Here is a 144179-nt window from a genome sequence, read left to right as displayed (position 1 = left end):
ACCTAAACGAACATGGACGAACTGATCTCACTGACTTAATCGACTGACTGTCTATGCTTCTGTGTCATGTTTTGGATCAATCTGTTAACTGGCTTAATCAGTCTTCCAAATCTGGACCTAACTGAGCCTGCTGGACTACTAGGCCGTGGGACCACAAGCTTGGGGGCAATCTCTCTCTCAGCTCCATCCTCGGCAACAGTGCTCTCTCGATGACTGGCCAATGCCTCTGGCTGATCCATAGTGTACAGACTCTGCTGCCATCCTCACGCTGATGAAGTCCTGGAACATCCAAGGCACTCTAACTGACACAAGCACTGGTTTCAGCATCACCAAGGGACACCAGAGGTTGAGAATGTATGTCTTCTCCCATTTGAGAGTCATCCAAAGCAGCAGTATCAGCTACCCAGCTGGCGGTGCGTTCTGATCGAGCTAATTCAGACTCTGTGGCCAAGTAGCTGTCAACTGATACACTATGCGCATAGCTTGGCTCTGAACCACTGTCAAAAGAGGACTTGTCACTTTGTTCCACTTCCAAAGGCAAGAAGTTGGCTTGTAGAAGCAAGTTTCTGTAGACAGTCCTGTCTTGGCCTGTGGTGGGATGCTTAATGCAGTAGGTGTGACACCTGGGGTTCCTTGAGACTACTGTGTAAAGAGTAGACTCCCACCGGTCTGCCAGTCTTCTGCAACCACGAACACATCTGTTTGCCAAGAGAATGCGGTCCACCTCCTCAATGTCTTTGCCTTTCATCCCTTTGTTATACAGCTCTGCCTGATGCTGCTGACTGAGGTCTGTGTTGGTTTGAGCCTGAGCCAAAGCTTCTTTGAGATCATCCGCCATCCTTCTGACGTAACTGTCAAAATCTTCGATGTCATCGTCCCTCTCCACATTGTGAAACATGACATCCACTGGCATCCTCGGGATCCCCCCATACATCAGAAAGAAGGGAGCATACCTGGTTGACTCATGGACAGTGCATTTGTAGGCCAAAGTCAGCGTTTGCAACATTTGGGGCCATCTGTGCTCGTCTCTGGGGGGCAAGTACCTTATCATGTTACCCAAGATTCTGTTGAACTTCTCTGTGTTGCCGTTCCCCATAGAATGGTACGGGGTCGTTCTTGACTTTTTGACACCAGTGATCATCAACAACTCTTGGATCAGCTGACTTTCGAAATTTGCTCCCTGGTCTGAATGGATCCTTTGGGGGAACCCATAAACACAGAAGTATTTATCCCATAGCTGACGAGCCACTTGTTTTGCTGACTGGTCAGGGCACTTAAAGGCATGAGCCATCTTTGTGAAGTGGTGTGTCACCACCAACACGTCCACACTCTTCCCTTGAGAGTCCTCCGCTGACCAGAAATCCAAACAGACCAGCTCTTGCGGGCTTGTGGTCTTGATGCCCTCGAATTTAGCCCTTCCCTTAGGTTCCAATGTCTTGCTGACAACACAGCGTTAGCGTTAGCAGCGCTTGACATAATCCCTTACGTCACGTTCCATGTCCGCCCAGAAGAACCTTTGCCTCACCAGATACAAAGTCCTGCATTGACCCTGACGGCCAGCATCATCATGGACACCACACAGAATGTGGCCGACCAAGGAGGAAGGTGCTACATACTGATGGCGCTTTCGTCCAGTGAGAGGGTCCTTACAGACTCGGTACAGGATACCATCGAGCATCCTCAATTTCTGCACTGTTTCAGAGTCTTTAGCACCCTTGATGAAAGACCAGCCTTTTCCTTTCTTGATGGCCGTTGCCCACGGTTGACATATGGGACGACCTGTGACAGAGTGGCGTCTCTTTGTTGCTCCTCCTCCAACTCTTAAAGTGAGAAGACAGGTAATGTGTCCTGACCTACTGGGACTAGATTCTCCAGGTCTTGGGCAAGCCAAGAGACCACTCTTTGCCTCGGACCATGTTCCCACTCGACGTGTCCATCCAAGACTGCAGACACCTCACTGCTGGTCAGGGAGTGGTTCTCTAAGTTCTCATGTGCAGGTAAACATTAGTGCTGCACGATATGGGTAAAAGGTGCAATTGGCGATTAGGTGGACAATATTGCGATTGCGATTGCGATTGCGATTGTGCTTGCGATTTAATAAAAACAGTTTTGTCATGAGTCTACAGACTTGCCTGGTTATCATGGAGAAAAAAGCAGATGATGGATTACTGAGGATTTTAATTGTGTAATAATTCTCAAAATATCCAAACTTACTGTATACAAACAACAATGTACAGCCCAACAGTACTGTTTTGTTTGAATTAAAAATAGCACATTTATGCCACTTTTGCTTTGCATTTTTTTGAAAATTACATCTTTTTGCTGTGTCAGTCAACCGGTAACCAAAATAACACCAAATAACAGAGGTAGAGTTTCTTTTCGCCTTGAGCGCCTCACTTACTTCTTTGTGCTCCATCTTGTCTGATTAAACTGCCGTACCAGGGGGCAGGTAGTCACATGACCAGTTAAAACAGTGACTGATTAGTCATCTCATGCTCGCTCTCTTACTCAGTCACACACACACACAGACACACACACACACAGAGACACATCACTCACACAAACACGCTCATTTTTTTACACTTTTTAAAATAATTGCACAATCGCGTCTCTTTTGCGATTACGTAATTGCATGTGCTGACATTGGGATTGCGATAATCGTGCAGCTCTAGTAAGCATTCAACGCTCTGATGGTTTGTGCTGACTTTGAACATCTCCTGGACTGCACCCTCTTGAACTTGCTGTGACTCATCCAACAGAGCTTCATAAGGTTCCTTCAGAAGCCTTTGACAGACACGGTTTTGGACAAAGGGGTGTCTGCTCAAAGCATCAGCGACGATGTTCTTACTGCCAGGGATGTACTTGATGCTGAAGTTGTACAGTGCCAGCTTGGCAACCCACCTCTGCTCACATGCATTGAGTTTGGGCTTCGTCAAGATGTAGGTTAACGGATTATTATCTGTCCAGACTGTGAAGGTGTTCCCTATCAACCAATGGCTAAACTTGTCACAGACAGACCACTTTAATGCCAAAAATTCCAAACGATGAGCAGGGTAGTTGCTTAAAGCGCGATTGAGAGCCTTGCTAGCGAAGGCAATTGGACGTGCTCTGCTTTCGCCCTCTTGAAGCTGAGACAGCACCGCACCCAAACCATCGAGAGAAGCGTCTGTAGACAGAATGAGCGGCCGTCTGAAATCAGGGTGTGCCAGAACAACAGACTCCAGGAGCGCACTTTTCAGCTTCTCAAATGAGATGTGGTGCTCGTGTCCCCAGTCACTTGCATGCAGCTTTTTGAATGTAGCAGCACCTCGTGTATTTCCTTTCTTTCCTTTGGGGGCAGCGGTCAGTGTGAACAGTGGCTTGGCGATGCGAGAACAGTCATGGATAAACTGCTGATAGTACGTGACCATGCCCAAGAAAGACTTGATTTTCTTCTGAGAGGGCGTAACACCATCCTCCATCATTAGGTCACACTCTTTCATGGCAGCGATAACGTTGACTTTGTCGGGATCGGTTGCTACCCCTGTTTCGTCCACAATGTGCCCAAGAAATTTCACATTTCTCCTGAGTAGATGACATTTTTTGGGGGCCAACTTCAAGCCATGGGAGCGCAGTCTGCTGAAAACTGTCTCTGAAAGCCGTCTTAGTGCTTCTGCTTCATTGGGGGCATAGACAAGCAAGTCATCCAAGTAGCAGAGCAGAGTCAGGAAGTTCTGGTCACCAAATATACTCATCATGAGCCGCATGAAACTTGCAGGGCTATTACATAGACCCTGGGGGAGTCTGTTGAACTCATAGAGTCCCATAGGTGTGGTGAAGGCTGTCAGTCTCTTGTCCTCATCTGCCATGGCGATGTTATAAAAGCCGGAGGTGAGATCCATAGCACTGAAGATAGCACTTCCTCCCAGTGCTGCCAGACAGTCTGATTGGTGGAGCAAGGGATGTGCATCCTTGACCATGCGTGTGTTCAACCAGCGATACTCCACGCATATCCCGAGATCCCCATTTTTCTTCCAGACAAGCACCAAAGGAGATGTCCACTCACTGTTAGACTTGCGGATGATTTCACGTTCTTCCATCTCTAAAAGTACTTGTCGCAGCTTGTGGTATTGCCCAGGTGGAACACGGGGGTATCGAAGTCTGAATGGACGCTCATCAGATAGATGGATGCGATGGAAAAAATCCTTAGCGAGCCCACAGTCAAGCTTAGACCTCGAGAAGACATCGTCATACTTCTGTATCACTTGCATCAGCTGAGACTTCCAGAAGTCAGACACCTCACATGAATCAAAGTCCAGATCCCCCAAGCGTATGTTGTGAAGACTATCTCGAAAACTGGAGTGAGGTGGTGCAGCAGAATTGTTAGACCCTCCACCATATGTGGCCTGGCACTTTACATCGATGTTTGTTGCCTCCTTTTGTTCCGAGCTCAGCTCCAAATCCTCTATGGCGATGCAGGTTGAAACATCTGCAAGCTTAGTGTGATGCTCCAGAGTGACTGCTCTGTCAGAGGTGTTCAAAACTCTCACAAGGACCCATCTGTCACCATTCATGGAGGCCACAGCTCTGCAGACAATGATATCTCACTTGTGGATCTGTGCTTTAGATGGTTCCACTAGAATTGCACTGCCCTCAGAAAGTGGTGATGTTGCAGGTAACTTGCCCCAGACCAGATGTTCTTGTTTTGGTAGAAGAGTGACAGCTTTGGCCAGTTTGACTGTCCCGATGAAGTCTGGTATTGCATCCCCTTTCCATCTGTTAATGCCAGCCAACATGTTAACAAACTGTATTATTTCAAGCTCATCTGTAGACTCTGGTTTGCTCAGAAGTTGCCAGAAACGGGGCGACTGCTTGAACTGCTTCATGATGTATTTGATGACACTGGTGCCAAGAATCACTTGATCTTTCTTATCTTTCTGCCCAGGGATGCTTTGTGGGACACTGATTTCTGGTCGAGCCGTCATTTCTCGTTGAGGAACTTGACACTATTTGCTGTCGATCTAACATGTCCCAAGTGACAGATTTTCATAACCTATGTTAAGTGCCTGCAGGCGAGGGTGTTGCTGATGCCGTTCAACATTGTCTCTCATTTATCCAAGCCATCACTTAAACGTTGTTTGTTTTACTTGACAAAAGCCCACACCTAGTTTAATTATACATCCACAATTTAAGTATAGGGTATAATGATGACGTGACTGACTGATACATCCCATATTTCCAGTTTAGAAATCTGTTGTTAACTACTTTCATCATGAGAAAAATATGATAAGCACTTAGCACTTTGCCCTTCCCATTTCTGTCACACCAGACCATGATGTGAGTTATAATCTTAACTTTATGTGGGTTTCTAAAAAGTCTTTCAGGGGGCAGGGATAGATTTACTACAGAAAAAGAGAAAAAGGAGTCTGCCTGCCTACAAGCACACACACACACACACACACACACACACACACACACACACACACACACACACGCACACACACACACACGCACACACACAGGCACAGACACGCACAGACACACTGCATTTTACAATGTCGCATTTTGTTCATGCCCCTTAGACACATCATGGGTCCAGTCCATTATTCTGACCAAAGAGTCAAGACAGGAGGAAAAGTGGGACTGATACATGTCCCATAGAAAGGAAGAGGCCCTGGTCCGTGCTGAGGTGGAGGAGGCACCTTCAGTAAAGTGGTTGGCATGAGCAAGCCGGGGGCCTGGACCAAGTGAGAGCACATAGCCAGCTGGAAAATCACCTGGACTGAACCCTGGAAGGCAGAGCCACAATATTTTAAGTTCTTAAGTCTGTGTACGATGTCCTCCCAAGGCCCAGTAACCTGTTTACCTGGGACCTGACAGACTCACCTGTGTGCCAGCTGTGCCAGAAGAGAGGATCATTGGAACATATCCTCAGCTATGGTCCTAGTTGTCCTAGTAGATGGCAGGTATCGCTGGCGCCATGACCAGGTCTTGCGGGCAATAGCAGACACCATCTGCACTGGCACTAAAAACGGCAAGCTGCAGCAACCAACCAAGAGCTTGATTGCCCTTGTTCGAGCTTGAGAAAAGCTGCAACCCTGTAAGAAGACCCAAGGGGGGCTTCTCACAACATCAAGAGACTGGCAGCTCTTGGGTGACCTAGGGAGACAGTCGAGGTTCCCGGACATCATTGCCACTTCACTCTGGCCGGACATGGTCCTGATGTCCATGGCCAGTAAGCAGGGGGTGCTCCTTGAGCTAACCGTCCTCTGGGAGGACCAGATGGAAGAAGAACAGGAGAGGAAGAGGACAAAGTACGCAGACCTTGTTGCTGAGTGTTGGAGGAATGGGTGGAAGGCTGCAAGCCTATCAAGGTGGGCTGCAGGGGCTTTGTGGGCAAGTCCTTGCACTGGGCCCTGGGACTCCTGGGCATTGGTGGACTGTACAGACGAAGAGCCACCAAAAACATCTTGGAAGCAGCAGAGAAGGCTTCATGGTGGCTTTGGTTGAGGAAGGGGGACATGTGGCGTAGTGTGCTACCTGGACATAAGCCGAGGCCTGATCACCCCCGGCTAGGTTGCCTGGGTGAGGGTGTCTGATGTAAGACCCGAAACACCCAATAACCCAGGAACATCACTAACGATGTGTCGTGGTTGCACCATAAGGTGTATATTATAACTATTTGTCTCAACTTATCACACAAACTAAAGAAAATGACAGCTGTCTTATACTGTATTGGTGTCACTGAAGATGTAAAGAATTTAATTTCTGTTTTAAGTGACTGGTCTAAGATTGACTCCAACTCCAGGACAAAAACCACATTGCTCCTCCTGAATTCGAGGTTCAACTATCCTACGGACCCTCCTCTCCAGTACCCCTGAATAGACCTTACCAGGGAGGCTGAGGAGTGTGATCCCCCTGTAGTTGGAAAACACTCTCCGGTCCCCCTTCTTAAAAAGAGGGACCGCCACCCCGGTCGGCCAATCCAGAGGCACTGCCCCTGATGTTCACACAATGTTGCAAAGTCATGTCAACCACAACAGACCCATAACATCCAGGGCCTTAAGGAACTCTGGGCGGATCTTATCCACCCATAATCGAGCACAAGGGTGTCCATACCTGCAGTTGGCACCAGGACACCCTTGGCTGCAGTTTGATGATCGACTTTGTAGTCGTGCCAACAGACTTGTGGCCACATCTCTTGGACACTCGGGTAAAGAGAGGGGGGTCAACTGATCACCACGTGATGGTGAGATGGTTCCGATGGTGGGGGGAAATGCCGGTCAGACTTGGTAGACCCAAACGTATTGTGAGTTTTAACTCCCACCTCCGGGAGATCTTCCACTGTGTTCCGGGGGATGTAGGGGACATCGAGTCTGAACAGGCTTTGTTCCGTGCCTCCATTGTTGAGGCGGCCGATTGGAGTTGTGGCCGTAAGGTAGTTTACATGAAATATAGGTACCATTTACTTCACTATTACTTTGAAATTTACATTTTGCAAAACAACAGAGATGCCAAGATCCCTGTTCTTCTTAGCTGTAACTAACTTAAGATAATTTCACACACTGTGCTTATCTTTCCCTCTGACCAAAGAGAGTATTAAACTTAGTAAACATGAGGGGTGAGGACGAGCTAGCTGCACATCAGACACCACTGATAAGACCCCTTTAAGCATGGCCTAAGAGGTTGTGAGACCTCTGGTAGAATGAGCTTGCAGCCCAGTAGGGACTGAAGTGAGACCAAAAAAAAAGTGTTTTGAACTCATATGTGCATCGTGTGTTTATTATACCTTGTAAATTGTGATCTCAGATGTTTCCTCTGTGAAGTACAAGAGTATGTCAACCGTGGTAGTCGATGCAAGTCTGCAAGTCAGTTTTTCTCTCTCAGACAGAAAAACAACATATTTTTCAGTGTTTGGTCTCATGTAAGGAGCAGATGCTAAATGAACTCACTCATGTCATAACTCTATGCAATAAACCACTTCAATATAAGAAACACTGACTGCAACAAATCAAGCAGATGCTAAAGTGTTATAAACTACTGTTTGTTGAGTGTCCTCTTGGACTTGCTCCAGAAGTACCACATACACACCAGTTTTAAAAAGCTGGTTGTTACAGCAGAAATAAAAAAAATTTACAGCCTGGAACAATAAATGACCACAGTCTGAATAGCTAAGTTCTCTAACAGTGCAAACTATACAGTAGTGAATGTAAGAACTTGAGTTTTCCTGATCAGCTGACCTGACTGACTGGCTGGCACACTGTAGAACAGTCATTCCCAAAGTCTGGGTCTTGACCCAAAGGTGGGTCGCCAGAGATTTTTTTATGGGTCGCCAATTAGTTTTCAGAGCGTTTCCATGAAATTCATGCTTTCCTTAACCAGAAGAAGCCTCCCCTCGCCAATTTGTTTACTGATGATTGGCTCCTCACTCTGTCATAGCTGGCTATGTTTTCATCATAAAGGGACATCACCACAATGTTAACTGTAACTGGAAACATGTAACTGTTTTAAAGAAGTCTGAAGCCATGAGCTCAAACAACCAAAGCCAAACCATTGTATGTTTCCTACTGTTTTACAGTTCTCAGAGGAAAACGCTGTCACTGTGTCAGTATTGAACAAAGAGTCGACCCATTGATAACTATGATTGTTAGTTTCCAACGGTAAGATTTGAAGTTAGATTCAAAACCCCTTTGAGTTTGAAAGTCCAAAGTCACTGTTGGATCTTTGACGGACACCAGCTGCAGAAACAGGGCAGTTACAGCTTGTTACACCTGTGCAGTGACGTCACACTGAAAAAGAGACAAGAAAAGATGCCTTTACTGTATGTTACCTTTATTCTGGATGAACATCGCATCTGAATATCTTGTCCTGAGTCTGGTATTTTGCTTCTTATCTCTTTCACAACCACATAGAATAGAATAGAATAGAATAGAATAGAATAGAATAGAACAGAAAAGTTTTTTTTTTCTTGTCTGTCACAACTAAAAGTAACTTGACTTTGACAGGCTCATTCAAACAAATACAGATACAAATTGGAGTTCTCACAAAAATGAAGACAAAATATAGAAAAAGAGTGGACTCTGCGCTCAATACTTGTGTTCTCTCATTTTGTATACATGACTGGGATACAATTCTGAAAAGCAAGCAGGCTAACCCGTATAGTAAAAATGTTAAATATTTTCAGAGCGTAAGCCTAACAAAGCTTTAAATGCGTTTGCCAAACATGTTAGGCCTGTTAACTGGAACAAAAGATGTAAGATGATGCAGAAACACAATTAAAGAACCTTTTCTTTTATCTTTGCACATTTATCCTGTCAACCGATATACAGATTGGACATATTTTGGATTGGGTCACCATGGCTTGTTCCTCTAAAAAATGGGTCGCTTGGAAAAAAGTTTGAGAAACACTGCTGTAGAAAGTTCTGTTGTAGGCTGTATGATCTCCAGGTACTGGTGTGGAAACTGATGTGTAGAGTCTGTGTAAAACTGTAAAGCTGTGTGCTAATGTGGGATATTAACCAGGGTATATATATATATATATATATATATATATATATATAATCATAGGCATCTGCATAAGGTCCAGCATATTCCTCATCATCTTCATGAGGTGTCTCTAAGTCCTCATCTTGACTCTGATCTTCATCTTTAATATTCAGTGTGCTCTGCTCTGCCAGGTTTCCATCTTCAGTTTGATTTTAGGCCTTCTCTTACTTCCTTCATATCAACAGTGGTATGAATATAAAATCACACCAAAAGACCTTACCTCAGGGGGTGGTCGATGGTCAGCGTACACCATCACTGACTGAAGGGCCACTGCTCCCTGGGGAGCTGCAATCTAGAAAGAAAATTAGAAAACAGTTTCATTTTCACTTCAAAACTGTGTAACCCTCAGTCTCTAACACACATTCACACTTAGATTAAGAGAGTGTGGGTTAATATAAACTTAGCAGTTCATTTTGGTGCTGCAGCCCAGGGATACAGCCAGACCATTGACATCCTTGTGTTGTTTGTCCTGCTCTGCCATCATGTGGCCGAGCTCTGTAACATTTGTGTCCATCATCTCATTGGAGGAATTCATCCATTTAAAAGGCAGTGTTTTTTATTATTATTATACATTAACTTTGAACTGAGGAGTGATAAGTACAACCCTGCCCCAGACTCTTTTTCAAAAGTGCTGGCGGCTGTAAGCTCAGTTGGGTATGTACCGTAACTGTCAACATTTTATACAATGACTTTGTTAGGTTTTGGTGTTTCCTGATTTTTTATTTTTATTTTTTACCTTGATTTATTTAAATTTCCAGCAGTGTCAAACTTTGTGAAATGGTAAGATGGGCTCTAAATTGTCTTAAGAATCCAACAGCATGAAAACAAAAACATACCCTTTGGATCCACATGTGAACACTGCCCACCTGTCACTGCTCTCAACATTTTTTTCATTACTTTATCTCTAATTTGAATCAGAATCAATTTAAAGAGCTGAGTTTAAATGTAAAACAACAGAAAAAAATAAGATCAACACTTCTGTGAAAACTTACCTTCAGGTTTAGCTGGTCTCTTTCTCTAAAAAGACTGTGTCCATTAATCTGACAGAAGCTCTGCAGACATCAGTGATACCCAACTACAATGATACATCAGCAGTCATTCATCAACATGAGCTACTCACAGGCCACTTTATAGGTACACCTTGCCAGTACTGGGTTGGACCCCCTTTTACCTTCAGAACTGCCTTAATCCTTTGTGGCATAGATTCAACAAGGTACTGGAAACATTCCTCAGAGAGTTGTGGTCCACATTGACATGATAGCATCACACAGTTGCTGCAGATTTGTCGGCTGAACATCCACGATGAGAATCTCCCGTTCCACCACATCCCAAAGGAGCTCTATTGGATTGAGATCTGGGGACTGTGGAGGTCATTTGAGGACAGTGAACTCATTGTCATGTTGAAGAAACCAGTCTGAGATGATTCCAGCTTTATGACATGGAGCGTTATCCTGCTGGAAGTAGCCATAAGAAGATGGGTACACTGTGCTCATAAAGGGATGGACATGGTCAGCAACAATACTCAGGTAGGCTGTGGACTTAAAACCATGCTCAGTTGGTACTAAGGGGCCCAAAGTGAGCCAAGAAAATATCCCCCACACCATTACACCACCACCAGCAGCCTGAACCGTTGATACAAGGCAGGATGGATCCATGCTTTCATGTTGTTGACGCCAAGTTCTGAGCCGACCACTGTCAGGAAAAGTGTGTTCTTCTCTGTAAACCCTAAAGATGGTTGTTGGTGAAAATCCAAGTAGATCAGCAGTTTCTGAAATTCTTAGACCAGCCCGTCTGGCACCAACAACCATGCCACGCTCAAAGTCACTTTAATCACCTTTCTTCCCCATCCTGATGCTTGGTTTGAACTGCAGCAGATCGTCTTGACCATGTCTGCATGCCTAAATGCATTAAGTTGCTGCCAGGTGATTGGCTGATTAGAAATTTGCGTTAACGAGCAGTTCGACAGGTGTGCCTAATAAACTGGCCAGTGAGTGTATGTATATACTGTAATGTTTGATGCCCCAGGATGTGCAAGTTTTTTTTTTTTTTTTTTAATCAAAATATAGTAACTGTTGTTATTCATGAATTTCAATTTTTTACATTACAGCATTAAGAGACCAACATGTAATCCTTTTGTTCATCTTTGGTTAAGAGGAGAAATCTTAACATTTTCTCAACTTCTGATTTGATCAGCTCTTAAAGAGATTAGTGTATATCTCCCTCCAACTTCTCTTGCCCATTGTAGAATCTTAAAATCTAACAAAGATATAGATATAGATCACAGAAGTGGCTTTTAATGCTTCTCCATCCCAAAGAGGAAATGTCGATCACCTCGTTCCCAGTGTGACCTCTGGATCAGAAATAACACAAAGCTCCTTCTTTAACCATTCACACTTTGAATTTTTACAAAAACACATCTCTGGTTAAATGTACGCCTGACAGAAAACTTAAAATGCAGGAATAAAGGCCGTAGATCTTCAGGTACCCTCCCCAACCCTGCTGTCCCACAGGAACATGAAACAAATGGACACGAACAAACAGGCCGAGTGATGCCTCATTATTTAGTCAACAGAGTACTGTTCTTCTGTTGCACACAGTTTATTTAACAATATGGTATACAAGTAAGAAATGAGTCTTTTACCAGTTTATACAGTGATTTCATTCTCTCTTCCTTATATTTATAGTATTTTGCTTAATAACTTGATTTACAATAGGAGAAAAAGTAAATCCCCCCCGATTCAAGTTTTTGTGAGAGAGGAATGAGGGTTGAACACATCTAGATTTCCTCAGGGTGAATCTCAAACGTGCCCTCATCCCTAGATCACACACAGCTTAGTGTAAAATTTAGAGGATGAGGCGACGTCGGAGATGTGGCCGACTAACAACCGGCGATCATTCCACCTCAGCTTAGGGGGCTGGTCTCTTTCTCACGCTCTCTTTACACTTTACAACATTTGTATGACAAAAAAGTATGACAAATTTATTTTAATGTCAAAACAACAACTTTTTACACCTGCAAGATGGATATTTTTTTTAATTTCCAGGCCACCGAGATGTAGCTGCAGTCCATGTTGTGTTTGTGAAACCAGTCAAGGTGTAGGTACTCTAGTGACTGTGAGGGTTTGTGTCAGTGTCTTCATGTGTGCCTGCATTCATGCCTGCAGTCCATTTCCTATTTAATACAACTGAGTGCTCTTCATACACACAAAGAGAGGGGAACTGTCCCTGAACGCATCGTCTTGGAGTAATGGTACAACACTAGATTACAATTGCCAGGAATGACAGCTTGAGAAGAGAACAAAACCTGGCGCGTTTTCCCAGACAAATTACTTTACAGTTTCAACACAAAAAAATGTTTAAGTTTCTTTTCCAAAGGTACAAAATAAAAAGATATGAATAATATAATGCAATTGTACATTTTCTTAAAAAAAAAGAGGAAAAGAAACAAGAAAGGCATGAAACCATACCAAAAACAAACCGAAAATAAATTGAGTATTGAACACATTTGGTCTCAAACAGAAAATATATTCTTTGTGATTTAAATTTCATTAAGAAGCAACTTGCAAATCCCTCAACATCTTAAGGAAGAAATACCCATCAGCTGGGCTTAGGAAACAATTACATTCCCTAAAAGTTTAGACTTTTTCTGTTTTTCTGCAACCAAATTTTCTTTTTCTTTTTACAACAGTTGAAACTTTTTACATGTCAGTACAAAAACCGTTTTCAATCTTAGAAAGAACAAACAAAGCCCTCTTACAGGGTTTAGAGTCTCGGGGGGAACCAGGACCAAAGAAAAGTGGGAGGAGAGGTCCCTGGGAGCAAGTCTGTGTTTCTTCAGTTCCCAGCAGAAATGCTACAATCCCTCCACAAACTTCTCCAGAGTGTCCCCTGTAGCGTCTCCCACCATCCCTAAGTCACTGTTCAGCCCCCCTCTGTTGGGCGTGTTAAGCTGCGGCAGCATGGCGCTCTGTTCTGGTGTCCCTAGGTGTCCCTGCTCCATGGACCCTGACAATGGGCCTCCAAGTCCTGGATGCGGGGAGGCTGAGTGGGGTGGATGTGGGTGCTGTGGTGAGGGCTGTGGCTGGTTCTGGACCTGTGGCGAGGGGCTGGAATGAGGCCGCTGCTGGGCCTGCTGTTGCGAGGGCGGACATGGGGACTGGACTGGTGCCGGGGAGCGAACCTGGTTGTTGAGGGCGTTGGCTAGCGTGGGCTGGCCTGGGAGGTGGGCTGCACCCTGGGGCTGGCCAGCCAGCAGATGTGTCTGGGGGCTCATGGGGCTGGGTTGAGCTGGAGAGCTCATCTGCTGTTTGAGGACGGCCTGCTGCTGCGGGGGAAGCTGCTGTTGCTGCTGCTGAAGAAGCCGCTGATGCAGCAGGTTTTGGGTGGAGTCCATCCCCATCCCAGGCTGTGCCATCTGAGCCATGGGTGGGAGCTGGCCCATGGGGCCTCCTGCTGCCCCTGCACCAGCCTGCATGGCAATCTGCTGCTGCTGCATGCGGAGCTGGGAGTATGTAGCTGCTGTGCCTTGCGCCTGAGCAGGGAACTGGCCCGGATGGCCCTGGGGCATCACTCCCTGCTGTTGCTGCTGCTGCTGCTGCTGTTGCTGCTGCTGCTGCCGTAAGAGCTGCCGGCGGTACAGCTCTTGGAGCTGAGGGTTGGTGTTGTGTGCTGCATTCATCAGCTGCCCTTGAGCCCCTAATCCAGCCATTCCCTGTGCAGCAGGCTGCTGTGGTTGCTGAGGGGGCATCCCCGGCCTCTGCACAGCCCCTCCCGGCATGGCCATCGCCTGCATTGTCGGCATGCCAGGTTGCTGCTGCTGAGCAGCTTGTTGCTGCTGTTGCTGGGGCTGGTTGGCGTGGTACTTGGCTGTTCGCTGTTTGATGAAAGCGGCCATCAGCTGAGGGTTGGACTTGAGGATGTTGAGGACTTGCTGCTGCTGCTGAGGTGAGCTGGGGGACTTTAGGGTGCGGAGCAGGTCCTGCAGGGCATTTGGTGCAATAGCACCCGGTCTTTGGGGCGTCTGAGGCCGAGCACCTGGCTGTTGTGGAATCATCATCCTTGCACCTGCCTGAGGTTGCTGCCCAGGGGCCATCATAGCTCGCTGCATTGTCATAGGCTGCTGTGGGGTCTGACCTGGGACCAGGCCTGGTTGTTGGTTCTGAGCTGCCTGCATTGGCCCTGCAGTCACCGGCCACTGTCCTGAGGCAATGCCCTGTTGCATGACCTGTGGTCCTCGGGGCCCTGGCACCATCTGCATGGGTGGCTGCATGGGCCCAGCCATGCGCTGAGGCTGCTGTGGGTTCATGGGCATGCCGTTTATATTGACCCGGTAGTTCTGCTGGTTCTGTTGGGCCTGTGCCATCATCTCTATGTGCCGCGCCATCTTGACAGCAGCAGGAGGGGGCTGCTGCTGAAGCTGCTGAGGGGGCTGAGGCTGCTGGGGTAAGGGGGACTGCTGCTGGTGCAGAGGGGAGGCCTGGGGCCCCGGCTTGCCCTGAGACACCTGGCTCTGTGGCTGGCCGTTGCGAGGGGCGTTGGGAAAAGAGGGCGACATTACGCCGGCTGAGTTGGGCGTCTGTGGCTGGTTTGAGAGCGGCTGCTGGGGTGTCTGGGGAGTGTTGGGCTGTGGGTGGGGTGTGGGAGTGTTGGGGGCAGCTGAGGCAGGTGGGGACGGTAGCGGCATGGTTCTGCCTTGCATGGTAGCCATTCTTCTCCTCATCAGCTGGGCCTGCTGGAGCCGATGCTGCAGCTGCTGCTGGCGGAGCTTGTGCTTGATGTTCAGGCAGAAAGGGACGGGACACTTGTTCTCCTGACAGTGCTTTGCATGGTAACAGCATAGAGCGATGAGCTGCTTGCATACAGGGCAGCCACCATTGGTTTTGCGCTTGCAGCTTTTGGTGTGTTGCACCACTCGCTTCATCTTCTGGCAGGACGGTAGAGAGCAATTGGCGTTGCGACACTGACAAGCGTGGACCAGGGACTGGATGCAGCGTTGGATACTTAAACGGCGGCTCTCCTGTGGGCTCTTGGAGGCCTCTCCACTCTGGCTGTTGTTGTCGTCGTCCAGGCCAAGGCCCCACTTGACCATCTGATGCTCGTGGCCCTTCGTGTTGTAACAACTTATGCAAAGATCAAAGTCCTGCAGAGAGAGGGCCGACAGAGAAAAGTTACATTCTGCACATTTCCACAGAATAGGATTGAGCACTGAGACAATGACATGATGTGTGCATGTCATACTGAGGGTTACTTACCTCACACACCGTGCAGTGCCAGCGTGTCTCTACGTGGTGCTTGCACTCATTACATGTGTAAACGAAGCGATCCTGTCCCTGGTTGTGAAGCTCCACCAGCATGCACATGGTGCTCCACTTGCACCTCCTGAGGGAGCTGAACTCCCAGTGCTTATCCCTGGCCAGAGTCAGGAAGGCGTCACGGCCGTCCATCAGGTCACAAGAAAGCATAGGGTCAGGGTCAACGATGGGCGGCAGGGTGTTGGCCATGGGACCAGAGTGGAGGTGGATCACAAAGAACACCTTAAATAAGGACAGAACACATTAATGAGACAAAAACAACTCAAACAGGTTTTAACACACATCAAATGTTTGTCACTCTGAAGACATCCTGTGGACTCAAGGGACAAGTATCATTCATATGAATATTAAGGAGGAACAATTACAGCTCTCTGCATCAAATAACAAACCCACATGGTGTCTACATACACAACCGATCAAAATTTTAAGATCAATTGAAAAATAGTAGAATTTTACATTTTGCTTCGTTGTATCTTAAAAGGGTCTAAGTAGAGCTTTAAAATGCAAAGAGGAAATAGAAATGAGACAAAAATTGAGTAAGCAATCTACTTTGAATTAGAGTAAAATATGCTGTTCATCATCTGATCAAATGTTTCAGACCACAGCCTTTCAAAAGCCAAAATCTGCACAAAAATGTGGATTCAATGTCCTTTCCTTTCAGGGATTCACACTGTCACGACCTCCTGATGGTAAAGACAGAAATCCTAGATGACTGAGGGCCCTGGTCTGTGTGGTAATGACTCGGTTTATCAACAATGCTGCAGATCAGTTATTCCAGAGGAATATCCTTACTCTGATCTACATCAGGGATTGATGGTGAGGGAAGCTCACAAAAATGGATACAGACAGTGGATGCCCTCTGTGAAGCCATCTTTACCACTTGGAGGTGACACAGACTTGGGTTTTTGTTTTTTGGGCTATGGTCATAGACTTTTGATCATCTGATGAACAGCATATTTTAGTTTAACTGTTGTTTTTGTAAACACACATGTATGTATACTTTTTTCTCTTAAACACTAAACCAAAAGACAGCAGGTCTGACCTCTTTATGCTTCTCCATGGTGGCGTACAGCTTCTGGGACAGATCATTGGCTACATTCGGCATCCCAGGCTTCTTCTTATTGGCTCGGCTCACACTGCTCTTGTTTTTATTGGTCTTCTTGTTGTTCTTCTTCTTAGCGTTTTTACTGTCCCCCGGTGTCCCCTGTGAGGAAAACAGCAGCAAATGTTGTACAAACAGTTTCATTACAAATTTCACAACCTTTAGTTCCACTTTGTTGCCAATATTGTCAAACTTCTGGTTATAGGTTGACAAATCAAATTAATCTCAAATAAAATCATTAACATATTTTAAGGCTTGGTAAAAGCTTGTTTAAACAATGTTTAATTGATGCAAAGTATGATGAGTGAAGAATGACAGCAGTGTTAAAGTCTTATCCTTGTCACAACAACATCATTAAAATACACCACGGTCCTCGCACCTCAGGAGTTTCCGAGGCTGCTGTGTTCTCCTCTTTCTTCCTCTCTTCTTCCTCCTGCTCCAGCTCCTTGATGCTTTCTTCGAGCACATTGGGCCAGAAATCGCCTTCAAAGTATGGCAGCTCATTAGCGCTGGTCAGACGGTCTTCTGTCGCCTGTTTGAAAATGTCCTAGATGTGGCAGAAGACGGGGATCAGTCAAACTTCTGAGAATTGTGTTAGGAGATCAGGAATCCAACAAATGGAGGATTCACACGCTTAAAACATTTACCAGCTAAAGTCAACAGAGTATGAGAAGTGGTGGGGTAAAGATAACCCTTTTTCCTCATGTTACAGACTACAATCAGGGTTTGTTCCACTTCTTTTAAGAAGAATTCTCCTCTTTACCTTGTAGTCATGCAGAATCCTTTCTGCAAAGGCTTTGTCCAGCATCTTCCTGTACCACTCCTGCAACCTCTTCGGCTTGGGGATCTTCTGGTCAGGAGGATGGCAATGGAAGATGTAGTCGTCTCCTTCACTGGGTGGACATGCCCAGATGTGGCCTTGAGTATATCTGTTTGAGAAATGCACATTAAGAAATAAGATTAGAAAGAGCTGTTGCTGTACTTCTAAATACTATCACAAAATGCCCTCCATATTCCATGTAACAGTAGGAGCAGAGTTAGCCATACCCAAGCTTCTTGACATATTCCAGGTACCCGATGAGGATCTCATGGTACACTGCTGTTCGTAGAGTTCGAGGTCTGAAGAAGTGAATACTGTCAAGGTATGATATGTAGACCCGTCTGCAAAGGCAAAAAGAGAGAACGTCATCAACATCAGTAAGAAAGCTCAAACCTCGAGGAGTTGCGTCCTGCATTCAGTGTTTCGGTGCTCATACCTAGTGTTTGGGAATGGGCACTCAGAGCCGTACTCCTGCACGTGCATGCCAAAGAAGCACACATCCACGCCGTCAATCTCTTCAAAGGCGAAAAGTGCTTTGGTTCTGTAGGGAAAGGTCTCGGGCATTTCACCAGTGTCCACAAACCTGTTAAAACAAACAAAAACAAATATTAGAGAAGCAACTTCATACTGAAACTCTCAGTCTCAGGAAAGTGCGTAGTCCTAACATGTTCAGATACTTGTACGAGTGTTGCTAACTGCTTCTGCAGCCTATTGTTTCACAAAGTAATCAACTTAATTCAATATTTCCGCTTCATTTGGAATATAAAAAGCTTCTTAGAAACTAGAGTCATGAGCTGCCTGGTAAATTTGCAGGGTCTCTGGGTGTTTTGAGCCACTCTTGGGAAGTATAACGGGACAATTCAAGTCAAGTAGCCTTGAGTCAAATAAAAAGCAAACAGCTTTATCTCCAGTCAACCTGAAGATAACAGCTTCTTGGATGAGGGTCTGCTCTCTGTGAGCATCTCAGACTTTGATCTTGTGTGATGAAATGCTGAACAACCCTCTGAGGTGCTCGGGGCGGGTGTGCACTCCATCTTGTCAAACATGCAGGATCCACAACCACTGTTGAGCTGTATAAAAGCTTTATAGAGAACATTTAGCTTTGTGTGGCAGGGACAATAAAAATAAGCTGCTGGGGCATCTACAAATCAAAGAGGTGCAGACCAGATCTGGAAGCCTGAAACAACATGGCCTCTGGTTTCTCCCATGTTTATTTATCAAGGATGTGTGTTTAGCTATTAAAGAGTAGCATTTGGTATCTTGGTTAATGATGGATGTCCTTGAAAATAAATTTTGTCAGGGACATTGCCCATGATCTGCTCACCTGGTTTTCATGCCGGGTTTGACCTCCACTGTTTTGTCAGAGCTCGCCACCACTCGCACAAATACCTCTCCTGCCTCTGGGTGGTTCTGTCTCTTCAAGTATTTATTCACACGATCTTCTATGTACATTCCCAATCGTGTGGACTGCAGCCCTGGGACGGACAAACAGAGGAAAAAAACATAAATTCTTTCAACTTTATGAGATCAAAGGGGTTGTTATTGGTCTGCAAACAACCTTCAATAGGTTTTAGGAAACAAGAGGCACAAGAACTCATTTGTGAGACTACGAAGGCTTTAATCTGTTAGCACTAGATGCCATAAAGGTCTTGTGTTCTCAAAGGGTACAAAAGTTAAATGGAGAACACCAGGGAAACCACAGGGCCAACATCAAAACAAGAAGGCCGCCACTGAGGCAGAGCCGCAGAGACATATGCAGCCCATGTGCAGGTGGATGTGGTTAGGATTTTCTTGTCTTTCGAGCTGCTAAGACAGACTTGCAATTATCTGCTAGCACTTAAAACTGCAGGAACACAATAAGGGAATGAACGTCAAGGAACAAGAATAAAACGGTAGAGATTAAAACTAACGTTTTGCAGAGAACTTGTTTTCCTTCCGTGTTTTCCCACTTTTCTTCAAACAGTTTTCACAGATGAATCTGGGAAAATAAAAGAACGAAAGAAGTCAGCGAGAAATTATTGCGAACTCGAAACAAAGCATACAAAAATCTACAGCAAACAGTGGAGACAGATACTTACCCAGACGGCCAAATGACCTCGTAGTGTAAGACGCATATCTGGTGCATTTTCCGTCCACAGTCTTTACATTCAACAAACCTGAAGAAAAGGAAGCGTACAGTGAGACGTTTCAATATTTCAAACCAGTTGAACAGCTCTCCAAACACTCACTGCTTTTTTATTCATAAACTCTGTGTTAATATGGAAAAAAAGCGTATCTGAAGACTGTTTCATGTGTGAACTTCAATATCTTAACTGCTGAGGCAGCAAGAAACACAAACATCTTAATTTCAAGTTGATGTTCCTCCAGTCGTTACACACTTGCAAGCTGGCCAATGCAAGTGTGCCTTTGTGGGAGGATTCATGCATTACATTCATACTACGTCACAGAGACAATGTGAAATGCAATCACACGTTGCACATTAAATTACTCTCCAATAGGGAAAAAAAAGGTTATTGGACACAGTTTCCCTCAGTAGGTGGCGCCGCTGAGATGTCCCCAGGCCGTAATGAAACCAAAGTGATTGATCAGAGCGCAGCAGGGAGAAAAAAATGCAGCCTTCACACAAAATGCTCACAAACAAAGCCAGATGTGGCTGCAGAAAATAGCTTTTTAAGATGAGATCAGGAACAAGTGAGCAGGAAAAGCAATCTGTGATTATTCAACACATGTGTGAAGGACTCCTGAAGAAAATAATCCTTCTTCTGTGTCCATGTGAGCTCTCCTCACTGAAAGGCTGAAGGTTTGCTTCTACTTACGGTTCAGGGTCGAGAACGTCATTCTTCTTCCGCTCAAACTGGTCTTTTGATATCATCCTGCAGAGAAAGAAAAAGAGAAAGAAAGGGGAACCAGTGAGAAGACGACAGACTCAAAAAGTGCAAAGTGTGTCTAAATTTGGTTCATAGCCATTATTAGTCTCATCGTCTTCAGTGAAGACTTAATAATAAAATAAAACCTGGTAGCACTGTTAAAAATATAGTCTCAAACACAAGTATGAAATAAAAGTTCAGTTATGTTCATATAAAGAAATAAAATTTATCAAATATGGACACTTGATATATAATTTTGTGCACAAAAACCTACAGTTAGGCTTTGTCTCATATTAGTAACTTGTGTTTGATTAAAAACAGTGCTTCTCTGCTGAGGGGATAATTTCAAAGACTTCGATGCGTGCTTGCAGACGTCGTAAGGAGCAAACATTTCACTTCTCTCCTCGAACACATCCTCGCATGTACAACTGCAACAGGTTTATTTTTCAACAGTGGAATTATGAATTCACTGATTACTCACGTTGGTGGCTGTGCAGGGTCGTCTCCTAACGTCACACTCTCCCCCTGGATCTCATTGAAGCACTTCTCGCAAAAATGATACCTGCACAAACACATTAAACAATCAGAATAATCAGACTTCAGCGTGTAGACAACAGCCAGGGGTTGCTCTTCTTTGTACAGAAGTATAAAATGTGTGATTTAACACTTTCAAGATTTGCGCTGCTTCATCGAGTGTTCCAGTACAACAGAGTACAAACACGTTCTGGTCTTTGTGTTTTATAAAAGAGAGCAGGGATTCCCTGAGCTCCCATTGAGAGTGTAAATGGTCTGCACTGCAGGAGCCTCGCACTGTCTATCAGGCTGTGCTGTATCACCACTGCTGCTGCGCTGCTCTGACTCTCAGGGTGCACGGTCTAAGTGTGGAAAAAAAGGGGTTGCAGTTGCACCATTTATGCAGCAGGAGGCGCAAGGAAACACACTATTAGCCTTCATCTGCTGGTGTTTAACGGAGGGGAAGGCAATGATGGGCATTGCTGTTTTTGGCCTTAACAAAAGTGTTATATCTTCATCTGATGGACCAGAGGAGGAACACTGATCTCAGGTTCTCTCAGTTAATGCTTCACAGATTTTTTTTTTAAGTCTTTTCCTCCATACAGAGAGCTGAAACTTGACAATCAACACTTAATGTGAGGGGCAAAAGCATCCTGAGGAGACATCAGAGCTAAACCTGACTGTCTAAAACACTATAGTAGCTCCAGAACTACAAAGCAACAGAACACAGACTGCAGGAGATGGAAACTCAGTGCAAAATGCAGAATTTATCAGCCATCAAAAACAACCGTGCTGGCAAACATACGTAATATGTATGATTATACCAAGTAAAGAACAAAGTTTGAGGTCCTGGAATACTATCTCATAAAAAACAGAGTGCAAACATACACAAATAAAAAAACACTGGTCCAGACACACAAACACAAACACAGATGTGGTTACCTGTTCTGGTAGCTGTAGTATGTACCTCCAGTGGGTATGGTGCAGAGTTGTTTGCCATAGCAACAGAGAGTTTGAGGAGAAAACTCGTACTGCAGACACAAGCGAGATGACAGAGATTGGTCAATAATATTCTAAACAAATTGTTTATGTGTTACTTTCTATCAGGTGCAGGAACATCACTGTGGATTCATCAGTTTTTATCCTTTAAGTTTGGTTATCCAGTTTTAGCATCTAAACTTGAGACCTTAACACTAACAACCAAACAGTGAAAATGCAACGTAACGTCCATCAACATGAATTTATCTCTTTTCTCTTTAGGCTTCAAGCCACTGGTCACTTCATAAGACTTATATTTATTCATTTCTGCTGTCATCCCCTCCACCTCACCTTCCTCCCACAGCAGTAGCCCAGGCCCTGCATGACAGGGTCAATCTCCGACTCAAACACCTCGGCCAGCTTGGAGCAGAACTTGTAGACCCGAGACGTTTTGCGGTTGTAGAGCCAGGCGTTGTTAAACATCAGCCAGACGTCGTCAACATACTGCCACGGCTCCTGGTACTGACCTGTGTCCAGTTTACGCTTTATTGTGGACAGGTCTATTGGATTCTTAACGATGTCAAAGTAGTCCTGGATGTGTAACAGAAGATGTTTGTGTTATAGATCATAAAAGCTGAAAAGGTGCAGCTAGAGATGTTAAATCTCACAGAAAAAACTTTATTGTTTCCACGTACCGGGATTCCCAGAAGCATGGGGTCCACAGGCTGTCTGAAGGGGAGAGACTCTGGATCCTGTCTGTACAGAGACTCCAGAGTTGGCATCAGAGCCTGGCGCAACTCCTCTGGCTTAAAGACTGAAAACAGGGAGGTAGACAAAAGAAAGGTTGTATTAGTAATCTCGAAACAAAAATAAACAAAACTAATAGAGAAATAGCTGCCAAAAACACTGCTGACAAAACAGCAGAGTGTCCTGGAGCATTGATAATTATTAATATCCATAACTGTTACAAAAACATGTGAGATAATGGCTCATTTTTTCAGGCAAGATCTGTCAACTGACGCAACATGGAGCAACACAGAGAGCGTATTCCAGGCCTTAATCTTTGAACTGTCCAACTCTGAACTCTACAGTCAGACAGATATGAAAAGTATTCATTAAAATTCATCCAAATGCTGAAATACAAATTTTTGTATTCCTTATTGTTTTTATGACTATAGAGTCTCTACATTTAGGACGTCAGAACATGTGATGCCCAGAGCAACAGAGGCTGAAGTCCAAGCAGGACACACAAGTCTGCACATATGACAGAAACTATCAGAGAAACTGTTGATTTTTTCGGTCACCAGAAGCTTCTCAGACTCATCTTAAAGTCTTCTGTCAGTAAATGTTCAATCAAATGTTGTGATATATGGTTTGTCAATCGGAATGGTGACTTTAGTTTATTCAAAAACTAGTGAACATCACATCCATTGTTTGTGAAAAATGCCTCAACGTGGATGAAAGGCTGAAATAAGTTATATTCCATCAGACAAACAAACAGCACAAGTTTCAATAAAGCTCAGGATAAATCCTGCCTGTCTCACTGCTGGCTCTGAGCAGGCAAATTAAAATTACTGGCAGTAAGGAAAAGCTTAAATTTGTTTTAATCAGTCACACATCTATACAGACTCAGACTCACTTTTCCTCCGTGACTGAGAGGGCGATGACGAGGTTGTGCTGTTGGCACCACCCTCTTCTTCTTCTTTGGGTTCTGTCTTCATTTCCGGCTTTTTCTCCTCCACCTCCATTGGCTCTGGCTTTTCATCAGGCTCCTCTTTCTTCCCCGTTGTTGAGGAAGAGTCGTCCTCAGTCTGCAGACAAAGAGGAAATACTTTATCATTAGGGATGTGTTTGCTATGAAGGGCAAACAAGAAAGTATCTGAGCAGCATGTGATTAGCATTAGGCCAAATGAAGACGCCTTGTTTTTAGCGTAAATCATAAATCAAAGGTGGGAATTGAGAAAAAGTTCCAGATGAACTGGAGCAACAAACTATCAGCATCATCTGTCTTGATGCTTAACATTCCCCTTATCTATGCTTTTAACTTGGATTCACGTGCCTTGCAAAACACTGACCTAAGTAGTCAGTATGGTCAGGAGACTGAAGCTGATTTTTGCAAAATGATGCAACATGCAGTGTCTGTGTGAGAAAGATCAGGAACTCTACACGCTAGAACATTAGTTGTTGCAGAATTTAATATCACAGGAGTTGTGTGTTTGAAGCTTCACGCTGCTGCTTCGGTTTTGACACTGTTTGGTGACTTTCAGGCAAACACACAAGAGGTGGACGATTAAAACAGCTGTTGGTTGAAAAACAAGAGTCATTGTAAATGTCACCTAATTTATTAAGGAGATGTTAAATATTCTCGATGAGTCTTAGGATTAGGATTAGGGTGTAGGGCCACCCTGACTTTACCCTGATGTGCTGCAGTCAAACAAGCAGCAAACAAGGATCTGATGTACTTGGATGTTCGTTACAAATTACTTTAAAACTACACTTCTTTACCTGTGACTGTATTGAAACCAGTACAACCCCCTCCCCTGAACTGTGTCACTTGAAGTGTTTTTGCAGTTTGTGCAGTTACTAGTTCTTTCACTTTGTTTCCAGAGATTTGAAAACACAAACCATCAACGTACCTCCATCTTGGGCTCGGTTTTGCCGCCAGCAGCCTCAAACTCCTGTTGGTCGTGGTGTGCCTCAGCTTTGACTTCCTGGGTGGGCAGGTCTGCACTGGCGGCTGAGGCCGGTGTGGGTACCCGGTTATCCAGACTTGCCCCCTGTTGTGAGAGCTGAAACACAAGCCAAAGAGACAGAAAGAGAAATGAGAAATCTGAGCTTCTGGCTGCAGCGTCTTTGCCGTCTTTGCATGCAGAGCTGAAGCCACGACACAGATGACCCCCTCTGGTATCGCTTTCTTTGTTTTCTGAGGATGGAAGATGCAACATTTCCCTGTGATGGATGCTGGTGGAGATGCAGCGATCAAACAGAAAGGTGGATGTGAATGGGGCGGGTTGGTAAATGGCAGTCAGAGGACAGGAACTTGCAGGGAAGGGTGGGGGTCAGGGTGAAGGGCATGCGAAGGGTCTCAGTCTCACCGGTGTGGTAGGGGGCTGAGGCAGGGGCTGCGTCTGTGCTGCTGCGGGGAGCTCCGTCTGGGGTTGGGGCTGGGTGGGGCGGGGTGGGGTGGCACCCGGGGCTGGGGCAGGGCCGGGAAGGGTGGGGGTGGAGCTGCGGCTGGAGGGCTGGGGGTGCAGCGGGTTAGTGGCCCCCCCAGCCGTGGAGGCAGAGGAGGTGGCAGGCGGAGGCGTGGAGTGCATAGGGGTTTGGGAGGAGGCTAGCTGAGGGCCCAGCGAGGGGCCAAGTGCATTCATGGGGAGGTTAGCGCTCTGCTGCTGCTGCTGCTGCTGCTGGAGAGAAGGACACACACACAGAGGGAAGGCAGACAAACACACAATCAAAAAAAGCAGACCAACACACAGATACAAGATCAAACAAACACACACAACACCACACACAATTTAAGGTTTAAAGAGCACCAAGTGATCACCATGACAACACTTTCAGAGCAATTAGTGCAAAATATGATTGGTGGAAGTAGTTTGAGTTTTAGTTCCTCTGCAGCTGGTTGGAAAAAGATCAGCTCTACAGGTGACACAAGGACAAACTGATCAGTTAGCCCATTTCTCTTTCCCTGCCTCACCTGGGTGACAGCAGCCTGTGCTTGTGGCTGGCCCAAGCCGGACCCCACTGTGACATTCATGGTGCCTGATGCAGCAACGGCAGCAGATCCTGGAGGAAACTGAGTCTGAGCCAAAAACTGCCCCTGGCTAGCTGTCTGGCCGACCATGTTAGCACCACCGTGCCCGGCCATCATGCCCTGGGCCTGGGGCATCCTGGAGGGAGACATGCCCATCTACAAGGGAGAACACAAGACTTGTGAGCGAAAAGGGGGTGGTGATGGAGGGGAGAGGACCAGTAACAACCAGGAGTAAACAACCAGACTGATGGGTTTAAAGGGACGGCAAAATGAACAGCTTATGTCCCTGGTTTTCTTAAAGGGATAGTTCAGTTTTTTTGAAGTGGGGTTGTATGAGCTCTATGTGACCACTAAGGACATTAGATACAGTAGAAAGTTGTCTCCTCTCCCTCAGTAAGACACAGACTGTAATCGATGGTGACAAGGAAATAGACGCTAACAGGGAGAGACCGTACCACATTTAAAGGCTCTTTTCTCTGCCTACAAGAACTAAAATCAAAAAGTAATACCACAGTTTAAGAGTACGCTACATAAAATATTTTTTAAGTGCATTAAGTCTTCAGAAATATAAACATGACCTAACTAACTGGTCATGTGTCCTTCCGCGCAGCACTACTGCGCTCCGTCCCCCCTCCTCCTTTCAGCTTAAGGGAACGTAAACAAGCTATGCTTCGGGCGCTGGTTTTAGCCTCGTGTAAGTTTGATCAAGTATCGTAATTCTTTTGTTTGTACTCTAATGGTGCGGCCACACCGCGAATTTGCGGCGCGATTACATACAAAGTACATACAAATACAATACAATACAAAATTCGCTCGAGTTCAAAATATCCCCCACGACGTTATTGATTTGATGACGTTGGGGGGCAACTGCCGCCTGCTCCGGCTCCAACTCCGCCAGAGGATGGAGGAGAAAACAATCTGTGCGGTGTGTCATCATCCAGAGTTATACGATACGACGTGTGTACTGTACAGAGACCGGAAAAACAGGAGCAGGCTTGGTTGAAAGTCTCTGAGGAGACAGGTTTTGAATGTAAGTTCTGAAAACATTTGTTCCCAGCTGGATCTGCCTGCTCGGGTCATCACTGAGTCCGACTGTGTTTTCCTCAGCGGAGTTTTAAGCCTGATAGAGAGGAGGAAAGTGCGGGGCAGGGGCAGAGTGAGGGAAAAGATGGAAGTTCTCTGTGCTCCTCTCTTTCCTCCACCCCTTCATTATCCCCAGGGAGACCTCCGGGAACATGGGTCGGGGGTTCGGGTGGTCGGGGGTACGGGGTGTTGGAGGTTCGGGGGATCGGGGATGAGATCGCAGGGAACAGCCAAGCAGGGCTGGTGGATTACCAGGGAGAGGCAGCAGGCATTGATTGTGATCTCCAAAGCTTTCACACACTCTCCTGTCATGCTTTGGAAACCACAGCTCATTGTTTTTCAGATGCTCTTTTGGACTTTCGGTCTTTAAATGAACGAGCTCTCTACTCCGCATGCGCAGTACCGCGCATTCGCGTGTTCGCGCCTCAGCTTGTCAAAAAAGTCCAGCGGCGAGACTCGGGCGTTCACGCGGCGCGTGACAGGCCATTCGCGCGAGTAAATTCGCGTGTTCGCGTTTGGTGTGGCCGCGGCATAAGGATTGTGAGGTAGTGTAGGAAATTCAAAATGAGTGACTATGACAGCGACGACGAAGATCCATTCACTTTGGAACCAAAAGGATACCTGTATGAACCAGAGCACACAGAAGAGGAGCTGCTACAGATGGAGACTGAAAGGAATACAGAGGAAACATCCACGGACAATCCTTTAGAGTACAAACAAAAGAATTACGATACTTGATCAAACCTACACGAGGCTAAAACTGGCGCCCGAAGCACAGCTTGTTTACATTCCCTAAAGCTGAAAGGAGGAGGGGGGACGGAGCGCACTAGCGCTGCGCGGAAGGACACATGACCAGTTAGTTAGGTCCGGATAAATGTTTATATTTCCGAAGACTTAATGCACTTAAAAATGATTCTATGTAGCGTACTCTTAAACTGTGGTATTACTTTTTGATTTGAGTTCTTGTAGACAGAGAAAATAGCCTTTGAATCTGATACGGTCTCTCCCTGTTAGCGTCTATTTCCTCGTCACCATCGATTACAGTTTGTGTCTTACTGAGGGAGAGGAGACACCTTTCTACTGTATCTAATGTCCTTAGTGGTCACATAGAGCTCATACAACCCCACTTCAAAAAAACTGAACTATCCCTTTAAGTAGCTTTTTTATCTCCATCAGTTTGTAAATTCAGTGATGTTGGACAACACAGTCTGACGTTCCTAAGTCGATCTGGCTGAGGTCGTAATGAGTGCAGTATGAGTCCATATGTTGCAGATGGAGCATCATCTGGTGTCGTTAAAATGTAAGATGGAAACATTGGAGATATTGTAAATAAAATGAGCATTAATGGCCTTAACATGGCATCTATCTGACCCACTTTCCTCGTATTCAAAGCTTTGTTTCCCAATACAAATCATTAACATTTCAACTTTTCTCTTCGCATAACCAGTTGCCAACTTATTTTTCAATAAGAGGAAACTTTTGTTATGCATATCTAAAGTGTTTTTTTTGAACTGAACATTGCTTCTAGGTTTTTCTAGCATGTGGGATTGAGTGCGTGCCCCTCTGCAAGTGTCCTCCTTACCGCTGGGACGGAGCTCATGTTCATTTGCTGCGGGTGATTCATGGGGGAGGCGGCTCGAGCTCCCATTGGTGCCTGGGATATCTGTGCGTTAGGCAGAGCCATGTGGTTGAACTGGTTGATTCCTGAGCAGAAAATTGAACAACAATTCTTAGAAGTGGACAAACAATTTTCTTCAACAGGTTCTCAATGTCACTAGCAGGAACAGCACTGGAAGATTATCGCGGCCATCATGGCTGAGATCAACTGTACATGATGATCCTGAAGTGCTTGCACAACCACGGTACAGCAGATGGCATCTCAGTCCTCCAGAAACTTTTACACTTAGATGCTTTTCTTTTGATTTTCTTCATTTTGTCTGAGCGTGCCTAAGTGTGCATCGAAACTATTGCTTCACAAACCTGTTTCATCAGTCACACTTGCTGATTATTTGGCAGATAATTTATCTTTTTTTAAAGGTACACCTTCCACTGTCTCTTATTCTAAAACATTTTTTTTTTACAAGTTTTTAAATCAACTTGACTCCAAACAGTATGATTTGTTATGATGGCTCATGCAATGCTCTGCTCTTTAGTGAGATTAACAGTCTTAACCTAACAATACTGTCTGCAGGCAATCTGAATCTGGATATAAGGTGGGGAACATGTTACATTGAAGTCATACCTTGTGAAACCTGCATGCGGTTCATGATCTGATTTGGCATGTTGGGCAGAGGAACGGGTCCATCTGTGAACAAAGTGAAAAAAGTCTTTAAACCTGAAAATCAACTCAACAAAAAGTTCACTACATGGGTTTCTTAAAAGTTTTATTATGTTATTAGTCTTAAAGGGACTGTGAGGGCTATTTTTTTTTGAAGTGGATTGCAATTATACCTTTGGCTCAGCGTGGGATGCACAGTGATGTGATGACTCGATGACTCTTATGGTGCGGCCACACCAAACGCGAATTTGCAGCGCAATTACATACAAAGTCAATGCAAAGACGCATTTAGCCGCCGATTCACCTCGGGCGGTGCGTTTGGGGCGTTTGTCGCGCCGCGTTTGGAGCGTTTGGAGCGTTCATGCGTTTGGGCGGTAGACGCAAATTCGCTAGAGTTCAAAATATTGAACTTTTGACATGAATTCGCGTAAAGGCTTGCCATGGCCGCTAATCAGCGATGACATCCCCCCACGATGTTATTGATTTGATGACGTTGGGGGGCAACCGCCGCCTGCTCCGGCTCCAACTCCGCCAGAGGATGGAGGAGAAAACAATCTGTGCGGTGTGTCATCATCCAGAGTTATACGATACGACGTGTGTACTCTACAGAGACTAGAAAAAAAGGAGCAGGCTTGGTTGAAAGTCTCTGAGGAGGCAGGTTTTGAATGTAAGTTCTGAAAACATTTGTTCCCAGCTGGATCTGCCTGCTCGGGTCATCACTGAGTCCGACTGTGTTTTCCTCAGCGGAGTTTTGAGCCTGATAGAGAGGAGGGAGGAGCCGGACAGGGGCAGAGCCAGGGAAAAGATGGAAGTTCTATGTGCTCCTCTCTTTCCTCCACCCCTTCATTATCCCTAGGGAGACCTCCAGGAACATGGGTCGGGGGGTTTGGGGGGTCGGAGGTTCGGGGGATCGAGGATGAGATCGTAGGGAACAGCCAAGCAGGGCTGGTGGAGGTGGATTACCAGGGAGAGGCAGCAGGCCTTGATTGTGATCCCCAAAGCTTTCACACACTCTCCTGTCATACTTTGGAAACCACAGCTCATTGTTTTTCAGCTGCTCTTTTGGACTTTCGGTCTTTCGTTTGGTGTGGCCGCGGCATTAGGAAGGTGTGTTTATTTTGGGGCAAATGAATGGACATCAGATCCCCTTTTTAACACTACAATAATTTGTTCAGGACAACTTATAACTGGATACAACGCAATGATGTCATTTACTTATCAAAATGTATTTAGCGCTACGATTTGAAACGTTAAAACAACCAAACTTTGTCAGTTTATATCGTAGTTCAGCAGCCAGCTATAAATGAGGCTACTCACAGCCCAGTGCTCTGAGGTGTATCTTGATGTTTAACGGCAGTGAATCTTGGTTATGTCCTGCCAGTCATCTACCAAGCAGAGCTAACGTAACCTCACTCTTCATTTAACTGATAGACTCTCACATTTGAACAGACCACTGCAGAATAACTGCTGACTGTGGGCTGGAATGAACATTATCCCGAACAATTTAACCCGTGTTTTAGCTTTTAGCTTTAGCTCTATCACTCTCCTGTTTACCATTGTGTCCAACACTACTACAAAATGAATGCAAGAAATATTTTTCAGCAGAGAAAGAAGCACAGATCTATCCTCTCACTGCTGAACTTTGTTGGCTGGCGTGGTGTCGTCCCAGAAATTGAGACGTGCTGTAAATTAATCCAGTTTGTCCGACCCGAGAGGGTAGCTGAGAGGTAGCATTCAATAACCGATTTTGGTGTTGATAATCATATTTTAAGTTGTGGGTTATGATCAGGCAAACATTTAGAAGTAAAAAATTTTTAAGATCACTAAGACAGTCTTCACAGTCCTTTGAAGCATCTTAAAAAATCTGAGATATCACCTTAAACACCTGAAGCCTTGATAAACATGGTACTCACTCTGTGGCCTTGGGCCAAAGGCGTTGGGCTGGGGAAGGCTGGGCTGCTGAGTCCCCTGAGCAGCCAGAGGTGCCTGGTTGATGATCTGTTTTTGTAGCCTAGAGCGCCTCTTCTCTTCCAGCTCCTTTTGGATTTTATAGATTTTTTCCGCCAGGAAGTGGTAGTACTCATCCTGAGAGGAGGTAAAAGAAAAAGCAAGAAGAGCGCAAGATAAGTTGACCATTGAGACAGTTTCAGATAAAAAGAGCAAAATCACAAGAAAGAGCGAAAGAAAGAGAGAAAGCGTTGTGGCTGTGCTTGAAGTTGGGAAAGGAAACTTACCCTGCTATTAGCTGACTCGTACATGTCCCCCTCCACCTTTCTGGCGTAGGCCACCAGGTTCTCCATTCGTCTGTCCTTCAAAGCTGCCGGATCAGGGGTTGGGAATATGGCTTGTACTCTGCCACAGAAGACAAATTGTAGTTTTGAATATTTCTGGTAATCAGAACTTCTAAACTTTTTTTGAAAAAGATGAGACCGTAATGTCAGTCAAGAGTAAACAACAAACAGTAGAACAGGTTCAGATACTCTTCCACATTGGTTTGCACGTACAGTTTGTGTACGAGGTGATTGCGCAGGTCCTGAGTGACGTGCTCATGCCACGCTTTCCTGGTGCCAGTGGCAGAGAGGGGTGCAGCTGTGGGGATGTTTCCCATCGAGCTCACAGCTGATCCGTCTGACAGCAGCTGACTGGAGATGAAACAGGGAGAGAGTCAAGTGTTAAAACTTTTTGTTTTTGTTTCTTTTAAAGCTCCGCATCATACACCACCACACTTCAGCATCAAATTGGTTAAAACTTCTTATTCAAAGTGATTTAAGGCAAAGAACTTCTAAGACGAGCTTTGGTGAAGAACTGACTTGTTAGTGTTGAGTGTGTTGGGCAGGGAGTCTGTATGCAGGTTCGTCTGATCTGAAGATGCCACTCCCATGGTTGCACCTCCAAGAGCCATCTGGTTTCCTGTAAATACAAAACGCTGTGAGCAAACAGCACCGCCTCATTTTCGTTATCAAGCTCAGTCACAGACTGGCTTTGAAAAGTTGCTCTGACTACACTCCTTACATCAAACACATACTGGGACATTACACAAACTTTAAACACTGTTTATATAAACTTAGTTCCTTTAAAACTGATTAACTCCACTTTAACTGGATACAATGAGATTTTGGTTTCTGTACATTTTGAAGGTCAAAACCACTGCATGTAATGTTCCCCTCTGGCCTTACCAAGTGCATTGATGGGTCTCATCTGCTGCGGGAGCTGCTGCTGTTGCTGGGACTGTGCGTTCTGGGCACCAGCAGTCTGTCCTGGGCCGCTGGCCTGCTGGGCCTGGGCCTGCCCAGTGGCCTGGCTGCTGTAGGGCAGCCCAAGTGCTGCGTAGGCTCTCTGCATGGAGCTGGGGTCTATGGGGGCTGAGGTATTGATGGTGGGAGTACTGGGCTGGCCCACACCGACAGAGGACATGGGGTTCTGAAGTCCTGTATTGGGGGAGCTCAGCATGGCTGTGGAGAAAGAAAGCCTGCGTTAACTGCAGCATGTACAAAAAAATGCACAGTATGATCCTCCTAAGACCAACGAACACGACAAGAATTTCTATTGGTGTACAATGAACAGTCCAGGTAATACCAAACACACCTGCACACTCAGTTTGACCCCGGGCCGGTCAGATAGCAAGACAGTGTGATACAAGTCTGAGAACATTAATTTAAGGCTAAACGATTCAAACAGCAGTAGACTGAATATATGAATAAATCCCTTTAGGGATCGTAGCATTAGTGTACTTCTCTGGGTTCAGACTAAGGTTGGAAGGAAAAAGCTCTTAGTTTGTTGAAAGACACAAATGAGAGGAGTCAGAACAAAGAAGAACAGCGTTCTGTTTGCTTTGGCAGGACAGACTCAAACCTCAGCATCATGTTCTGTAAAATGGAAGCCAAATCAGGACAGACCGACACTGGAATGCTGTAAGTGATAAAAACTACAGCGCATGGCAGTGAAGTCAAGAAAATAGTAATCACAGAGTAAATTGTAAGGAAACTACTCCAGAGAAGGACGAAGAGAATGGTAGAGCAGAAACTAAAACAGACTGTGAACCTGTGACAACATTTGCATGGAGGAGTGTGAAAAAAAACAGAGAGAAAAATAGTTTAGGTGGGAGGCAGACAGAGCGTCAAACTCAGCTCTGTTGTAACAGGGAGTCGCAGTAAACAGCCAAAGGCTCAGCGGGACACCTCTTGCACTCATTCTCTGTTTCCACCCTCTCTCCCTCCATCACTCTCTGAGCGCCTGTGTGTGTCAGATCACAAACCCAGCAGGACCGCACTCTTATTCACCGAGTGCTTTACGCATCCTGAAGGAGCATAAACCTAGAAATAAATTGGCTAACTATCCTGAGTGTCAAAACACACATACACACGCACGCACTCTGAACAATCTCTGCTGGTTTCAGCAACGGGCAGGCCTGAATCTCCTGCTCTCACTACAGACTTAAACATCTTAATGTATCAGCAGCTCCTCAAAGACAGAGCGATTGTGTCTGCTCATCCAGACATCAACACACAGCTGAATGTCTTCATTGAATTGTGTCAATGCTGAGCCACTCGCCAACGGTTCAGTGGTTAAGTGATGGTGGTCCAGAGTACTTACGCTGCTGGGTGCGCTTGTCGCTGGCATTCTTTAGCGGCAGGCAGACAGGACAGTCATGTCGTGTGCAGTTTTTCCAGTGGGAGATGATCTGTCTGGACGATGCACAATGAGCCACTGCATGGGAATCAAACAAAGAACAAAAAGACACAAGGTTTAAAATCAGAGTGCTAAAATTTGTCATGTTTGATTAACACAGTGCTCCCAACGAAGGACTTGCACATTTATAAGAATCAGTTAACTATTTAATTTGGTTTAGGTATTCGCTATTCACCTACTAAATGTGCTCTGTTCTTCAGGGTATATGCTAAAATCCTGAGGTTAATTTCAATACATTTTTCAGACTTTTTAAAAAACCTTTTAAAAAGTTACAAGTAGGGCTGTCATTTTAACGCGTTTATTAGATTAATTAATTACACCGCATATTAACGCGTTATAAAAATTAACGCAGATTAATCTGGATCCCAAACCCGCGGGGCGTTCAAAGAGGCACTTATTTTTAAATGTCTGGCATTTACAAACCGTGTGTCCTACTTGGAAAAAGAGATGTTCTCGTCAGATTTTCAAATTTCAGACGGTCCCTGAACGTATCACACGTGAAAAAACCGGAGGGAGGGAAGCGAGACTGCCTTCCACATCGTGTTTATTCGCACGTCCTTTTTGAAAATCTGCAGAAAATCAACCGTTTGCTCTAGCTCAATTCTGTAAAAAACAGATAATTCTACACTCTTTACTGCATTAAACAAGCCCTGAATGATCGATATATATCCTGTATTTAAATCTAAAGAATTCTTTGAAAATTTGCTTCCATCTTCCTGGTGTCATGTTTCAGCTTGGGGCTGCCCTACACCAATCAGCAACAGTTTGTGTGTTTAGAGCATGTAAAACTGAAAATACTTCACTTTTCTTTGATCCAAGTCTTGAAAAAAGTGTTTTGTACATAGTTCCTCACAGTTTTTAGCCTTTAGCCCTGGTTCTACTGACCTCATAGAAGTATAGAAGTTCATATTGCAGTGAAAATCGAGTCAACATTGAGTAAAAGCAAAAACCGACCTAAAAATCAAATCAGCTTACCTTAGGTGCAGGAATGCGTAGATTTTGTAAAGATAGAACCATAAAACTTTTTTCATGTGTTCCTTATGCATCAGGGTACCTAAAAATGTGTTGTAAATGTTCCCACCTTATTTTTTAATGTTTTTTAGTGTCTTTTAATGTAATTTTAATGTCCTGGAATTCTAAATCTTTATTTTGGGACCTTAAGCAGATATGAGATTAAAATGCGATTAATTCGATTAATTAATTACAAATCCTATAATTAATTAGATTAATTTTTTTAATCGACTGACAGCACTAGTTTAAAGACTTAATCGCGACTTTGAGTTGTTGTTGGCAACCCATCTTTAACAGTTGTAGTTTACATTTATACAGAAATTATTTAAGCTGAGAAGGAATAAAGCTTGAAAGAATAAATGAAACTAAAGGCAGGTTTATCAACACTCTCACAACAAGTAACAAGACTTATTCAAGGCCAACTTGCAAAAAAACCCCGCGAAATTATTTAATCATTATCAAAATTTAGGACATGGGCCTTGTGTGATTTGCTTTAATGTTATATTTAATTTCTTTTTTTAAAACTAGTAGTAATTTGTAGCTGGTGTATATACCTCACAATCTTTATTGTTGTATCTTATTGTAACTAAAAACTTTATACATTTATTTTATTCTTTTCAATTTTTGTATTTTTCTAGTGACTCTAAGCAAGTAAAATAATTATATTCTGTTCTTTTTTACAACTTTACTGGCCGAATGTTTAACGTCCTAATCAATCTATTCCAATCTGTCGCAAGGAGGAAAATCGATATTTATGGATATTTTTGGAGTCAAAGCTTGAATACCAATAAAAATTTAATACATCATAAAACCACAATTAAGACTTTTTAATACTTTTTAAGGGCCCTCATTTTCCCCAAATTGATTTATCAACTTTTAATACTTTTTAAGACCCCGCGGACACCTATGGTCATTACAGGGGGCCAAACTTCCTCAGAGGTTTCCTCCTTAACAAAACAAGCATCAGCCCTTTTCATGTGGTCAGTTAAAAACTCAATATTCACGCCCGTTACATTTAGCTTATGAAAATAATATTGAGAAGTCTGTTAAAATGAATGTTCAATCACCTGGGTTTAAAAAAACGTTTTGTTCTAGTTGACTTGGACTGAACTTTTTATCAAACAGGGGCAGTTTCCCTTCCCTTCCAGTTTTCACCAATTAAAGATCCCGTTCTACAGCCTTCAAACGAAGGTGGAAGCTCAGAGACGAGTCGACTAACTTCAGCTTGATAAATTTGGCCTTGACAGCGAAAATCACTTCAGCATTTTCACAGTTTGAAAGCTCTGTTTGGTTCAGTGTAAAGGGACCCTAACCATTTTTTCATGCGCATGGTTGAAGTAACTAAGTTTTGTTTCATCAGTGGCCATGCTAATGCGCTAGCAGCCAATCAGAATCACAAGCAGGCTAAATTAAGCCTTGCTAGTTCTCTGGTACTCCTGAACACTATCCAAAAAACAATTACTACATTGCTTTGGAAGATATGCAAACAAACAATTTAACTTTATCATTTTTGTTAGAGCCAATACTACTGGCAAAAGCTCAAAGACAGCAGGGCGTTCGTGGTGGTGGCTGTCTGTAGGTTTAGTGTGCGGCAGTGAACAAAGAAAAAGGCCTCTGAGTGAGGAACAAAGCCAATCCAAGCAGCCGTCATACCGCAAACTCCAGGGTGCCTCGGGTGAAAATAAACCGAGCCAATAGACGTCAGGTAAATCTACAACCACAACGATAACTCATGTTCGATCAAAATCTCTCTCCACGGTAATTTCAGTGGCGCAGGGGAGCAGAGATCCTGAGTGAGAGGAAATGAGCTGGCAGGCAGGGAGGAGAGACCCAGACCCCATCAAACTTCGCACACCTCGGCCTCCGAGAGTGTTTGGCTTCAAATCTAACTTCAGCATTCAAGTCCAAGGCCAGAGCAGAGACAAAGTGCCAAATTCAAATGAGAGAAGCTTTGGGGGAATTTTTCATCACTGTCACTGAGGAGTGGGAGGAGCGGGAGCTCAGGGTTTAGGAGGAAGATAATGTGGAGGAGGAGCAGACGAAGCTGGCAGATAGGAGCTGAATGTTGATTGATAAATGGAGACCTCACTACATTCAGTGTGAGTTAAGCAAACACTCATGGTCCCACCACTAACAAGGAAAAGAAACATGCTTCATCACTAGGATGAGGTGACAGCACAAAGAGGAGACCTAAGAAAGTGTTTGTTAGCCATAACAAACACTTTGATGCAATCTAACTTAGTCTGTTTGGCTTTTTGGACACAGTTCTGATAAATCTTGATGGACAGAAACATTTTTAAAAGTGTAATTTTACAGTGTTTTACTGTCACATGGCTGTAAAGTCTTAGTATTTTACAAGGTTGTCACTTTGACGCCAATATTTATTGCGATACTCTGAAAACCTGGACTCACCCTGGCAGGATTTCCCGGCCTGGCAGTGGGTCATGTGGTTGAGGACGTTCTTCATGGTGCGGCAGTGAGGCAGGGCGCAGGCCCTCACCTCCCCATTGGCCTGCTCCCGTCGCTGGCACTTGTGTGCGTGAAGCAGCAGGACCAGCTGCTGCTGGATCAGTTTGCGTTTCTCTGGGTCGGCTGTGGGGCCTGCTGACGGCACTGCCACACCTCCGCCACCGGCCAGGGGGAGCATCGCCTGCTGCTGTGGCTGCTGCTGGAGCTGCTGCACAAATGAAAAACACACAGTCAACCTCAAATTACTGGCAGTTACAGTTTCAAAGATAACACATGCTTAACTTGCTTAACAAGATAAAATGTCATTATAACAAATCAAACATCTGCTTCCAATGAACCTGTAGTCTACATGTGGTGTGTATAGCATGTTTTAATGGTGCCCATTGAAACAAGATAAGGTGCAAGACAAGCATGTTTGCTGCAGATGTCTGCTTTTAATCAAACTTACAAAGTTCATGATGGATATTTTGGAAGTCTAAAAATCTGAGGGTCTTCATCTGAATGAACAGTATTCCTACAAACCAGTAAAAAGCGACTATGAAACCAGAAAACATCTATTTTTATATTTCTTCCTTTTGGTTTGTAATGTCTGAGAGTGGTATTGTGAAAAAGAGAAAGGCACAAACCATGTTTGGCACACTTGTCACAGCGGCCCCTTTAAGCTCGTTGGGGAAAGGGGGCAGGCTGTTGGTGAGGGCAGCCTTGTTCTGGAGCTGCTGCTGAGGGTTTAGCTGCTGGCCGGGCCCTGTGGCCCCCTGACCATAGGGCTGAGCCCCAAACGGACCTCCATTGCTGCCCAGGCCCATCTGAGGAGAGAGAGAAAGGACAGAAGAGTTGTTACAGAGCAGGATTAGTTTCACAAAATATGAGTGAAATCTTAAAAAAAAAAAAAAAAGTTAAAATGGTTAGGTCCAAAACAGATGCAGAGTGAGGTCTTCTCAACTCCCCAAAAACTTTCTGGCATCACACCTATAACCATGTCATACAAAACTGCGCAGCATTATTTAGCGTCATCACAAACCTTCATTTTTCAAAACAACAGCAATGTGCCAACAGCAACTTCACCCACATCTTACCGCCAATTTGTCCCAACAAGACCCCCTCTCTCTGCTGCAGCCAGCTCCGTATCAGCTGTGCCAGAATCTCTGTGCCCAGTTCCCTCTAAACCGAAACCAGCGCTCCGCCACCACGACAGCTCTTCGTGATACCCGCAACTATTTGGATGATTACGTTAGGCCATGATGAGGTGAAGCTGTAGTTAGTTGTATTTTCAGCTCTTAACTTAATCTGGTCAGTTGTAAAGCTTTTGAACATAAGCAACCAACAACTGACATCCTTATATTTTTAAAAGAGGCACTCCTTCAAGACTGTACAGTTTAAAAAAAACACTTGATATGAGCTAAATAAGAATGAACATTTAAAAAATGCTGTTTTGTTTGCAGGGATGTCCCTGCAGAAGCATGATTTGCAATATATCAATGGGTTGTCACTCAGAACGTTTAGATGCAGGCAGAGGTCCAACTTAGGCCATAGCTTAATCATTAAGTCACCACTGGGGGTCTGGTCTTGTCTGTGTATCGTGCAGAAAAGAAAACCAGGCTTGTGGTTGAGAACGTCTCACTCTGCTTTGATCGGTGGTGCTGTTTCCTTTTTTGATAAGCAAAGCTGTGTGCGTATTCAACTAGGAGCCAGCCTCAGTGCCGATCCAGGCAACCAGCTCTATGCCCTTTTTTTCTGGTGCTCTTTGCTATTTGATTTGAAATATTACCTCTGATGCACTTTCTTTACCACCATCAATCAACAAGATTTAAAAGTTCACAATTAAATTGAACTTTAAATATTCTATGGTGTAAATAAATTATAATTTCAGGAACTATATATATATATATATATATATATATATATATATATATATATATATATATATATATATATATATATATATATATATATATATATATGTATATATATGTATATACACACACACACAAACTATCTTTTTGTCTTTTCACACAAAAAATGACCAGTCTTACCCCACAGAAGGGCATGCAGGTTATTATTCAACACTGGCATCTGATCGGTATTGGTACCGGAACCAGAAAAGTTGGATCGGTACATCCCTAGTTGCTGCTTGGGTGAAATTTGCTCACACTGAATGCTGAGGTGTACCGAAAGCTGCCGTATCCAAAAGCAGTTTGATAGCAATCGTGTTATCTAGGTGTGTCAATCCAGTGTTCTCTGACATTAGATGTATTCTCTGTCTGGCTTAGCTGATTACATGCATCTTGATAGTCCGATCAGGATCTGATTTAGCACATAGTTTAATTTATCAAGCTGCAAGTGAACATACTGACTGAGCCTGCTTATTGTGTGTTAATGTAACTCTTGCCAAGATGTGCATTTGTTTTCGAAGAAAATAAATGGAGATCAAATCACATTTTTAACATTACTTTTCTTTGTTCAAGACAACTTTTTGTAGGGTGCAAATTAATAAGGTGATGTATTTGTTTGTGGTTTCGTGGTAGAGCTGGGGGTATATGGAATATACTCGATGTATTGAGGGTTTTTGCACGCTTGATGTATAAAATGACTATACCGCAACCATCGAGTACAAACAGTAACATAAATGTTTTCAGACATGGGAACGTAAATCTCTTTGGTGATTAGTTTGTTTCTCTCTCTGCTGCTCAGCCGGTGCTCCTCTCACAGCGGGCACCACGCTCCCCCGCCCACCCAGAAAATTTCTCTTGCACATGCGTGTTTTGGTATGAAGAAGAGAAGGGCAAAAGTCGCTTACACGTCTAATCAGTCGCAGGTTTTGGGTTCCTGTGGCTTGTTTTCTGGAGCGTAGCTGCTTATTTGGGCTTGCTAAGCTGTCCGTATGAACCCTGATTGTCTTTCAACTCTCCACAACGGAAACGAACGCGACATGGTTTTGACTTTCACTTTTGCTTTTCAGCGCCCCTGCCCCCATGAATTATTTTACTGGAATTAAAAATATGTAGCTACATAAAGTTTGGTTTAAAATAAAAGGTTTGCTAAACTTTACCTGATTGAGATTTTTTCATCCTTTCTTGCAAATAGAATAGAATAGAATAGAATAGAATAGAATAGAATAGAATAGAAAATACTTTATTTATCCCCGAGGGAAAATTCAGGACTCACAGCAGCATTTAAGAAAACAAAAGTAAGAAACAGTATAGAAAGTGCAAAAAGGTCCACAAGAAATTAGATAACGACATCCCGTCCACCACTCTCCAGCCTAGCCAGCCTCCACCTCCACAGGGTCCAGGACTGAGCTTCTTCAGCAGTCTGTTCAGTCTCTGTCTCCTGGATCCTGTCTGCTCACAGCAGGTGAAGCTCCTCCAATGTGGAGCCGGGTCTGATGTCAGCTCCGTCAGCCACGTCCATGAACAGCACGATGCCGCTGGGTTAGCACAGCTAGCTCGTCCATCCCCCGGAGTGAGATCCCACGTTCCCAACAACGATGGATGGAAGGACAGGTCCACGTCAGCTCGAAGCAAATCATCAAGTCCTACACCAGTTAGCATTGACATGCTACAGGCTGCTAACAGCTAATTCCGCATGTAAACAATGCAGCCATGGTTACATGTAGGATCTCCAGACAAACACAGGAGAAAAGTAGTAAAAAATACCGCCGAAGCCACAAAAAGTTTGGTGTCCGTGACCGACAATGAACCATACAAAGTGATGATCCACTCCAAATACAAAGATTACGAAAAAGAGACAAAAAAAATTACAAGAAACGGACAAAGATGAGAGAGCTGCTGCAACAGGCAGCTACTTGGGTAGCGCCTAGCAACGGAACATGAACATGAACCCCGATTCTCTTTCAACTCTCCACAACCAGAAACGAACGTGACATGTTTTTGACTTTCGCTTTTCAGCCCCGCGTTTCCTTTGACTTAACCCGGGACAGGTCCCCAAATTGCTGACCTTTACCATCCCACTTTTTGGTACCTTTCTGTTAGGGTTCCAGACATACCAAACCAATCCCAGAAGGTGGGGCTGTAGTCTGTTGATTGACTGAAAAAAAAGACACTTCCAGTGTTACAGCGATTGCTGTAGTTATTCTCACAGCACACTGCCCTCTCTGAAAGAAAGCCTGATAGCGTTTTGTAACAAAGAGCCACATGGTAACCACAAGGACGATAAATGCTGGATGTCCTCCATTGTTGTTTGTTGTTTACTGTGTTGTGTTTTTCTTCTTTGTTGGATTTATTAGCCGGGTACACTGTGTCGCGCTGCTATGTGGGGATGGGTATCTTTCATTTGAAACGATACGGTACCAATGCAATCGTTATCGGTGCTCAACAGTACCAATTTTCGGTAGTTTGTTGTTTTTATGTGGTAAAAAACATCAATTTGTATAACCACAAAATATATATTTTTTCAATTTATTCTTCTATGTATAAACTTGCAATGCTGTGTTCTTGTCCAGTATGGAAAACCGCCTACTCTTCCACTCCCTCATAGTCACAAGGATGCATTCAGGTACCTAAACATGGTACCTTTTAATTTTACATGAATTGGTACCCGGTATTTTTGACAGAATTTGGTTGGTGCCAATAAAAGTACCAAATTCTGTACTCATTCCTACTGCTATGTTGTCACGGCATTACAAAGCTGACGCAGCTATTGGCATCAGGCTCATACGCCGCCTACCAAGAAGGGCACCGTTGGCTGTGAAAAGGCAAACGGGACCAGGCTTTACTGATCAAACCTGTTCAAAACTGTACTGTGCCATATGGCTGGACAATTAATTGGATTTTAATCGTTATTTCAATTTTGCCATCTGACAATCATAAAAACAATATGACCGAAGAAAAACAATTAATATGCCACACAGTGTAGACGTATGCAAGTTCCTGTGCTTCATAGCTCTTCTGTGTTCCATGTGCAGCCACAGCCAGTGTGTGTGACTTATGTGTATCAATAATACTGTATGTGCCACTTGCTGGTTCTTTAAAGTTGTGTTTAAATCAGTACTGAAGTTTTTGAATAAATGAATAATTGTGTATATTAATCGTGATTTCAATATCACTTAAAATAATCAGGATTCTTGTTTTTACCATAATCTCTCAGCCCTACTGTGCCATACTGGACCTCTTGGTGAAAACATGGTCTCACTGTTTTTTACTCGGTTACATGAGGTGAAAATATATTGGAGAAGCTGCAGCTGGTTTGAATCAAACCACGCCAAGATTCAGTTTTTATTAACTGTCGTTGAATTGAATCAAAGCGATCAAGGATCAAACTGGATCATCTTCTTGGGAAGACATTTACATCCCCTGAATTCATGTTTATTATTATCTACTGCAACAAACAAGAGCAGAGACTGCATACATTAAGACGTGAGTCACCAGGAGGGCAGAAAGCCTTGTTAGTGCCATGCGTTTCACACGGATCAACTTGGCGCTGCACTCTCATCCATAGAGCTGCTGGAGAACCAGACTCTGCCATGCCAGGCCAGGCTGTATCCCCTCAGGCTGTTGACACCGCTCCAACGGACCAGATAAAAAGGACCCAGCTGAGACGACTAGACACTGGCAGCCTTTCAACACAGCTGAGCAAGCTGACACACACACACACACACACACACACACATACACACAGTCATGCCCCCTCCTCTCCACTCTCCCCATTCAGCCGGCCGCTCTCTGACACACTCAACACATCGGCAGGCAGGACAGTTGCCAACTATCATCTCAGCTCTGCTGCCAGGCCAGACGATTTAGCCGAGCAGGCCCCCTCCTTCATCCTCATCACAACCGCCCTCTGCCACACCAACTGATTAAGTGGTTTACAATACCTGTCTTCCTCTGTGGGACCGACGGGGGGCAGCCATCCAATAAGACACGAGAGAGCGAGAGGGAGGAGTGTTCATGGGTACACAACCACAAAGGGGCCTGACAGCAGCCTCTAACCCAGACTAATCACCCAAAAAAAGATTTACAACCAGCGATTAAAACACAAAAGAGGGAGCCACATGTGACCCCTCGTTTCTTTCTCTAAGAGTGTTGATGACATCATAACAAAGACTGGCGGTTAAACCCGAGTGATACTTGCCCATCAAAATAGAAGCCTGCAACGGACCCAGAGATGAGACATCGAACGTAAATGCTGTAAAAGTCACGACGACAACAAAATCCACAAAGAAGATTTAAGAAAATCTTAACATCCACTAGAAGATGTAGATTTGATAAAGAGTTCAGGCCTGGATCACACTGCCATAACAATGTAAGACCTCTTTGAATGAGACTTTTTGGGGCCTTGAACTCAAGACTTAGAGGATCTGCAGGATCCTGGAACGTAGACCCATTTCTGCGCAGACGCTGACTGTCAGTCTTTCAGAAACTTCAACAGCAGCTTTTAATCTTTCTTGTGGTTAACGCACGCATGTGTCTGAGACGATCTGAGAATGAATGACCTCACACATCCACTATCTCTTCTCAGCACGAGCAGCACAGCGTGTGTGTGTCTGTGAGTGTGCCTGTGTGTGTTGTGGTTACGTACGGCTTAAGTGCCTCAGCTCTCACACACAATAGACAGCTTCCTTCTTATTTCCTGTGAAACCACATTAGTAACAAAGCTTACGTATACGCAGCCAAAGGCCTTCAAGAGCCTATGAGAACAGATGCCTTTTTTTTTCTTTAACAACCAAAGACTGACCATGACCACCACCAAACAGCGATGTCAAATCTCACAAATGCAAAATTTGTGCGTGTATGTAAATACATATATGAATGTGTGAGTCAATCAACAAATGTGTTAACAGGATTGCAAATGCATAAATTCCACCAATATCGATGGCAGGTAAATTTTCTGAATTTCCCCCAAAAAGTTGGCAGGTAACTTTTAGAACCAGAATAATTTTGAACAACAAACTAAGCTGAGCTTTTACAGTTGTGCATGTAGTAGGGGTGGGCGATATGGGCAAATAAATATATCTCGATTATTTTTTCAAATTTTCCGATAACGATATTCTGACAATATTGAACAAAAAATACTATAAAAGTACTTGTCAACCAGAGGGACAACTATGGATGGACACAGCATTTCAGAACAACAGTTCTTGTTTATTTTAAAAGTGCTTCATACATCTCTGTTAAACATTGCCCAACAATATTCTATAGCAACTTAACAATGACAGTGTTTTCCCTACCACTGTATAGGTAGGGCGGCCCATCCCCCCCAACGGAGGCACCCGTACCCCCTGGAAGTCGAGTTAATTTATTTTCCATATAACACAGAAGTAATTTAGAGGTACCTCTCATAAATCAGGTCTATACTAGGGCTGCACGATTATCGCAATCGCAATCGCAATGTCAGCACATGCAATTCAGATTTTTCTCCATGATAACCAAGCAAATAAGTAGACTCATCATGACACAACCTTTTTTATTAAATCGCAAGCACAATCGCAATCGCAATATTTTCCACCTAATCGCAAATCGCACCTTTTCCTCAAATCGTGCAGCTCTAGTCTATACCTTGACTATATAGCCTTACGGGGTTTCATATATACATCGCAGCGTTCACATTTCTCTTTGTGCTGTTTCACGCACGGTGAAGCTGCGTTCCAACGCTTTCGTAGACACACAAACATGTGCACGCTTTAACACACACAGACAAGCACATTCCATATAGCGGACAGGAAGCTGGGAAAACACCACAAGAAACATCTCCCAGCGCCTACTCTGTGAAGATGCAACACTCGCTCCAAACCATTTCCAGGTCCAGGCGAGGGACGTGGACCCGCACTGAGATGGGAGACTCCTGCATGTTTCCTCCACGTGCGACTATGTAGTGTTTGGTTTCCACTGAGTCACATGACTGAACCCTGTCCACTGATTGTCTTCTGAGGCAAGCATTCAGCAAATGAGGACTTTCAAGCACCTCTCCTTTGCCATCCATGCACCATCTGTATATATTTTTTTTCACAACAGTAATACTCAATAACATAAAATTGCATGTCGTTAAAGCAACATTTTGGATAATATTGTACGCGATATATATCGCCCACCCCTAGTGTGTAGATTAAGTTTCTATACTTTGGCAATGCATGCACATTTGGTAATGTGCAGACACAGTAACACGGTGTACCACAGTTTACTGTGTTGAACATCTACTCTGCTGACACAGCTCTTTTTAGTATCAAGACTTTAACACCGCTATTGAACAGGTGGATTTCAGGACAAATACACCTCTCCTTTTCTGCAGCAAGAAGCTTGGTCTTCTTTTTCTGCAAGTGTGTGCTCAGTCGAAAAAATACAGCCTGCTAATTCTGCACTTGCTTGTTTCTGGAGTAAAGTACTGCAGAACATACTCATGCTGTTGTTATGCTTTGGGTTGTTTCTTTTTCAATATACTAAGAAATCAACTTCCTGCTTCAAAGTATCAAAGGTCAGTGTTTCTTTTTATTAACCCCTCCACCTTGGCAGCCACAAAGTTGATTTTAGAGTCTTTGGAGAAATATGGATCAAGGAGGATTCCTAATTTGTTCATTAACAAGAAATTTAAGTTTCTAATCAGTGGTTTGAGCCAATCTATGGGATTTCAAAATGAAGTATTTCACTGTTACAACAGGTGCATGCTCATATTTAGTTGGTGTGACAGTGAAATCAGCTCAGCTACATCTCAGAGTCAATGCTGGGGGTAACTGTGGGCTCATCAGTATCACTGTAGGCTTAAATATCTGTGCACTTACCGTGTATCTCACTCATTCATCATACTGACAGAGTAAACACACATTTGGTTGAAGAAGAATAAAAAGGTTTACTGAGTGAACTCACCTTGTTCATGTTGCCTGCTTGCTGAGCTGCATTGAGGTTGGCGAGCGCCCCCATCTGCTGTCCTCCCTGGGTTAGTGTCTCTGCCAGCGCACTCCCTGCTCCTCCTTGTCCTGGTGCAGCTCCTTGCATGGTCTGCCCCTGGTACTGCATGCCTGCCACCCCTGCTCCCCGCCCCCTTCCAGCATCAGGTCCAAGACCACCATTCATCACCTGCCCAGGTTGTGGCTGCCCGCCCTGGGCCAGGAGCGCAGCATGGCCTTGGTTATTGTTCATCAAGGCCTGGTTAAAGCCCATTGCTGCAGTGTTGTTGTTGTTGTTCTGCCCTGCGACTCCTGTTGGTGTTCCTGCTTTCTGAGCCTGAGGAGATGGGTGGTTGTTGGGGGAGCCCTGACCAAGGGGGCTCTTTCCCAGCGCTGTGCTAAGCTGTGGGCCCATTCCTCCTGGTTGGGGACTTGCTGAATTAAGCCCTGCGCCAGTGATGCTTGGGTTGCTACCTGCTCGAAGGAGCTCTGAAAGCTGCTTGTGTTTAGCGGCTGCATCTGGGACGACAGGGCCACCACCAAGACCCACAGGGGTGCCACCAGCTCCAGGTGCTGCTCCACCATTTGAAGGCATCCCAGCCATCAGACTCAGATCTCCTCCGTTAGGGATCAACTCATCTGGAAGGTCGTTTTCCAAATCATCCCATGATAATGATCCCAGATCTAAACAAAAACAAGAAACAAACAGAATTAATTCACCTGATTTAAGAGATTTTATCTGCCTCCAAGTTGTTTAACTACTCTCCTAAGCCACATTAGCACAAATTAATTCTTCAGTGTCAAGAACTTCTATTCATTTACCGCTGGCAGATCAACCCATAATGATTTGAATTCTTTTGCTCCATTAGTTAGTCTGGTCTAAAGTCAAGCTGTTCACAGTTCCTCTCAATCAGTGGATGTTTTTCAGAGCCAACATGATGACTGAAGCTGCACTGTGCCCTCCTCCCTGCACCATTAGACACAAAACAAGACGCAACACAATAATAAGAGCATCGCTACCGGCTGACAAACGCAGTGTGATAAACACGGTGAGACAAAAGAGAGAATCCAGCAGTACTCTCAGTTCCTGCTGGGAGGTGGAGGAATATTTATGCTCACACCTCTGGATGGTGTGACAACACGGAGAGCCCAGGGAGCCGTGATTTGTTTGTGACAAAGTGACTGAGGCAATGAGAGAAAATGGGAAGTCTGTGTGGGCTGTCCTAAACCAAGAGGAGTATAGATGAGTAGTGTTAAATAAACAGCATATATTCAGGCTTTTTGCATTTCATTTCTCTCTGATCCCTGCCAGACCAAACTGAGGGATCAGGAGATTCCTCCCTGTGAGTAAATGTTTGATCATTAATAAGAAATAAACTGTTCATATTGCACTTATCGGAGCACTGTGCTAAATGAGAAAAATACTGCGATTTTCTGTGACATCGCCTCATTATTTAAAAACGCTGTGACATAAATCTTTTCTCGTGCCATCCAGCACCAATTGTACATGTATGGTTTAACCATATTGCATCACTTCCAACCCACCAGCTAGATATCAAAGGATGGCAGAGCCAGCATCACTCAGTACGCTGAAATGCACACAACATTCTGAGTATGTTCATAGCTTGATTTTAAAGTTGTGAACGCATTTATCCAGTTTTAGTTCAGTTTAATGAGAAACATTCTAACTTTGATGGCTGAGGTGGATGCAGCTAAAGCTCTCTATGTTTTAATGTCTGTATTTGCTATGATGTTTGGTGTGTTGGAGCCATAAACTGTTTGAGCGCAGGGCGCAAAGTGTGCGCTAACTGAGCTATGCTTGGTCCGTTCTTGGCCTGACTAAGCCGTTTACATGCATCTTAATGGTCTGATCTCATGCTGACTAAGCTCATAGTCTGGTTTCTTAAAGGATAAGTTCGGTTTATACAGCTTTTACATTGTTCATAGAATGAAGTAGAACAAAATACTCACCCAGAAGGCTTTCCTGATCCAAGCAGTGCTTCGGGAGATATTTAAATCCAAAATCATGCAGCGGACGTCCGTATAATGGGATCCATCGGGGCATAGACAGCGCCGCTCCTAAAACCGCATCAATCGTCAAAAAACTTGTGTTTTTCACCAATATTCCATCATAGTACGCTCCGGGTTAGTGCTCTGCTGCAGTCTGTGTCACTCCAGACAGCGCTGTGTGGCTGTACTGACCTCTGAACTCACAAAGGCTTTGTTTACGTTTGCCCCTCAAAGAAAGGAGAAAGTGTAGTCAGCTCTCCAGAGAGTATTGTGCATGCGGGGAGGGGCAAAGGTAAACAAAGTCTTCGTGAGTTCAGAGGTCAGTACAGCCACACAGCGCTGTCTGGAGTGACACAGACTGCAGCAGAGAACTAACTCGGAGCGGACCATGATAGAATATTGGTGAAAATGCGAGTTTTTGGACGATTAATGCAGTTTTAGGAGTGGCGCTGTCTATGCCCAGATGGATCCCATTATACGGACGTCCGCTGCACGATTTTGGATCTAAATATCTCCCGAAGCACTGCTTGGATCAGGAAAACCTTCTGGGTTAGTATTTTTTTCTACTTCATTCTATAAACAATGTAAAAACTGTATAAACCGAACTTATCCTTTAAATAGATCTTAGACCAGATGTGGGCATGCATCAGACTCTTGTTCTGAGTGGAAACCAAGCTGCAACCTCAGGTCTTAGAGTATGATACAATGGGGAAATGCTAAAATCTGCTGTTTCTCGAGTGTCCGCTTGAGGCTGGTTCTAGAAATACCGGAAGTCACATACACACCAAGCCAGACAAAAGCATTTTCACCGCAGAAATTAACCTGTTCACAGCCTGGATTAAAAAAAAAACGTCTTCCGTCAGAGTCGCTGGTTTTACTGTCAGCACACACTGTACAGGAGGTGAATTTTTTTCTCACTCAGCAGTTCAGAGGCATGGCTCAGGTCAGGTGACCGACAGCCGCCCTATAGCTGTACCTGAAGACCTTGCCACTTCCAGTACGGCAACGATAGCAGATGTACTTAATTTACTGTTTCAGAAACAGACGAGTGATGTCGGGGAGACTATGTCCATGTTTTATATGGTCTATGATGAAAACAAGCTGAAAATTGAGCAAGACGGCGCCCCACTCCGTCACCAGAAGCCATGAGCTTGGAACTGAGTGTCGGCTGTGACAGAAATATATCAACTGTTGAAAGCTGGTGCTAGACTAAGCTTGGGTCACTTACTCCAAGATATACCACATTCACATCTAATCTATGAAGAGGCTTATAGTCATTATGTAAGAGGAAATATAAAGGCTGACGCAGAACGCAGTCTTCCTCTCCCATCTGCCGCCTGTACCACTGGATATCTTCATTGAGATTCAGTCAGGCCCCTGTCTTTAATGAGGGCACTTGGCCCGTGCTGTTCCCTGAGTAAACACATCCTCCTCAATCGGCCATGCCAGCCCGCTGTCCGTCCCTGGCATCAGGCGAGCAGGTGCTCCATGTGGAGAGAGCTTGTTCCAGGCTGAAGGGACCATTCGTCTTTCCCTCCGCCTCTCCTCCTCTCTAACCAGCAGCCACATCGATGCTCTCAGAGCGGCAGCATTCAACTCAATCACATGGGCTCAAACCACACTCTCATTCATTTTTGAATGGACACACTCACACACTCCCAGTGCAACCTTACCCCAGGCTACTTGGCTGAAGACCAAAAATGCAAAGCAATGTTTTGGTTAGGTAGCGCCACATGTAGTCAGGGGAGCCCCAGCCATGGAATTGGGGAGGGGGAGGGGGAGGGGAGAGAGACTGGGAGCACTTATTTTTCTTGCAGCTTTTTTCCCCTATTTTCCTATCTTGGACACGTTTCCCACTTCTTCCACCTTTTTCTCTCGTCCAATTATCCAACTTCCTCGACTGACTGATAGCCCACTGCCCTCTTCTTTTCTTTGTTGTTCTATTCCCCGCAGCTCCTGTCTGGGAGTTTGTGGCTATAAATACCAGCAGAAGCAGCTCCAGCAGCGGTCCAGGCCAGCGATGTCTGTCATGCTGCCCAAAGGCCAAGTGTCTGGACTTCTAGGGACAGGTGCTGCATAGCTGCCTGTGTTTTACAGTGAGGAGAGACGCAGCGCCACAAAGAGGCTGGTGGAGTCTGTATGTCAAGAAACAATGCAACACCTCATTTATAGAGGTTTTGATGTCACTAAGAGAAAAAACACTTTTGTGTTACTCACAGGTTTCTTCTTTCATATCCAACATGGTTCAATCTTGTGGCCTTTCCAAAACCATCACCATCATCTGTCAATAACATACGTCTCTGGGATTAAAAGCCAACTTCTCTGTATTTCAGAGAAACCAATCATTAACATCAAATAAATTCCAGCCCAGCGTGTGCGTTTCTGTGCATCTTTGTGACCAAGTTTTGTTAAAAGTAAAAACTTAAGCTTTGTTCCGCTTTCCTTGAGTGACGGACAAAATGTTTTAAATTAGGGCTGTGACTTTAACACGTTAATTAGATTAATTAATTACACCGCACATTAGCGCGTTATAAAAATCAACACAAGATTAACTCATTGGCTGCCAGCCATTTTCAGGGCATCTTGAATGATCTTTTAAGACCCAAATAATAATGACCATGTAAACACCAAAGTTACCTAAGAAGAGTGGACTCTCTTCTTTAATGTCTCTCTTCCTGTTTTGGGTCCAAAAAATAGAAATATCAAACTTTTTTGATCGTGTTCATCTCGGGCGCTCCATCCTTTGATCCTCTCCATGATCTCCGTCGTCTTTTCTCTCGATGGCGCCGCTCTTTTTTTTTTTTTTTTTTTTTAAATCTCCTGACAGCACTTTACCACATAATGGCTGATGAATGTACTTGGAAGTAGTGTCCACAAAAAATCTGTTTGAATTGAAAAGTGTTGCTTCTGATGTTGAATATTGATGTGAGTAAAATGTGATTAATTACAAATAATTAATTACATATGGCATAATTAATTCGTTTAATTTTTCTAATCAAGTCCCACCACTATTTTAAATATTTTAAGGCGAAAGCAAGTGAGGAAGTCAGGATCATTGCTGATGCTTGCCAAATTATCAAAACACTAAGTGGCTGATGCAACAGAGTGCAGCTCAGATTTGTCACTCAGGTTGAACTGTTTGATAGAGAACAGACTAGTTTTCCCGCACACACAATGCCAGCTGATGGGATTGCTCTTTGGACCACAGATAGAAACCAAAACACTTCTCACTACAATTCAGACTCTTAAAACACCAGTTTAGGAATTTTATGAGGATATTAAAGTAAAATATAAATTACTACTTGGGGAAAAATAAAATGTTTTGAATTGACCTGAATGTGATTTATATTAATTGATTACATCAGCATTAAACCTTCAAGAGCTGCATATTTATCTCTGCAGATAAAGTAATCCCTGTTTTAAAAGGTTTTTAAGGTTAAGGGCTGCAGTAAAAAGGTTCTTTAAGTAATCTAGTATTCTATTGATTATTCTGGCAATTTGTCAAGTAATCTAATAAGAAATTTTGCATGCTCAGCAATTTATTTTGATCAAATATTTTATTGTTATAACTGTGCTAAGAATGGAAATTTTCCTACAGCAGCAAAATGATACTATCGTTGCAGTTGACAAGTGCAATCAGTTTGTTTGTGTTAACATGGAAAAAAAGTTTTGGTCCTCTGTTGTAAACAAATGTCACGTGCGGTCAAATTTTTCTCTCACTGGTCCGAAATCTTACTCTGAAGGCGGGGAGTTTACCTATCTTCATTCATTCATTCATTCATTCATTCATTCATTCATTCATTCATTCAGGTTCTTTACAGCTTTCCATTATCAGTGTGTAACTAGTTTGTGTTATAGCTAGTGTGATCAGGCGATTAAAAAAATTAATCTCATTAATTACAGGATTTGTAATTAATTAATCTAATTAATCACATTTTAATCTCATATCTGCTTAAGGTCACAAAATAAAGAATTTGAATTTCAGGACATTAAAATTACATGAAAAGACATTAAATTAACATTCAAAATAAGGTGTGAGTATATACAACACATTTTTAGGTACCCTGATGCATAAGGAACACATGAAAAAAGTTTTATGGTTCTATCTTTAATAAAATCTACACAGTCCTACACCTAAGATAAGCTGATTTGATTTTTAGGACGGTTTTTGCTTCTCTCACATTTTTACTCAATGTGGACTCAATTTTCACTGCAATATGAACTTCTATACTTCTATGAGGTCAGGAGAACCAGGGCTAAAGGCTAAAAACTGTGAGGAACTATGTACAAAACACTTTTTTCAAGTCTTGGATCAAAGAAAAGTGAAGTAATCTCAGTTTAACATGCTCTGAACACACAAACTGCTGCTCACTGGTGCAGAGCAGCCCCAAGCTGAAACATGACACAAGGAAGATGGAAGCAAATTTTCAAAGAATTCTTTAGATTTAAATACAGGAGAAATATCGATCATCCAGGGCTTGTTTAATGTGGTAAAGAGTGTAGAATTATCTGTTTTTTACAGAATTGAGCTAGAGCAAACCTTTTTTTTGGTGCAGATTTTCAAAAAGGACGTGTGAATAAACGAGATGTGGACCGCAGTCTCACAAAAATCACTCTTGCTTCCCCCCGGTTTAAAGCATGTTGCTGATGTCATGTGTGATACATTCAGGGACTGTCGGAAATTTGAGAATCTGACGAGAACACCACTTTTATACAGTTTTTTAATAGGACAAACAGTTTGTAAATGCCAGTAGTAGTAAATAAGTGCGTCTTTGAAGCCCCCGCTCCCCGATTTGGGATCCAGATTAACCTGCTTAAATTTTTATAACGCGTTAATTTGCGGTGTAATTAATTTATCTAATTAACGCTTTAAATACAGCCCTGGTTAGAGCCATCATCTGGACAGTGTACAAGTATTCACCATGTCATCAAAACATGCATTTTTTGCATGTTTTGCGTGAACTATAGTTATGGGTCAGCTGTACTGGTTGATGAGGTGTCGGTCTTCTCACTGCAAGGGAACAACTAACAGGGCTTGAATGGGAACGAGCTGAGACCACCCTAATTTTATACAGTTTTTTAATAGGACAAACAGTTTGTAAATGCCAGTAGTAGTAAATAAGTGCGTCTTTGAAGCCCCCGCTCCCCGATTTGGGATCCAGATTAACCTGCTTAAATTTTTATAACGCGTTAATTTGCGGTGTAATTAATTTATCTAATTAACGCTTTAAATACAGCCCTGGTTAGAGCCATCATCTGGACAGTGTACAAGTATTCACCATGTCATCAAAACATGCATTTTTTGCATGTTTTGCGTGAACTATAGTTATGGGTCAGCTGTACTGGTTGATGAGGTGTCGGTCTTCTCACTGCAAGGGAACAACTAACAGGGCTTGAATGGGAACGAGCTGAGACCACCCTAATTTGACGGTCTCTACCCCCTTGTTTCATCCCACTTTTATAAGTACAACGTGCACTCTCTCAGCTCTTGATCATGTAAATTATTAAATTAAGAATTTTTAATCTCATTTGTTGGGTGGTGTTTTTATTGGTGAATTATGGTGGATAGTTGCTTCATGGCCTGAATTCATGCACAGTGCACAAAATTTGGTGCGCTAAAAAGTCTGCTTTGCTCAAAGTTTCAATTTAAACTATATCTATTTTTTAATGGTTTTTTTTAATGGATTTACTCGAGTACTTCAAGAACTTCTTGTGCTTTTTAAAATTATTTATCATTTGTACACAATACCAGCTTAAATGTGCAAAAATGACTCAACAGTCAGCTGTATGAAGCATCCTGAGGTGTTGGAAACAGGTAGTAAAAAGTCTATTTGCAGTGCTTTTTGGCTCAGGTGATTGGTTGAGGAGGAAAGCAGCTCTGCTTTAACAAAACCAGGTAAGTGTACCTCCAAAGAACAGCTTTTTTGATGTTCACTGAAACGAACAATGAAAAAGCATCTTCGCCACAGAAAATCTTTCAAAAGCTTCTTTAGTCATTCAGTGAAGAAAAAAGCAGCGACTCCCCAAAAGTGAAGAAGCTTAGCAACAAAACCTCTGCATTCATTGCTTTTGATAATCAGCCTTTCAGCAAGGTAAAAGACGGGGGCTTCATGGACTAATGATGTAGTCGAATAGTGTCGGCCAAAGCTGACGAACAGAATCTAATATTGTGCATTGATACATGTAACATTTAAAACAACACTGAAACGCTGAGTCAAATTCACTGAACCTACTCCTTGACTTGATCTCTGTGAGTCACCTTTTCATTTTTATCACGACTGAGTCAATGGACACATTCTAAAGGTACAGAGTGTAAAACTGTAACAGCAATAAGCTGGACCGGTCTATGGATTGTTTAACCAACTTGCCACCAAGGCAGGCTGCTCAAAAGGTAATTTCTGTTTATATAGTATGAAATTAAGATCAAGAGGTGAGCATAAAATATGTCCATGACAGTGACCAGAAGACAGTATTTGGCAGAACTAAAGCTGAGGATGCAAAGAGCGTGTCGTTGGAATAACATAATGACGGCTTCTAGGCCTGTCACGATAATCAATAAATCAATTAACCAAACGATAAATAAAAACGTCCTTGGTAAGTTTGCCAGCCTCGATAAACTGATACGTGCATGCATGTTTGTTTTCCTCCTCTATAGCGCATTTATAGCGGAGTGAGCATCTGTCAAAAATGCGATCTTTGGGGGGAAGACGGGGCTGCTCGCGCGTACACACGGAGAGAGCTGAAGCCTAAGGGGTAAGGAGGAAACACACACTAATATGAGTGATGGCACGAAAGATACGGTTCTTAAGCCGCCTGCCACAGTCCCAGTGTGGGAATATTTTTTTTTTTATCAGAATGAACAAAGTGTGAGCTCATGAACACAAACGAGCTGATATGTCGCATTTGTTTGAAAATAGTGGCGACGAAGAAGAAGAAGGGGAGGTGCAGCGGAGCCTTGCTCTTTGACAATCCGCTCTTACTGAGGCTTTTGGTCTGCAAAGTAAATAAATAAAAGCGCCAAATGGTGGGCGCTCAAAGACAGCTACATTGCCAATGAAATGCAGCCCTTCAATACGGTTGGAAGCCAGAAATGTTAAAAATGTTTGACAGACAGTACGGATTGACTGGGAAAAAGAACATGTTACAAACAATTCAGGAACTGTATAAACTCCCTTTTATTTAGGCTATAGTTTTTATTTATTTTATTTTTTTTGGAGTTTTGTTTTTTCTTTAGAGACAGGGTCTATGTTTTATTGTTTTTGATTAGTATTAACTATTTTCATTGACATGTATTTTTTTTCTAAAAGAGAGTCCATTCTATTTTCATTGTATTGTTTTCTCTTTCTTGTTTGTTAAATTTATATTTTTTGTTTAATTTATCTTATCTAAAAGATACGGACCTTTTAATTACAGTTAAATACTCTTAAGAAATTAGTTTATTGCTTTTGATATGGCGTAGTCACTTTATTATCCAATTTATCATAATTACATCAATGAAAAAATGAAAAAAAAAAAATCAAAATAATATTGACAATAATATCGTTTATCGGCAATAATATTTTGGAAAATTATCATCTAGCAAAATTTGTTATCGTGACAGGCCTAACGGCTTCATCCAAACCACACGTTGAATGAGTGAAACTACTTGTTTACAAAAAGCAGTCCAACAGCAAGGTAGCAGTTTAAAAAGGATTAGCATCAACCATCCTTTTGTTTGTCTTCATTTATTTATTTGTTTGTCTTTAGAATGGAGAAGTTTTTTAATTTAAGGAGAGACTTTTGTTGTATGACTAACTGACCAGTTCATGGCTGGATATGAAAATGACAAAAACCTAATGATGATGCTGCTGCAGGATTTCAGAAAAATGACACACTGGAGGCTGTTTTCAAAAGTTTCCGTTTTACCGTGTAAACAAGAGGCCAAAATGCAACGATACTTCTGCATTTCATCCTAAAACCGTTGCCATGTAAACAGCCCCTAAGCTCACAGTCCAGTTTCTCAAGCCGTATGTAAACGAACTGACTGAGCTGCAGACAGAGGCGTGATTGAGGGGCTGCTGTTTCCTCTCACACCAGGATAAAGTCACAACATGTCAACTATCGGCAAAGACATGCTGAACAATCAACCGAACATCAGAACATTTCTTGGTGGTGTTTTCATTGAACATCTTTAGAAACAAGGTCTGTTTGTGGATTGATGACGGTTGTATGTCACTATCACTTCCTGTTTTCATAGCACACCTGCCCAAACCAAGCAGCAACTCCTGGTCTAAAAATATGAACTGACAAACTGATGTGCTGTCTTTAGATTGTCTCTTGTGCACAACTGTGGTCATTTTGCCCTCCATATTAAGAGCCAAACTTGGGGACAGTGAATCTTCAGCTGACCCACAACTTGTGCCATGTAACCTGTCTTACTCTACTCTTGCTGCATTTCTGAAATTGCTCAACCCAACTTCAACAGAAACCTTGGATTACTTGCATCAGGTTATCTTTTGGAGGACTTGGGGACAACAGAAGGGCTGGACCCTGCAGAGCAACATGCCGCCTTAACACTGAGATGAGACGAGTGTTCGATCTCTCCCACTGTAGATGAAGAAAAGACCAAAAACACAAAAGTTGGCAGCACGAACACCAGCAATCCACAAATGCTGTTGACGTAAACACTCCCCATGGGTTACATGACACCCCGATACGAGAGGTGAGATTCAAAGCAGATGCTGCAGCAAAAGGCAGAGGCCAAATGTCAGGCCAGAGACGCACTGCCCACAAAGCTCCAAGCATGACGGTCATAAAAGGGTGAAAGTCAGCTCTTTGTGTGCAGTAATTTACAGCTGATAGAAGCATCGCCCAGTGATGTCCCATGGGCTTCGTTAGGTCCCAACTGTGGCTGGCAACAACTATAGAGAGGAGGTGGGTCAGGTTCAGTGATTGATCACTGCAGACATGTGGGGCCTCTGCCATGTGTGCTGTGCGTTATAATTCACTGACGCCATGACAGCTGCTTTGTTGAAAAGCTATCCAATTGGATTTTTTATCCTTTGTTATAGACTATTAAATGGCACGTGTTCTTCATTAGAATTTGATTCCCTCTTAATTACTCAAGAAAATTCTTACTGAAACAATCTTACTTCGTACATCATGCAAAATATACAACTGATCAAACGCCAATTCATTTTATATGAGTAAGGGGATTAAACTAACTTCACTAACCAATGTTAGAGACCATACAGTGGTGAATGTTGAAGGCATAGCTTGTTTATTTGGTCAAAGTGTTTCAGACAAAAGGCCACTGCACATCCTGTAGGCACTGACCAACTTTATCTTTGTTTTAATTTATGATTCTTCAAGCACTCTGAGTATTTGCTAACTTCGACAGACATAACTCCTAATAAGAGTCTGGCTTTCCACACCGTGCACTTGCTGAAATTCTCCATAGCTTCTCACAAGGGCAAGCTAAGACAACTTCTAGCAATGACCAGTGCTTAGGCCTGTCACGATAATCAATGAATCAATTAACCGAACGATAAATAAAAACGTCCTCGGTAAGTTTGCCAGCCTCGATAAACTGACACGTGCATGCATGTTTGTTCTCCTCCTCTCTTTCGACCAAAGAGGCTGAATGAGAAGATGTCTCGCTACGTCTATCTTTCCTAACATCGGGGTGCATAGGTTCTATAGCAGATTTAGCGGATTTATAGCGGAGTGAGCATCTGTCAAAAATGCGATCTTTGGCATCTTTTGCAATATGGCTGCTCGCGCGTACACACGGAGAGAGCTGAAGCGAGCGTCCTAAAGGGGTAAGGTGGAAACACACGCTAATATGAGTGATGGCACGAACGATACGGTTCTTAAGCCGCCTGCCACAGTCCCAGTGTGGGAATATTTTTTTTTTTATCAGAATGAACAAAGTGTGAGCTCATGAACACCAACGAGCTGATATGTCGCATTTGTTTGAAAATAGTGGCGACGAAGAAGAAGAAGGGGAGGTGCAGCGGAGCCTTGTTCTTTGACAATCAGCTCTTACTGAGGCTTTTGGTCTGCAAAGTAAATAAATAAAAGCGCCAAATGGTGGGCGCTCAAAGACAGCTACATTGCCAAAGAAATGCAGCCCTTCAAAACGGATGAAAGCCAGAAATGTTAAAAATGTTTGACAGACAGTACGGATTGACTGGGAAAAAGTACATGTTACAAACAATTCAGAAACTGTATAAACTCCCTTTTATTTGGGCTATAGTTTTTATTGTTTGTTTTTTTTGGGGAGTTTCGTTTTTTCTTTAGAGACAGGGTCTATGATTTATTGTTTTTGATTAGTATTAACTATTTTCATTGACATGTATTTTTTTTCTAAAAGAGAGTCCATTTTATTTTCATTGTATTGTTTTCTCTTTCTTGTTTGTTAAATTTATTATATTTTTTGTTTAATTTATTTTATTTAAAAGATCCGGACCTTTTAATTACAGTTAAATACTCTTAAGAAATTAGTTTATTGCTTTTGATATGGCGTAGTCACTTTATTATCCAATTTATCATAATTACATCAATGAAAAAATGGAAAAAAATATAAAAATATTGACAATAATATCGTTTATCGACGATAATATTTTGGAAAATGATTGTCTAGCAAAATTTGTTATCGTGACAGGCCTACCAGTGCTTAAATCTTGAGGGGGTTGTCACTGAGCTTTATTATTTATTAGAAATAGACTTGTGCAAAAACTGAGCTGTTAGTGGTTTACCTGTGATTTATTTAAACATAGGTAAATGAAGTGGTTGACTTTTGTTTAACATCCTATCTTCATGGGCAAAGGGGCATTCGTTCATTGATGTAAACTTATTTTAATAAATGAAAAGAAAATGCAGCTAAATTCCATTTATATGAAGGATAAATGGATCTATTGGGTACTGCCTCCAATGTCATGAAATAACTTGATTCTATAAATCTAAAACTGAGAATCTGGGTTTGGCTAAAGGCTGCTTTAAAAGCTTTCATAGTCATCTTCAATCTTAACCCCTTTCTACGTCCCTGAAAAGTCCAATTTAATGCTTTTCTTTTCATCTGTGATTTGATAACATCTGATTTCAGAAGAGTAAGGAAAAAAACAAGAGTCGGCCCCCTGCTGATTACAGACTACTATAAAATCCTAGAGTACAAGGCAGTGCCTCTCCAGCCGAGCTGCTGATGGCACTGCTTTTAGCTTCCCTCAGTTTTTCTACTGTAAAGTCATTCAGAGCAACTGTGCTGTGTGCTGTGCTTGAAGAGTAATGTTCACCTAATGTGATTTGACCAACACATACCCATGGGCTGTATTTGAAAATAAGCAAGCATAAGCAAACAAAAACAAATTTCCCAGTGTGCTAAAGCCCATTGCATACTGGGCATTTTTCCAAATTAGTAAAACATCCAGGTTACCAGTGTCTCTGCAGCCAGCTTTTACATTCTACTTAAAAAAAAAAAGTTTATAGCACTTAGTTTTTAGGTGCAGTATGGACACCTATTGCATCCAACTGTAAACTAGAGTTGTTACAAATGCTACAATGTTTACATTTCACGGCTAGTTACATTCAGTAAAACAGGAATGCAAAACCAACACAAGAGTCTGTCTCTTCTGGTCATCACATTCTCCATCTCACACCTATATTTTCATTTGTATGAAAATCCATCTCAACTACTCACAAGCTTGTCTCAAAACACAAGCTGATGCTGTGGAAGCAGTTTTGATATCAGCTTGGCTATTGATAACATCCACTTTTCAGAGCTGAAAACCAGCAAAGCCCGGCTCAGCGTGCAGTAGGGCTGCAGCTATCGAATATTTTGGTAATCGACTATTCTACTGAAAATCCCATCGATTAATCGAGTAATCGGATAAAATACATTTTTGTTTAGTTAAAGAGCAGTTATTTTTCAAATGAAATTTTTTCTCTTAAAGAAATAGAATTTTCTGATACGGCATGTCAGTAAGAGCACTTGCTTTGGTAGCTCCAAAATTTGTAAACACACTTTGGCACCTTTTTTTGTGCCTTGTACATCTCATCAAATGTTGCGGACCCAAATGGCACCCGTTTCGTAGAATGACCCATTAGTCTCCAAACTCCAGAAAAGAAGCTAGATTTGTTGCTAGTTGCTATTTTATATAAGAGATAGCTTAAGGGGTCTGAAAACTCTCTTAATATGGCCTCAGCTCTATTTGAAATACCACTCTGTGATCTTTTTTCAAAATGAAACGATTCCTCGAGGCGGAGAAAATTACTCCAGTATTTTTTGTAATCGAGTACCTCGCATAATTCGAGAAATCGTTTCAGCTCTAGCGTGCAGTGACACAGATCAAACGAAACAGTCATACACCATATTCCCTTTAAACAAAGTTTCATTAATGTGTTACAGATGGTTTCAAATACAGCCACAGTCCATTTTCAGAAAATTAAAGGCAAAGCTTAAATGGCATCACCTGCAGAGACTGATATTTCCCTGTCCTCGTGTCCATCAGTTGTTTGTAGTTATTGTGAGACTTCATCTGTGAAGTTTACAGCTTGCTAAACTGATACTGCTTTCATGCCTTTGTTTATAACACCATAGCTAAAAAGTTGTTCAGTTTTGAAGCCAAATGTACGATCTGATATATAGTGAGCAGTAGGGACGTCCCCATCCTGATCTCAGGTATCAAATCAGAGCTGATCAGGGCGTTTTAATTGATCAGTATTTTTTGCAGATCATCTCACGTTAGCTATCACAGAGTTAAACCAACCTTGTAAACTTGATGTGAAAATATCAAAACAGCATATGCTACACTGATGTGGAACAGCAACCACACTTAGCTTTATTACAGAACATGTGTGCACAGCCAGACGTGTTACAGCAGTAACATCTGCATTACGGCATTGTATGGTAACTCTCCAGTGACACATGCACCAAAAATAAACAAAACAAAGGACAGTCGGTTATGGTAGCATTAGCAACTTCATAGCATAGTGTCTTCATTGTGGAAATATGCTAAAGTAGGAAGTGAAAACAGTCCCATGTGTAATTGTTTCTCGAGGCAGTAGCAGTGAAGCTGTGTATACGACCAATTTGATACAAAACTAAAAATCTTGAACTACGTAACCTAGCTCACTAAAGAAGGACAGACTGCTCCACTGAAACAGCACTTCTGTACCTTAACAGAGAGGATAAATATCATTAAAGTGATACTCCAGGATGGAACAAGTTGGGTCCTATCACAAGGTTTAGGGCAGAAATTACCCTTACAGCAGTGATTTTGTGCAGCAGAAGCCCAGAGCACTCGCACCAAACACCCCCTCCCTGCTCGTCAGCCGGTTTCCTCTGCACTCAGACGGGGCCAATTTTTACTTGACCAAAAACACAAATAAACAGACTCCCAGTGAAAAAATCTAATATCGATCTGCATTCACGCTTTATTCAGAGAATTTTCAGCGCGTTACTTTCAGACAAAAACACCGCTAAATAAGGCTCTAGTTCTCATCGTGGAGAATGTGGAGAATGTTGCAGGTTTATATATACTACTTGATTGACGATCCTGCTGTTCTGATGATAAATCTCACATCCTGCCTCAATGGGGCTCAACGACATGGGAAAGTGATTAAAACATGATATGACGCTTGGTTTTACAAACAAGTGACAGATTTCGGTACCGGTTGTGGCAAAATAAAAATATCAATTAAAGAAGGAAAAAAATTATGAGATAATATGAACTTGTCTCTTTAATGTCTAATATTTACAGCTACTCACGCACTGTCTTGAGAAAATTGCGTTCAGAGCAGCCTCATATCTAATCGTGCTGCATCGCAAGCACACAAGTTTAGGGGTCCCACATAGAATTGCACATAAAATATACGCTTTTATAGCAAAACCAGCCGAAAACAGAGAGTACAATAATCAAATAAAATATTTTAGTCATTAATTTGAATTACTCATGATCATTAAAACACAAAAAGTGTGTATTCCTACTCTCTTACCTCTTGTGCAACTATTATCTTCGCAAACTCAAATGTTGTATCGGTACTGACAGATACTCGGTACATAAAATTGTATTGAAAGCCAAAAATACTGATCGGGACAGCCTCAGTGAACACTTGTTATATAAACTTTAAATTTGTGTTCTCGAGTGATCACATAACCTATATCAGTCAACTTGATTCCAAAACCAACAGAAAAAGTTGGATCTTTGAGCATTCTTTCATGACATGACTGCTATTAGCAACAACCAATAAACAGAGGGGATTAGCAATAAGGGGATCGATCTCAGTCACAAAATAGATACACTTATCAACTTAAAACCCAAACATACATGACCACATCAATGAAGAAAAGTTAGCAAACAGAAAAAAACCTGAAAGTTGGTACTTCAAATTAAAAACACTGATTTTTGCATGAAAGTCACTCTAATGGATTTAAAGTGGTTTTTGCTCAAAATCCTACATTCTCATGAGCACGACAGCAAAGTGCATGTAGCTACATTTTCTCCGTCAAGACCCTGATTAAATTATGTTGACAGATTATTTTCATTAAACAAATAATAAAGAGGTAAAAAAAACAATAATAAATAATTCTCTGTTGGGTGTACTTTTAATTACAATTCTGGGTGTTTAAAAGGGTTACTCTTACATCAGGCTCATCTGATCTCTGACCAAAGTAAAAATTAATCACAGATCCAAGGGTCAAAATTTCCAAATCTGTTATTTTCAGAACCTTTATTTCCTACAGCCACATTTTATTTATAAATGCATGGGCCTGCAGTGACAATCGTCTTGTAATGTAATGAAAATCTTGTGCAAATAAAATATTCACTGTACAACGAGATACAGTCATATCAAATGCAGATTAGTTGGAGTATTCAAGCTTGCTTTGCACTGCTTTGGCAAAGGAAGTGACTCTGTTTTGTCTCTGCAAGTTCATTTTTTCCATCCCTGGCAGATGAATGAAGCTCCAAGATGAAAAACTGTTTTTCAGTCTTTTTTCACTTGCTGGTTTGACTTAATAATAATAGTTAATAAGCAGAAAAATGTCCAAAAACTGGTCGGACATGTTCAGAAGTGTCCTACAAACATTTCTAAATACATATCTTGCCTCACAGATTATGCACGGGGACGTAGCATCACGTTAGCACACTAAAGCAATGGGTGTAAAATACCACCACGTATTTATTTTTCACTATAATTTACTTTAATGAAAGATGAAATCATACAACATACTCTGACACAGAGATATTTGGTGTTGTCATATGTATATTTTTTTTCTCCCTATTAGCTGTATGACACAGATGTTAAATGAGTTGTGGTCATGAATTTAAAGATATTGTTATGGTCGTTCATGTTAATTTTCAATGTCGTTTTCCAGAGAGCCGTTGCTTATTAAAGCTATGTATTCATTGAGTTAGTTACGTCAGTTCGTCTGCTTTATTTTCTGTTTCACTTAACCGAGATCAACGTTCACTTACCCTTATACTTAAACCAGGACAAATATCAAGACTGTCAATGGGACTGCATTTTGCAGGATGAGAATACGCCTAATAAGCTAGTGTTTGAACGAACGGGCTAGGTTCAGTTACATACTCACCACAGAAGCAGACCACAACACTGCAGTAAAGCCACAGTCACAGTTTACCGCCACCATTACGCATATCAGCACACCTAAATTACCTTCCTACTTGAATGCATGGGTTGTTAAATACTCCAAGAATCCATTGCACTGTTTTTTTTATAAGTCAAAAGAGTGTGGTGTTTATTTATGTGCAGACAGCATCGAGGCCTTTACCTGGTCCATCAGACGCTGACAGGGCAGGTGAATTCAGCTTCGGCCGCTTCGAGTTGGGAGGTCCGACGTCCAGGAGATTTTCAGCCATGGTTGCTGTCGTGTCCAGTTGGTTGCTTAAGTTGGTAACTGCGGTTACCTTGAGAAAGGAAGTTGTTCTTTTCAACGTGAACCTTCCTGGTTAGCACATTAGCAAGCTGAAAGCCTGCTAACTGGCTAATAGCGAGCTAATTGGCTGCTACTAGCTAAGTTAACTGTTAGCGTTAGCTACTCCGTGCTGTGAGAGTCGGTGCGTTTCAAAAGAGATGCAATAGCGCCCCGCTTCGCCACCGCCATTCACCCCATGATAATCCAACACCCAACACCCACATTATTATCGTTAAATAACCCAAAATAAAATATTCCCCATGTAAAAATCGAACTTCAGTGTGGCGATCCAATAAAATCAGATGATCTGCTGCATTCCGAAGGAGAGGTCGTTATTTCTAGATGTTCCAAGTACCCATTTTGCGTGACGTCAAATTTCTTCATGCAAAAATCGCGCGAAGCTCCACAAAAATGCACAAATGCATAAAAAAGCAGTATTTTTGCAAATCACTTCGAAAGTCACGTTCTGGTCCTGGCTTGCTCACGGTAAACAATACTGCTCCCGAACGGCGACAGGGGCTGAATCGCCGCACTCTGAAGGGGAAATCAGATATACTGAGCTTTTTTGCCCGACGACCACCGATCCAATTCCTGTTTTTTCGCACAAAATGTCTCCAAGTTGACGTTAAGAATTCGTTTTAGGGGGAAGGACGCTGTCATATCGCGGAAAGGATGCTCGATTTCTACGTAAAAACCACTGTTGGACCGAAATCCTAATTCCGAGCCACGACAAGATGGCGGCTGTTGATTCCTTCGATACAAAAAAGTTTTTTTTTTCTTTTCCAGATCGGCTGTGGAGGGGGAGGGGCCGCGCAATCACGCCCTACGTCAAAACAATGCCTCTGTTTACCGCTAGGGGCACTAGAGCACTACCACAGACATACCAGCGCTCCATCAGTTGTTTCAAGTATCTCTGAGTGCATTGGAGATAACTTGTACATGAAATAAATTACAAGACAAGATGTATTACATGGCTATAGGGTACCGCATGTTGAATAAGATAATAGAAATTATTTTACACAATTCTTATAGCGCAGTTTTTGTGTTATTTTAAAAGTGAATGTAACAGTCTTCAAGTAAAGACACCAGTAAGGATTTGAAATTATTAGTTTTGAAAGAAAAAAAGACCAAAAAGTGTAATGTTACTTGTGTTCTGTGTAGTTTTTGTTTTAAGTAATTATTTCTCTGGATTAACATGTTCAAAGATGGCTGAAATCTTCACAAGAGAAAATTTGTTTTTTGAACCTGTCAGTACTGCAGTTTAAGCCCATCTACCCCCCAGGTTTTTATATTAAAGATAACACATTTAAGATCAAAAGACATCTTCCTTTCTGATAGCGTCCCTTCCTGAAACATAGCCCTGCAGAAATACGCATTTATGGGATGCACCGAGTACATTTCAGCTATCAAAAAAACACAAAAAAGCAACAAGCATTAACATAGTTCAACATAAAGTCCTGCTTGCTTTGTATTTCACAGTGCACTCAGGTGTTTTCTGATAGAGATTTATTTCTCTCACTCTGGAAAAAAAGTGTATTAAAATCATAACATTCACTCAAATAGACACACATTAATTCGATTTGATAATACGTGTCTCATTTTCATTGTTTTCTGGCAAAATCTGACACATGCACATTTATTAAAAAAAAAAATCATACGTGACATAAAATAACTGCATATGTACAAACACTGAGTGCTTTGTGCAAATGTGTACAGATTACGATCAGGTGTTGATAATTGATACAAGGGTAATGTGCACAAGAACATACATAATACACCTCATTCATTAACAAAAAGAAAAGAAAAGAAACTTTAATCAAACAGCTCATTCCATATTTATCCTAGTGTAATTTGAAACAAATATGGGCTGGATTTACCAGAACAATTGTACTGGGAATAAGTGGCAACACTACGTCAGGTGATGATTTTCACAAGCTGAAAAAACAACACTTCTTTACTTTGATATCTGTCCCTTGTTTCCATCATAAACTAAAATCACATTTCTTGAAAAAAACAGGATGACTGAATACTCCTTGTAAATCCCATTAGAGATTGTCCTGATAGCAACCTGTGACTTAAGCGTTAAACTTTCATGGGCACTGCAAATCTTATCCAACACAAGTCATTCATAGATAAACTGTCAGAGGAATTATAAATTAAAAAAATCCTGCGCGGCGGCAACAAACGATGTGTTTGACATGAGTTTACAGAGAAACACATTAAACAGCTGACAATGTGGTGCAGAAATAAAATAAGAAGAAGAGAAGGAAACTCTTAAAAACCAGATCTCTCACATACAAACACTCTCTTTTCCCCTGACTGTGGCACAGATGACAGACCCAACAGTGTTCACTTTCATGTCTTAATTATGTGTGTAAAGATGTGTGATACTGAAAAAGGGGGCGTTAAGTTCATGTTGAGTCCCACACCACAAATCCGCCATGACTGCTAGATAGACCTTAATAGATTTTAGAAATTGGACTACTTTGAAGGTAAGTTACTTTACAAGCCTGCAACATCAAATAACATCAAACTAAGATTTAAGCCAACAAAGTAAAGATCATGTCATCTTTGTCTTGACTTTTAAAACCTTTGAATTTCTGTGTATTTACACAAATAGAGCTTTTAAGACTATTGGATACAATTCACTGAATCCACACATGCTGACTGAACACACTTCTAAGGCACTTGTGTAGGTTTAGAGTGCACAGTGGTAGAGGTAACAATGTTTCTTTTTTGCTACAGATGAAGACAGCAACAAAGAAAGACAAAAAGACAGCTCCACCCTTTGTTTGTCGTATTCGTATCTTTGTGTTTGGCAACAACGGCTCAATAAAAAAATCCTAAGCACAAACTTTTTTTTTCAGCAGCAAGATGTCTCTGCATTTTCATTTCTCCAATTCAGAGTATGTAGCATTGTGCGTATGAATGCTATATGAATAAGGCAATATCAGCAAGTTATCATTCAACAATTGGTCAGAAAGTTTATTTTATTGGTAAAGTGATGCTTTTGGATCTATTAAGTTGCAGTAAACCTTAAAAAATCTTCCTCACACATTCACACAAAGTTGAAGGGGGAAACAGGTGCTTATAGGAGCAAAAGCAGAAAGTGAGTAGTGATCAAACAGAACTACAGGGCAAGTTTCCCTGGTGAGGAAACCATAGTATTACTGGCAGCCAGTTAATGACAGGATGAAATAAATGAAAGCAACAAAAAAGATGGAACACGTCATTAAGAATCATTGCAAAACCTGCACAACAAGCGACATTTCCTCAAACACACAATCATTAACTATTCTCATTATGAAAACAGCATGATTTAAAAATCCAGATCCAAAACAAAAAAAAGTCATACCTTGAGGCACCACACAACAATCAGCTAGTTTAGGTTGCACTGCACCTGTAGATAACTCCATTTAAGTGCCACAATTCAAATACACTGATACAGCAGGGGGGGCTCCTTATTTGAAAAAGGCTGTGACTGGTTAGAGTCCCACTCCTTCAACACCACGCCACACAGCTAAAGGCAGATGTTATGAACTTAGTGATACATAGATTATGATGGACTGACCATTGCCTGTTTTATTCCTCTGGTGACAAAGGCAACAGATGGAGCGGTAGCAAATATGACTCTGAAGTTTAACACTGTAGAAACCGCTGTTAATCTGTGCTTTTACTCATTTTGGATAGTCCCATCTACACAGTGATTGTCCCTCAACGCGCCTCTTTAAGTGATACTCCACTCAATCCATATCTAAAGAACTGATTTTTAATTAGATTCTGTGTATTTTTGGATTGATAAATACAATAAATGGATCAAAACTAACGACTCAATCCCACTTAAAGGTATTGTCTGTCGAAGCCTGTTGGGCTGAAACATATCTCACTGTACTCAAGATTTATCTTACACCCTTGCTTTTGCCTAATCACCTGGCTATCCCGAATACTTGTTTTTGATTGGTCAACAACTATGACATACGTAAAAAAAAATCTCACTCATTACCACCTGATCTCATTCCAGGATGAGACAAATCCACTCTGCTTTGCATTGAGCTCCTGCTCACCCTGTTTGGGCTTCTAATGCCTAAAACCACCTGCTCACTATACATAAGCTCTTTTTTTTATACTTCATACAGCCACTTTCCTGCTTTACACACTTACTGGCTCATTAATATAGCCTCAAATGATTGAAATCTCCTTGTTTGATGTATGGCCTGGGATAAATGTAAAATGTTATTCTGTGTATCTTTATCTTGCTCAGTTTCCCTGACAACACTCTTCTATCATCCATGACTGAAATGATATAATGAACCCAAAAGTCCCACACAGACTTTGACCCTTCTGGACCTGAGGCTGATAGCTCAGCAGCCCTGTTTTTTTTTCCTATAATGAATTTTTCAAAAAAAAAAAAATAGATACCAACAGGTAAATGTGAGTGTCATATATGGGTAGAATGTTTCTGTGAACATCTTTCAATGCAGTGGAGTGGTTCAATCTGAATGTGCCGCCATGCCCCATTCAAAGTCAAGCTACAACCTTTTGCACCCATGTTTCAGGTCTAAGAAGGAGTGTTTCATACCTGGAGGAGAAGTCTTGGGTGAAGTATCACTTAAAGTTTATCTAAAGTGCCTGCCAGCTTACATGATGATCTTAATTCAACCCCCTTTTCATCGAAATGAATATTCCCTTATCTGATCTAATGTTGTGCTCTTCATTGTACTCGTGAGAGACAGGAAATCTGTTAAAACTGTCAAAAAAGCAATTTTGCTGTGATGAATATCTAATACAAGTGGTCGAAGAAACACTGTGCAAGACCTGTGCTTAAAATGTGCATTTAGCTGCTACACAAACTAAAATCTACGCAGTAGGCATTGTAGCCGGTCCCCTTACATACTGAGACTCTGGCACAGATGAATACTGTTTAAAGCCCTCATTTTAAAGCAGAATACATTTATTGAAACTGCTTTATGTGATTCCCTCATTCTTCCCATAGTTCCCTGCTCCGACCATTTTTTGCGCTGGCACTTATGTAGAATTCAAAATAATTTTCCCTTACGAAAAGTCAAAACTTTGATCAAGTTACATCAAATGATATGCCACAATTTTTTTTTTTTTTAAAGAAATACTTGCATTGAAAAAAAGCATGGATTAAGAAACCACAGCATAAGGTGTAGTCTACAACAGGTAAAACTTTGTTCAGCTTTTATATTTGTTTGTTCACTTTTCTAGTCCTGAAGGCACTTAATAACAAAAATGAATTAGAAAAACATCAAGGACAAAGCCAACAGTATTTCTTCACTCTGAACCTTTTCAGCTTTCTCATTCCCAACACACAGCTGTGCTCAACACAGGTCCAACCCCAGCACTTTGTGAAAGACTTTGGTGACCATCCTTATAGCCACTGTTTGTGTCAGAGTGACAAACCTCCCCTTATTCATCCCTGCTGAGGACTCTTCATCCAAAGGATGGAGCATCCTGCCCACACCTGCAGTCAGTCTTGGAGAGGCAGCAGCCAAAGAGCTGAGGATCAGAGACGAGCATAAAACTCCTCATTGAGTTTTGTTAGCTCGTTTGCCGCCTCTTCATCCTCCCCCTCCTGAAGTGCGAGAGGAGCTGGCTGCGCCTGGGAGGGCAGGTGTGCTCCGGCATCTGGGCCGAGTTCAGAGCTGGGAGGGAGTCGAAGGTCTGTGGAAGGGAGTTGTGAAGCGTCCCTATATCCTTCCTCTCTTATTTTTGTGGACTGAAGTGCTCCTGACGGCCTCACAGCGCCTTGTGATGGAGTGGGGAGTGAAGAAACAGAGGAGGAGGAGGGAGGGGGAGTGGAGGAAGAGTGAGGAAGGGCTGCTGCCTCTGCAACATATCCTGAAGTCTTATTGGCTGATGAAGCCATGGATAAAGATCCTTTGCTGGTGCCCTGGTCCGTTCCATCTTGGCTTATGCTTTCCCCACATCTGGGGTACAGGAAGGTCCTCATTTGCCCTTTGCCCTTAACATTCACTGTACCTCTGTAGTCAAACTCTAAGCCTATGCTGCTGAGCACTGCATGGCTCTCCTCACTCACCTGCACCCGACACTCCACACCAGTGGAGTCCATGCGGCTTGCAATATTGACTGTGTCTCCCCAGATGTCATAAAGCAGCTTAGTGGTGCCAATCACCCCGGCTGTCAGTGGGCCGTGATTAAACCCAATACGGAGCTTGAACCCAAACCCCAACATGTTCTTGTTGAAGTCATCCAGGACGCCCATCATCTCCAGGGCAAAGTTAAAAAGTGCCTTCAGGTGACCGTGTGGAGTGTCTTCGATGTTCTCTGCCATCTGTTGCACATTTAGACCGGATGCTGCCATGTAGGTGGCTCCAATTGTCTTGATTTTTTCCACACTTTTGAACTCAGGTTTGCGCAGGAGCTCGTCAAAGTCTCCGATCAGCTCGTTTAGGACCCGGTAGCACTCTTTACCACCCTCGTAGCTCTCTTCATAGAACTCGCTGAAGTTCACAATACTGGCAAAGATCACACCAACACTGTCATGGTTCTTGGAGTAGCTCTGGGTCACCTGAGAGTGCAAAAAAAAGATGGCCATGTTACACTGAAGCTATTAGAAAAAAATCTGGTACCGTACATACATTTAACTTGGACAGACTGCCCTGGTATTTGTTTAAGGCAATTCAAGCGCATTTGCCAACTAATTAACAAAAAAAACCCTGATAATACTTGTTATATATGGAGTAACATACTGTATAATATAAAATCCTGCATTACCCAACTACAGTGCCTTTCTTTGGTTCTAAAAAAAAAGTGTGATCTGGATTATAAAACAAAAAGAGTGTGTTTTTATCTGCCATTTTGATATTGATATTTTCTATTTAAACAACTGAGACCTTGAGCTGGTCAGCGACGTGGATGGGGATGATGTTTCCCAGTAACCACTCGGCTTGGTCTCTCATCGTCTGGATCTTGGAGCGGTGTTTGTCAGCCTCCACGTTGCCATGGTAATGGAGACGGTAGCTGACCTCAAACTCACGATTAAGGAACCAGACAAGGAGCAGAAGGAGGAAGAAGGCCAGGACAGCCTCTGGAACCAGGAGGTCGAGAAGACGAAGTGGAGGAGCAGCAGTGTCAGGACCAGGAATGACTGACGCTGAAGAGCTGTTCAGACTGCGGGAGGAAACAGAAGAGTATGAGAGCAGGTACAAGAAAGAGGCGGTTAACAATAGCATAACATAAAAGAAAAAGGCTTTGCATAATTAAAATGAGAAAATGAATATTTTTAAGCAGTGACATGACACATGTAGCCTCTGTTTCCAGCCTCTGTTCACTGTGAGTTGGGACTTGCAAAGTCTAAATAATATGTTAAAACATTTCCAGTTCGTCCTCTGTTAAATGTGACTGTGGGATCTTTTGGAGTTTGGGGCTTTAAACTTAATCCAGATTCAAAGATTTACAGCCACATTTAAATCATCCAAAGGGGAAGGCATACTTATTTTTTCCCTTGACCTAGATAAATCACAACCAAGCTGGACATTATTTTTTTCAACTTCCTAGCAACATTAGTAGACTCACAAGTTGAGAGTACGAGAGTAAAAAAATCTTGTGCTGTCGTACCTCTCTGGGGTAGCTGTCTAAGAGTATTGTTTAAGGTGTGCTGAATGAATAAGTAGAATTGAGGTAGATAAAAGGAAAATTATAACATGCCAAAACTTAAAGAAATGAGTTAGTCCAACACAGTGATCAGCACAACAACAAAAATTTTGCTGGTCATATAAAGACACTATTTTCCCAGACCTGGATGTCTTGAAAAGAGAACTATTCTTTCGATGCTCTAATTGTGGTTTATTTTACTATACTTAAGTTACAACAAATATATTAAACAATTTAATCAATTTATTTGTTTACTTACAGGGACAGTGCATATTAATAAACACTTGTGTAAGTATGCCACAAAGGCTAGTTTCTACTGTTGTCCCAGCCAGATGTTAAACCAGGCTACTCAAAAAGCACCTCTTAAAATAAAACTGAACAGAATACAGATGTATGGGGGAGAAAAAACATTTTTTGGAATAAAAATAACACCCTGTAGTTAAACATTACTGGGATCTAAAAAAAAGCCTCATGATGGTCAGTAACTATTCATATAAAATACTTGCGAGGCAAAAAGTAAAAAGCATAATGTGAATGTTAAAATCATGCAAGGCGTGCACAGAAAACAAGAGAAAAGAACAAAACGGAAAGCATGAAAGATAAACAAAAAGCAAACTAAGTCAATATATATATATATATATATATATATATATATATATATATATATATATATATATATATATATATATATATATATATATATATATATATATATATATATATATATATATATGCCATATCAATCTGTGAGAATGTATTTGCTGACATTTCACTTAAGAAACAGGAAATGGTTTCTTCCACAAGTAAATGATTTTAGTTTTCTCATGTGCATCAAGAGCTTGTTTTTTCGATGAATGCTACACCATTTGAAAAACATAGCCCTCCTGTTGGCTTTTGCAGGGAAACATTGACAAACTAAAACACCGTATGGTCTTGTTTTTCTTCTTGGCACATGTAAATTAAGTGCCAAAAATTCCTCTGAAATGCTTTCCCAGTAGTAGCACAGGTAGCTAACATGTGGCTCTAACTCAGCCTTTCAGCCAGCAGGAGCTGTATGAGTCATTTCCACCACTGGTGACATTTAGCAGCCATTACTTCAAGTTGCAGAGAGAAAGGGAAGAGAAAGAGAAGAGGAAGAGGAGGAAAGGAGGGGGGTAAAGTGATTTGTGAGATTGAGTAAAAGCCAGAGAGAGCTGTTGTTATGAAAAATATAAACTAGAGCTGTCGCTCCTGTTGACCCTCCAAATGTCACTCCTCCATCAAACCCCTCTGTTTCCACGGAGACACTCACCCGTGAACTGGCAAACCGTTATTACTGGAGCTGCAAAAGGTGAGAGCTGTGTTAGTGAGGAGGAAGGAAGGGTTACACACACAGAGACACTCAAGATACACACACACGAAACACATGTTGGATTTAACCTTTGTCACTGACTCGTAGGGTTGGTAATGAAAAAAAACCTTATGGATTAATTAATTTCATATTTAAGATCAAGTCATGATTGTGCAAAATTACAGATAAATAATGAGGCCATTGGAAACAGACATGCATGAATAGCACGAAAGGAAGTTTTCTTTCATGCTCCAACATTAAGCTTTCATTCATGAGTTTGCATGTCTCGGCTTTACCTTTATTTTAATTTCTCACATTCATGACAACTCTGCAGAGCTATGGGATGGGATTTTTTATTTCTCGTGTTTACGTTTTTGTCACAGCATGTGGTTTCCTCTGTTCATTATGCCTTCATTTATGGAGTAGCTTCCAGTGATGGGCAATTCATGTCATGTCACATGTCATTCTCCTCCCACCTGTAGTTACAGATGCACCTTGCTAATCATTCCAGCATTAGCCTTAGCTGATCATTTGCTATCTCTGTTTTCCTCCCTCTTTCCTCGAGTCTTTGTCAGTAATGGTCTCTTTTGGCTCCAAACCGTGACCCTCAGACTGTGTACAGATGGACTATGAACCTCCACCTCCTCTTGAAACCCCTTCCCAACACACACTGAAATCTAGCCACTAAGATCTGCACATTTGAGTCCAGAGTTTGCATTGTACTCCAGAGAGCTGCAGTTTTGACATCCCACCCTTTCTGCTAACCAAACTACATATTTAACGTGTCAATGGAGAGGCAAAGATCAGCCCAGGGTCAGCTCAGACCACAGCATGTCAGGTCTAGTTATGCTTTTGTCTTGTTTGGGTGTGAGGGTTAAAAACAGACATTCATAACTATGGAAAGTCCAGTGACTCCTAAAATCAGTGGTCATTGTGTTTTCTTCCCCATAACTCTGCTAATCAAGACACAGTTGTCAAATGAGCTGTTAATCATGGCATTGTAAAAAAAAAAAAAAAAACACTGACCACCTCAAAAATGAATATCCAGACATGAATCAGAGTGCTGAGAATGAATTTTTAAAAAATAAACCTTATTTACTTCAGAAAAAAAATAATCTGCTTGATCTGAAAACCTTTGACACGATAACCAAAACTGTAGCCAGCAACGCTGATGAGGTAGTTGCTCTAAGTTTTAGTTTTTCTTTTGGAAAGCTGTCGTGTTGTCTATCTCTTTACACACTCCTTGGAGATAGCAGGTGTGTCATATACCTGTGCAAGGGGCTGTACAGCAGCAGCAGCAGGGCAATCCCTGTCGCAGTGGCCAGGATTGAACGCATCCAGAAGCTGAGCTGACAGAAGTTACAGTACTGGATGATAGCCAGGACAGTGGCACAGCATAAGAACATGGTCACCTGTGGGGGGGAAGGACAGTCTTTATTATCACATTAAAAAACATTTAAGACTCCATGAGAGTCAGTGTGTCCTGCAACCCAAAACCTTGACTTTGTTCGCTGCAATGAAATGCCTTTTGGTTTAAAAAAGGCTGGAGAGAGCTATTTCTCCAGTTTATGAAATTTACTATCTCTTTATTGTGGCTCTCTGAAACACACACATAGGGAGCATTGGTATTATGAGGATTTTAACAGGTTGTTAGTGATTATATTGAGAGGATAACATTTTCCCTCTCATCCCTACACATGTCCTCCCACTCTCCCTGTCATGCCCCTCTTCCCCTCCAAGCACTGTTATTGGGTTTTACATCTTCAAAGGCATTAAAGTCCAGAAAACCGCATGTCTAATTAACAACCCTCCCTGAGACTCCCGCTTTGATCTGCAAGCCCTGAAGAGATAGAGAGCGCGGAGGGGAGAGACAGAGCAGCGTGGGGAAGACTGGGATAGAGAAACAGGGTGTTGAAAATGAAAAACAAGATATCAAAACACCACACATCTTGCAAGCAGCTGGTGGCTCAGTGCCGGAGGAAGAGAAAGAAGCAAACTTGTTTCTGGGTTGGATATGGCCTTGACTCAAAAGTTTGCAGTCAGGCCGAGAAGTAAGGCCACTCTCAATCTTCTCACATACAGGACTCAGAAATGAAGATATGTCAACATTTCTGGTGCCAAGGTCCACAGACGAAGCCTCCTGAAGCATGTTAGCTGTTTGTCTTTACAGTTTTTATCAGGGCCAATGCCAACCAACGGTCCTGCTGCTCTCCAAGGACCTCTGGCTTCAGACCACCATCATGTGCAGGGTCTCAAAATATTGGACATCTCTCTGCTTACTCTGGCATTGACGATAGGTGAGGGGAAATGTTTTTAGCTTTTAAATCATATGTAGCACTACTTGAAAAGTTAGCTTTAGATGGTGTGAGATTGCAGGACTGAGGTCAACAAGAGGGAAAATTCATGTGTTGAGGTCGCCAGAAGCAACATGGACAGTCCACCAACTGACCCCGCCCTGCTCCGTGCTCTTGTTCTGCCTCTGGTTGTTTAGAAAAGTTGTGTGCTCCACCAGCCTTCATTTTAACAAAGCGTATTCCCCTCCACATACAGTTCAGAGATGGCCAGGTAGAAAACACCTTGAACCGGTGAATTGTGCTGCCTTCCCTGTAAACACCTTCAAAGTGTGGTGTGGTATGATGCTTGTGCCACTGCAGAGATGCTATTGAAGCCTGGGCTGCTTGGGTTCGGGTATTTCTCATCCCCTTCTCTTTACTGCTCCATAGTTTTTGTCAGGGTTCAGGTGAGATGAGTTGTCTTGCTGATGCCATGGCAACCAAATATGTAATGGGAGTTTTGACCATGTAGGCAGGTGCTGTAAAAGGAAATTCACCAGGTAAAAAGATTGTCGGGGGATGGACACATGAAGTGCCTCTATATCTCCTGTAGGACAGCTGGGTGGATTTTCAACTTAAAAAATAAAGTGGATCAAAACCAGCAGATGACATTACAGGTGGCAGAGTGTCAAACTACCATCTGTAGCTTACCCTTCCTATAGAGGACATCGATTGTCGTCATCTGGACAACTGCCAACATAATATAGTGGTTGTGTGTCTGAACTAAACTAAGACACACATGGTATTTATTCTGTTTGAATGTAATTTACTCAAATTTGAATGAAATTCTTACATTTTGAGATGTTTTTTTTCTTCCTGACATTAAAAAGATTTAATGTTAAAATTTGTTTAGTTCACATTAATGAATTGAGAAAATATAACATTTTCCATCCCATTCGTTATCTTTTACTGTTGATCTCTATCAGGGTCAGGTGAGGCTGAAGTCTCCCAGCTGTCACTGAACACCAGGCAGAGTAGATCCCGGTTTGCTTCTGAATTTCTCAAATCAGTAAGAGGAAAATGTCAACTTTTTTATGACATTCAGACTTTTTTAGATGCACCTGTATGACTGCATTACCCCAGGAATGTGTCACTAAGAGCATAATCTCATCCAGAAACACATTTCTGTGTTTACAGCCAGCATTGTGCCAGAAGTGAGCCTCAAAGGCCTTAAACTGCTCTTTGATTTCATCAAACTTTCCTCAAATCTTGAACTGTCAGAGCTACAGTTTAGCCAAGCTGTTAAAGCCCATACCCAGTGTACAGAGGCCATAGTCTTTGTCCCAGCGAGTTCAACTCCTGACCATGGCAGCAGTTTGTCGTGTGTCATTCCCTATCCCCTCTCTCCTGTGCTTTCAGTTTCTCTTGTTGACTGATTTAGAGTCTTTCCTGTGTCATTTGACTGATTCTGTGTGATGATCTAATCCATGTAATTGAAGATAACCCTGATCTATGCCGCCACACTGCAAAAAAATGAAATCTTATGAAGTGTTTTTGTCTTATCATAAGTAGAAAATGTTTTTTCAGACTTAATATGAGCCCCAGTCAACTTATCAGTCCAAAAAAATGTCTTGTTTCAAGATTTTTAAGAACAAAAATGAGGCCTGCTTGTAACCAGTAAAACAAATCTGCCAAATGAACCAGAGAAAATTGCTTAAAATTTGCTTGAAGCTAGAATAATGTCTTAATACAAGTAACTTTCCTCTTGTTGGATTGGTGGATTTTTTTAAGAAGTTTCAGGCAATTCAAACCTCATTTTTGGCTTTCAATAACAGACATTTTTCTAGATATGTCAGGTGAACGTGGCTCATATCAAGTGTAATAAGACAATATTTGCCTTAAAAAAAGACAAAAACACTTGATAAGATTTCAGTTTTTTGCAGGGCAGACTTTAGTTTTGTTTTATGACACTGATGTGGAAGGCAATAAACCCACTGTGTCAATCCCGCTAAAGGGCCCTGACGCAGCAAGAGGTGATTTATTTAGTCGAACAGGTACCAAAGCATTCCTTTTTGGAACTAGGTTTCTTTCCCCCTTTCCATCACAAACACACAGTCGTTTATTAGTTTCTCTTCCAGTATTAACACAGACATGTTTTACCTGGAGGGGCGTGTTGACACTGCGCGTGAGGTGGGACAAGACAGAGATGGCAGGAAGTGAGACCAACACAGCCCCAATCACATGACGCGGAATCCACCCAGAGACCGCCAAGAGCATTGAGCGGGTACAGTTCATCACCTCCTCCAGATAAAAAGCCATTCTGAGAGAAAGAAAAGAGGAGGAACAAAAACAGAATAAGCAAAGCTAAAATAATAATCAAACAGAGAGAGTTTTTGCAGAAACTATGATCTCTCTTGGTAGTAATTCTGACTACTTTACTCTAGTATACAGTCCCAGCTCGCTCAGACTAAGTGTGCAGCAGACTCTCATCAGTTCTTAATTAAGACACATTATGAAAACACAACTGTGCTGTAAAAGTCACAGACACAGGATGAAGATTTATTACCCATTTTCACATGGCAATAAGTGAAAATTAATTTGCTTTCCACTGGGATGCTTACTAAAACCCACAGAATCACACCATAAAGTTAATTAAAACACATCCTCGGCTATATAAACACTGCAAACTCAAAGTACAAAGGATTTTCTTTCAGGCTGAAACACAACTCGGGACCAGGCTATTATTTTGCTGATTTCTCTGCCAGTACTGTGCTTTAACAAAAACTGGACATGAGCCAGCCGCATCTGACCAGGAGAATTAATCCATTGTGGTTTGAGAGCCAACCACCACATAAAATAATTTGTTTTGGTTTTAGGGGAGAGTTAAAGAGCTGGTTGGCCGATGAGTGATTTTCAATAGTGCACCACTGAAGCCAAAGAGACACAGGCTTTCAAGCAGACCAAACAATACAGCACTGATGGCAAAGCTCAGAGAAGTTTACTCTTATATTGACAAACTTTGTTATTCTGCCTTAAAAAATAATAATAACAATAAAGAGGAATGTATAGCCATCACTGCATGTTTTAAGATTGTCAGTTTTCTCATTTAAATTCGGATTCACACAAAACGTGTCTGATCTCTAAAACACAAAAGTTCACCTAATTATAACTCATATGAGCCTCCTCACCGTATGGACAGCACCAGAGATGCCAGCTCAAACAGGCCTGCCAACGGAGCCAGGACCACAGCAGCTACAGTGGTCGGGCCCACCGTGTCCGGGCTCACCAGAGGAGGAAGAAAGCAGGCCAGAGTCAGAGCCAGGAAGACAAAACAGCTGAGGAGGACATCCAGGAAGGAGCTGAAGGTGGAGCTGGCAAATGTTTGCACCTGAACCTGGTTCTTCACCTTGAGGGGGAGAAAAAGGTGTAAAATAAAAAAATAAACCACAAACAGTTTCAAAGCAGTTTGTTATAAACACTACTCATCAAATGTAAACTCAAATACACTTAATGAAAGTAGAAGTGCTTTTTGTTGTTTTGTTTAAAGAGACTGTGAGGAGGATCTGTTTTAATTTGATTGTATCAACACCTTTTGGCCCCGAGTCTCACGCACAAGGTTGTGAAGATGTGACTCTTAACAAGGCGTGTGTTTGTTTTTGGAAATGAATGGAGATTGGATCTTTTTTTTATCGACACTTTTCTTAGTACAAGACAACTTTTAACCAGATACTACGCAACAAGGTAAGGAATTTATCAGCAGTTACGTAGTGCTGTTGTTAGAAATGTGACAACAAGCAAACGCTCTCACTTTGTACTGTAGTTTATTTAGTGCTACTGACAGCCCGGTGCTGTGAGACGTGTCTGTAATGTGTTATGTTAGTGAATCCTACCAGCGCTCATCTACCAAGCAGAGCAAACGTAACCTCACTCTTCATTTTATTGATAGACTCTCAAGTTTGCATGTGGGTTGGAATGAAAATTATCATAAACAGTTTAACCTGTGTTTTAGCCTTTAGCTCACTCTCAATCACTCTCCTGTTTAGCTTTCTTCTGCTCTTCTGTCCTTTTTCTGTCTGACAGGGTGGCCCCTGTGTCCACCATCACTACAAAATTAATCATAGAAAACATTTTCACCAGAGAAAGACACAGGTCTCTCTTCTTACTATTTGATTTAATCAGCCAGCGTGGTGTTGCCATTAAGACTTTTGCCATGGTGTAAATCAACCTGGTCCTGCTTGACTCCATCGGGAAGCTAAGAAGTAGCATTTAGGAATAACCTTTAATTTCACTGATAATCTCACTTTAAAGTGTGGATTACAACAAGGCATAATATAGGATGGAGAATTTTTCGGGATCACTTAGAAAGACCTCACAGCCCCTGTAAGTGAATAACAAATAAAAAACTGAATCAAAGTTTTGAGACTAATATATTTTACAGGAATTTGTAACAGTTGAGGTATTAAAACACTCTGTAAACGGAGCAACTGTCTCTGAGCGTTACTTTGGGTGTACACACAGGAACTCACAGGTCAAATGTCTGTTTTTTAGTCCTGCAGTAACTTTGGTCTAACAGCAGGGGGCTGCAGCTCTGTGAGGTCAACACAGGCCAATTTGAACAAGTTCTGTGTGTGTGTGTGTGAGAGAAAGAGAGTGTCTGTGAGTGTGTGTGACACATAATCTGTGAAAAAGAGGATAGAATTATAACATTTAATAATTAATAACCTCTGCCTCCTTTACATGGGAAAAATGACACCAACAACCCGTTACCCAAGACCCTTTGTATCTGTAAACCTCTGAAGTCCACAAGTGATCCTGTTTCAGGGTTTCCTAAGGATAGTTTTAAAATGTTTTGTGTTTGTACATTTTTCCCTGTCCGGGGATAGGGACACTATGAAAAGCTTTAGATCGGTATGTATAAACAACTCTGTCTTTACTTGAGGGGTGCAGAGTACGAAGTCATGAGGTTCTAATTTCTCAAGTTCCTAAACATATGATATTAAAAAAAAGTGTGTGTGTGTGTGTGTGTGTGTGTGTGTGTGTGTGTGTGTGTGTGTGTGTGTGTGTGTGTGTATTTACCTCCTCTTTGTAGCTGCTGCGGTACGCCTTTTCCAAAGGTCTCTCAAGAAAGTTGAGGCTGATTTTGTTGATGGGGGGTTTGAAAAAGTAGTCCTTCATCAGACTGTGAATCAAAAGATCAAATGATGAAAAACATGTGAGTTCCCTTTAAAAAAAAACAAGTATGAAACCACAAAAACTTTGCAGACTGATCCTTCGCATAAAGTCTTATAACTGTTCGTTCATTGCATTTTTTAAAACCTGTTGAGTCATTGTCAAACACACTAACATCTCAGAGAGGTTTTTTGTCTCTGTCAAGTCACAACAGAATTCTAATTTCATTTGTTTGCTGTAGCCGGGTACATTTCACACGATGGGATGTTGAAGGAAAACAGTCACCAGCTGCTACTATCTTAGCTCCTTAGAAATGGAGCTAATTTGACCTTCTTGTGTTTACTTTCTAACTATCATCCCTCTCATTTACCAGTTCATTGAGTGATGTTTATCTTGTGGCTCAATCTCTCTTTCCAATGTGCTAATCAGTCTCTTTGAATGACAGGTGAATGTAATGCACTGACAGTTATACAGCTATAAAGGTTTATTGTTGTTTAGAGGACTGTGTGCTCATTAAATCCATGCACTATAACTCCTTCAGCCAACTCTATTATCTGCTGATAAAGTTTGCCTTCAGCCATCAGCTCACCTGTCCTCTCTGATAACATCCACAAAGTGAACATCGCTCTTTTCTCTGAAGTTCTTAGCACGCAGTTGGATCAGGGCCGAGTGATCCATCCCTGTGCCTGCAGCTCCTGTGCCGCCAGCCATGCCCACACTGGTGCCGGTCCCTGTGCTGGTGCTGGTCTTCTTTTCTTTCTCCTGGAGCATGTCACACAAAGAGCTCTGGCTGGCCCGCACTGGGTCCTCAAGCGGGGGACTCAAGAGACCGTTGGCTGCTCTGGGGCTGTGACCTGGGATGAACTGGATGGGAAGAAGACGATGAGGGAAGAAGAATAGATAAAAATCGGAGGACAGATAGACGGATATGCTCCAAAGATTAATGAGCAGCTCAAGCTCAAAGTTACACCAAAAGAAACTAAAAGGTTCTTCCAATCCAGTTTTTCACTGCATTTCTATTCAGGATGAAAAAATAACAATTTTTTTAAAATTAGAAAATTATATTAAATTAACACATCACCTACATTTAAGCAAATATTGTACTTCATTCTCTATTAAGTTCAATGCTGCCCCCCACAGAGCACCTCATTAGGTTGCCACCTGCTCAAGAGAGTTTATTTAAGGTGGACGTGCAGCTTTGGGCACTAAATGTTAAAGAGTATTCAAAGTGTTGAGCACAAATGTGTGTTGTACCTTTGCACTGCTGGTTTTGTGCTCCTCCTGGCAGCCATTCAGCACAGCTACATCTTCACCATGCTCTGACCCTGAAGACAAGATGACCCCACGGGCCGCACAGGGAGGCTGGAGAGAAAAAAATAGAGTAAACAAAATAAATCACACAGAAACAATTAGAAAAGTTACATTACTAGATAGGCCAAAAGAGTTAGGCCAACAGGTGGTTGTATTTATCCCCTCCCAATAAGACACTGTCTCTACTTATTAACCCATGAAAGCTTGTAGATAAAGACAAAAAAATCTGCAACATATGATTTATTTTTTCTTACAGCCTCCCAAAGTTCCAGGTCCTTAGCCACAAATCAATTTAAGACAAAGGCAAAATAGTTTCTACTTTTCCTCTCCTGTTAGCACAGAATGACCAGGACAGACTTAATGTTCCACCTCTGAACGTACCCCGACCCTGTCTGGTTGTTGGTGGGGCAGCAGGGGCTCAGAGGCCTTAGCTGCTCCAGGGATGAGGTCCGGGGTGCAGGGCTGAGCACAGGAGGACAGACCGACTCCAGCTGAAAGTCCCACTTGAGAGCAGCCACACTGAACGTCGTGCTCCAGCTTCCTCCCTGAGATCAGGTAAGTTTTCAGCCCTGGGGAGAGATACAGGGACAGAATCAATCGCTGTTTAAAATCACATTAAATATATTGGTAGTTTGGCTGTTTGGTACGTCTGCACATATTGATAAAGATTGTTGAAGTCAAAAATGCTGGATTAAGCTGGTGTTACTTTGTTTCAAATATACTACACACAGCTCCTTACACTGTAAATCACCTGGAGTCAGGCTGAAAATATTAACCTCTTAAGACCCAGCGTCCACATATGTGGACATTACATTTCTGCCTCTCAGACCCATGATACTTTTTTTTTTTTTAATTTGACCAATTAGCCACATTCAGAGACACAGGCCACATCATCTTTTGGTAAAATCACAACATTAACACCCATTTTAGTGAAAAAAACAATGTATTTAAGTTCACTAACACTAATAACAAAAACTAATAGAGAACTCATAACACAAATAATCAAACTTCATGTACAATGACCAAGTTAAGTTTTTGTACTTATTAGGTCTTACTTATCCCAAATAGTAAGGTAAATTAAAAAAGGCACACCAGACAAAAGCTCGGGTCTTATAAGGTTAAACAAAATGTTGGTCATCTACGGAATCTAGATCTATGAGACATTTGAGAAAAAAACACATCTCCAGCTGCAGTCAAACCCTTGGCCAGTCTTTGTTGATGCTCACACACTGACAAGTGGTAATGCAATACTGGGTGTTTCACCAACTATGTTTGCACATCAGCGCAGAGCTCTGGCCGAGCTCACACTGGTGTTGGGCCAACAAGGAAATATACAAACAGAGGATTAGAGCAGTGGCTCATAGCCAGCTGCTATCAGCCTGTCCAAACACACAGTAACCTGTTAGCTGGCCTCTTTGTTCAAACAGCTAAAGGTGCTAACCTTGTTAGCATGCTGATGACTCGAGGGCTGAAAGCAGGGGTCGACCCGCGAAACCATTTCATACAATCCACCACTTGAAATCATTTTAAATCGGCATGCTGCCTTTATGACCCGCTGTTTGGACAGGGAGGGAAATTTCTGATTTCCAACTTGAGTCTGAAAGCAGAAAATTCACCAAAAAAACCCCCAAACACTTAGCACGCTGCCAGTGACCTCAAAAACGTTGATAAATCAAGATGTTTCTTTCAGAGGCAAAAAGAAAGGTTATTGTCAGGCACAGAGTTTCAGGCGAAGTGGGAGGATGATTATTTCTGTCGAGTCTAAGGAGAATTACACCTGTCTTATATGGAAGAAGGTTTACAGAGAGTATAACCTCAACCGTCATCTCCCTCAGAGGTGGGAGGTGGTAGTTCCCAATAACAGCACATCCAGTGCATAAGTGACTTTGCAAATCTGTTGCGTTGATTAGCGAGTGGAAGGAGCATGGAGCAAGGAAAACGAAACCAAAGTGAAACAAAATGTCAAACATATTAAGCTTTTTTCTGATGGGCAACGCAAGATGGCTTTCTGCTAACCAAGTATGTGTCAAATAACTCAGAGATTAGCTTGTGCTAACATGCAAAGTCAGGTGCAAGGCTTTCGAGTTCAGAAAGTCAATGAAAGTTAACACAAACTGGAAGATCCTCAGAGAAGATTTAGGGGATGAATTCTGCATTTAACTGGACTATGAATTCAAACCATTTCCAAATATCAAATATACAGTTATTGTGTCAATGTTTTTTTATTGGAGAGAATCTATTGAATAAAAAAAAACGATACACTCAAATTTCCTTTTAACCCCTTGATGTCTGTTGTCGCAAATGTGCGACATACCCTGTCAGGTCTTGGTGCAGCTGAAATGACCTTTGTGTCTCATAATTACCCATTGATTCATATTCTACACAAACCAAAGGTGGTATCAGATCCACTATGTTACAATAAATTGGTCAGAAGATGAACTTCTCATGTCTATACATATATAATAAAACTTAGTCATAACTATTGTGTGTACTGTACACAAATTTATAATCTCCATTTAATTTAACATCTGTAAGAATGCAAAAACATAAAATCAATCTGTGTTTATAACTGTTAATTAATTCAGACAGTAAGGGGTTAAATATGGTATCCTTATAGTTGAGAAAACTGTGACGTCTGAAGCCGTAACGCTGAGAAAAGGAATTCTTTAAATTTACAAATTGTTGTTTTCATCTTCACAGGAGTATTTTCTGATACGACTGCAGATCTCTTGGTGTGTAGAAACCAAAGGCTCAGGTAAAACAACCATTTAAATATATGTAATATTTTCGTAAAAGCTTTTTTTTAAAAAAATGAGGCCAAAACTTTTCAGTTCTCACCATTTCTGACATTTTATTTTGTTTTTAACTGTTCACTTTGACGCATGATGTGAGGAAAAATGTTTCCCAGTAAATAGAGAAAAACAGACTTTTTAAACATCTGTCGTTCCTCAAGTACATCTTAACCAGTCTGCTTCCATTTACAGGCAAAACAGAATAAATCAAGAGCCTCATAAAAACGTTTTCAAAGGTTCCAAATATGACAAAAGATCCATCAGAGGAACTCCTCATGACCTGATTTAATGTCAGGTTGTCCCACTTGGTGTGAAGTTTTTCATCCAACAAAAAAAAAAGAAGAAGAAATACTGGTGATGTTTCAGCCAATGCCTGAGTGTGACTGATGAACATCTGACCCATATGTGAAGGCATGTGCGTCAGTCTGATGCAGCGTGGGTGTGTTCAGACGTCGGTTTGTGTACTACAGTATATCCTTAACTTTTTAATGATTCTAGCAGCTTCTCAAAGACGCGAACAAACAACACACACACACACACACACACGCACACACACACATACTCCCCCTCATGTCAGCCTGTCTCTCCTCTCACTGAAGGTCTCCACAGTTTTAGGCTCATCTTCAGCTCCTTTTCTGTACAACTCAGTTTGTAAAACTCTAGAAATGTTACACTCTTAGCAGCTGAGTGTTGAAGCTAACCAGTTGTAAAGCCATTACCTATACTTCAAAAACATCAGCTGATCCCCAAGACAGCCCCTATCAGCTGACAGCTCAGTTGATTACCATCTACACATCCATTTGGCAAACATTAAAACAGGTGTTTTATTGAAACTGCTTTGGTCTGCCCATCTCAGTCTCAGCTCCTCTGTTAACTCTGTCTCTGATTTCACTGGTCTCTTCAATGTGTTCTGTAACTTGGGGTCTTTGCTGCTGCTCCCCCTGCCTCGTCTTTTCATGTTTGCTCCTAGAAGAGAGGGGAGGTGTGCTCATCCTGCCTCAAGTTTTGGCATTTCACATGGGCATGTGGAAGGGTGGGGAGCTCTGAAGGCAGAAGCCATGCCCCCAAAAGTAACTTACTGTTCACAAATGATGATTCTCAATGCCTAAACTGTTCTTTAAGCCCAAACACTGTAAACAGGCAATTAAGAAGCAACAACATTTGAAGAAAGAGTTAGGAGGTAGCTCAGTTACTAGTAAGGGTATGCTCCTTTCTAAAACAAACAAATCTAGTGTTTAAATGAAAAAATTCACTGAATGTAGCAGTTTAACATTTTAAATCAGTGTTTCCTCTTCAGGAGATCAGGATTTGTGAGTGGACATTCTGCTAGCTTGTTCATTTCTTTTCATACAAAGCTAACTACATGTGTCTCATCCACTCAAAGCAAAAAAAGTGACAAAATCAGTTCTTGTAGGGGAGAAGTCTCTTTCTGATGTTGATTTGTGTCTTTACAGATTGTGACAAAACTTTTGTAACTGTAAGCTTTGCTTGTTTCCCTGTCACTAACATTGATGGGCTAAAATTTTGTTTTCTGTTAAACGATCATGACGATGCAAACGGGCTAGAAAGAGTGTGAATGTCTGACGAGATGTTTCTAGTGAAAATTAAAAAATGGACAATAAATGCTTTGTGTACCAGGTGCAGGGCTAATATTTCAATAAACTCAAGCTGTAGTTTATTAACAACTGTGACCACCCTCAGGTTTTCATTTCGCCTTGTTGTAAAAACTCCAAACTAATCAGATTATTGACAGAACTTTAGTCCCTTTTGGTGACTTGGCGTATGATAGAGATTTTGTCCACCAAAGACTGTGAATGAGAAACAATTCACCAGAGTTTAAGTAGACCACCATGGAAGCCAGGAGCATGAGAGTTTCATCACCGCTTTTTGTCCTGCTCCTCTTGGTCTGTCTAAATCTAATCAGTTATGAATGCAAAGCGAACAATGAACTTATCTCTGGAGTCTGGAGGCACTGCGTGTCTTGTTCTGGGGTTTGGGACAGCGTAGACCTGGCACACATCCTCAACCTTCAGGCCAATAACAGCCCTAACTTTGAGGTTTGAGTCGTGGCCAAGAGGCGACAAAGGCCATTTATGAAACCTCGACTCCCACACACACACACAGAAACACACGCACACGTATAGACGCATACACGTACGCAACCTTCCAAAAAGTTGATGATTAATTGGCGTTTATAGGACAGGAGCTGTGCTTAAATGGGTGTCAACACTGGCCTTCTGTACAACAAGTGAAGCATATAGCTGTGAGTTGCCTAATGATGCCTTTTGTACCGCTTTCTGCTGTGCCCTTGATCTTGCTCGCTGACTGTGACACAGACAAACACACACACAACGGATCTTAGTAGTGAACCATTAAAAAGGGAGAGAGGTCGAGGAAAAAACTCTCTGTGGCAGCGTCATTTCTTTCAGTCTTTGTGCATCTAAACGTGCCTCCAATCACCTGCTCGAGTAACATGAGAGCTATGAGAATAAAACATCTGGGTGACTGAACCATTACCCTTTTTAAATCAGTAAATGCTGGAATTAAAACCAGTGATTTGGACACGATTGATGTTTTATCGTCTTTTTTTTAAGCTTCAGCACAGCCCTGTGGAGGGCATTATATTGTCAAGTCAGAGAAAGTTAAAGTCAATATTGGCAAAGGGATGATGAGGGTAAGGAAGAGATGGAGAGTTCTTTGAAGGTCACTGAGTTTAGCATGCCTCACATAACCCACATTCCTTGTCTACTTCCATTTCAGCTTCTAACTTTATCAACAGCACGCACTAAACTCTAAAACAGGCCTTGAAACGGGACAGCGTTCAAGGGCTTCACATTATAGACAGCGGAAACTTGTAGTTTTCCAACCGCTGCGTCCACAGTAAGGTGATGTGTGTGTGTGTGTGTGTGTGTGTGTGTGTGTGTGTGTGTGTGTGTGTGTGTGTGTGTGTGTGTGTGTGTGTGTGTGTGTGTGTGTGTGTGTGTGTAAATGCATGAATGTATGAATAGCTACGTGGTGCCACATTCTCACATTTTCTCTATCATCTGCGTTTATCTGACTTTCACCGCTGAGTTTGTTCAGTCAGAGTCAATAAAGCACACTGCAGAGCTTCCTTTGTGTGTGTGTGTGTGTGTGTGTGTGTGTGTGTGTGTGTGTGTGTGTGTGTGTGTGTGTGTGTGTGTGTGTGTGTGTGTGTGTATTGATGTACTCCAGGTTCTGCAAATGCAGCACTCAGGGAAAAGAAAGTGACACCAGCACTCTAAAGTCTCAATGCAGCTCAATGGTTTTTATTGATTTATTCAGACCAGCTGGCTGGAGCAGAGAGAGTTCATCTGAGGACAGAAGAAACCACTACAACACAGAGACATGCAAGCACACACACCACAATGTCTGGAAAAGGCTTATGCAGTATGTAAATACCAATGTTGTAGCATTCAAGTCCATGAGAGAGGACTGGGACAACCTCAGACTGAAAGTGGCATCCATCTGGGAGGCACACAGTAAAGTGAGCAAAGTGTTTTTACAGTAGTTTAAATTGTTCCCTGCTAGTAATAGTGACATTAGCCTCTGATGAGACTGTAAAGAAAATGGACATCATCTTGCTCGCTCGAAGTGAGGTCGCCACAAAAACTGCTCCCCCTGGTGACTGGCTGCAGTGTAAGTCAAAAAATCTGTCTCTCCAGTCATTCCAGATGGGCTGCGGTCAAACTTTAAAAACTAATACACCTCATAGAAAAGTTAGTTACGTCCGATTCTTGTGGTTATTTGAAGATATTCTTATTTGGTTGCCTTATATTCAAGTCATCTTTTATCTGAAAGGTTTCGTTATAAGAGGTTAAATATAAGGTTTTACGTTACGTTTAATGATTGACAGCTGCCGTTCTTGTGTATTCTTTTCAGGGATAGTAAAATATGTTGGGGAGGTAGAGTCAAGATTAGGGATGGGTACCGAATTAGGTACTTTTATAGGTACCGACCGAATCCTGTCAAAAGTACCGGGTACCAATTCACATAAAATATAAAGGTACCATGTTTAGGTACCTAAATGCATTCTTGTGACTGTGAGATAGCCGAAGAGTAGGAGATTTTCCATGCTAGACATAATCACAGCATTGCAAGGTTATAAATTGAAGAATTAAAATGTTAAAGTGAAAAAATACACATATTTTATTCTTAAAGAAATTGATATTTTTGCTACATAAACACAAAAAAATACCAAAAATTGGTACCGTTGAGTACCAGTACCAATTGCCAGGTACCGGGCATCGGTACCGCATCGTTTCAAATGTAAAAGGTACCATCCCTAGTCAAGAAGTGGATAGACTCTCGAAAGAAAAAAATAATAATAACTTTTGCCACTCAGCTCCACTCAGATTCTCCCAGAATCCCTCACAGCCTCTACTGCGCAGACTCTGACTGCACAACTGCTACAATGGCTGAACCTGTGATGGGGGTATTTTGGCTTTAAAGCTGTACAATGGTAAATGGCGGAGCCACGTTGTCCCCTCTATATACAGTCAATGGTCTCAACTACTAGGCTCAAGTTGTTCTGTAGATAAAACCCAGATTAATAGAAAGTGGACTGCAGGTATTTTAGAGGTTATAGGACACCTGCAGCGATCCCACTGCAGCAGAAATGAGCACTTTGAATCTTCAGAGAGAGACACTCTGCATTTACACAGACAAGGAAACACCCAACTGTAACTTTACTGATCAGTCAAATTTCCAGAAGCAGACAGGACAAGTCAGAATCTCCTGTTGGTGGCTCTAATAGATGTCCATGTAGTGAATAGATTAAACCTCCCCTTCATAAATCTTTGGGCAAAGGGGATTTCTTTCAGACTCTACTTCCACTCATACACTAAAGGATCAGGCACTGGCCAGAGCTCAAGTCCCAGTGCCTCAACTACAGCACCAGTGAAAGCTATTGGAAACATGATCAGATGACCAGAGTTTCTTAGTTGCTCATTTTTGTTGGAAATCCTAACTGACATTTGACTTCCTCCTTTTGGAATTTGTGGTTTTGTCCATTCAGGTGTTATAATGCATTGCTGCTCCTAAATTTGCTTAAGTTCAATAACCACATTACACCTTTTGACATGACCAAAAATCAGATAATAAGATTTGGTGGATGAGTTCGGAGCCAATTTATTATTAATGCGTTTTCAGCTGGTCTGGAGTCAGATAGGGTTACACGTGTAAGCTCTGTCTGTCAGATTAAATCAAATAAAAAGCAGCTCAGTGAAGTGTTAGTCATTTATTCTGAAGTTGGATCTTCTCAAGTCTCACTTCTTAAGTGTCTGTCCGGACTCAAGTGCAGTTTTTTTTCGATGACAGATAAAAAAATGAAGCAGGGGAAACACTCTTCTCCACACTGACAGGAAAAGAAAGAGAAACAGACGGAGAATCACGTGTGTCATCAAACACACACAGCGAAGCATCAGGATACTTTCATAAAGCAGACATTAGATAGAAAACCTGACGTCTTCATGCATATTTAACCTTAGTTTGACCTCATTACCATGAGACTGCTGTTCTCTGAGAGTGTGTTACTATGCCTGCTGACTCAGATTAAAGCCTGCAGCTGTTTGCAGAACTGCTCACCTACACTTCCAACTTACACTCCTAACCTTATAACCTCAAGAAAATCACTGAAAATATAAATAATTGTGCCTTTTGGGGGATGAATCTCCACCTCCACCACTCATATGCTCCACTCAGGTTGGGAGAAAGTATCTTTTCAGACCAAACTGACTAACAAAGTCATACGTAAACACTCAAAGCTTATATACACTACATCAGTTTAAGTAAAAAACAAAATGCACTCAGAACGAAGCACAAAAACTGAAACCTGCATCATGAGCTGTGTTCACAAACACACTCAAGTCCTAAAAACTGACAGAGGTTTCTCGGTGGGCACATGTGAATGAAAACTGCCAAAATTTATGAACACATTTACTAGAAAACTTGCCAGCCAGATCCCCGATATAATTTGTTTTTGGAGGTAAGCCAGGTTGAAAGAAAGCAAGAAATTTTCCCAAAAATTCCCAGAAGGCAGACAATGATGAAAGCATTTTTATCATGCAACTTGAGCATCCCAGGGAGTGTGGCATGTAACAGAATGGATAAAAAAACATTTAAAGTTGAAAAAGACAAATCATTTTAAATGACATTAAAGTACCTGTACATCTCCCTGTTTATGCCCGGTGTTGATATTAGCAAAAACGAAAAAGTAGTCCTCATAGCGTACATACCTGTTGCTTCCTCTGCTGTCATGTTGTTAACTTTACACCGTGGCTTTTGCTGTGTGTTTTTGATGCTAAGTCCTGCTTTTACCATCTTCCCCTTGGGATAAGCTCTATCCAATTCCAACGCGGTCACACTGGCAAACCGTGCCATGCTTAAGCACGGCCCTAAAGCATGTCTGGAATGGCCAGTTTGACCGCAACCGTGCCGTGCTTGAGCACAATTCACTTGTCTGCTTTGGCACGCTTCGGAGAGGTGGGCTTCGGCATGGTTCACTTCATGCACGAGCACAAGCACACGGACAGCGAGTGTAATCCATGACGTTTGATCGCCGCAAGCTCATCTCTCAACAATATTTGAAATAAAGCAGGGGCGTGGGGCCAAAACGACTTACCATATGTCTAAAAGTCTCTTAAGTTGTAGCAGAGTTGTCTCATTGTGCTGACTCTGATGAGATTGCGTGTCATGTAAACAGACACTTCATGATGACGTAGGCGTGTGTGATACGCGCTAAAGTCTGGCTCATATGGGAGTAGTGTGACTGCTGGCCGTATTCACCAGCGGGGGAACAGCACTGCGGGGCGTTAAACGTGCTCAAGCACGGCACAGTTTGGATGGCCAGTGTGACCCCGACCCTGACCTCCTGCAGCTCCTTAAGCATCTTGCCTGTTGGCTGGAGAAGGCTCCAAAACCCACATCAACAACTATTCAAAGAAGCCAATCTTTGTAGCAAATGTTAACTGCCTGGTTCACAAACTGATTTCACATCTTCTGTGAGGGACTTCTTCAAAAAGCAACTTTGGAATACGTCAAGAAAAGTTTTAGATTTTTAAAGCATCTGTGAGGAGTTTCTGGGTGATCTGTCTCCCTTCTAGAAATATGCCTAATTGTAAACATCTTAAGTGCCGATATAGGTACTTTGTAGCTCCCGATTGGGTCATGCAGAACCGGATTGATTAACAGCACATCTAGGTCTCTATGATATCTCCGTGCCAGAAGTTTAGTAGATAGAAGACATATCTGTGTTTTTCTCTGATGAAAACGATTTCTTGGATTAATTTCGTAGCGATGGTGGACACAGGAGCCTAACTTTCAGATAGAAAAGGGACAGAAGAGCAGAAGAAAGTTAAATGGGAGATTGATACAGCCTGAGCTAAAGGCTAAAGGTTGTGATAATGTCCATTCCAACCCACAGTCAGCAGTTATTCTGCAGTGGTCTGTTCAAACTTGAGAGTCTATCAATAAAATGAAGAGTGAGGTTACGTTAGCTCCTCTTGGTAGATGACTGACAGGACATAATGAGGATTTACTAACGTTACACATTTCAGACATGTCTTAGAGCACCGGGCTGCCAGCAGCGCTACATATGCACGGCTACTAAACTGCTTACAAACTGACAGTTTGCTTGTTGTCGCGTTAGCCTACAGCAGGGATGTCCAACTCGTGCCATGGAGGGCCAAGAGGCTGCAGGTTTTCTTTCCAACCAAGAACTCCACCAGCTGATTCCACTGATTAGCCCCTGCTCTCTGCTTGAAGGTGAGGTAATCAGTGGAATCAGCTGGTGGAGTTCTTGGTTGGAAAGAAAACCTGCAGCCTCTTGGCCCTCCATGGCACGAGTTGGACATCCCTGGCCTACAGATACGTCAGAGCACCAGCCTGCTAGAAGCGCTATATAAAGCTACTGATGCACAAAGCGAGCTGTCATTTTACACAAGCAGATTCCTGATCAGTGTAATTAGCTCTTTTTAATAAATCACTCCCAAATGACCCATTTGTATTTCACTGGTGATTGGATGGTTGTACATAATTCTCATGAAATTCAGCCAATTTTGAGTGAAAGCATCAGCAATTAGAATTAACATTTTTCACGATTTTTTTTTTTTTCCCTTCACAACACGTCAGCTGTAGCAGGGAACAATCACGGACAGCTGAGTTAATCTAGCTCCATAGACTGCCGTACGCAAAACCTGAAACATCTGCACCGTGTATTGCAGGGAAAAACCCCTTGACAGCTACTCGCTCAAATGTAACATTTTTCAGTCTGTGAAGTAACCGCACAAACCAAACACGCGAGAAGTCACAACCTCTCACACTTCAGACACCCTTTCCAGGAAATATGCTGCCTCTGTCTGTCTGAGACATATTGGAGAGGTGATAAATCTGAACACACACACACACACACACACACACACACACACACACACACACACACACACACACACACACACACACACAAGTTGTCATTTCCTGTCGGTATGACTCATCCATGGTCATGCACTGCAGAGTGATCATTTCTGCCTCTCCTCTCTTTGTGTGTCAAAGGACACCCTAAATGAACAAGAGTGCACTTGCACACACACACACACACACACACACACACACACACACACACACACACACACACACACACACACACACACACACACACACACACACACACACACACATGCATTGTAACCAAATCTAAAAGATTTATTAAACATGAACGAACAAATGAATGAAAGATTGAATGAATGAACAGAAGTATGAATGGGGAGGAAATGAAGCTGAGTCGTTACATTCCACATGTACACCTGAAGGCCGTGCACACCAAAGAAACACACAAACATCAGAAAATTACTCTCCTGTGAACACACTCCCCGCTTGCTAACACAGATGTGCACGCAGACACCCACATCCAGCAGACACAACCAGGGAATCAATGGACCAAAAAGACTGAAATTAATTCTTTCAATAACTAGTGACACACATTAAAGTCACAGAAGAAGAATTGTCAAAAACTTTTACGTTTCACTTGTATTTGTACTTTATTGTGAATAGCTGGACTGCAAAAAGATGTCCGACCATCCCAAGGCAAGTTTTTTGGGAATAAATATTTCATAGAAGTCAGTGTGTGCAGGCCACGTAAAGTCATCGATTGGAAAACGCTCTCAGAAGGAGAATTACAGATGACCTAGAATTTATAACTGTGTAGGGTTTTTTACATTTTGTTAATCATTAATAAATATTATTTTAGAAGTACTAAAATCTGTTCATTTTATGTTTATTAAACAGTTCTGAGACATATTTCAGCAGTCATGTGACTTGCTAGATAGAGTGAAAGTACCAGCCATAGAGATATGTAGAGGCACTTTGCTGTTAAAGCAGAATCTTACAGGGGACATATCATGCTCGTTTCTCCTTTTCACTATGCCAGTCTAGGATGCCTGTAAAGCATTTCGCCCTCAGTACAAGTCATTTAGTTCCTTCAATGCCCCACAATAGCGTTCCCAATATCCTCATTTTAGGCCATTCTGAAGATCTCGTTGAAACGCTCCGTTTCGAGAATGACCTCCAGTAACCTCGCAACTTCACAGCCCTTTGTGCTCTGATTGGTCAGTTCTATCAGAGGGGCGGAGGGGATAGAGCCAGGGGGCGGTTTTTGCAGCATGGCAGTATTTACAAAATCGCCACATTGAATGGAGCAGACCGAGCGAGTTTGCTGTTTGCCAAAACTTCCTCGTAAGGCATTAATAGCAGTAATAAAACGGCAGTGTAGGATACGTCCTTTTGTATTGGACCCCGAGTCAGACCCGGACGGTTCTGCAGCTCAGGAGGAAGAAAATCCACCTCGACACAGATCATCTCAGGATGCTTCAGTGTGGTGAGTCAAACCGGTACTGTAACATGTATAGTTTATACGTTTATACTCGGCTCTTGGTGGGTGTATCCCTCGGTGGCGGTTGTGTGACTAACTGACATCACAGAGGAGGAGCTGCTTTAACAGATTACTCCAATAAAAAGAAAGGATCCTCGTGTCGTCACGAAGGTTGAGATCTCGTGGCCAAATGTCAATGACCTATTTTCAGAGGCATCAAATCTCGTTCTAGGATATCAGAAAAAATACAATGTCTCAGATTTTGAAAATTCAGGGGGTGTAAGGTCTTGTTTTCAAATTTATTATATTATATATAAGTATAAAATCACTGATCAGCATGATATGTCCCCTTTAAGCATTTTGATACACTGCACTGATGCACTAAACTTCATGAGTAACTGACACGTGCTGCATTTTTACATAAAAGTTCCCCTTTAAAAAGTCTGAAAGAGGGGCGCCAGTGTGGCCCAGTGGTTTAGGTTGTGGCATCATGAGGTTAGCCCTTGAGTCCACGTTTGGGTTCAAACCCTCTTTACCACATATCACTCCTTGCTCTTGCCCTGTTTCCTGCTCTGTTCTGTCCCATCTGATTCAAGTATTGAAAAATTACTTAAAAAATCACAGTTAAAATAAAATCTGACAGAAGATAGAGTGTGCCAATATGTGAACGCAGCAGCTGACAGAGGAATTCACCACTACCGAGCAGACAGAGCAGAAACATCATCATTCACATTAAACAGAGTTATTCAGCTGAACACTTTTCATTGCTCGCCTTAGTTGTCGATCTATCATTGCATCCGCCATCTTTGTCGCACAGAAAATGTCCTTGAACACAATGTCATGATATTGGCACAACATCCCTAAAAGTCCGACCTGGCCTCCCTTCATGTATCTCAACAGTGTTTCCAGCCATGAGCGCGTGTCCAACAGAGGGAATCACCCACTGTAAGATTCACATATGAGAGGTAAGTTTTTGCTAACATCAGAGCCTGAATGGTCGAGAAAATGTCTGGAGTTCATGTGGGAAAGAGGATTTATTAGCTAATTTGCTTCCAAGAAATTCTTTTAAAATCCGAGCTCGACCTGACCCCACCAACAGGCCATCATAGTGGGCACTGGTCAGTCTGCTGGCATTAACACAGTTAATGGGCTTCACTTGTATGGGGCTTTTCTTGGCTTTGGTTCATATTGCTTAGCACACCAATAAATGTCACAGTCACTCTTTCACACACAGCCATGCAAAGCGCTGAGCTGCCATCAGTATCCTTCCTAACAAGCAGTCACACAAACCAGTGCGAGTAAATTCCTCAGTAGCGGATGTGTGTAAACTGGTGTGTGATTTAACACTTCAGAAATGTGTAAGCCTACATTCCTCCTGTGAATGTCCGGCTGAAGGTTTCAGGCCAAAGCTGACATTTCAGACAATCCCCCTCGGACTGCCCCAATCTGGACTTTGCACTTCCTGACAAACAACCTTTGACCTTACGGCGGCTTCCAACCACATGATCAAAACAATCCCCAGTGACCCAAAGGTCAGCGGCTCTGCTATGGTCCCACACACAGGAAAGTGGACAAAGTGTGTGTGAATGTGAAAGGCAGAGGGGGACAATGAGAAACTTAACAGAGATCATTATCTGGTTAATTTGGCTCCAAAGACACCAGCTGAAAAAGAGAAGGAATACTTAGAGTTGTCTTTGATATTTTCTCTCATCCTTTGCTTTTATCTCATTGCTGAGAACAGACACAAAACAAACAATTCCAGCTCTAAAAATACATCTTTACTGTTTTTTCCTCCCACAAACTTGGCTCCCTCATCTCCAGCTTGTACCCAACTATCACCGTACCCAAACCTTCCCTTTAGTCTTCCCATCTCTATCAACTCCCTCCACCTTTCTTTCTATTAATCACTCTCTTTTTCTTGTCATCTTACTTAAATTTAAACTTTCTCCCACCATTCTTATTCTTCTTACCCCCCCCCCTTTCCTTCCTTCCTTCCTTCCTTCCCTACCCTGTGAGTTTCTCTCTGGTCAGCAGCGGGTCTTGAGAACAGCAGATGCCTCCATATTTGGACACGCTGATGAAACCGAGGGATGAGGCTCTTACACGATCCTCCTTCACATACCCTCCCGTCTCTCCCTCCCATCCATCCATACCTCCTCCCCTGCCTCCTTGGTGCCATCGTTTCAGCACAGCGATTTCCACACTTGCTCTCATTCCATACTGCATTTCTCTTCTTCTCCACCACTTCAACTCCTATTTATGTCTCAGTGCTCTGCAAGAAAAACCACCGTCCTAAAACAAGACTTGAAAATAACACAACAGGAATTCAACAAAGCATCTGTGGTCAGCTGGGTGAATTAGTGGACAGTGAACAAAAAATGCCTCTTTTAATGACCAATGCAGTCTCAAAATGACTAAACCTTTTCATGATTTTAAAGGGGCCATGATGAGTTTCTAAGTGATCTTGAAAAAGCTTCCTGTTCAGGTCAAGCAGGACTGGAATGATTTACAGCACTTCCAAGTTTCTATGAGGTAGCCCAATTAAAACAGATCCTTCTCATACCATCTTTAAGATACTGAAGCACCCTTTTGCTTTATGACCTGCTTACAAAAATGGTGCATGGACAGACTACAGTTTCTGGCAGCACTTCTTAGGAATCTGAGCCTATTCCTCATGGGCAATGGCCTCCAGTTTGGTCATAGTCTTGTTTTTTTTCCAACAGTAACTTCCTTCATCAAAGCACAGATTTGCTATTGAGTTCTGTGACGGCCTCTCTTCAATACTCCAGGACTTCTTCTGAGACCAAACCTTGTGGACTTTAGCTGCGTTTCCACCAAGCAGACCGGTTCGGTTCGTCTCGGTACAGCGTGCATTTTGTGGCGTTTCTACTGGCTTATCCTGTGACAGATCCCCAAAAACCGAGATGAGTCGGCCTACTTTTTTGGGACCCTTCCGTATGGGTGCCAGACTGAACTGATCCGCTCTTGGAAGGAGGAGCTACAACACTACAGACCGTTGATTGGTCTAAAGAATCGTCACTTACCCCGACAGCGGCTGCATTTCTCCTGGCAGCACACGGACTTCTCTGAAACAAAGCTTGATTGCACTTTGCAACAGAGAGTTACATGCTAATCACAGAGAGGATGAAATCCTGCATGTCTTCCATCTGTGCTCTTTGTTTACTGTGTCGCGTTTTCTTCTTTGTTGGATTTATTAGCAAGGTAAACTGTGTCATGCTGCTACGGTGTCACGCTATTGTTTAACAGCTGCGGCTTTCGGCATCCAGCTTACGCGCCTCCTACAACGAGAGGGCACAGTTAGCCGCGGAAACACAAACATGATCGGGCTTAACTGTACCAAACTGTGCCAAACAGTACTGAACCGACCTGGACTACTTGGTGGAAACACGGCTTTTGAGATATGCTTTGGATTATGGGGTGCCAGGAGAGGCAAAGCAGCCTCAGAGCATTCATTCACCGCCATGCTTCACTGTGGGCAGTGTGGTCTTTTCAACTTATGCTTCATTCTCCCTCTTCCAGGCACACCACAGATTGACAGGGACGAAAGGTTCCAGTCCTATTTGGTACCCAAGTACCAGCATCCTTCAACCCATTTTTTATGAACCTCATTATTCTGCTTGAATCCCCCCAATCATGACATCAAACCAAAACAGCTATTGAATACCTCAGTCATCTACTGATCTCTTAGTCTTACACTAACATTAAACTCATCTGATAAAGGTTAACTACTTGATAGAGGACACAGATATCGCTTTGAAATCATTCACCATCTGTCTTCACTCTTCAAATGTGTGTGTGTGTGTGTGTGTGTGTGTGTGTGTGTGTGTGTGTGTGTGTGTGTGTGTGTGTGTGTGTGTGTGTGTGTGTGTGTGTGTGTGTGAGACATGCAGTCCAGTGGTTCGACAGGAACAGTGACGCACTGCCGACTGTTCTGCGTCACTCTGATAAACACACACACACACACACACACACACACACACACACACACACACACACACACACACACACACACACACACACACACACACACACACGTCTGTCTGTGTACCACATTTAAAAAAGCATTTCGCTGCCTCTCCTCACTGAGGCTGTGTGTGTGTGTGTGTGTGTGTGTGTGTGTCTGTGTCTGTGTGTGTGTGTGTGAGAGAGACACTCACAGACTCACTGGGGCTCTGTGAGTTTCTCTCTGGGAAGATGTCACTCAGCTGCAGGGGACAGTCCTTGAGTATGAATAGTGACAAACCTTGGTTACACAGCAGAGGGGACATCAATGACGCCTGACACATCACTTCATTTATACTGGATATTAACTCAGAGCATGCTGGTGAATTAACCTGGAATCTACAGAATCTTTAAATTGCAGACTTCAGAGAAGGAGACCCCTCTGCCTCCATGCCATCTTGACACCTTTTAAAATTCTTTTGGAAACTAGTAAGAGTAAATCAGTTGGAAAAACTGAAAACAAGAGCAATGAAATACCCCCAAAAACATAACAAGCAGAAGGGACAGGAGCACAAAAATGGGGCTGTTATCAATTAGTGCATCCAATAATCTTGGTTTCATATTGTCTAAAATTAACTGACAGGTATATTACTGATCTGCAGTGGCAAAACACACGTGTTTCACTTTTGTTGTTAGTCAAAGAATTTGACGACTGATTGGATATGGAGAGAATAACAACAAATATTAAAAAAGGCTTTCAGGAAACATGCAAAACACACCGGGCAACCTAACTGTGATAATTTAATGCTTGGGGGATTCCCAAACACTGAGAAGTGAAAACAGACTGAAAAACTGCAAAAAACTAAGCGGGCATTTATGTCTTGTGTTAAGTGAAGATCTCTTTTTTTCAGGCTGCATCGGTTAGCGCTGCTGCCTCACAGCATGAAGGTTGCCGGTTTGAATCCTGGTTTGGACAAGGTGGACCTTTCTGTGTGAAGTTTGCATGTTCTCCCCGTGCATGCTTCCTCCCACAGTCCAAAGACACGTTCATCAGGTTAACTTGTGAGTCTAAATTGCCCTAGGTGTGTGTGAGCCCTTTGACTGTCTGGTGACCCTGTCCCTCACCCTAAAGGCTGAGTTATTCTTTCCCCACAAACGTGACACGCAGAAATGAGTGTGTGGCTTTTATACTATAACACTCCAAGTCCACGCTGCATCTGTTCCTGAACTGCACCACTGGGGGGGGGTGTATCGCAAGCGGACGTCTACTACAGTACTTAACGAGACGAAGCAGAAGTTGTTTACACTGTTTACAACATTTTTTGTGGCAATTCCTCTTCTCTGCCAAGTGTGGCTGCAATTTCATGCCATGTTATTCATCACACAGTTATTACTGTGATCTCTGTGAGATGGTTTATATAAACGCCAGTATTTTCAGTACTGTGGACACTGGGAGCACCTGTTCGTCCAAAGTAAGAAAATTTCTGATGTGTAAATGTTCTGTTTTAAAAGGATAGTGAGTGGGGGTGAGGCTGCTGAAATGACATCATTCGTCTGCAAGAAGCTGTGTGGACCTTGTGGGCTGGGATAGGCCACAGCCACAGGATAAGCGGTAGAAGATGGATGAATTAATGAGTGAATGTTTTATTTCAAAGTACTTAAAGAAAAATGACAGCTGACTTGGTAAAAAAAAAAAAAATCTGCGATTGAAGTAAGAAAATTTACATATCAAATTCCATTGAAAATGACCAGGACTATCCTGTGAGGACTAATTAGAAAGGTAGTACTTTTCATGGGCACGAGCACCCACTGTCTTTAGGACATTACTCTTACCACAGTATGTGTTTGCTTTGGAGCAGATGAATTGAGAGCTAGTCTTCTTTTCAACACAACTTTTCTTTGTTCAAGACAACTTTTTGCTGGTTACAAAGTGATGAGATAATGTATTCATTTGTACTTATGCAGCACTATTGATTGAAACTTAGTTACAAGCAAATTTTGTAAACTCAGTCCATAGCATGGTTTAGGAGCTGGCTACATTCAGCTCTACTCACAGATTAGTGCTCTGAGGCGTTTTCTCTAACATCTAACAATCAAGAATCCTGGTCATGTCCTGCCACTGCTCATCTACCAACACCAACCTCACCAAGCAGAGCTAACATAACCTCACTCTTCATTTTATTGATAGACTCTCAAGTTTGAACAGACCACTGCAGAATAACTGCTGACTGTGGGTTGGTATGAACATTATCACAAACAGCTTAGCCCCTGTGTTATAGCTCATTCTCTACCACTCCACTGTTTAGCTTCTGTTCTGTTTCTTTTTGACAGTCTCCCTCCAGTGTCCACCATCACTGCAAATTTAATCTAAAAAAAAATACTTTCCATCAGAGAAAAACTCAGATTTCTCTTCTCACTTATAAACTTTGTCGGGTGGTGTAGGGTTGCCAACGGGACTTTTACATGCTGTGAATCAATCAGGTCCTTGATGACCCACACAGGAAAACTAAGAAATAGCATTTAGAAATGACGGGACTTGTCAGGTGAATTTGGCTCATATTAAGTATAATAAGGCTTTTCTAATCAAATATAAGACATTAGACCTTACTTAGATTTTAGTTTGACAGGGAAAATTGTTTTAAAAGTTGATAATTACTGCAGTCATTGTAGTGTCCCTCTGACATTTACGGATTAAAACTTCCAATTCAGATGGAACAGATTTCAATTTCCTCAAGTTTTACGAAGTTAACTTTTTCTGTATTCGTCTTTTTAAAAAATAAATAAATTAATTAATTTAGAAAAATAAAATTTAACGTAGCTACCAGGTTTACATAAATAAATGTGACTGTTTTCATCAGGGTCCTTTGGGACCTCAGTTAAATATGTTTCTGTGTGAAGCATGAAAATATCCTCATGCAGCAGACAGCCAGGTTTTTCTTATAAGGACTACATGTCCTTTAACATATCTTGGATGTTTAGATGTTTGCCATGAAAATCTAATTGTATAGCTTCCTTGGACTCCCATGTTTTGCCCTCCAGAGTCACCATACACACACACACACACACATACACACACACACACACACACACACACACACACACACACACACACACACACACACACACACACACACACACACACACACACATAGACACAACACAACACAACACAACACAACACAACACAACACAACACAACACAACACACTGCCCTCAGCTGGACTGTGGGAAATCCTTTGGAAAGGGTCGTGACCTGAAAATATTCTCCTTCTTCTGCTGTTTTCTCTCTCCCTTCTTCAAATGTCCTACACAGACCACCAAGGAACTGCACTCTACACGCTGTTTATGCTACAACTCAACTGATCCATGTCATGAATTCTAGACAGATGATGTAGGCCATGATTTCTCATCTTATTACTTTTTTTTATCAAAATTAATCTCTATCAAAAACACAGGCTATAACATACTGTGTCAGCTTTTATGTACTTGATGGTGCAACTCAGGGTATTAATTCATTGTGCCTATTGGCAAGTCACTGGTGTGTACAAAAATAATACTCCCATCTACTTAAAAACAATCTTATTCCAACACATTTGTTTGAATTCTACACTTTTACAATCTTTACCATAAATTAAGAACATTTAACCAGAAAAACTCTCAATATTCATCACTTCTTGTTGCTTAAACCTTCACAAAGTGAGTTTGTGATCACACTGAACTCATCACTGCTTCTCCCCACACAGGCCATAAACTCAGTCTCCATCTCCTATAAGCTCCTCAGCTATACAGACGACTGCAGAGGAAGCTCATAGATTTTTTAACAGCCTGAGGCCTCACTCTGTATCTATTATTCAGAACAGTTGTTTAACGCAGCACCGGCAGCGTAACATACTTACACACACTCACACACTCACACACTCACACACACACACACACACACACACACACACACACACACACACACACACACACACACACACACACACACACACACACACACACACACACACACACACACACACACAGTGGGCAGTACCAGAAACCAGCTGCTGTTGTCACACTGGTACATACAGCTGTTGTGACAGTGGAATCTGAAGCAGTTGTCAAACACACAAAAGTTCAACATCAAGCACACAAACTGGGTCCTCCCATTCAGTATGTCCACATTCAAGGAATTTACAGAAGCCTCAACACACACACACACACACACACACACACACACACACACACACACACACACACACACACACACACACACACACACACACACACACACACACACACACACAGGAATCTTGACCCCTGCTTCTCTGACACTCATCCATTCTGTATGAGCTGGTCAATCAGTAACAGCAGGAGCGGCATGTTGTAAAGACCTCAGTCACCACGGAGTGAATCATTAGGAGCATTCAGCAAAGAGCATGACATTGCAAAGTTCCACATCTCACAGTGATAGAGAGATGATAGGAAGAACTATGGCCAAAGATCAACTATTTCTACACAGATCTGCCTGGAAACATAGACTGTATAAAACATGGCCGTAGTCTCCACCACGTCACCTGTCTTGATGCAGGGCAATGAAGCCAATCATTGGAAGGGCATATTGGATATGATGCAGGTTTTGAACTTCCTTTCTAACAGCTATAAGACGCCCATCAGTCAGGTTGTTGATATCTCCTAAACCACTGAGTTAGAACCCCCCCCCCCCCCCCCCCATCATGAAATTAATGTTTCAGACTAGAGCATTTTTTTTAACCAGGCTGTACTGTACTTTTTTTCCAAGTCTGTAGAAGTCTGTTATTTTGACTTGTTGTGTAAGTGGTTTTCAGTCTTTCTGCAGCCAGCCTCGTGCGGATTCTCGATGAACAGCAACTTTAAGCACTTCTGCATAAGCTTAATTTTTCTAAACTGGATGTTGCCCCTTGCCTGTAACCCATGCTGGATGAGGGTTTATCCAGACACATCCAAAACCCACTGTAGTCCCTTTTACACAAGAAGTTCAAACCTGAAATTTTTCTTTTTTCTGGCTGGGCTGTATGTGTGGATAAAAAAAGCCAAATTTGCTCACACCTACTCTGGACTTTTTCCTGCCAGTCCAAGAGGAAAAAGTCTGCTTTTAGTCAGGATGAGTTGAAGTGAAAACACAGCAGGTGATGGCCTAAAACATTCACCACAAATAAACAGGCAGGTTATTGATGTTAATACAGAACGAGCTTTTCTAGACTTATACTCTTTAGTGCTCACTGAGCCTCCAGAAAACAGTTTATTATCATAATCACAACCCGTCATCATAACTGATGCTCCTGTGCACCGGTGATGACCATACCCCCAAATCAAAAATGTGATTGATGTGTAAAACACAGACCTTAAAATATGTGGACATTTTTCCTGTGTTGTCACCAATTGTTTCTGATAGAGCTCTGAAGCCCATCGTCTGCAGGTGCCTCACTGGAAATGACCATGGCCTGAATGTCCTCAATTTATCAAAAACATTTCAGGAATTCATGCATGAAAGGAAAATTTGTTGACATTCCCCAAAGCAGGGATTCACAGTGAGTGATATGTTTGATGGTGCAAAGTTGACAGAATAAGACTTTGGTGTTAACAAATGTAGACAACAAGGTCAGAGACCACCAAGATTGATACAAAGACGTTCCTTTAGAGAAGCTTTACACTGTAAATTTACCCCAGCAAGTGCCAAGGTCGCGTGGTGTTTAAAACTTCAGATCACTCTGTTTGACAAAACATGAAAGGTAAGATGAGTCCACGCTACAAGTGACCTGGAATGTTACATCCACCTGCATCTTTGGCAACCATTCAGCATGTCATAATTACAGGTCAAAACAAACAAACATCATGTGACATATTGTTTCCTTAAATAGCTAGCAATTCACAGACATGAGCATGTGCAACCGTCCGTCTCTATCAATTAAACACCTGAAAGACTGGAAAGACCTGTCGAAAACCGTTTAAAGAAAGAATACGAGCTGTTGGCTCATCTGACTGGAATTCATCTAATAACAGAAATGAAGTCAGAGTTGTGCCAAATATAGAAAGGTTTATGACCAAAAGCAAAATTCCTGTAAGGACTAGTTAGAGAATAAGTGTTTGTGTGTGTGTGAATGTGTGGGGTCACACTACTTAGGCAATCAGGCTAGGACAGGGTTGGGCACGCTTATCCACACTGCACACACACACACACACACACACACACACACACATACACATACACACACACACACATTCTTAAGCAACAAGAATGACTAACTTCTAGAGAAATGTGTGGAGTCAATCCAAGGGAGCCTATCAGACTATGTAGGGGAGGAAATGGCTGAGTGACATTACAGATGCATTAAGAGAGACAGACGGAGGATGTCAGACTGTTATCAGGTTTATTGGGGTCTATAGAGGAGAGAGGAGGCTATCTGTACAGAGCTAATGCTATCAGTGCCTGTGGCCTCCTCTCATGCTCTGCTGATTCATTAGCTGCTTACTGTCTCTGTAGAATTATGATTTAGCTTCAACATTTATGATAATGGAATAAGGATGTACCTAATATGATATTGCAGAAGGTACACAGCAGTACAGTTTGTGCCTGTGTGCTGTGGAAACACAGACAGCGCTGATGATACTTTCTCATCCTTACAGTATGCAACACAACAGCTAATTCATTTACAATTCATTGTGGAAATATGAGTAATTGTTTGGATGTCTGGTAAGTAAAGAAAACAACTTGGATGAAATAAAAAGCTGACGGGAAAGTGCAGGAAGACACAACAACAGCGATCTACAAGTAGAAAAGGCAAACAATGCACACACCCCGCCTGCATGGTGGTAGGTGAACCTCTCCTCTCCCCATTTTACTGTTTTCCTGAAAGAGGTGGACTTTACAAACTGTAATAAAACCAGTAGGAAGGGGAGCTTTAAAAAAACAGATCCCTTTTTAGGCTTCATATTGGTCCCCATGTTGTAGCTTTATATGATTTACAGCTCAAAAATAAATCTCTATTTTTCTCACAGTGGTGATTTAGGAAATGCTTTGCTTAAGCTCAGCTGCTGTCCCTTTAAGGCTCCCTGCTCCACAAACCTACTTCCCTCTGATTGGCCATGGGCAGAGCTATGGGTAGACCTTGGTGTTTAAGGTCCATTCCTTTGTGACCAATGAATTACAAACCAGTTTGGTGAGCCTTATGTAATGACCTCATTGTTTGAGCACGAATCATGAAGATCTTGTGCTATTCTTGGAGCAAACGATTTGGGCAGATTACTGACAGATTCAGGGATTTCTACATGTAGAGATTTGAAGAACCTTCACACATTCAGTACCAACACTTAGTGTGAACATCCAGCATTGTTCCTTCATAACCAAGTTTACAATATAGGATAATAAAGTAAAATGTCCCCTCTTTAAAAGTTCTTGCTCATGCTGGACAGTCTACCATTGAGCACTAAAACAAGTCAAGGTTTGTCCAACAGGTGGCTTCTTCTACCTTATAAGAAAACTTTTTCTACATCGGCAGTCAGGCGTGCTTGATAGATACACTACAGCTGTTGATATCAGTGCATGTTATTTTATTTATAGATTGGCCAATGTCTGTTAACAGTGGGGCAGGGACGATATGCTTTTCTCACGATTCAAATTCTTTGGGGTGCGGATTTGATGTGAATAGCGATTCTTCGATGTTTACTATTTTTGGTTTGCCTTTTTAAAACCAGACAATGGGAAAAAGTTAAATGATGATAATAATGTCCCCGTAAAATGCACATCATGTGAGTCGAAGAGAAACATTTCACCCTCTGCTGGAGAAAAGTGGTAATTTTTTTCCAATCTAGTTTTTCATCAAACACTGAAATGACAAATTTGAATTTGAAAAAAATACAACAATTTTTTGACAAAGAATCACGATTTTGATATTGGCAAACAAAAAAACCTAATATATCGTATAACAATTTTTTCTCTCACCTTAGTTAACAGTGTTAACATCGGCCTTTACTCAGAGCTAGACCGATACATCAACGCACCTCAACCTCCAAGTGTATGATTGTCACACAAAGGCTAAGAAGACAGATTTTGTTTAAAACACAACAGAGACAAAAAAAAGCTAACCATCACAGTCTGTTATTCTATATCATCAATCTGTTCTTTCTACCTTTTAACTTGCAAACCCCTCTCTAAAAGACCCATATTTACTTTTTCAAACTCATGACAGTTTGATGCAGACAGACAAACAAACTGTTACACATAAAAGACCACCTGAGCAGGTGATTACAGTTAAACTTTAAACTTACAAGTGACAGAGTTACAGCAGACCAATGAGGCAGGCAGGTAGTTCAGGGCAAAGCAGCACCATGTTGAGTCACAGGCTTCAATAAAACTGACTCCTGTTAACTTCTGGAGGAGACTGCTTTCACATCAACAGAATATAAGACAGATATGGTTGAGAGGGAGTGTGACAGTGCAGGGGAAGGCACCTTAGGAGCACAGAAAGGGTAAGAATGAGAAGTATGTACACATGGGAGATTCACTGTGTACACTGACTAAATAAAATAGACTCTCTGTGATCACCTCTCTGACTACACCCTACATGTGAATCTGCTTATCTAAAGTACAAAGAACAGTTGGATATGTGAGGATAAAACACAGCAGCATAGAGTCTACTGGATCTACCTTTTTCTCTGTTTCTTTTCCTGTAATAAAATAAGAAATGGTTACTTTAATTTATAATGCTGTTAAAAGTATTCATGATGTTGTTTGTTTTCAATTCATCAACTTAACTCAGGTTTTTCAATAGAGATCGACAGCATACAGTTAATGTTTTGCATTGAATGATTGAGCAAAGGCTCTCATCAACTGGTGAGTCCTTGTGAGCCACAGCTGTGCAACACAGAACCAGCTTGTACAACACAAGGAGGGTAAATCTGAGGCACCTGTTGTTTTTCACATGAGGTTATTTGGTTCTATATTGAAAATTGTCTCTTAGGATGTTGTCCTTTATATCAGAAAGAACCCATACCCTAGATTTGAACTGTGGAGCTCATGGAAGGGGGCAGCGATGTGGCTGCAGGTGGAATAACAATGAATTTTGAGAGTTCAAGTGCCAGAAAACTGTATAATATAATAATATTTAACAATATAAAACTGAATAATGGCACAAACAGAGGGCATACCAGCAGAGTCAGTGACCCACTGGGACTGGCCTGGTTATGGTTAAGAATCTGCCGTTTGCCGCCGCTGCATATTTAGGTGACACGTTTGATTTAGCACAGACTAACCAGCCTGAGGGCATGAACTCACCTCTGCTACAAACCAGACTTTTTGTACACATGGGTGTCAACGTACGCTGACAGACAAAAAAAAATCAACAAATGTAAGCAAGCACCTATTTACGCGAACACAAATATGTACAGACATTTACAGACAGACACAGTATGCCTAACCACTCACACAGATTGAAACTGGCAAGGTGCCAGTGCCACCCTGAGACTCCACTGAAACCGTTCAAGGTCTAAACCTTGAGTCTGCAGATATACAACATGCAGCTATACTGCTGCGTCAACTCTAAACCTACATGATCATTTCACAAACACACACAAACACCATGTCCCACCTCATTTTCCCTGGCTACAACAATCAGACAGAGGATCCTGAAAAGGCATCCAAATCATCACACTTCTTTAGGTGAGGTGATTTTATTTTGAAAGATTAGATAAATTCAGGGGCTTTGCTGCTTTGTCTCTTTGGCTGCTGAGAAACTGACATGGTTGGAGAAACAACATATTTAGCCTCAAAGCCCAATAGCATGTGGCTAATTGCTGTGTTTCCAGTGTAGCTACAACATGATCTGCTACTTCTTATCATTTACTGTATTAAAGCTGGGTTAAAAATAAAAAAAATTGGTCATGTTCTACTTGCTGACAGTAAATTATGTAACTATTGAAATTTTCTGACCATGGAAAAATATCATCAGGGAGTAACTGTTAAACGTTTGCTGTGTGTCTCTTTACAAGAAGTTGTTCTATGTGAGTATTTTTAGTACATTAACCACAAATTTAAATTATTTTAATAATAAAAATTGATAATAAGAGTTTATTCAGTTCTAACCAGTTCCAAGAGTACTTCTATTGCAAACCTATGTAACTAAAGGAGTATTATTATGGGTATTTAACAATTCAAATATGCTCATATAATGCACACACTGGGCTTGAAGGTCTTTTATTCTCTGATGGACAAATTAGTATTAAATATTGTTCATTTTCCTCTAGAACTTCTGAGTTATAATAAAGGATTTCACTCACCCCTACATATTTTGTTGGATCCATAAAGCTGCATGTGATGAACTCCAGTTACTGAAGTCTTGGCAGACACAGACTTAAAAGACGATGTTACATGTACAGCTTTATGAACGTAGATGTTTGCCTCAACATCCATCACAACAGTCTCACACTCTATCACAAGAGTCACTCAGAGCCAGTGCATTTCTCAAGCAGCTGTTCACAACCACAAGAGTTTCCCTCATGGACATGGATGTTTAGATTTTGTTGTTTGGAGGACAGCGATGTGGTGGGTGTTTAAGAACTAACAGAGTGAGTGGCTCAACAGAAAACCCAAATCAAAGGCTTCAGTGCAGACAGACAGACAGACAGAGAGCAGTAGACCAACATTACACAACAGACCACATGTATAGGACTGGGAGCAGGGTGAGGGACTGAGGCAACAACTGTGATAACATGACAAGGATGAGGGAAAGCAGAGGAAGAGGGTGTTATATGAAGGGAATGAATCCAGTGACAGAGGGGGTAAACAAAGAACAGAGAGAAACAGAAGCACTACATGTTGCATTAATGCACATGAATGTACATAAATATTCAGTCAAACTGTTTGAAATACCACTGCATAAAAGGTGTCACCTAAAAGAATAGCCCAGTTCTTGATAACCCCTACGTTTTGGTAACTATTCATTTGTACATTTCATTTAAAGGTCCCATGTTATGCTCCTTTTCTGCAGTTTAACATGGATCATTGATGTCTTCATGAAATGGTAGTGACATGTTTTGGTCCAAAAAGCCAATAAATCAAGCACAGCAGCATTGTTTCTAGGCTCTCATAGCCCCTCTGTTCAGAACGGTCTGATTTAGTGGGCGTGGCCTTCATATATAAATCAGCCACCGCTGATACCATCCCGCTCTTCAGCGTCACTGAGAGCGGCGCCACGAGCTCCGAGTGCACAATGTTTAGAGCTTGTTTACCGTAACATTACAGGCTAAAACAACAGACTAACCGCAGCTAAAGTTAGCATCCTGAAGCTAACACAGAGACAGGGGGGACACTGAGGAAAAGCTCTTACATCTGCTCCACAGCACACAGCATTTAAAATACTCACATTTCCAGGGTCCGAGGTTCGTTGGTGGATGGTTGGTAATGCGCCTGGATTCAGGACCAGTCTATTTGCTAGCCCTCTGTTGTACTGTCCAAAGTTGGAAAAGCAGTCGGCCGTGAAGTGACCAGCACACACATGCACAGTTTTACTGAGTGTAGCTGGCACATTTCCTTGATAAATGAACTCTAGCCACTTAATCTTGTCTTCTTCCAAGATGGGAAGCTTGTGCATGGAACTATGTGGCTGTTTACAGCCGAAAACAGAGCAGTGATGGCTCTTCAACTTCGGGAGGGGGCAGGGAGGAGATTCGTGGGTATCTGCTCAGGTGGACCAATCAGGTCAGACTTGCTCCTGTTTGGTCAAAAAAGGGAATCGCTGACGTCGGAAAACCCCCAAATTCCATACAGCTCGTCTTAGGTCAGGATTTTACATTCGCAAGCACTACTAAGTACAGGTTTTGTCATTAAATATCACATTTTGTGGGCTGGGAGGAAAGCCAAAAACCCACAAATTTCACTAAAAGACTTAATAAAGTGATTTTTGCATAACATGGGACCTTTAACTTATTTGCTTCTGACTGGTTAAAAATGTCACCATAAGGTCTGATATTATTGTGTCTCGGGTCGGGATGAAGGAGAGCGGACTTCTACTAGGGATGCAGCTATGATCACACACTCAAGGAGGATTAAAACAAAGAAGTCTGTTCAATTTCACAAATATCCAAGAGGGTCCAAAATGTTGTGGGAAAGGGGATGGTTTAATATGAAGAATTAAAACAGTGAATGACAACAGGAGGACAATTTCTTTTCATTATGATCTTTGGAGTAAGTCAAAATACCAGGTGAAACTTTGAGCATGCTGAAATACATGTTCTTGAATAAAGTCCAAATGTTGAGGGAAAAGTTAAAAATTTAATTTAGGTGGACAGTTTATAAATTATGAGATACTTATGCATATAAATGCTTCTGGGTCTGTATATCTATCAAATCCATGGTTAGCAAGTAGAAATGTCATGTGCTGATCAGTGCAGTTGCTGTTGAGGTTTAAACAAGCACTAAATGCTTGTAAAATAGAGGTACTCTGGTGGTTTTTAGAATCTCTGGGTGAATAAACCAACATCATAAACTAGAAATATCTCCCTTCATCTCCTGGAGAAAGCAGAACATGCATCATTCACTACTCTGACTATTTATTTCTCTCAACAAGTACGTCAAGAACGTGCTACGTCAATTCCTCCCCAAAGAAAACTGTGTCAAACTCTCTCTTGCTGCCAAAGAAGCAAACTGTTAAGGTCATGTCTCCCTCTGAGCAGAAAACTGTGAGTCTGTGATTCAGCGAGAAACGAGATGCCTTTCTCCCCCTTTTTTTCCTCCAACAACAAAAGCTGAGAGTCAATATATAACTCTTGACTGTTCGCCAGTCTAGAAGAGAGAGTGGTGGCACCATTTAGAGCCAAGTGTGAATAGACTCTGACAATAGAACAGACAGTCTGTGTTTGTGCAGTCAAGAACTAAGATTAGACAGCCCGAGAGGGATTCCCTGCTGTGGAGATTAGCTCCATTTATAATGCTTTACAAAGAGAGCTCAGATGGACTAAAACACAGTTTTTCCACATCTTTTACCCTCTTTTTCTGTCAGTTTATTCTATTCCCATCCTATAAAGCGTTTTAAGCTCATGGTACTTTTTTAATCTATTGAAATCCATCACAGATGGCTTAAATAAAACAAAATCTCTCTGCTCCTCTCTCCAGATAAAACGTTGCATCTGACCACAACAAGTAAACACACACAGCTCTGTCAGAGGACAAGCAGCCTGAATATGTTTGTATTGAACTGTCCAAGTAAAATCATTTTCTGTGAAACAAAGCATACCTTACTAAAAATATGCTTAAAGAAATCAAACAGACTGTGTGTGTAAGCTGCAGTCTTATTAGCCATCAGTGCTGTGTTTACCGTATGTGCCTAATGTTTATACTGCACCTGAGATTTCTGTTTGAAGCATGCATTCACAGCATTGCTCTGCAAGTTTTCAACATTTGTCTGCTGCAAGGATTTCCAATCCCTTCATTGTTTTTGGAGATTAAAAACTAATCTCAGACAAAGGCCTTTGACATTCAAATGTAGAGCTCCACAGTAAAATCTGCAGAGTGCTGCTCCAAAATGACAAATTTACAATCAATACAAAGTCACACACAGCCAACTAAGCCAGAAGAGTGAGCAATGTATCCTCGATAACAACAGCTTCGTATTTGCTTGATGAGTCTCACACATTTCAATGACCTCAGGTATTTCAGGGGATTTTGACAAACTGCTCTAAAGGTGAAGAGTGTTTGGTGTTAAAAACAAAACAAAACTGAGTGATATCAACTTGATGTAAACATAAACACGTCTCATCTTCTGTTGTGCTAATCTTTTCATCTTGTAGCCTGATCTCTTGCCTCTGTGGGTCAAGTGTTTCAGCCGGACTTACAGGTCAGATGACATATTTCAGTGTCGCCTCTGCACGCAGTGACCCCACTCAACCCTGATGACTGTGAGCTAAGGTGCACATGATCAGACCATGTTTGCTTTTGGCTTCTAATCCACACATTTTCGACCAGATCCAGCTGCTCTCTTTTTTGTAATCTTGTGTTTTCAGACTTGCAGTGTTCCTGAACATATGCTGCTTTGAAAAAACCTCACTGTACTTTAAAGTCAAGGTCTGTCTACGGTTACTTTCACTTTAAGTCAAGAGCTCATGAGATAAAGAAACTCACCCTTCAGTTTCTCCACCACGCTTTCCCCGGCCCTCTCCGCTACTCGCCCATCCTCCCTCTGATAATGGTCGTCCAGAAATCTGGCGGTAGCTTCTGACAGGTGGACCTTTCCCGCCACGCCGAGCTGCTCCATCAAGTTGGCCAGATTGACATCATTTGACCAAACGTCAAATTTGAAGCGCTTCATTCCCAGAATCCCGCACAGGACCGTGCCAGTATGGACGCCCACTCGCATGTTGACGGTTTCACTAGTCTCCTGGCAGAACTGCTCGATGGCCTGGATCATGCCCAAGCCCATCTCCACGCAGCAGTTGGCGTGATCTGGTCTGGGCTCAGGGCAGCCGGCGACACAGTAGTAGCAATCTCCCAGAGTGCTGATCTTCTCACAGCCAGTCAGTTCGCAGAGCCGGTCGAAGCGTCCAAACAGGTCATTGAGAAGGCCCACCAAGGCAGGGGCGGACTTATTGGCAGACATTTTGGTGAAACCCACAATGTCTGCAAAAAGAATGCTCACAGGCTCCATGCGCTTCATATTGAAGGGCCGGAAGATGATCTGCCCCCGAGGGATGGAGGTCTTCTTTCGTTTGTGGTTGTGGCGGTGGTTATTAGGGTGTGTGGCACTTTGGGATTGTGAAGCTCCCCCGCCTCCGCCGCCAACTGAGACGGCCGAGGCAGAGCAGGCACCAGAAGAATAACGCTTGCCAGAGTTCTCGCCACCACCCTCGTCATCACCTTGCTTCATCAACTCGTCTGCTACTCGCCTTGGCATGACCGAGTGGATCATTCGCTCCTTCAAAGCCTTCTCCACCTCTAAGTCTTTGCCGTGCATGATGGCCTGGCCCACCTTCAGGAAGGTGCTGCGGGACCGCACCTCCGACATGATGAACAGGTGAATGCCAATGACATGAGCGCAGAGGTGGAGCAGAGCTTTAGCTGGGGCCAGCCAGTGGAGTGTGTCTCCTTTCCAATCAGAGCCAGAACCCACCAACCCAGTGCCCCATCCAGTCGTGTCATAACTCCTCTGAAGCAGGGGCAGCCACTCTAATGCCTCAAACAATATGGAGTAAAGGAGCCCCAGCATGACCGAGGCATACAGGCGAACATGGAGGACACTGTAGAGCAGCAGCAGCACCTCCATGCACAGGGAAAATGTGCCCACGGGAGAGATGCAGGGAGTGGGAGGTGGTGCTTCTCTGTTTGATGAGAAATACGAGGCATTCCCGCCACCAGCCCACCCCAGCTCAGTGAAGCCAGCAGTCTGTATCTGTGGAGCTAAAGTGATGGCAAAGGTGATGGCGATTAAGAGCAAGGAGGTCTGGTTGTACAGCCACGTGTAGGGCTGGGTTAGGGTGAACAGGAAAAGGAGCACAAGGAGGACTAAAAAGGAGGCAGTGGGGACTAAAAAGGTCACAGGGTCACAGCGGTTGCTGTTGACACCAAAGTACACCCCCCAGAGTACAGCTGACACTGCCAGGTAGAACAGGACATAACGGAAGCGCCGCTGTGTCTGAGGGAAGCACCTTTCCTGGCACGCCTCCTCTAGGATGGCAGAGTCAAACTTGGGGTCCCAGCACTGGGCAGCAGAGCGTTCAAAAAGGGGCGGGGCTTCCCTGTGCACCCTTGAGGTGGAGGTCAGGGCCGGTCTGGAGTCTGCTGAGCTGCAGCTGGAAGAGATACTGTATTTATGGAGGTTAGGGTTCATTTTACTCACAGCGCCATAGCCTCCAGCTCCCCCTCCTGCTCCACTGCTGGCAGCCCTCAGCGGCTCATGTTGATGCACGTGTGGCGCGCTGTTGGTAATCCGCACAGTCACGGCGCCATCACCGCTGGAGTCACAGCTCACCTCCGTGCCATGCATAAGAAGCTGCCGGTGATGTTGCAGAGTGGCCATGTTGACTGATGTGACGAGAAACGAGGGGGTGTTAAATATTAATAATATCTCCTCATGGCGCTCAGGCAATCAGACAGTGCGTGGGCGCCGTGTGAGCACATGTGGCAAGATGAGGGGGGAGAAGAGAGGGACAGAGAGAGGGAGCAAAGGTGTTTGTTGGAATAATCACACTGCATGTATGGTGAGCACGGCACAGACGTCTTTGCTACGCACACAGCAGCCTGCACACTCACTCAAACAAGACGCGCCGTTCCAGTTTCTTGAGCAGTTCATTATCCAAGCCCGGGTTTGCGTCAGTACTCACATTACATGTATCCTTCTCCAAAGAGGCTCTGGGTTTGAGCCCGGCTTTCTCCCCAGCTGCGGTAAAAACACTGTCATCATTCTTTCTGCCTCTTGAATTCAACATCCTTCTCGGAAAAGGAGAACGTTGTGATGCAACGGGTTTTTAATATGCCTTCATCAACTCATTCATGACGTTACATGACTGGAAATGAGCTCATCTGTTGGTGCGCAATATCGATACTGCAGACATTACAAAGTCAAGGCAGGAGAAACACCCAGATTTTTCTTCATTCCACAAAAAAAGGTTTGTTTGCGTGGAAAAAGCGCCGATCAGGTCCAGGGCTGCATCGTGTGAGCGGATCCAGATTCAGGCTGTCAACAGTTGGCGTTGTGCACAGCAAGTGGCTGCAAAAGTTACACTGTCCCTCTTATCTCCACGGCATGCGCGACTAATGGCCCATTCACTCTTCTTCTAGCTTGTAAAAACACAAAAATGTCAGAGTGCGAAGAGAGAAGCGAATAATAATGTGAAACACCCAAAATTCCCTTATCGTCTGGAAAAAAAAACTATAGAAAAAAATACTATGACAGAACTTTGTATGAATCCACGCTCGAAACAATCTCTGCTTCCTCTCTACACACGAGTTACCTTGTGTCATGCGTGACTGTGACTGTTTTCTTTAAAAATCTGTGTGCACACAGTTCACTGTTGATCAAAAAGCAGATGATGTGTAATTAATGCAGCTTTACCTTCATCTACACCCCCTCTCATGCACGGCTCACTGTGCTAAGGATTTGCATTTCTTTAACCCATACATTCTTCTTCCATCTTAATCCCAGTGGGTCCTTGAATATAATCCAGACTGAGTTATTTTGGAGCCCTGTCCAGTCCAAGATCCAGACCATGAGAGGCCTGACAGGCAGGCCTATTCCCACGGATCCAGCCTCGTCCTTTCCTGAACTCCCTCTCCGGATTTCCACCGTTTATTCCCCCCCTGGCTTCCAAAGAGGTGGTCGGGGAGGGGTATGCGCTATTCAAAGACGCGTAATCCAAAAGGAGAAGAGCAGAAAATACCATCCACTGGCCCAAATTAGTGTAGGTTTGGCTCTGCTGGGAGTGTCTGCAACTTGTTGCGCGCAGTTGGCAAAATATACAGCTATGAGGAACAACCTCGGTCGGAGCAGGCTGGTCTAAAAATAGTGATGATCAAAACTCTTGCAATAACAACACCCACGGAGTGTAAGATTTGACTGCTTTCATAAACTTGGTGAGGAATAGCTTTAGCTCTAAATTTAAAAGTGCTCCTTCAAAATCACGTCGTAAAACGCGTGTGAAACGTCAGCGATAGGCCCCCTCTTGTTTCCAAAAGCTCCCAAACTTTTTTCCCAGGCCGTATTTCCTGAGTTTGGAGAGGAGACCCAGTTAGGAGTCTCTGGTTATTTGGAGTTGAGGCTGGATTTCCTCCTTTCGCATTCCCCCGGAGCAAAGAAGCACAAATTTTAAAAAATAATCCCACGAGCAATGAAGGAAACAACTTTGAGGGCGACTTCGGCGGGATTAACAAGAATCACCCCACAAACAGCAATCTCTGTTTATCCAAAGCAATTCCTTGGGTCTTGGTAGCACTAGTTTTCGCTGGCATGCATGTGTCCAACAAACACAACACTATGCGCTCTGGCTGTGGTGCGTCCTCTTCCGTCCGCCGCTGGTTGCCTCCCTTTCCCCCCTGACACAGCTCTCTGTTGGACTTGGGGACTAAATAAAAAAGGACTCACAGCGGGAGTTCAGCGGCTGGGGTGCTGTCTTATCCGGACCAAGGTACTCCTGTGCCACCATCTCCGCTGTGAGTGGGTCGGAAATCCTCACCCAGCTGTTGTGGCGGTGCGGGTTGGGGGGACCAGTCTGTCAAGCACCAAACAGTTAGGGAAAATAGCGTTTCCGGTGTTCTTGCTAAGAGCCTGTAAAATGAATTTTTCCACATGAATGACGTCTCGGTGAAGTTTGTGGTCCGAAAAAAAAACAGATTCGCATTACATTTGACTTGTATTACAAAATTAATATCAGAGATGAGCAAAAACAACACTCCGTTGTTTAAATTGGCGATGATATTTGGATTCACAGAGAAAAAAGGCTTTTTTCAGGATCACCCCTAAATCCCAAGGAAGTACTTCTAGATCTTGTTTCAATCAAACCAAGCTTTTCATCATTTACTTTTTTTGTAAGTGAATATCACTTCACTGCCCAAGTTACTTTTAATAAGCAATGTCACTAATTTATTATTTATTTGCTAAAAGTAATTATTTGGTTTAAAGTTCCCAAATACAATGGGAAACATGAGAGTCTGGTAATAGTAACATTAGATATAGCACTATATTCATTCCCAGGGCAGAGTTTTGTTTGTTTCAGCATCACAGATGTGGTAATGGAAGTAGTGAGCAACTAAGTAACAATACAAAAAAGTGGAAAATAATGCACCAATGAAACTGAATAAAATGAATAATTAATATATGTCTAAATAAAAGAGAACAGAATAAAATATCAAATTAAGATGTCCTTTACAAGTGTGGCTAACATTTAAAAGAGCAGTTGGTGATACATGTGATGTAGTGACAGGTGACAGAGATAAAGTGACACCAGGAGTGTACAAGTTGCAGTGTGAGGTACAGGAAATAAATTATTTATTACTTTTATAAAATGTCATTATAACCAGAGTTACACAGTAGAGCTACATTATATTTGCTAGCTTAGCTTAGCTTAGCTTAGCTTAGCTTAGTTACAGTAAAACAAGAGCAAATGCCTGCTGTTTTTGCCCTACGTTCCTACTGAAAGGCTAGTCGGCCGATCAATCGGTGCTGATTTCCTTAATTTTGGGGGATCGGTGATCTGTGATCGGCCCATCCTTACATATGAAACTGATCTTATATACCTCTGGGAAGATCTGACAGCCAGCCATTGTTGTTTTTTGCTCTGAGACCTAAAACTCAGGACACAAGCTTTTTACTTCCAAAAATGATCGCAGATTGGGGTGAGGTGGACACAGTTGTCCAAAGAAAAGAGAAAATTGTAGCTAGCTAAACTCCATCAGGATTTCCAAGACCACTCTGTGTCATTAATCTCCACATTCGAGTCTGTTCACAGCATTTCCTGTCAGGTAGGTCATGTTGTCTTTCTATACTATCTGAAAATTACACTTTAGTAGAAGTAAATATATCATGATAGGGTATAACTTTGATTAAGAGGTAATTCGCGGCAATAAATAGTACATACGTAAAAGAAAATCAGTGTCTTCCCATGAAAATTAGCATCTTTTTCATACCTTTAGGTAGATGATGATAAGGATGCTAACTTTTTTTTTTGCTAACTGAGTCCTTCACAAAGACTTTTAGTGTGCTCCGTCCCAGATTTGTTGGCGGAAAGGATTTCTTAAAATCCTAATTCGCCGCGCACTTCTATCTCCGTCCAATCAATATTTACGTCCGTGTACCCCCAGTGTGGCCGAACATCCGGGTAACTACCCAAATCCAGACGTCAGTGCAAACGTTCTCTCATAGGGTCAACAGGGTTAATTTCGTTATATATTCATTAGGTAGCTCAAAAATAGTCATAAAAACAACTGTAGAGCTGATTTTATTCGCATTTTTTTTTATTTGGGGTTTGTCAATTCCAGTTTCTTAGACTATTGGTAAAATATTCTTATTGCTCTATTCCTCAAATTAACTCAGTTTTATCCTCCAGAGAATGGAGTGTGACAACAAGTGATGGAATATTCCACACAGTGTTGTATCCAATAAGCTCTAATGAATGAGTGTAGAGTTTCTACAGAACTCAAACTGGTTTGTGCTTTTAATTTGAAGACTTATTTAACTTCCGGTTAGATTTTGTTGCGCTCATCTAACTTGACGTTTGGTCGTGGCTGAGTATAGAAGCTCGTGAAGACGTTGAAGTCACACGTGAACGACTGCACAAAGTTACACTGTGCAGTAGCTTCTTTTTGTCCTACAATTGTGAAGTATTTAATCCCCAATAATACGTTTCATGAAATGTGAATATGATTTTAAATCCTACGTTTATAACAAAAAAAAAAGAGTTAAAAAAATAATTTCTGAAGCTTACTATGAATTAGCTAAAGTTTTTGTTCATAGAAGTGCTCTCTCTTACATACAAGGGTTCACTCTCCAGAATGAAAGGAAGAATAACTTAGTTCATCATTTAGGCTAGAGATTTAGGCTATGCTAGTACTGTCTTGTTTTGACGCATCAACAAACTATATGATGAGATGAGTTGTTAAGGAATTACTTGAATGCGTGTCTCACATTAATAATAAAAAAAAAAGGATTCAAGAGGGACCAAAAGCTCAACTTGAACTTTCATTTTTCCCACTTGGGATTTTGCCTTTTATGTTAATTTTATCAATTCTTGTGAAACTGTTATATTTTTAATGCATATCCCAGTCTTCACATGTCTGGAGTGAACTCAACAGTTACAACGTACGAAGAAAACAGGAGGAAGAGGGTGGAGGAAGGGTGGTTTACTGTGCAGTGACCCATTACACAATTACACTGATCAATCCAACATGTCAGCAGTGAAATGCCCAGTGTTGTAAGAACATAATTAGCTATTATATACTCAATCTATTTTAAGCTGCAGATAGTAAAGTGATGAGATTGTGAATAGCAGGTGAATTGCTTGAAGATAAACAAGGTATCACAGGGTTACAATGGTGACTGTGTGTGATTGTGTGCTTGCCCATGTGTGTGTCCTTCCTCTTTGAAGGCACAATCATGTTTAAACTTTGAATCCAATAAAGCAAGTAATCCTCAATGTACAGTTCAAGTGACTGTATCGTGTGCGTGTGTGTGTGTGTGTGTGTGTGTGTGTGTGTGTCTTTCGTGCGTGTGCACATGGCTGAGTGTGTACATGGCGTGTGGGTGGCGTGTGCATGTGTACGAGCTTATGTTCGAGGGCTTACAAGAGAGGCTTGTTTGTAGAGTTGATAAAGCTGCACTGATAAGTCTGTGCTAACATTAAGTCCAAAACCAGGGAGCGCTGCCTGCCAGCTCAGCAAACAAAAATTACACACACACAATATATGAGCTCAAGCACATATTTACACAAGTTGCATTTATTACACCTGCAAAGGTGTGTTCATGGTGTGTGGCACGTGAGTGTGTGTGATTCCTGGTGTAGTTGAGTGGGAAATTTTATTGACCTCCTAGGGTGAGAAGCAGAACAGTTGCAGGTTTTCTTCCTGAACACTATTGACATCCATCCACCCATCCATCCATCCATCCATCCATCCATCCATCAATTTTCTATACCGCTTATCCTGTTCAGGGATGGCTGGAGTCTATCCCAGCTGACATTGGGCGAGAGGCGGGGTACACCCTGGACTGGTCGCCAGTCAATCGCAGGGCTACCATTGACATAACAAGCAGAAAAAAGCATTCTGTTTAATCTGTTAGGCTTTATTTGGACAGCATCACATTATGACCAAAATTTGTCCTAATTCCTTACAAAAGCAAGTGTCCAAAAGTTTAAGTTTATATATATAGAATGTTGCTTCAAGAGAACTCATAGGGATATGTGTGAGCAAGCACTGGGCAACAAAAGACAGGATGACTTCCTTTTACCTGGTAGAAACTTTAATAAAAGTATCCTAACTCATGGTAAGCCCCTCTCTGCGAGACCAGAGGGCCGTGGAAGTGGGAGGAGAACAGAGAGTTATTGGAATAGTGAAAGACAAGCAGGTTTAAATTGATACTGACAGTACTCAACTCAACTCAACTCAACTCAACTCAACTCAACTCAACTCAACTCAACTCAACTCAAGCACTTTAAAAAAAACCACAGCTAAAACAAAGTGCTGTAACTAAAAGACAACTCAGGCATAAGTAAATAAGTTAAAAAAGAACAATGGTACAGGCACTTAAAACATGGTTTCATTGTTCTTGAAACAATTTAAGGACAACAAAAACAATTACCAAAACCAAAAATTTTGTTAAGATAATGTGTCTGATATGACAGGATTTGGTCTGATACATCACAGAATGGAACAAATAATATGAAACAATACGATCCAATACAAATGATACTGTACAATAGCATACAATGTGATATGGTAACAATAGGGTATGAAACAGTATGGCATGATGTGGTATGATACGGTACAATATGTTACGTTATGCGATGCGATGCGATGCGATGCGATGCGATGCGATGCGATGCGATGCGATGCGATGCGATGCGATGCGATGCGATGCGATGCGATACGATACAGTATGGTATGACATTGTATCATTCAGTATGATACCATACGATAAAATACAGCCTGGTTTGACATGATACGGTGCAGTGATACAGTTCTATACAATTTGATACAATACAACAAGATGCGGTCGAGTTTTTATATAATATGATACTCTGCAATAAGATACAATTTAATACAAATAAAGAAGCAATACTATCAGAAAAACTACAACATGATATGTTAGAATTTGATTTAAAATAATCATTTATATACAAAAAGATCACAGAATCTATTATAGAATAGAATAGAATAGAATAGAATAGAATAGAATAGAATAGAATAGAATAGAATAGAATAGATTAGAATAGAATAGAATAAACATTATTAATCTCTGAAGGGAAATTCAGAGTGTATAGTGAAAAAAATCTGATTATTTCAATCAATAAAAATATATTTGATTATTGCATAATAACATATTAAGTTTGGTGCAAGAGTTGTGTTTTAGGTTGATTCTCTTTGATTTGTGATATCAGTATTATCCAGTTTCTACAGATTTCTTCACCACTAGTGTGGCAGTTTGGAATTTGTACAGCATGGCTGATTTAGTTAATCACTCTGCATTGATTTGATTTAATTTACAGAGCAGTTTAAAGCATGGGGGGTATACTGAGCCCTTACCTCCAAGTGATCACATATGGTTTGACATACCGTTTAAAAATTAACTGTGTGTATTCGTCAAAAGTTATCATAATTCACTTTTTTTTTCCCTGAGGCAGAGACACTGACTTTCCTAAGAGTCTTAAGCAACTTGTACACAGCAATGATGTTGCAAGAGCCCTGGTGTGAAAAATATTACTAGATTTCATTAATTGTTTACATTTTAAGTTCATTTGAAAACTTCAGCAGAAACCCTGCTTTTGTTTTCTTATTCATGCTTCTTTAAACTGTCAGGAAAGTGTCACCGAGGCTTTCCTTTCACTGTTGGACTTGTTGATATCATCTGAAGACTTGCTGATTTAACTGATCTCAGGTCACTGGACCCAAGTTTCTCACTCTGTTGTTAGATTTATAATCTACAACAATTTTCAACACTACAAACCATCCAAGCCTTCAAGTTCAAGGTTAGCTTCAGATTTATGAAATGTGCCCTTAGTTTTTGTTCATCAATGTGTGATTGTTTCACCAGACTGAACATACTGACATCCGTAGTTTCCAGCACAACTTGAGTCCTTTTACTTTAACTGCATCATCTTAGTGTGCATCTGTTTTCACTGGGTATTGGCAATTTTGTTTTGCTTAATTATAGCTTTTGAAATGAAGCAAACTCAAATAATGTTTGAGATTAGCCTAAAGGCTGATGAAAGATGATGATGATGATGATGATAATGTCTATAAAGATGGTGATGATGATAAAGTTTGGAACAGACACACTAAACCAGCAACAGAAGTGCAGGAGAACATTTTCCTCCACAGGATGTCCCACATGTAACCCTATTCATTTTCTTTTGTTGTGGATCTCACTGAGCTGTACTCACAGTCACTCTGACTCTGCCACACTGTGTGGTTAATGAGAAATTAGTTCAGTCAGGCTTTGATGTTGTTACTATCTGATTCCTGGTACACAAACACAAAATTGTAAGACTGGTAAAAAAAAAAAAAAAAAAAAAAAAAAAAAAAAAATCACACATATCATCATCTAGTGCTAGCATTTTGAAGCTGACTGGGCAGTGACAGTTTTTCACACCAGGCGTGTATGGCTGCAAAAACCATCTGACTGAGATTGGGTAAAGTTTCTGCTCATTTCTGCTCTTTTTGAGCAAAACAGTTCTCCCCTCCTGTTTAAAAATCAAAAACCAGCAGCCAGCATAAAAACATTAAGTTGCTTTTAATTATCGACTCTGCACTACAGCTTCAGTCGGTTTAACAGATTGAGAGGAGGCGCCTCCTGGTGGCTACTTTCTGTCACTGCCAGGTGAAATAAACTGATCTGAAAAAAAAAAATCTATAAACGTGTTTGTTTCTTTTCTTTTATCTAGCACGAATCATAGAACTAAGATTTTAATTCATGTTGGTGTGTATGAACACTAATGTGTCTGTGCCATTTCATTCTGAAGGTGCAGTTTCTTCTGTTGAAAGCCCTGTGTCGTGAGGATGAGAGCCTGTGCTTTCAGCTTGTGTTATCCCAAACCACTCTTTTAATGAATTTTGCAGCTTAACAACTGAATGATATCAATTATATATTGAGGGGAGGAGATCTCATCTGTAATGTTTTGCCTGACAAAGGAAATGAAGGGGAGGCGGCATATTTTTCAATGTTTTTACTCAAAAGAAATCACTCAAGAAAAGACAATTACAAACAGCCTGAAAAGGAACGAGTCAAAGATTTAATTTTTTGAAATGCCCATGTGGTGTGCAGTTGTGTTAAGGTAAACAAGCAACAGTTCAGAGGGCGGAGAGCTGCGTAGGCAACAAATACAAGCTTACATGAACAGAAAGCCACAAATTTAAGGAGTAATGAACACTGTTGTTGTCTTTTATGAGACTGCAAACTATGATTTTGCCTCTACATTTAACAGGGTATGTTACAAGACAGAGAAATAAAAATACAGCACAGTATATGATACTGCACAGTTACTAAATGACTGAATTCCTGCAAAATCTGAAGACCAGACGAGAAGCCATCTTTCCATTTAAAAGTAAAAACACAGCACAGCAGTTTGCTCGAACAGTCAAACTTTGCAAACAACACGGAAAACAAAAGTGTAGCTGTGTTAACTACATCACTGGCAGCATCTTTCTTTGAAGAAGAAAGACTTTGAATAAATATTGTACAAACTTGAGAAAGGGAGAAATAAATGTGCAGACAGTGAAGCCTTCAGGTGGAAAGATTACCATAATTGTTTTGGGGGTTTTTTCACCCAAAACCTTTATCGAAATGTTCTCATTGTAACCAGCTTAATATTAAGGGTATGTCATAGTTATTTGGAGATTTATTTAATGCTTTTCTGTCACACTGTCCTCATGTCAAAGTCATCAGCTTGTATCTCAAAGCCTCCAGGTCTGCTTGGTGCATCTACACATTTTCAGCTCTTCCCCTCTCCTCCTTTTCAGTCTCCACAAACATCAGACATTGTTAATTATTTCAGCACACCCTCTGGTTGCTGCTGATGCTGCCATCTGTCTCCTCTGTTCCTTCTCCAGCTCCCCTTTCTCCTCCTCCATCTCACTGCTTCCTCCAGCGATTCTTTGGTTTCTCCTCACACCCTGGACCTTCACAGGTGCCAGGGAACGGGGGTGGAGGTGCTGGTGCAGCCTTCACTGGTGCAGGTGTGTCACTGGCCTTGCTGATGCTACTGAGCAGAGCAGGAAGCTCGTGTGAGATAGCTCTCTCGATTTTCTCCAGCAGGCAGCCAGAGCTCCAGCTGCAGTGGTACGACAGCTGTTTGAAGCCTGAAACGGGGTTTACACCAAAGAAGTCCTGGTAGGCCTCCTTGTCTGGGAGGTCAAACTTGCTGACGTTGGTTTTGGCAAGAATAGATTTGAAAATGTAGTACTTGTCTGGATCATTAACAATGTCTTGGAAGACTTCGTAGGGGTCGCTGAACCAGCCCAGCTTATCGTAGTAGGTCTGGAGATAACGGTCTACCAGCAGAGCATGGATGCGCACACGGATACCATGCTGGCGGATGAAGGCGATCTTGTTCTCCATTTGATTCTCAATCACCTGAAGATAGCAAAGAGGAAGAGGAAGAGGAAGAGGAAGACAAACCCAGAATTAGGTGAGTTTTCTTACAGAAGAAGTTAAAAATTTCTTCTCCTAATCATTTGTTTCACCCACTACGCTCTGCTTGTGAAAGATGCCTGGTGCTCCCAGCCCAGCACAGCTCTGAATCTCTAGCCAGACTCTTCTCCTCTGTTGTGCCCAAATAATGGACTGAATTACCTAACTCTATATGATCCACAGAGTCCCTTCCTACTTTTAAGAGATGTCTGAAGATTCATCTGTTCGGAAAACACTTAATCTGACCCTTCTCCTCTTTGTCCTCAAGGGTAGAATGAGTCAGAAGGTCTCAGACCCAGCTCTTAGTGAATTTTCAGCTCTAATTGCTGAATGTTGTTGAAGGTTAAAGTATATGGTTGCAGCAATCGATTGTGGTTAGCTGGCTAGATTATTCTACATTATCAAAAAAAAAATGACAGCACCTGCAGTCAAATAACTTGTAGCACTTTGTTGCACTAACTAGGTTTTTCCCTCTGTCTAAATTCTTGCTTGTGTTGTATGTCCCTTTGAACAAAAGTGTCTGCTAAATGAAACTGTAGAACTGTTTATTTATTTTTCAGATCTTTTATATTAAAATGTTTTTGTAATATTGGTAAAGTAGCTCAGTCACAGCAGACAGGAAACTATCTGTGAAGATGGACTATCAGAACGTGTGAATGTGATTTTATACATGAAGTCACTCCTGCATGTGTCAATGTTAGTTTATTCCTGTGTATCTGTCTATTTCAAGAAATCCTGATGCTACAAATGAAAACCTTGCCTGATTGAGGTCCTCCAGCAGAGACGTCTCCTCCTTTATGAACAGTTCCCTGCTGGTGTCTGCAGAATAGTCCAGAGGCCAGAAGGAGCTGACGTACACCCTGGGAGGCTCTGTGACGTTGATAAGTGGGGCCATGCTCCAGAACAGGGCTCCATACACCCTCATCAGATCCTGGGTGCTCAGACTGTCGGCCTTGTTGAGGATGAGGCGGATCTGGGACTCACGACCCTTCATCTGCTTGAAGAGCATTTCCAGCTCTCCGCCCACGTCTAGCTTGGTGGGGTCAAAGACGAGGAAGATCAGATCAGCTCGATCAATGAACCACTGGCACACCTCGTTGTACGGGTAACCTGAGGGAGGAGGGAGAAGTTTGACCTCTGTAAAAGTATCACAGTTGAATTTCTATCCATCAGTCACCCTTATGCTGATGATCAGTGTGCTGCTGGTGGACGAGCACGTTTGTGGCGTTTTGCAGTTTTGTAGAGAGAAATGGGCTTTCAAATAGTAAAGTCCAAGAAAATCTGAAAAGAGTGCGTACAGTTACACCAACAAACATGTTCAGGGCAGAGTTTCTTAAAATTAGCTAAATTATGTCAATAGAGTGGACCCACTCTGAAGTGGTTGATGGCCGAGCCTGGCTTTTAGTTCTCTGGATGAGCTGACCAGGATCTTCTTTGTCTATTTAATTTTTGACAAGCACCTCAGAAACATTCTTATAAAACAAAATGCAGATTGGATAATGAATGGTTAAAACATTTTATTGTGAGTTGCTTGATTGTGTTTATTGACCACAACTAAATTATTCCTCACATTAACCTAAAATTTAATCAGCGTGAGTCATCTTTCAAAATTTTTTTTAATTTGTATCCCTAAATTGAAATTCTTTTCCCTTCTACCACATAAAACTAGTTCACAAAAAGAAAAGAGAGTGAATTATATTTTTGGTTCAATGTAAACCAGTGTTCACCTCTCTCCTGCTGCTTGCGGTTTTCAATGATGCCCGGCGTGTCGACGAAAGTGACCCTCTCCAGCAGCTTATGGGGCATCTCCACGCCAACCAGGCGCTCCAGGAAACCTTGACCAAACTTCTCCAGAGGAGAGAAAGAGCGTGAACTGTCTGCTGCCATGACGATGCCCTCTATGGTCCGAAATTTCTCGCCGTGCATTATGACTGTGTACTCTGAGGTGGTGGGCTCAGCACCTGTGGAGGGGGAAGAGGGAATGATTTAACACAGTGTGAAACAGTGAGTGTAGAATTTCAATTGGCAGTTTGTTGCTTGGTTTAATTCTAGCAGATAAATGAACCTGAGGTTTCACTTCACACTCTATTTTTTGTAAAATTCTGCTTTAATAACTTGTCATTTTGCCTCAGGTGATGCTACATTCTACTTTACAAAGCATTAATTGACACAATAATGTTTTTTTAACCTATTATTAATGACTTTTATTTGGCTATTTGCACTTAATACCAATTCCTCTAACAAAAGTTACCTCATATGCAGATTTTCTGATATTTTTTACAATGCTTTCACATTCATTCATATTTAATTGAACAATAATTGATATTCTTGAAGCTTTCTGGGTGATTCACTGCAGTTATAACTTGTTTGTTGTTTTCTCTCTTTCTCTGAACTCTCACTAACAAGCTGTGTCTCAGATTGTCAGGTGTGTTTGGTGTGAACTGTGTGAACCTGTGTAGAGTTGTTGAGAGGTGCCGTGAAGCCCCAGCAGGTAGTTGATCATTGAGGATTTGCCCACACTCCAGGGTCCCAGGAACAAAACCATGGGTTTGGACGTGACTTCACCATCTGCAGAGTTAGAGAAAAAAAAAACAGACTTAGAAAAAGAAAGTTCAAGAAAGTTTTACAAATCAGTTTACTTCTGTCTGGTTCTCAAGTTGAAGCATTATACTTTCCAGGGTTTCAGACCAAAGGCTCCTGATTTATGTAAATAATGAACTTGTTAGCTCACACAGTCATTTCTTTGGAGATCTTTTGGTTTCAAATTTCCTCTGTCATCACCAGATAAATGGGAAGTTATAAAAAAACCTTTTGAATATACATGTGATTCATGTAAAAGTATTTCCATTCTTCACCACAAGGGGTCCCACAGTCACATTTCACAGCCTGCAGCCCTCATCCAGCTCCAGCACAACTAATCCTCCCTGCTCTGATGTGTGATGGCATAAAGTTGTTGGGAGTCTAGCCCACATAATGTCCCCTTCAACTGTCAGCACAGGGTCTTTATTGTACGTCTCTGTTTAATGGTTTAAATAATGTCAGGATTAATCCCATTTCTGCTAAAGTTGGACTTTCTGCCTCATTGTTTCTTTGCTGTTCAAGTGTTTTACCAAAACTGTGCACTTCATGTACTTTAACGTGGGGTGAGATGATAAAGAAAGTTTGACACTGATGTGTGAAATCAACACTTAGTATTAATTATAATTATCTATTTATGTGTGGACTTTTAAAAAAAAAAAAACATTTAACAGAGTTTGTATTGTGGGCCCTGGTGCCTTACAAAGTTTTAGGATTTGTTAATTATTGATTTAGTTTTTTAATGGTGGTGTTAATGCTCAGGTATAAAAGAAAAAAATCACATTAGACTTACACATCTGCATAATATTAGCCTGCAAAGCATGTTTGTTTTATCCTGTTCTGCCAAAATGTGTGAAATTCAGTTTGTTTTACGTCTCATTGGGTTTTTTTACACACTTACTATATACTATATATACTTTCTATATATTATACATAAACTATTTTTTGTGTTATTTCCTAAAAAGTTTAAAGTTTAATTCTGACCGGTCAAAGCCCCATTACAACAGTAATTAGTCCTCAACTGCAAAGTCATCACACGTTGTATTAAACCAGTGTATTAAATATTCCAGCACATTTCACTTCTGTGTGTTAATGGTGTAGCAAACAGACTTGGGTCTGCTAGCAGTTAAAACCAGTAAGCTAAATACCAAGTGGGATATTTTTATATCAGATCTTGTCTTGTTGGCTTCATATATTCAGTTTAGGATGTCCTGATACAGACTTTTTTTTTACTTTTGCTCGGATCTGATTTTTTCATTATGTGTTTTGCCGATACTGTTCAGATAACGATACCTTTCTCTGATAAATCTCGTACTTCATGAATCCGGGTGATTCCATTGTAAATGATGAATGATATTGGTTGTATAAGGTGAGCCCTGTTGGTACCTCCTCCAGGAATTCTCACTTGTTTTACTATGATTGCTTTCCCAAAAGGAGTATTCTCACACAGCGTTCATGTTTGCAACATAGTTTGATTTACAGCAGCCATAAAGCGTTACAGTGATGAAAACAAGTGAAAACTTGTGATCGTCCCGATCACGTAATGAAATCCGATACTATCTGATCCTCCACAAATAGCCATATCGGGCGCCAATATCGATCAGTGTATTGGATCGGGACATCCCTACTTCAGTTGCTGATCACCACAAAGTGCCTCAAATCATAAACACAACGACGGAAGGTGTGATTTCTAAGTGTGCCAACGGCAAAATTTTGAGAAAAAGGAAAACTCAATTAGGGCAGAAATGTTGATATAACTGTTTTGTCTGGCGTTTAATGTGACACTTCAGCCTGTTTCCACCTTACTCTGAATCAATACTGATAATCTCATCTTGCAAGATAGATGGATTGGTTGCAATGGTGGCATTAGCAGCTGGGAAATCAGAGCTAATATTTCTTTAAGTTGAACACGTAGACCAAGTTATAAAATCCTTATCTTGCGCTAACCTTTTTGTAGCTTTAGTTAGTAGCCAGGTAATACACAGAATAATGTGCAGCGAATGGGTACGTAAAGTCCTGATAAGGTGAGTGAGACTCTGAGCCCTGCTGCCAGGATTCTAGAGAGCATAACCACCTGTACACAATACATTATCTCTTACATAAAAACACACACTTGTGTATCTGTTCATGCTGTTTTATGGTCTCCAACAGAAAGTTAATTTACCTGTAACTTCATGCTGCCTGAGCTCATTGTACTTATAGGCCTGCTCCATGGGTTTGATGGCAGTGTGGTAGATGCTCAGCAGCTTCTTCATGGCAGCTAGACACACACACACACACACACACACACACACACACACACACACACACACACACACACACACACACACACAGGGTTGTTATAATTGGGACGTAATGGTGAGACAACATTTTGGACAAGAGAATTATTAATGTTCTTGCAGCCATTACTGATTACAGCACATGCTTTGGCAGCTCATGATGAATCACCCTCATAAAGTTTATTGAATGGAGCTGAGGTGATTAACACAGACTGGCTCTGCTGCAGCACTTTGGCCTCTTTGAAATGAACCAGTCTGGTTTTAGAGAACAGAGAGGCTTTCATGCCCAGGACAGAGTTACACTATTGCACTGATTAATCACCTTGCCTTGAGATGTGTTTGCATGCTCACACACATACACACACACGTTCTAAAATACACACTCTCAAATACCAGCCCCAGGAACGAGACATCATGAAGCAATTTTCAGAATAGTTTCAGCAAAACTTCCCAAAATTGTCTCAAACTTCCTTTCATTCACAGACAAACACATCTGTTTTTCTTTTACACTGAAAAAGTTACTGTAAACACTCTGCTGCGTTCTCGTTTTAGTACAACACTTCAGGCATTTCCAGAGAAAAGGTCTGAAAGACTTCAGAAATCATGGGCTGCCCAGAAATGTTATCGTTGGACATCCAGTTTTTGACCATCAGGATGAGGTTTTCATTGGTTTTTTGTGTGTAGGTTAACTGAGTGTAATCCATTTTTCACACAGCAGTTATTTAAAGCTGTCTTTGACTCTTACCTGAGAACTCTGCTGAGGGTTCAGCAGCCAATCGCAGCGTGTTTTCAATGTGGGAGCGGTCCCTCTGCGCTGGGCCAGCTGCTTCAGCTTCCTTATGACCTGAATGGAGGATCAGAATGTCAAGGCTTGGAAAAGAGCTCCCTCAGGCTTCTATTCATCTGATTGTTTGTTTGATGCCCATTAGCTTCCTATAGACTTCCTGGTCCTATCATGATTTATACACACTACTCATTGAACTATTACAAATACAGACACACCAATAAAATGTAAATGCAGAGTACTGGTTAGGTGCATATCATCTAATAAGTTTCATTCACCAACTGCATAATTGCTTAAAACTGATTACTTGTGTTGGATCAGTTAATTAGACCTATGTTTCAGAAAAACACTGCATAAAACAGGAACACAGTGTCGCAGCAGCTTTGGAAATGGTAACTCTCAGGGCTGGGACAATATGCTATTCTTGCGATTTGATTCTATCACGATTTTTGGGGTGCCAATTCGATTCAAATTGCGATTCTTGTATACTTACAATTTTTGCAGTTTTTAGTTTGCTTTCTTTACACCAGACCATGTGAAAAAAAAGTTGAATGATGATGAACATGCCTACAGACTATATCAGGAGCCATATTTCCCCATAAACTTCACATCTCGTGAGTCAGAGAGAGAGAAACATTTCAGCCTCTGCTGGAAAAAAGTGGAAACTTTTTTTCCAATCCTGTTTATAGAAAAAAGAGACTGAAATGGAGAATTTGAGTTTGAAAAAGAAAATCGATTTTTAAACAAAGAATCCCAATTTTGATATTGTCAAACAAAAAATCCAGATATATCATTTTTGCAATTTTTTTCCCAGCCCTATTAACTCTAGCTAACTTTGGGTGAATCTATACTTTTTTTTTTAAAGGATGGCACACACACGCTTTTTCCCCACAAAGACGTTATATCTGTGTTAAATTAACTGTTTCTTTCATAAATCTGTAGAATTAATATCGTGCTCACCCAAACATGACAATATAAATGTAAACACTGACTCATAATTCATGAAAAAAACACTTGTAGTGGAATTACAAACCACATATATCTACATGATATGTGTTAATCAAGCTGTTAGGGTGTTTTTTTGAATGAAGTATGTAAATTTTTATGGCACTTGACATTCTTTTGTACCTGTTACTGCTGAAAAAGGACAGTCACAAAGACAGCTTTACTCTTTTATCTCATACAATCATTGTTAAATATGTAACTAAACCACAATCTGTCACCCAATAAAGCTGTCAGAGATAATTAGTAAAACCTCTGTGGACAAGGTCAGAAAATAAATCCCCTGCCCCCCAGGTAAATGGTTTCCCTTGGGATAGTGACCACACCATCTGTGCTGACTGCAGACATGACTGTTATATCAGGCTGTTGTCCATCCATCTCTGTTCTTTTCCTCGGCTATTTCAGTTTGTTTATTTCTGGACCAGAGGCTACTGCTAATTCCCCTTCAGCTACACACAGTGTCAGATTCTGGGGGTCTGGTGTGTCAGGGGGAGGAAGACAAGAAGACAGAGGCCTTTGCTGTTATTTTATGACCCGTCTTAGTTATGGACTCCCTGTGAAACAAGACGCATGCTCCCAGATAATAACTAACTTAAAATATGAACACCTGAGATCATGTCATGTGCACAGCAAATTATTTGTAAATAAGTCTGTTATAAGCTTCTTACAAATATGTTTATGCTAAAATTACAATTTTTAGTTGATTACTAAATCTCAATAAACAGATTTTTCAATTACTTTTTTTAATTTGCAATTTTGTTGTACTAATCAATAAAAAAAGTAATATTCTAATTAGCATTAAAAAGAATATATCTATAAATAGAAAGAAAATATTTTAAAATGTATATATATATATATATATATATATATATATATATATATATATATATATATATATATATATATATGTTTCAAATATTTTCTTTTGAACATTTGGTCTATTCTATTTCAAAATGTCCAGCAAACAAACCACCATGAAAACACTTATCTTATTGCTAATTGATGCATTAAGGCAATAAAATGACCTGGTAACCAATACAAATGCACATGGACGCCTGGCTTTGCATTGCCTTTTTTGTCCTTGTATGTCTTTTACTGCTTAAAGTTAAACCTAGACAAAAATCCCTAATAATTCTTTTGATTTTCGTGAACCCTGCCTGCTATGTAGATGGCACAGAATAAGTGAGTAGCTCTAAACATCGGGCTCTTTCATACTTAGTTTCTAATTTCTGACATTAATGTTTCTGTCAAATTTCCAAATAACACTTGAGGTTTCTGTACAATAATGAACTCATGAAGCAGGATCAGATTAAGTGTCAGGGACTCAGCCATCAACTTGAGAGTTGATATTAACACCCGGACATCACATAATTGCATTCATCCTTAATTACAGACAGGGCGAGTGGATGGGGAAGGATTAAATGTAACACCATCTCTGCTGCTCGGCTCATCTCTGTTCTGACTCTCTGACAGGATGAAGGCCAGACATCAGCCTGTGTCGTCACTGAGAGGATTCAGGTTTCTCTCTGCTGGACCCACTTTGACGATTAAGCATGAATTTAAAGGCTAAATCAAAATAAAATAAACTCAGGTTGTTTTCATTTTGTACCTGTGGTTTGAGGCGGTGCAGAATCCTCAATCGATACCTCCTCCACTGTCACTTCCTCAGCTTCTACAGGTTCCCCCTCTGCTGCAGGGGCCTCCTCCACCATGGCTTCAACTGGTTCCTCCTCCAAGACCTCTACAGAGTCTGGCTCAACCTCTTCCACAACAGGCTTTGGTTCTACAACCTCTGGTTTAGGCTCTACAACTACTTCAGTTTCTGGTTCTACAATCTCCTCTGCCTCTGGCTCAGGCTCTGGTGCTACAGCCACTTCAGGTTCTGGTTCAGGCTCTGGCTCTGCGGTCATTTCAGGTTCTGGTTCAGGCTCTGGTTCTGAAGCCATTTCAGGTTCTGGTTCAGGCTCTGGTTCTGCTGCCACTTCAGGTTCTGGCTCAGGCTCTGGTTCTGCAGCCACTTCAGGTTCTGGCTCAGGCTCTGGTTCTGCAGCCACTTCAGGTTCTGGCTCAGGCTCTGGTTCTGCAGCCACTTCAGGTTCTGGCTCAGGCTCTGGTTCTGCAGCCACTTCGGGTTCTGGTTCTGCAGTCATTTCAGGTTCTGCTTCTGTTGTCATTTCAGGCTCTGGTTCTGGTTCTGCTTCTGGTTCCACCTCTGGCTCTGAAATGACTTCAGGCTCTAGTTCAGGTTCTTCAGTCACTTCAGTCTCATGTTCAGGCGTTGAGACCACAGCTTGTTCTGCCGTCACCTCTGGTTCTGTTTCTTCTGGTTCCTCTGGTTCGGTTTCAGCAGCAGCCTCTTCCTCAGCAGCTGTGTCTTCCTCCTCCTCAGCCTCTGGTAATAAAGTTTCCACACTTCCCTCCTTGGCTGCCTCCTCAGGTTCCTCCTGCTTGTCTTCAGCTTCATCTTCTGCATCCTCCTCTTGAGCGCCGTCTACCTCTTCTTCTTCATCTGCTTCCTCCTCTGTGGGCACTACTACTTCTTGCTCCACCACACTTTCCTCTTCAACCTCCTGCACTGCCTCCTCAGTTGTCACCTCCTCTTCATCTGCCTCTTCGTCACTTGTTACCCCTACAGTTGAAGCATCCTCCTCTGCAGGTGCTGTATCCTCCTCCTCTTCCTCAGGCTCTGGGGATGAAGCTGGCTCCTCTGCAGTTTCTGAAGCTGATGGGGGTTTGGTGCAGGGCTGGCACATAGCCCTCTCTGGGGCTGGGGTGTCATTGGAGGAGGTCTGGGTGGCGTGTTCCTCGGTTGTGTCACAGCCGCAGGAGAAAAGGTCTCCTTCAGGCTGCTGGAGCTGCAGATGTACCAGAGGCTCTTCATCGGTGATGGATGAGCCTACCAGAAGATCTTAGGGGGAACCAGAAAAATATACGTGATTAGAAAAGTTGGCCTGACATCTTTTTATCTATCTATCTATCTATCTATCTATCTATCTATCTATCTATCTATCTATCTATCTATCTATCTATCTATCTATCTATTTTTCTGTGACTGTGCAGACACAGCTTTGTAAAGCAGCTTTGTTTCTTACGCCAGAGCTTGACCAATTCTCAGCCACTGTACAAGAACAGAGCAGATCAGTTGTTCAGCACCTCCCTGATATAAGACTCAGGTTTCAGCTCCTTGAATGGCGACACTGAAGCTTGAACTATTTGAGGCTGGTGGGCAGTGGACAGTTGTGTAGAGGATCTAAAAACAGACAGCTAAATCGACACTATAGATTTATACCGAATTTCTTTTTTTTTTCTGTTGTTGTTGCATGTGTTCAGTTTCGTACTTTTGTCTCTTTAAAACTGGTACTTCAATTGTTCATTGATGGAAATGATCCTGTGTTTCTTGCACTACCATGGTGCACACAAAGTGGACACTAATATGTAAAGCCAACCAGAGTGCCTTCAATCTGAATTATCTAGATGCTGGTGGGTGGAAGACCCACGATTTGCTAGTAGTCTTGCCAAAATGCAGCCCAATGTGAAAACAAGCTGGAAAATTATGACCTTGCTATTCAGTATTCAACAAGTTTACAGTCTAAACTGTAAGTCTTGTTGAACAAACACTGGAAATGTTATACAATTTACATCAGTATTTAAAGAAATGGAAATGTAATGTTAGAGCTACAGGCCAGTTGTTGTTTTTTTCATTCCAAAATCTTTCTTTCTGTCTGTCTTTTTAAATCTTGTATTTCCTGTTTTAGTTTGACACTCTCCTTTGGTCTCTTCTCTCAGGATAATTGACTTCCTGCTCCCTTGTGATCCACTCTTGATTACCTTAACGTGTTGCACCTGTATCTCGTTATCAACTCTCCGATGTACCGTTGCACAGGCCATGTCCACACGTAGCCGGGTATTTTCTAAAACTAGTATCCCGCTCTCCTTCATTCAAAAACAAATACTTCGTCCATACGCAGCGGGTACATTAGCTGGTGAGTGCGGCTCCAAGCACACCAAACCCATAATGGGCAGTGTTTTCCTGACGTAAAACCCTGTCAGCCAATCAGAATGAGCCCCCGCCATTCAGCTGTGACGTTTGAGAACCGAAAACTGTTTACCGACGTCCACACGAAACCATGAAACTGGAGTTTTCCAAAATCATCACTGTTGCCGGAGTTTTCAGAAAACATCGTTTTCAGAGACGTAAAGCTGCGGTTTCGTGTGGACGACAGGCGTAAGCGTGTAAAAATATATGCGGTTTCCCAAATACCCGGCTACGTGAGGTCATGGCCTTAGCCTGATTTTGTTACTTGTGCCTTTGCTGTTTTTGCTTCTTGTGTATTAATCTTTGGTCTGATCAAACTCACTTTGAACTCTTAAACTGCTTGAAAATTTTGCATTTGAATCTCTTTTTTGAGATTGGTGTCACATTAAACAAGATAGGTTAAACTTTTTCTATTTTAGTCACTGTGGCATCTACAGCTAAAAATATTTGAGTTCTCTGAATAGTTTATTTTGAGTTTGAATAAATTACCATTCAAAGAGCAACAATACCATGTAAGTATTAGTCTAGTTCAATATGTCTAATGACAGTCCTGGGGAATACTGTTGACAAAAAGATGATAGAAAACAGTCTACACAAGCTACAGGAGATCATTGCAGATAAAACAGTTTTCAAGAACTTGGGAGAGTTTCACAAGGAGTGGACTGAGGCACCACACACACAGAGGCATATTTGGTAAAGAATTTCTATATTTCTGATGTCAAGCCAATCCTGGACCAGAGACAACAAAAGAAGAGTCTCACCAGCACTAAAGAGCAGAGGAGAGAAGAAGGATTGTATTGCTAAGAAGTCCAAAGTCCTCGAATCATTTCATGTGGGAATTAAAGTCTCAGGCCTCACTTTTGGGAGAAGAGTAGAAGCACAGAACCTAGGGGGTTTTAAGTCAAGTGAGAAATTTCTGCTTTTGGGTACCATGTACCTCAGAGCAAAAGGCTGAATGTGAGAGAAAATACCTTTCACTCTTTCCTGACTCCAAACAATGATTACAATAAAAATAGACACATAAATACTGTTAAGACCTTAAAAGGGAATCTGGTCACGCTGAGATAGCTTAAACAATGACTTTTAAAATGTTAAAGTTGAACCACTCAATATTTTTTATGACAATGCAGTTTGATATAGGATGGCGCATGTCAAAGTAAAATCGTGACTTTTCAACCTGCAAGGCATCCCTTACTCCTGTTATTGATTTTCTGTCAAACATGAATGCACCTTTTTCTCCAATAAAACATTGTTGAAAGATTTAAGAGGGTGAAAGTTTTCGATTTCATATTGACTTGCAGTTTCCTGGAGAACAAAGTCGAGGATGGTTCCACTCTTCCTTTTCAACGTCAATAAAACTCAGAGAGAGACATTTACAAGCTGCTCAGACACAGTCCAGACTCCTCTAGACCTCAACATCCTTCAGCAGCATACAATGTGTTACAGTTACCATAGTTACAAAACAACAGGCCAAGCAGGAGATCCCATCTTTACAGCACCACATGTATACATGAACATTAGATACTTTCACAATCCATGGTGTAGAGCACAAGGCTGTGACCTCTGTGTAATAATAACTGCCTGTGAGGTCTGAAGTCTGAGAAACACATTTTGGTACACTGTGTGATATGAGACAGCTTAATGCACGTCTACAGGTCATGTTACGACATGAAGACTTTCAGCTGTAGGCAGCTGTCACAGGTTTAATGCGTTTGTTAGGCTTCAGGATAAACCAATCAATCATGAGCAAACAGCCTGATGCTAAGGAAGAAGCGAACATGTAACGAACATTCAACTTTCTGTTGTAACAAAGCAACATTAAACATGCGACCAAAGCTGAAGAGCTGTAGTCTGCTGTTCCTCCAGCGCCTCTTTGAGGTTAGCTCCAAAACCCTCCTCCTCAGTGTTATTAGACGGGACGTGGGTCAAACTTTAAAATTAAAAACATGTTAGATAACTCCAACAGGGGCTCGGTCCATTCAGCTCATTCTTATCATCCTGATCCATGTCTGAAATCTGTTTTTGAGACGATTTGCTTTACTATATCATTAAATGCCATTAAATTGTGTGTTCTCATGATTGACAGCTCTGCTGACAAATACAGCTTCTGCAAAACAGTGAGCACAGAATTAACAGTGTACAGGGAGACAAGCTAGTTAGTGCCTGGGATTCAAGGTTATTTTGGCTTCACTTTTGGAGGTGAAGGTATGCAGTCCTTGTTTATGTCATATATACATGCATCTAAATGACATAAAGAAACTTCAGCTTCTATTTTTTAGTATTTGTAGTTCTTCATGATGGTGTTTGGTGCCTCAGTGTTTATAAAAGTGATGTCATGGTAATCTGTCTTGTGTTTTAAAGCAGGGATCTCCTACCCTGGAGGGCCGAGAGGCTGCAGGTTTTCTTTCCAACCAAAAAACTTCACCAGCTGATTTCACTGATTGGTCCCTGCTTTCTGCTTGAAGGTGAGGTAATCAGTGAAATCGACTGGTGGAGTTTTCGGTTGGAAAGAAAACCTGCAGCCTCTTGGCCCTCAGCAGCTTCTTCATGGCAGCTAGACACACACACACACACACACACACACACACACACACACACACACACACACACACACACACACACACACACACACACACCACACACACACACACACACACACACACTCCTGAACATAGGTTTAATCTGTGAGTGAGAGCACCTGCACAGCCAACAGCTGCGCTCAGTGTTTAATAAGTAAACAGTGTTAGTGTAAAGCCTTGAGGCTGACTCCATCAAACAAAGATCAACTGTTCCTCAGAAGATGTTCATCTGTATTTCAGACCGGATGGAAGGCTTGATGCTCATTTTATCTTACTTTATCCTAGGCTCTCCCGAATGATGCCAGCAGGACTCCATGCCCTCCATTCTTCCTGCACCATCCTCCATGACGGTCTCTAAGACTATTTTAAGGCCCTGAATCACTCATCAAACTATTTTGTTCTCATGATGCTGCTTGTCACCCCTTGTATATGGAGGATTTACATGATTATCACCCCCTGAGAGGATTGTTAGCACTGGGCATCAGAAAACATCACGTTTTTATTTCTAGAGCACCCGTATTGTCTGCAAGCTGCAAGTTTCATCAAAACGTGCTTTTCTGTAGTTATGGTACTTATTTTGCTCTCAACTTTAAGCAAAGACTATAAGACTAAATCAGTTCAGAGTTCAAGAATACTGCCTGGATAGATGGATGGAGTCTTCGTGAGTTTTGAAGCCAATCGGCTATTGCGGCCATATTGCAAATAGGGCGGCTTTAAGTCTCCACACTAACAGCTATAGGGTGCCTGCCAGTCATGTGTGCTGAGCTGTGCCTTCGATTAGGCTCATTTGTCTTCTCAGTGTCTTCGAAATGGCTGAATTAGAAAAAAAAAATCATTGCCTCATATTTTTAGACCAGAGTTTGTAGCTTGACTTTAACCCAACTACCATCTCCTTTCAGGTCACATTCAGGGTGTTAAGTATTCATAATATTGCCATAATATTGTTCAAAGAACAATTTCTATAAACATGGAGAGTTTGACTAACAGTTATCATTTCTTCACTCAATTGTTCATTTACCTTCACTTGATTAATATGGAACTGACAAAATAGAATAGAATAAAACAGAATAGAATGTAATTTATTTACCCCCTAAGGAATTTATGTATTGCTCCAATCTAGAGCATGAACTGAGTCTAATATTTACTTTTACTACCATATTCATGTGGTTTTCACTTGATGTCGTACTGTGAAAAGATAAGATAGCATATACAAAGGTACCAAACTTTGTATTCATGCCAACATTAGCTGATTTAGGAGCTCACACTCAATAAGTCATCAAATTTTCTGAACCCAAAATATCTGCAACTGAATGAGACAAAGAATAGCTAAGTGCATAAACACATAATTTAATAGATAAATTAATGAATGAATGTTAACGTTGAAGCAAAGCTAACTCAAGTTATTTACATTGTGACACTACCAAACTAGCAAAATGTTAACTAGGAAGTGATATTTGCTGTTTTCCAACAGTCGCATTTTTAAATGACCAGTGTTAGGCAAATAATACATTTTATAAGCAATACCTGCTAGTGTTGGAGCTAAATGTGCTTGGTGTCAGATTCCCTCTGTAAGGTTTTCTACAGCTGTGCCATGTCACACAAATGTGAAATAGTACAAGAAATTAAACAATGATGAATTTGAATTCTGTAACAGTTTAATCAGGGTTTGAGCTACTCGCTACTCGGTAAATTTACTACAGCTGCTCGTCCATGCCAACACATATCACAATAGCGATTCATATTTATTTGCAAATGCACCAACCCCTAAACATTTCCTGTTTTGATCGGGGCTTTGACTACAAGCTGTTTCCATCATGTTCAATCTCTCCACCTCTGGCAGCGCTCTTGATTCACATGACTTTCATATTGACAGTGTTGTTCTGATTGAGCTGTGACCAAGGTCTGGATGCTTCCCAAAGACATAGTGCTACAGCATTGTCTGCATCGTAACATGAACTGCAGCTGCTGCCAAGATCCTGAAGTGTTTAGGTGAAGATGGATGTCAAAGATAAGTGACGTTATGTAACACAGTCAGTCACTTGAAAACCTCTTGTAGTTTGTATAATCTTTACTGGACGAGGTCAATATGCTGCCATTTCCCCTCATTCTCTCCATTAGTTTTTGTTTGAGAGGAAAGAAAATTTTAGGAAAATAGATAAGGTGATTCAAGATTCAAGTTTGTTTCTACAGCAAATGTTAATGTACGTACAACATACAAATACTTTACCCAACAGGCCTCTGCTGTCTTACAAGTTGCATTTAACCCTCTTCATTGTCTCCACACAGCATGCCTCACAAAAGTGAGATAAGGGGAGTAAATCTCTTTTTGTTATTTTGAGATGCTTATCATGGATGAACAAATATAGCCTCCAAACAGTTCGGAAGATGACAACAATGTGACGTTTGGAGCAAAAGATCTGTGATGCAAAAAGCAAGTAAATATGAAAGGGTGAAATCCCTGAGAATTACAGTAAGATTGAAACCATACAAAGTAAATGTTAAAGTATCCAGGTGTCTGAAAACAAATATTGCTGAATGATATGGGAGATAAGTAGTTTTCCATTTAATTGACAAGGTATCTTGATGGCTGGTGACAGCTGCTGCTGATGCTCAATGATGCCAAATTGATTATCATGGAATTAAGCAGGACTGTTGAAAAGACGAAAATAATAAATCCTAATGTAAGACAGTTATTTTTTCTTGCTGTTTTCATAGAGGACAGCTGAAGGGAGACACAGGGCAGGAGGAGATACGCAGCACATGGATGACGCAGGCAGTTAAACATGTGACAGCTGCAACATGGACTAAAGCCTGGGTAGACAAGGTGCATGCTTTAACTAAGCTAAGCTGGAACACCTTTACTCTGTTAATGAGCAATATTAGCATGCTAACTATGATTGCTGTTATGCTATAAATATACCGGCTTATCATCAGCATTTTTGACATGTCAACACAGAGTTGACCCACATTTCCTCTGGGTTAGAGTCACTTTCTTATGACCCCTGGTAAAATAAGATCAACATTACAGTAAACAATAAAGGCGTAATGCTAGATTGTAGCAGCACTTTTGGTCAGAATTGGTGTGATGACGTGACTCTTAAAAAGCTGTGTGTTTGTTCTGAAAAATGAATGGAGATCGGCTCTTCTTTTTAACATGACTTTCTTTGTTCAGCAACACGGCAAGGTAAGGTATTAATCAACAGTTACACAGGACTTTTGTTTGAAACATGACGACAAGCAAACTTGTGTTGTAGCCTTCAGCTTGTGCTCTATCACTCTCTAGTTAAGCTTTCTTTTGCTCTTCAGTCCTTCTTCTAATTCTTTTTTTCTTTTTTTACATCCCAGCTCTTGTGTCCACTATCACAACAGAATTAATCCAAGCAATTGTTTCCAGCAGAGAGGAGCACAGATCTCTCTTCTCACTACCAAACTTTGTCAGCCAGTGTGGTGTTGTCATAGACACTTTGAGTGGCTGTAGATCAATCTGGTCCTGCCTGACCCAACCAGGAAGCTAAGAAATAGCATTTAGAAATAACCAGTTTTTGAGCTGATAATCTCATTTTAGGATGTGGATTACATTTAGGCATTTATCTTGAAGTGAGACTTTTTCAGCATCACTTAGAAAGTCCTCACAGACACTTAAACCTGTGAGTGCTGCACGTAACAGACATTGGGAAGCATGCACTATTTTTGGGGGGGTAGATTTGTTTATGTCCTATTGATGAATTTAAGTACCCGCCATTTTGCTAAATGCTTGGGCAAGTTCACAATCCAAACATTTTTGGTGAAAAAATCTAAAATTGTAAAAAACTAGTTTGCTGCAAGGCTGCCTGTTGCAGCTGGAAACTTAAGTTTGGACATGAAAGTGTTATATAATATAAACGGTAAAGTTTGAAGACCTTAAAATCAAACAAGTTGAAAAGTATGTTATAAAGCATGGCTGCTGTTTGAAACTGCAGAGCTGGGTGATGCAACTCTGTGGATCGTTACTTTTATTCTTTCTTATAAATTCTGCTTAAACAGTCATTACAACTTACGTTGGGTTTGTCTCCAAGCAAAACGTTTGTCAATTATTAGGCTTGTCCAAGTTTATCTTACACATCATGAAAGTATCATTATTTATTTAAAATGTGCACCTATAAAAATCTCCATATCACTCAGAGAGAGTTAAATGAGTGTGCAGATCTTTGTTTCTGAACTGTAAATGAAGTCTAACATACTTCTCTGGTGCTTTCTCACTCTGCTGTTTGGAGTGCACTGTACTGGGGGGACAGAGTGGGACAGGTGCCTGGGTGTTGTACGGTACATCTTTGAGACAGAAATAGTCCCACAATGAGTCAGAGGGTGAAAAGAAGGAGGGATAATTCCACTCCTATTTTCAGGAAGTGAAGCGTCCTCTCCTCTCTCTGATTGTCATGAGGCCGGCCTGCAACTCTGCTGCACTATTGCTCACATTCCCTGCAACAGTGCGCTGCTGTGTGTGACTCAGTGCCTCTTCAAAGACCAAGAACAATGAATGCGTCAGCACTGGTACGGATGACATGCAGCCGACTTGCTGTGTAACTCCACGAAGCATTCCAGAGTCAACTGGACTTCATTAAGTACACGACAAAATGAGCATTTCTACATCCTCAGTTACAGAACAAGTCTCCGGAAAATCCAAGTTCTCTTTTCCTCTCTTGCAACATTGAAAATGGATTTTCTACCTTCTTTCATTCAACTTTAAGTATTACAAATGCTAAAAACTGAACTGAGTTGGAATGAAGGATTTAGATTTGTTTAAAAAAAATCATGAATTTGATTTTCTTTATAAACTGTTTAGTGTTTTTAGATAAACTGTATGATTTTGTTTTTCTTGAAGCTGTGTGCTGATATCATTGGTCAGATATTTCATGTGATAGAAAAACAGAGCTCTGATCTCAGCTGTTTTAAAGGTTAGTGTTGATAATGAAATACATTGTAGTTAACAAAACTAAATTTTTTGTGTCCTTATCTATAAATGTGACATCTGTATTCATTAACTCAGCTTTCTACGCCAAATGACCTCATGTTCTTACTAATTTGGTCTATCTGTACTGTTAACTTGTAGACATATGTGTGGTTGGATCTTTTTCCCCTACAGCTCTGTTGTTACTTCAATTAATCGACATTTGCCTAAACTTTTAATAGCGCTTGATTATCTGCTTATGTAACTTTAAACAGTCCAGCTGTTTGGCTACTGATCTCTGGTCCGACATGCCCTCTGCTGTGCTCTCATGCTGCTTTTAGCCGGGACATCCCCTCCACATGGACCCTGCTGACTGGAATGACAGATTAGCAGCTCTGCAGAGCAGCAGTGATGAGGCTTTAAACAAGACTGACTTAAACTGAAACTGGCCTGGAGGGTAACTGTTCTCAACTCAGTGTTTTTGATAATCTTCTCAGTTCAGGCATATGATGAGTGTGTCTTTGATCAGCGTTATACACATGGTGCATGTGTGAGCATACCCTTCAGTCTTACAGAGATGTGTATCAGTGCAATGCATTGGTGACCACAGTATCTGGTGACTTTGTCTGACTGACGCCTGACACCTGACTACGGCAGCTCGTAGTGGACAAAATGAATCAGTGCAAGGACAAACAAGGGTACTTTAACCAAACATGAAAAACCATCCAACAAACCTTTAGACAAGTGGAGCGAGCTACTATTTGATGACATTCTACTGGTTTCTTAAAAGTGACCTTCCTCACCTTTAAGTGATGCAAATGTTTGGCACTCATGTTATAAAATCACTGGAAAAATGCATGCAACTGTGACCACAATGAATCCAAAGTTAAAACTATGAACTCCATCCAGTGCTGGTTTTGTCTGCTGCAGAGTGTGACTCATTGAGGTGAGTTTGTCCCTCTGTCAGAGCTGTCACTGTGTGTCTCTGCAGGACGTTAAAGCAGAAAGGACAGTTTCCATCACCTGGTGTCACACCTCAGCTTTGACTTTCTCAGTTTTAACACAGGCTGTGCACTACACCATGACAACCAGTGACACACGTTTCTGCCCCGTCAGCTGAGTTTGCTGCTCC

At 41.9% G+C, this 144179-nt stretch overlaps 3 protein-coding genes across 8 annotated transcripts; all 3 read right to left on the bottom strand.

The window, feature by feature from the left end:
• Positions 1–12075: 12075 nt before the first annotated feature.
• crebbpa (CREB binding lysine acetyltransferase a) lies at positions 12076–64915 on the bottom strand. 5 transcript variants are annotated; one of them, XM_074694352.1, is made up of 31 exons: positions 64022–64915; positions 46220–46923; positions 38030–38209; positions 37347–37611; positions 33828–33941; positions 32411–32686; positions 32045–32144; positions 31739–31876; positions 31469–31586; positions 31148–31319; positions 29199–29261; positions 28539–28660; positions 25817–26029; positions 25212–25526; positions 24753–24905; positions 23756–23927; positions 22812–22930; positions 22468–22707; positions 22081–22169; positions 21107–21187; positions 20575–20631; positions 19837–19914; positions 19669–19736; positions 19083–19233; positions 18195–18341; positions 17986–18099; positions 17702–17867; positions 17318–17485; positions 16879–17040; positions 15777–16058; positions 12076–15664 (listed from the first exon to the last, which is right to left on the bottom strand). In XM_074694352.1, the coding sequence occupies exons 1-31, from the start codon at positions 64107–64109 to the stop codon at positions 13379–13381; spliced, it is 7401 nt and encodes a 2466-aa protein (XP_074550453.1). In that variant the 5' UTR covers positions 64110–64915; the 3' UTR covers positions 12076–13378. The 5 variants fall into 5 exon arrangements, with proteins under 5 accessions (XP_074550453.1, XP_074550461.1, XP_074550479.1 ...); XM_074694360.1 differs by having other exon boundaries at positions 25212–25523; XM_074694378.1 differs by having other exon boundaries at positions 25212–25520.
• An 850-nt stretch (positions 64916–65765) lies between these two features.
• On the bottom strand, positions 65766–116716 carry LOC141803819 (adenylate cyclase 9). Of its 2 annotated transcripts, XM_074687835.1 has the most exons (11): positions 112659–116716; positions 82268–82455; positions 81830–81937; positions 81165–81439; positions 80483–80585; positions 78595–78812; positions 77567–77726; positions 74403–74545; positions 73095–73124; positions 71044–71320; positions 65766–70718 (listed from the first exon to the last, which is right to left on the bottom strand). In XM_074687835.1, exons 1-11 carry the CDS (start codon positions 114547–114549, stop codon positions 69693–69695), a joined length of 4419 nt encoding a protein of 1472 aa, XP_074543936.1. In that variant the 5' UTR covers positions 114550–116716; the 3' UTR covers positions 65766–69692. The 2 variants fall into 2 exon arrangements, with proteins under 2 accessions (XP_074543936.1, XP_074543943.1); XM_074687842.1 differs by lacking the exon at positions 73095–73124.
• Positions 116717–123453: 6737 nt separating this feature from the next.
• On the bottom strand, positions 123454–134333 carry LOC141808642 (sarcalumenin). The gene is made up of 7 exons (XM_074695318.1): positions 133115–134333; positions 130465–130563; positions 129605–129700; positions 127315–127431; positions 126591–126824; positions 125624–125973; positions 123454–124806 (listed from the first exon to the last, which is right to left on the bottom strand). Exons 1-7 carry the CDS (start codon positions 134256–134258, stop codon positions 124306–124308), a joined length of 2541 nt encoding a protein of 846 aa, XP_074551419.1. The 5' UTR covers positions 134259–134333; the 3' UTR covers positions 123454–124305.
• Positions 134334–144179: the final 9846 nt, after the last annotated feature.

Source organism: Halichoeres trimaculatus, unplaced genomic scaffold (genome assembly GCF_033239565.1).
Source record: "Halichoeres trimaculatus isolate MK-OKI-2021-1 unplaced genomic scaffold, fHalTri1.1 fHalTri1_scaffold_2, whole genome shotgun sequence".
Classification (NCBI taxonomy): Eukaryota; Metazoa; Chordata; class Actinopteri; order Labriformes; family Labridae; genus Halichoeres; species Halichoeres trimaculatus.
The sequence above is the reverse complement of the archived record's forward strand: the minus strand, read 5'-3'. Positions and strand labels throughout refer to the sequence as shown.

What these genes read in the sequence shown, in the direction of transcription:
- crebbpa (XM_074694352.1), bottom strand. Translation starts at nt 64,109, where the DNA reads ATGGCTGAAAATCTCCTGGACGTCGGACCTCCCAACTCGAAGCGGCCG. An exon ending in GAGGTCATTTGGCCGTCTGG is followed by an intron (nt 19,737 to 19,836) that starts GTAAGTATCTGT and finishes TTATTTTCCCAG; the next exon opens with ATTCATCTGTGAAAACTGTT. An exon ending in GGCACTGCACGGTGTGTGAG is followed by an intron (nt 15,665 to 15,776) that starts GTAAGTAACCCT and finishes CTCTCTCTGCAG; the next exon opens with GACTTTGATCTTTGCATAAG.
- LOC141803819 (XM_074687835.1), bottom strand. Translation starts at nt 114,549, where the DNA reads ATGGCCACTCTGCAACATCACCGGCAGCTTCTTATGCATGGCACGGAG. An exon ending in AACAACCAGACAGGGTCGGG is followed by an intron (nt 81,938 to 82,267) that starts GTACGTTCAGAG and finishes TTTTCTCTCCAG; the next exon opens with CCTCCCTGTGCGGCCCGTGG. An exon ending in GCAGCAGCTACAAAGAGGAG is followed by an intron (nt 78,813 to 80,482) that starts GTAAATACACAC and finishes CTCCCCCTCAAG; the next exon opens with GTGAAGAACCAGGTTCAGGT.
- LOC141808642 (XM_074695318.1), bottom strand. Translation starts at nt 134,258, where the DNA reads ATGTGCCAGCCCTGCACCAAACCCCCATCAGCTTCAGAAACTGCAGAG. An exon ending in CTCTCAACAACTCTACACAG is followed by an intron (nt 126,825 to 127,314) that starts GTTCACACAGTT and finishes CCCCCTCCACAG; the next exon opens with GTGCTGAGCCCACCACCTCA. An exon ending in CCGCAAGCAGCAGGAGAGAG is followed by an intron (nt 125,974 to 126,590) that starts GTGAACACTGGT and finishes CTCCTCCCTCAG; the next exon opens with GTTACCCGTACAACGAGGTG.